Source organism: Heterocephalus glaber, unplaced genomic scaffold (assembly GCF_053883595.1).
Source record: "Heterocephalus glaber isolate CG9 unplaced genomic scaffold, H.glaber_assembly_v1.0 deba00001577, whole genome shotgun sequence".
Lineage (NCBI taxonomy): Eukaryota > Metazoa > Chordata > Mammalia > Rodentia > Bathyergidae > Heterocephalus > Heterocephalus glaber.
Window position 1 is genome coordinate 14,287,294 of NW_028258358.1, and position 144,179 is coordinate 14,431,472.

The 144,179-nt window shown below is 37.6% G+C and overlaps 2 protein-coding genes and 1 non-coding gene across 3 annotated transcripts in view; all 3 read right to left on the minus strand.

The window, feature by feature from the left end:
• The window catches only part of Pou4f1 (POU class 4 homeobox 1), a 6,221-nt gene extending 2,282 nt beyond the window's left edge, over positions 1-3,939 (minus strand). The window contains exons 1-2 of the mRNA XM_087192968.1: positions 3,480-3,939; positions 1-2,873 (exon numbers count right to left, since the gene is read on the minus strand). The exon at positions 1-2,873 is cut by the window's left edge and continues 2,282 nt beyond it. Of these exons, the coding sequence (XP_087049094.1) occupies positions 1,737-2,873; positions 3,480-3,602 (1,260 nt within the window). The 5' untranslated portion in view covers positions 3,603-3,939 and the 3' untranslated portion in view covers positions 1-1,736. The remainder of the gene's footprint in view (positions 2,874-3,479) is intronic.
• A 9,125-nt stretch (positions 3,940-13,064) lies between these two features.
• On the minus strand, positions 13,065-64,049 carry Obi1 (ORC ubiquitin ligase 1). Its single transcript, XM_004845220.3, has 6 exons — positions 63,894-64,049; positions 50,445-50,580; positions 46,590-46,681; positions 43,881-44,129; positions 40,239-40,327; positions 13,065-16,023 (listed from the first exon to the last, which is right to left on the minus strand). Exons 1-6 carry the CDS (start codon positions 63,963-63,965, stop codon positions 14,487-14,489), a joined length of 2,175 nt encoding a protein of 724 aa, XP_004845277.1. The 5' UTR covers positions 63,966-64,049; the 3' UTR covers positions 13,065-14,486.
• On the minus strand, positions 49,660-49,766 carry LOC147823515 (U6 spliceosomal RNA). The gene has a single exon (XR_015443754.1). It is a non-coding gene; the product is annotated as a U6 spliceosomal RNA (small nuclear RNA).
• Positions 64,050-144,179: the final 80,130 nt, after the last annotated feature.

Consider the following 144,179-nt stretch of genomic DNA (forward strand, 5'->3'; position numbering starts at 1 on the left):
TCCCATTTGTTTTGTATTAATTTTTTAGTTACAGTTAAATGATGGTAATAAACCACCTCCACATGAGATCCAAAGAGTATCTTGTACACAAAGCAGGCATTTTACCTAATCACCTTTAACTGTCTCTTTTTTGATCCATCAGCAGCTTATAAGGTTAACTTGATTATTATTATGAAACACTATACATGATTTTCTATTTGGGAAACTGATAGTGCAAATTAAAGTACTTGCTACTCAATATTTATCCCCAGTAATAAATAACTCTTGAATAATAATAGCAACAAAAAAGAAACAGTTGTTCTGCCTTCCCCAAGGGAACATGCAGACCTCTTTGAAATAAATGGAGTAGGGGGAGGGCCTTTAAATCTGTCTTCCTCTCTTCCGGGATTTAGGTGATTTTCTCACAGCCAAGTCCTGCCCCAACTGAAAGTAGAAACTTCTCAACATTTCAATGACTCCAGGTTTTCCAAGAGAAGAGGAAAGGGGACCTAGAAGAGCAAGATGAGTCTTATTCAGTGGAGAAGATGGAAAACGGAAGGATATATCTCTCCTAATGTCTTCCAACCCATCAATATATTTGAGTCTATAGGGGGGAAAAAACCCAATAAATAGTGTGAAAGAAGCCACTCTCTGAAAAATAAAGCGCAAGCTAAGGCAACGCCCTGTAAGAGGGTGGAGGCTTATTTAAAAATAGTCCATTTTCTAAATACTGTAATTAGACATGAGAAAACAATCTTGCTATAATTGCTTTATTTTTCTTAGAATAAAATATTTATCTCAGAGACCCTCAATTCTTCCCTTTAAACAGCTCAAAGACTCTCACTTCATAAAGACCCAGACCAGGCCTCAGGACTGTAGCTACTGGGCCACTGGAGAACTTAGGTTCCACCTAACCTGGCGGCCCATGGCCCACCTCCCAACCCCAAGGACTCCAAGCTGTGTCCACACTCACTGCCCAGCACAGCCACTGTGGAGCACAGCCACTGTGGTGCACAGCCACTGGAGTCCCATTGGAATGTGGAAAATAAATCAAGGAAGATGTGGATGAAGTGGAAGTGAGATTTTGAGGGAAATTTTAAACACGCAAAAAGAGAACTAGCTTCACTATCCAGAATTTCACTTTCAGGTTAATTTGGTTTCTGACTCAGTTCATGGGTGTAGGGTTGGGGCGGTGGAAATCAAGGTAGTGCTCTTTTCTCTCTTCCATGGGGGCAGGTAAATGAAGCTGCAGATTACGGCTCCCCAAAGTTAAATCTAAAGAATTTTTCTTTGCTCTTGTTTTCTTGTCTTTATTTGTCTAGTTTTTGGTGGTTGGTGGGTTTGATTTTGTACATAGTTCCTTGGTCCCCAAGAGATTCTGATAAATGTCTCTGGTCAAAAACAGTCCATTTCCCAACCCTTCCCACATATCCCCCCACCCTAACCCCCAGAACCATCCTGCTCCTCAAAACCCCAGTCCACTCTCAGATCTTTCCCCCCACTCCCCACTCACCTAGATGCTCCCCCTTTTCCCCTACCACCCACTCCTTTCTCCACTTCCAGCACCCCTGTGCTCTAGGCCAGGAGACTGGGGACAGTAAGGGCAGGGAGAGCAGAGTGGGGCACAGGAAGAAGACTTTCCAAACGAAGGCAGGACAACAGACACTCCAAAGGGCAGAGGAAGCAGGCCAGAGGAAAAGCCCCCTGAAAAGCCCCCTCAGCTCCCGCTCTGGCCCGCCGGGCACCTCCCGCCTCCCTCAGTAAGTGGCTGAGAATTTCATCCGCTTCTGCTTCTGTCTCTGGTTGCAAAACCACACCCGCACCACGTTCTTTTTGAGGTCCAGTTTCTCAGCGATGGCGGCGATCTTCTCCGAGGACGGCCGGGGCTGCACGGCGAAGTAGGCCTCAAGGGAGCGCTTCTCGGGCGCGGCGATGGAAGTCCGCTTGCGCTTCTTCTCGCCGCCGTTGAAGAGCTCCGGCTTGTTCATTTTCTCGCGCTGCGCGCCCTCGGCCTCCTCCAGCCATGCCTGCAGGATGGGCTTGAGCGCGATCATGTTGTTGTGCGAAAGCGTGAGCGACTCGAACCTGCAGATGGTGCTCTGGCTGAGCGAACCCACGCCGGGGATCTTGAGGTTGGCCAGCGCCGAGCCCACGTCGGCCTGCGTCACGCCTAGCTTGATGCGCCGCTGCTTGAAGCGCTCGGCGAACGCCTCGAGCTCGCGCGGGTCCGTGTCCGAGTCGCAGATGGATGCCAGGCCTGCCGCGCCCACCACGGCCGCCGCCGCCGACGCTGCCGCCACCTGCCCGGCCGCCGCCGCCGCTGCAGCCGCCGCTGCGCCATGGTGCGCGGCCGCCGCCACCAGCCCGGGGTGCGGCAGCCCGGACGGCATGTTCATGGCGGCGGCCGCCGCCGGGTGCGACAAGTGGCCCAGGCCATGCATGTGCGGGTGCGGGTGCGCCGAGCCGCCGAGCAGCCCGCCGCCCGGGCCGCCGCCGCCCCCGGGGCCGCCGCCACCCCCGGGGCCGCCGCCACCCCCTGGGCCGCCGCCGCCGCCCCCGGGGCCACCGCCGCCCCCGGGACCGTCGTGTGCGCCGCCGCCACCGCCCGCCGCGCCCGCGCCCCCAGCGCCGGCCATGAGCGCGAGCGACGGCGATGAGATGTGGTCCAGCAGGTCGCCGGGCTCCAGCGCCTGGTGGTGATGGTGGTGGTGGTGGTGGTGCGCCAGAGGCACGGTGGACGTGGACGTGCAGGGCACGCTGTTCATCGTGTGGTACGTGGCGTCCGGCTTGAAAGGGTGGCTCTTGCCCTGGGACACCGCGATGTCCACAGCCGCCAGCGCCTCGGCCCGGGCCAGCAGCGTTTCATCCAGGCTGGCGAAGAGGTTGCTCTGCAGCTGCAGGCGACACAAACCAAACCAAAAAAAAAACCACAAAACCAAAAAAGAAAAAGAAAAAAAACCAATACAAAAACACAAGCCGGAAAGCACAACAAGCAAAAGGCAAACACAAAGCAACCAAAATAACAGCAAGGGTGGGCAGAGTGGAGAGCGGGCGGGAAAGACGAAACGGAACGGGGACATTTAGTAGGGGGCAGAGGAGAAGGGACAGGAGCAGAGGGGCGCAGAGGCACGAGGAAAAGGGGGACACAGGAACACATTCCGGGAACGGGCGTGGGAGACGAAACAGGAAGGGGAAAGAAGAAGAAGAAATGGAGATGTAACTCGAAGCTGGGGACCCGTGTCACACACCCGAGCACGCACAGAGACCGCCTTTCCGATGCGTGAAATTAGCAGAGAAAGTGGAGGGAAGTCGAGAGTCGTGGCCCCTGAACTCCCCTCTCCGGTCGCAGGCGCTCGACAGTGAGGCAGAGGCGGACGGGCGCGAGACTCTAAGCACCGCCGGCAGAGCCCCGCCGCGGGATTCCGCCAACCCTGCCCGGGACGGGGCGCGGCAGCCCCGCATGCGGCTGCTCGGGGGAGGGGCGGGCGCGGGGCGCTTACCGGCGGCGTGGGCAGGCAGGCCCGCCGGATGGCCTCGGAGCTGGAGTGCAGCGACGGGTACTTGTGCTCAGGGAGGGTGGGATGCATGGCAAAGTGGGGCTGCTTGCTGTTCATGGACATCATCTTGACCGCTTGGCATGTAAATCCACAAACTCCGAAAGTCCGCGGGAAAGTGCGCACGCCGGCCCCCGGCCTCCCTTCCGAGGTGGCAGCCGCGGACGGTGGCGTCCGCGCCGCGGGCTCCTGCTGCTCCTCCTGTCGCCCGGCGCTCCCTGTGACCGCGCAGAGTGCCGCGCGCCGGCCTCGCGGTCCCGCTTCTCCGAGAGCTCTAGCCCCGCGCGCAGACGGGACGCACTCCTCTTACACCTGAGCCCCACTTCTCGCGGCCGGCCCGGGGAGCTCTCGCGAGAGCTCGCAGCCCCTCCGCGTTGACAGGCATCAGCTGTCTCCGTCTGTCTGGCGCGCGCTCTTCCTTTCGGCGGCGCCGTGCGTCTGCGCGCACGCGCGCACTCGTTGGGCAGCGACCAGCGCGGGGCAGCCGCTCTTATAGTGACCACCAAGAAGGACAGCGCAGGTGATGCACCTGTAGCTGCTCTGGCATGCGCACTGCAAGCGTCACCTTTCCACCGCTGGTCTGGAAGGATCGGACCGCTCAGCTATTGTCTAGGGTAGGCACCTTTTGGAGGGAGAAAGACTACAGGCACGCACTCCTCTCTGTGGGGTTTTTCCCCCTCCTCTCCCTCGCAAGCTCTGAATATATGCGCATTACTTAGAACTCCTTTCTGGGATGCCTAACAAGCACTTATATAATGTATACAGCTGGCCGTTTGTATGTTAAATTATGACCACGAATTCCTCTCTATACAGAGAAAAATGACACAGAAATGCGGACGGTGCTGTCTTTTACACCAAGAACCTGTTTCTTTCAAGGTTTATAAATAGGATCCCGGAGAATAATCGCGGTGACAGACGTTTGTTTGAAGCAGTCAGACTCTATCGATTTCCACATAATTTAATTTCCTCCGCATACTTTGTTGTTGTTGTTAATATAACTGTGTCAGGCACCACTAGTGACAGCCACTTAGAAGCCACAAGGAGCATGTGCTTTTTATTCGGAAAAAGCTGTTGAAATGAAATTGTGCGTTTCTCTTATTGTTTATCTCTAACCGTGTACAAACCCACGTTTCAAACAATCTCCAGGTGATCTGAGGGTTCTAGTAATCAAAAGGAAAAAATAGTTACCAGACTGTAGCTAGGATCCTTTCCTCTTCTCAACACACACACACACGCCCTTTATTCTGGAAACTCCAGAAAAAGAAAACCTCTTCAGAAAAAAAAAGAAAGGAGTAAGATGTGAAGAGAACTTTCTTTTCTCTTCCATCGTTTTCACTCTTTGACTCATCTCTTTGCTTAGATTTCGTCTTCAATAGAAAACAAGAGGAAGTTAATTTATAGGAAAGTATGACTCAAAATATTAATTCAAATGAATTTGAAAGCAAGCACACGCTCTGGCCCCGCCTTTAACAGTTTATTTTTAATTACTGTGAAATCAAGACCTAAGAAGAATAAATCAATTAGTCAACCTGTTACATGGCCCTCGTGTGGCAGACAGATCAAGGCAGTCCTTAGGGAGCTGCTGTTCAGGTGCCTGAGTCTCTAGGGACCCAGTGCTTGCCCCGGGTGATAATAATGGCCCAGATGTTATCACATCTGCCACAGGAGAGCTGGAGAGCAGCAAAGGGCTGCTTAGGGGGAATAGAAATCAGATAACTAATGTCTCAGGTCTCTCCCACATCAAGGAGGTCTGTATTTCCACCAAAGAGCACAGCTCATTTCTATAAACCCATGGACTTGCGTACCCGTGGATTTTGTCTTTCCTCTGAATAAGCCCTTGCATATTTAGCATCCTCACTCACCTATTCAGATCCAAGAAGAGCCCATAGGCGTCATCCTGGCTTTTCTTTCCTTTTTTCTTTTCCTTTCTGTTCTCACCACCCCCCCCCCCCCGCCCTTCTAGCTCCAGAGGCAAGTGAAAAGGATGTTCACTTGCTGGTGTGAGAAGGAGCCGAGGCTCCATCCATTATAGGTTCCCCTGGGAGCGCTAAATGCAACTTTATCTCAACGGGGAATGGACGAAGAGCGTCGCTGGAGGGGAAGAGTGAGCCCTGTGGTCGCTGTCGCAATGGGTATCTGGGTTTAACCTAATCCTTCCTGACACCCGTCGAGGCCGACGGAGAGCTCCTGGTGGGGGGTAAGAAAGCTCTCCCACAGCACCCCACCCTTCCAAGGTCTAGCACCTGCAGCCAGCACTCCGCCTTCCGGGAAACGCTGGACCAGAGGGACCCTGACAGGTGCAGGGCCCACAGAAAGGCAAACAGCCCAGGTTTAAGGCCAGGTGGATCCACAGGGGTGGGGAAGAAGAGAGTTCCTAAGTACCCCAAGTCAACCTTGGTTTACCCTTTAGACACTAGGAGTCCTTTGCCCCAGGAGAAATATAGCAGCCGGAAATCAGGAGCTTACCAGCCTAACAAAACTCCCTTCTTTGCTTAGCTTAGTACTGCACAGTACTTTTTGAGCTCTTGGGACTGCAGAATACTTTTTGAGCTCAGGCTGAGGCTAGACTTTTGTCTAGAATATCCTCCACACCCCCCAGGGACTAGAAATGTGAAAGGTGTGGATACAATCCTTTCTTTTCCTCCCCTCGTGGACTGGATCCCGTCTAAACCACTTCGGTTTTCCACCATGGCATGTGTAACAGAGCTCCATCGATCAGTACAGTGTTTAGGAAAGGAGAGAAGTTAGCTGGGGAGGGTGAAAAGAAAAAGACAAGAAAAAGTCAACCCCTGAACAAGCAGGGGTTGACTGGAGGTTACTAGAAGATGCCAGACTGGGTCTCCTTAAAAGGGAGGTGGAGACTGGGCAGGAGGTGTGTGCTTGCACCAGGCAGAGCTGTGAATCTTCATTCCAGCTTGTTCTTTTTGGAAACCAATTATTTCACCCCTCCTTTATTTACTTGCTACCTTGTCTCCCTTCCCCAAAGGCTTACTGAGCCCTTTCTAGTCTGGCAAGGCACTGGAGATGAAATGAGGTATAAAATAGGGATACCTGCCCTCCAAGAGATGACACCTGTGAGCACTGGAAGGCATAAGAGAAAGGTGTTTATGACACAGGTTTAATGGGTGTGAGGAGAGGGGATTTCTCTCATCAGAAATATGGGGTGATGCCTGAAGAGCTTTCATCTGTACATCCCTGCTGGACCTCAACTCCAGGAAAAAAATGTGAGACAAGAAATTCCTTGGACCTTATCAAGCCCACGAGTGGTAAAATGGAGAGGGTGGTGGGGCCTGGACTCTGCTTACCCATATGTCACTGCTTTGTTTTCCTGAGTTGGCAACTGTTGTAATTAGTTGGTTCCTGCCTGTGCTAATGATGCCCACATGGGGTCTGAGCCTTGGCATAGATTCCTGGGCATTTGTCCCCACCTTTTTCTCCTTTAATGACCATTAACCCCCCCCCCATACACACCATCTCATAGCTTTGCATTTTATCAAGAGAAGGATAATGAATGCACAGCTATTGACTTCCAAGGAATTTCCACCCCTAGGACAGGGAGTCTATCATCTGGATCAGAGACACATTTCTTTCCCTCATTAATTAATTTTCTCCTCCTCCTTTGGTAAGCCTCCCTTCGAATTTCCTTTGGCAGCACCCCTTTCCTGAGTTCAGGGAGTGGACTGGTTGCTTGAAGGGAAGACTGGCTGGCCCAGGAGAAGTCTCCTCACCTTTGACTCAGCTGGGACAGACTCCCCACCCACCCAGAAGCTGCCTATTTGGGCACTGCCTTTCTTTTTCCAGTAGGACTCACAGAAAGTTGACACAGCAGCCAGTACCCTCCCTGTTCTACCACAGGGAGGACTGAACTCAAATTGTTTTGATTGAAGATTCACTCTAGGAAATGTGGACACAAGTACCTGGAGGCTGTGTATCTACCTATGTGGGGATGGTGTGGGATCCTAAACTCTAGAGGGAACCTGGGGCTCTAGGCCCACCTTCAGGCCCTGCTACCTCGGTTTGGACAGCCGAACCCAGAGCTCTGATCATTGCAGACTGGCGCATCAGGTATTTAGCTCACTGGCATTGCCTAGTTTAAAAGGAAGTACTGTTCTCCCAGAAGGAAGAAGCCAGTGTGAAAGTTCTGGCTAGGGAGGAGCAGGCCAAGGGTTCAGGTTTCAAGTCTGAAGAATGGGGCTGTGCTTGGGCCATCCCTGTGGCCTCCTGCTCAGGCCCTGTCTGTCCTCAGTGTGGAGCAGAGGGAGAACTGATGCAGCACTTTCCTTCCCCCAGGGCCACTTTCCCAGGGACATGGACAACTCAATGCCACTCTCTCTTATTACGCAGCGGGACCTGTACCTCCCCAGTGACTGCCACTGGCTCCTTGAGGGTCCCTCCTCTGGTGGCCCAAGAATCTCCTCTGTCAGCCCCTTACGACTTGACAAAGACCCCACTGGCTCATGCTGGGTGGTGGGGTGGTACCCCTGCCCTTTCTGGCCCAAGATGCCCTCTCCATCGATGGGGCTAGGATGGAGGCCACTGTCCTCCTCCTCTGCCCGAGGCCACCTCTCCCTCGGTCCTCCACAATCCAGAGTGAGCGAAGCCCTGGAGCTAGGCGGGATCTTCTCTTCTAAGGCTCCCAGCTCAGTGTGCAGACTGGGCTCCAGCTAGGACAGGCAGACAAAATTCTCAAACAAACCAGTGACAATCCATCGTTTTCCTTCCTTTAGCCGTTAAAAGAAGTGTCACTCACGTTGCGGACATTTTTCTAGATGTGGACCCTCACACTCCGAGATGCTGCTGATGACCTTTCGACGAAAGAGGTCCTAGCCTTTTGTTGGACTGCTGGTCACTCCGTGGGCGTTACATAAACAGACCTTTATCTAAGTATATCTCGCCACCCTAATCTCTCTGTGCACAGAAAACGCACCTAACCTCGCAAAAGCCCCCAGGGTGATGCCTGACAACAGTGTCTCTCCTAGGAGGCACCCCCTCCACCCGCCAGCCAGTTGACAGAACCACTTTCAAAGCCCGAGTGCACAAAGTTGTACCGCTTGACACAGCCACAGGACCCTGTGATTTATTCCCGAAGAGGCAGAGGACCCTCCACCCCCCGCCCCGCCCAGGCCAGCCCCCTCAAAGCTGGAGGAGAACGCGGGCAGAGAAGGCGGCTGCTTCCAGGTCTCCGGGTTAAAGCAACAACGACAAAGCCACAACGGACGCACCGGCCGGTGACCCCACGCGAAAGGTGGGAGTCCTGTCGCCTGCCTCTCCCCAGACAGCCGGCAGCCGGCCGGCTGCTCTGCCCCAGCCGCGCGCACATCCTGGACGCCGGAGCCCAGCGGGCGCGAACAAACTGCAGAGGACCCCAGTCCTGCAGGGGAGCCGTTCCGAGGACCCAGACGCGGACGCCGGCGGTCTCCGCAGGAACCCCAGAAGGGTCTGGGAGCCGCGGAGAAAACGGCGAGGAGGCGAGTCCGGCTCTGGGAACGCAGAGCTGGGTCCTGCCGCCCGGCTCCTCCGCTCTCGGCCCCGCCGCCAGCAGCCCCTCCTCCCCGCAGCTCGCACAAATCAAAGCCCCTTTCGAGGGACTGGGAAATAGTTGCCTTGTCATGTAACACATTGCCCTGATTTATTATAAAATTTTAACGAAATCATGCATATTTTAACAGCCTTTAATCACTGCATGAAAATTTAATTCATGGACTGTAGCGCGTTTAAATAAATGAAGTGTTAATTCATTAGGATTAATTAATTTGTTAAAGGATTGTGTGCAAGGTTAAGGTGGAAAGAAAACTCTTTGTTGGTTTCGAGTCTTAATCGCCAGGTTTCCAGGGTGGTAATAAAATGAAAGGAGACCGCAGGACAGGCCGTTCAAGTGGGGCCTGGGATGGACTAGTAGAGAGAGAGCGCCCTCAAGAGCTTGGGAAACCCGCGCTGCAGGGGCCAAGGCGGGTAGGTCCTTCCCGGGGCCTGGGGGCCAGCCGGAGGGCGAGTGGGGTGGGCACAGCTGGCGCTGCTGGCTAAGGAGCTCGGCCAGTGGACCGGACCCTGCCTCCTCGCTCAACTCAGGATGACCTCCTGGTTGCTCCCGCCAGACCTTGGAGGTCCAAGCCCCAACTTAATGACCAGTTGACAGGCCAGCTCGCCACCTCCTAAGCCTTCCAGCGCCTAGGGAGCCACTGTCTCGCCATCAGGACACCGGTCCAGGAAGCTAGGACAGGACCCGGAGACTCTGACAGGAGGCAAGCAAAGTCCAATTTGCATGTTCACGCTAGAGCAATGGAGAAACCTTTTTCATCCAGGAACCCTAACTTTTTAGGATGTGGGTCCTTGGGCACCTCTTCTGAGATAGCTGCTACACAGGCACCACTCCAGCCTACCCATACCCAGAAGACACGTCCTTCAAGAAACCAGTATGAATAGCATGAAGCTGCCAGATCTCTTCATTGCTGAAGTTACCCCTGACATGGTCGCTTTTTTTTTTTAAAACTTGGTAATGTTGTAAGAATCAGACTGCACCATAATTATATACTCCTTCCTCACAAATAAGTCCCCATAAATGTCTAAGTCAAATTCATGTCCTTTGGGAAAGGGTCGCTTCACTCCAAATTATAAACATGCAAAGCTCACACCTACACACGCCTTTAATCCGACTCACATTTATGGGAGTCTTCTGTTAAGGTAGGCAGGCCTAGGAATCTACTTTGTTTCAAAAATTGGAGCTGTAACTCAAGGTATTCTAGACTGCTTCAGGCACATAAACTGAAGATCGTCCTAGCATGTGCTCGATAGATTCTTAAAAGAAATCTGCATCTTAATAGATACTTCCGTGCTGTGAGTGGGGTTCCGAGAATTAGGCAATAAATGTTCACTGTGCACTCTGAGATCATAGCTTAAAAGGTTTTCTCGATGCCAAGGATTATGAAAGGGATCAGGTTACACGGCGCTAGGCAAAGGCTGTATTGCAGGACACCCACAAATAGGCATGAAAGACTTTCTTCCTAGGCTTTGGGAAACTCTTCTAACAGGCCACACACCATCAACTGCTCATTTCAATTTGAAGCTCTCTACAAATATTGGCCACAGGTATATCCTGAGAGGAAAAAAATCTTGTGCATATATTACATTTTGAAGAACTGAAAACTATTCAAGTATATAGAAACAGTAAATTCCTGAAACATCATACAGTCCCAGTTCTTTTCTTGTTCACTAGTACTTTTACTTGTTTCAAACCAATGTAGATAACAAAGAGATGATAGGAAAGCAAAACAGATTTGAAATTTAGGGACTGTAAATCTTGGTCTACAATTTTTAGTTTTTAGGTCATCTGATTTAAAAAGTCTTTTGGGTGGGATGGCTTTTAAAAATTAAAATAGAAGCAGGGCCTGGTGGCACACACCTGTAATTCCAGCACTCTGGAGGCTGAGGCAGGAGGATCACCTTGAGTTTGAGGCTAGCCTGGGCTACATAGCAAAATCTGGTCTCAAAATAACCCCCCAAAATAAAAAGTAAAACGCTTGCCACATTCTTGTAGTCAAAGAATTTTAGAATGATTAGCAACCAAAAGCTGTTTTTATAAAAACATGAACCAAGCATCTGCTTACAAATTACTAGTGCATTTTTTACTAATACAGCCTTGGTGAAGCTAACCAATAGGGAGAGGAAGGTTAAATTCATAAAAAATACCAAGTTAATGTGAATCTTTAAACTTAAAAGTGGCAAACTTCCATTGAGTTTGTTTAATCAGACCTAGGAACACAGGCAGGAACTAAACTTTACCTGAAAAGAACATGCTAATACTCCCAAAATACTTTAAAAAGGAATACTTGGCAAATTTCAAATCCATCCAACCTTTTGTTTGCACATGTGGACTGGAAAGAGAGGAAGGGCATAAGCTAGAGGCCGAGACCCAGTTCCAGGATATAGTTCTACCCCGTTTCAGCTGTGTGGTCACTAATCCTCAATTTGCTTTTCTGTAAATTGGGGATAATAGCACTACTTGTCCCACAGGGTTTGAAAAAGGGCTGAAATAGACTTTAGCAAAATATTTGATCTCAATGTTGTTTTGTTTGGAGTATGTGGATATAATAGGTATGTTTGAAAATCTATGAAACTACCATATTTGTTACAGCAGATTATGACAAAGAGGTAAAGAGCAAGAATGACAATATATGAGTAAAATAAAATCCTGACCAATTATCCCTGTTATCTCAGAAATGGCATTTTTGTTTTGATTTGTTTTTTGGTACCGGGGATCGAACTTGGGACCTTGTGCTTTCAAGGCAGGCAGTAGCACCCCTGAGCTAAATCCCCGGCCCCTTGGTATGGGTTTAAGTGGATTAATGTATGATATACTGTTTTAGGGAGGACAGAGGGATGCTTTTGAAATTAAGCAACTGAGAAATACTCTGGCCCAACAGAGATGCTCTCTCCTCAGATAGTCAGTAAATCAGGCTACATATGTACCCCAACACACTTGCTACATATGTATTTGGATTAAAAACACACATTCTTAGTTATAGACAGAATTAACAGTGACATTGACCCCTCACCCTAGTCCATTTGGGCTAATGAAAATACTTCACACATTAGCCAATTTATGAAGTATAGAAATTTCTCAGTTGTGGCTGGGAAGTCCAAGATCAAGGCACCAGGTCTCGTATCTGATGAGGGCTATTCTGCTTCCAAGATGGTGCCTCCTAGCCATGCCCTCATAGTGCCATGTGGTGAAGGGGAGGGAAACCACTCAGGCTTTGCTTCGAAGGCACTAGTCCCACTTATGAAGGCAGGGCCCTCATCATTTAATCACTTGCCAAAGGCCTCACCTCTTAATATTATTATATGGGAGATGTTTCAATATATGAGGGTTTTTTTTGGGGGGGGCAGACATATACTCAGACTATAGCACCCTTCAATGTACCCTGTAACAGAAAAATTTTTATTTTTACATTTGATTTCCTAATATATCAGAAAAAAATTAACAATGATTTGAAAATATATGACAAAACAAGTATGCTTTATATTGTTTTTCTGGCTACTATTACTTCTGAAAGTAGAGAGAATGACTCTCACTATAAGGAAAGTGATTCGTTATATTTTTATGGTTTCACAAAACCTTCAATGTGTATTATAGCCAAGATCAGCAATTTTCTCTGTAAAAAACTAGACAGTAAGTATTTTAGGTTTTGTGAGACATAATGGTCTTTTGCTACTATTCAACTCTGTTGTAATGCAGAGGAGTCATAGACAGTATATAAACAAATGAGTGTAGCTGTGTTTCAGCAAGACTATGTAGAAATAACGAAATCTGAATTTCACGTAATTTTCCTATGTCATGAAATATTCTTCGGATTTAATTTTTTGTTTGTTTTTTTAGTAAAAACTGGGGTTTCAGTCACAAGCCTTTTAAAAACAGGCACAGACCTGATCTGGTACATGGGCCACAGCTGGTCCACCCCGGTATTGTAAAATCAATTAAAGATAAGTTTTTCTGGTCTGTATAGGCTAATTTACTATTTGAGACACAAAACATACAGTGCTTATGACATCCTTTATTCAATTCACATAAAAAAGCATGCAGTATTAATGCAAAACAATATGGTATTAATGTAAAAGGGTCAGTGCACATTAGATAAACAAACCATTAGGATACAAACCCATTTTTAAAGGCCTCACCTCATAGGCATATCAAACATGTTTAGAATAATATACTTTTTCAGAGCCTAAATTACAAATTGTGCTTAGTTCTTACCTATCCTCATCCCCTCAATACTCTTTAAGAAAAAAAAAAAAGTCCTACATAAAAGACACTCTATTAGCCAATTGAAACTTCTTTTTCTTAAGTATGGAAAAAGAGTAAGCAAAAATGTTACCATGCATTGTTTCCACAAAGAACAGCCACATGCAAATAAGAACTTTATCACTTCAAAAGGACCTCCCTGGGATATAAGTGGATCAAGAATTTGGCAAAGATGCTTTTGCACCTATACATCTGGAACAATGAAGCTATGATGTTTAAGGTCTTTCAACAAACCCAACTGCTCCATTTCTTCCAAAGTATACTCAATTTCTGATTTTGCACACAAAAAGATGAGCAAATATAAGCTACCTGACATAAGATGAATATGCAAATATAAGCTGCCTGACATAAAATGAAAACACAAATGTAAGCTGCCTGATATAAAATGAGTACTTTTATATAGAAAATGTATTCTTTCATAGTAACAAAACATTTTCACAAAACTGGACAAGTCACAATGTTAAAAAAATGCAAAAATATACATAAAACCTAACGAAAAAGTAAATGAATATTGGACTAAGGTCAGAGTGCTATTTCTCCACCACAGTCCTGCATAAAATCAGGCCATCACTAAACATAAATAAAAAGGGGCACACAAAATAATTTCCACTCTTGGAAAAAGCGTTAAAGAAACTCAAGTGTCTTACAATCAGTGCATAGACAATACTAAAAGTTTTAGATAAGAAACCCAAGTTTTGAAGATAACAAAGCCTCATTAGCAGTATCTAGTAGTTACATAAGATTCAAGAGGGCTGGGGATTTAGCTCAGTGGCACTGCGCCTGCCTCGCAAGCTCAAGGACCTGAGTTCGATCCCTGGTACTGCCAAAAACAAAACAAAACAAAACAAAAAACCAAGATTCAAGAAACAACAAAAAAGAAACAAAATACATCCAGCCCAGACACATATATTCATTAAACAAACAACTCTCTCCCTTCCTTCTCTGGTCAAAAAGATCCCCAAATAAAAAGATCAAAAAGTCTTTTCAAAAAGATGTAAAAAGGTTCAGTGGAGACACAGGTTAATCCACTATTCTGACTTGACATTTGACTAAAGATTATCAATTCAAATTGTATTTATGAAAGGAAAAAAGTAACCTTAAAAACTTTTATATTTCCTTCAGGACAAAAACACAAACGACATCTTCCTAATGAGTCAACTTTTAGTTGCTTTTGATGGGCTGGCATTGGAAAGGCTGCTGTGGATTTTTCTTTTTGTTGACTGATTCACATTTTTATTCCTCTTTTCAGGCACAAAGGAAGCAGACCAAGGAGACTGAAGGTGGTTATGAAGACTGTGCATCTCTGAGGACAACTTAAACAAAGATGACCCAAACCTTTGATCTTCAAATAGCCCGTGTGAACTGCTTAACAAAACACCCTGGGAAAACTCTGGCTGAAATAAACAGCTTGGGGGTTTGATTTCATTAGTTTCTGGATTAGAAGTAGGGTGGAGTGCAAAATCTTCATTCATTTCTTGGTCAGAGGGAGAAAGGAGAAAAAAGGAAGTGGGTTTCCATTCATTTCCGTTTTCTAACTGATCAGCAGTTAGAGAACCTTTGCGAAGCTTGAGCTCAGTTCTTTCTTCCAACTTAACCGGCTCCTCAAGAAATTCATTGCCTTGAGATGACTTTGATAACCCATCCAAATCCACTGACTTAAAACCATTATTACAAGGGCTCTTGCTGTTGTCTGACTCTGACATCATTGAATCCAATTCAGAGATTTTGTCAAGGTAAGCAGCATCCATTGATGCTTCACTGGATGTTCTTGTCCGGTTCATTTCAAAAGAGCGAATAGAATTCAATCTCTTGGATAAACATGAGCTTGCCTTCTCAATCAATTTTGGACATATTTCTCCAACAGAGTTTGCTATTATGTTCCCCTCTGAATTTTCAAAATCCAAGCTTTGGGCATAACTTGTAGAACAACAATCCCAAAACCCTGTCTTTGGGGAAGCAAAACATTCTGATTTCTTTTCATTTTCATTTCTACTTATATCAGCTTCTGAACACTCTTTAGTACAAACATTTGAAGAGTCACAAAAATCATCAAACACCAATTTTCGGAGATGATTTGAGTGCTTTTTGGAACCTCCTGCTTTGACCACAGAGCTCTCTCTATTTTCTGGAGTATTTAACTGAAGGCAACTAAGGGATAAAGGAGTACAAGGAGCTGGAAGATCATAAAGCTCTTCATCTTTGTAGGGTACACAATTACTTGGCTTATTACTCCATTCTCCTTCCAAATAGGTATCCATACTTGTATCTGTCACATCTAACATTATTTCTACCGGTTTTTGATATAGATCTTTGTTCTTAGGATGGTTTGGTTCTGTTTTGCTGGTGCTTTCCTGTCTCGCAGTGCTGGTGTCAGAGAGTCTGCTGATGCAAGGTTTTGCCAGGTTAGAAGAACTGGAGGTGGACAATCTAGGCTGCTTTCTGGCACTGTCACCTTGACTGTTTGATTCCACATCTTCCTTGCTGCCCCCCTTACCATCTGCAGAAAGTGCTCTCTGGCAAATGGCATCCATAGCTTCCTTCTCTTCACCTGAAGTTTTTAGTTGTGCAACTTGAGATTCTAGCTCCTCTATATATTTATCACTTCGTTCTAGGGCTTTCTTGAGGCGACTGGTTTCACGTTCATACTGTTCTACTTTGGACTGAAGAGCAGCAACTGTAAACCTTCCAAATCTAGAAAGAATGGAAGGATAGTTAATCATATAGTTCAAGCTATTTTCTTTTTCAAAGCTTAGGAGTATAAACTATCCCAGTCCATTCTAATTTCAGAGAACAATGACATTTCAGACCACTTAGTGAATAAAACAAAAGCAATGCCAGATGTAGTATCTTCAAAAAAGGATTTCCCTACTAACTTATGAATAATATGCATATTGTAATAACAGCACAGATCTAATAGGTCATTTGATGGTATAATCAGACTAGTGGTGGGAGAGAGGCAGAAACTCACTCATGATTTCTCTTCCAAGAGCTAGCTCTATCAATTCAGCTCATATATGCATGAAGTTATCCCCTAAAACAACGGCAGAGATTTATGATAACATTTGAACAGTGGTCCACATCTTGAAATATTTACATTCAATCATTTTCCTATAGTACAGCAGTGTTTTACAATACATTTCTTATACAATGTCACCTTGTCAAACATAAAACGCCAATCTGAAATTCAGAAATCTTAGAAGTCCCAGCAGGGGTGGTTTTAAATACTTATTTGGACACTTTCAATTATAGCCACCCTTGATATGAAGCTTTTCCTTGGCCTTTCTCAGCGCTGGGCTTTAATTCATTTCAGCTCTACTTATTTTTGGCATTTTACAGCTGTGTAGGACATCAATCTCATTTCTCCAACTTTGAAACACGAAGTCAGTGCTTGTGGTTCCAATATACTATGCATAAAAACATTTTAATATTTTCTGAAAGGGAACATTTTAGACCAAAAAGAACACATAAAAATTCACTCTTTTACTTCATATTTATTTCCATTATTGCATAAAGAATGGGTACTGGGTTCAGCTCTAAAAACAATTTTTGAGCACCTAGTATAGGTTGAGATGGTATATTTGGGGCTGGGGACATAAGCATGAATAAGATTGTTTCAGCTCTAATGACCATAAACTATCTACCTTAAATTTTATCTTTCCACTAAGAAAAATTCTCTTTCAGGAAACTGCTTCCTATGAAACAGCAAACTTAGTTCTAATACCATGAAATATAATCCCATTAATTCTTCTCAAGAGCTTTAATCAATCTCCTTTTTGATGATTTACATATTGATCCATTTCTAAAAATTCAGGATTATCTGTTTAAGGTATTTGAAAAAGGTAATATGTAAAATCTGTTTTTATCTTTGAGTTTTTTCTTCATGTCTTCTAATTATAAAAATATTTACAATTTAAAAAAGTATTTATCAAAAAACTACAAGGGAGCGTAAGAAACCCACAGTAATTGCCTGTTTGAACCTACTACAACATGTTCTAAACAGCCACTTAATGCTTATCACTTCCTGAACTCCTGGCCCAATTTATTTCCCAGCTCAACACTCGGCATGATCCCCGCTCACGTTTCACTAAGAAAAGAAAGCAGAGGCAAAGGTAAATATAGAATCATAAAATCCCAGGATTAGAAAGGGCTTTAAAAGACATATTGTCATATATTGATCTACTCACAGCAATTAACTAAACCCCCAGAGAAAGCACACGCTCTCCAACTTCTAAAACACAAAAGAGAAAACAATAGGTATAACAAAAACAAGGCTTCCCAATTTAAAGACAAAGTTTACTATGAGTATCTGGTTAAGTAAATAATGAGTTTTTCTTTCTTTTTGTTAAAAATGTTTTGGCTTGTAAATGCAGTACTTGATATAGCTGTAGTTCTGGAAGAGAACATTTAAAAAAGTAGGCAAAGACTTTTGAGTGGATTTGACAAAAATGCTTGTGAGTTCTTGATTGTAACATCCCCATCATAATCAAATAACCCACATGTTTTTAAGTGGAAAAACTGTGTAGTATGTTTAATGTAAATAACAAAAGTGTCAGATTTACATTTGCTTACCAAGATAAAATTTCCTTTTCAAGTATAATTTTTATAATACAGGTATCTTCATACGAGAAAAATCAAATAATTTAAAATTAAATAATGCTACCAAAGGATATCACTGGAAACTCAGAAGCCTATATGAGGAAAGATTAGTGATAAACAAAGAATGCTTTCTCAAATATTAGCAGTTCTAGGTTTTAGCTTGAAATTTCAACCCTATCATTCTGAGATACTGTGTTTATCCCTATACTGCTTTTTGGAAAAAAAAAAAACCACCTTTTTTTTCCCCAGTACCAGGGATAGAACTTAGGACCTTGTCCTTGCAAGTTAGGCGTGGTGCCACTGAGCTAAATCCCTGGCCCCTATACCGCTTTTTAAATTGTAGGTACATCTTTGCCATACATAATACTCACATTCACCTTGGGAAAATAGTACATATACATATGGAATCACTTTACTTCCCCATCTGCACCCTGGCCTCCACTCTCCTGTCACAGATCCCCTCTCCATCCACACAAAGTCTACCTCCCTCTTTCCTACGATGTCTCTTCTGTTTTGTTCTTTAAGTTATATTTTTGGCTTTCTCTTTTTTGCATCATTAGGGTTCAAATCTAGGGCCTTGTGCATGCTAGGCAAGTGCTCTACCAGTAAGCCACATCCCTATCCTTAACTGTTTTTATAAGACTCAACAAACGGTTCTGTGTTGAAGTTAATGATGCCCCTAAGCATATTTTTGTGTTACTTCAGAGAGAAAGCTGACGGTCCATGCTAACCGCAGAGGACAGCAAGAGTGCACATGAGAAAGACAAGCATGCACGAGTCACAGAGGGAGTTGGCTGTTTTCTAAAAGTCACTACCTCTAGTTCCCCAAAGTTCCATCACTTCAGGTCTGTAATACTTTACGTGATCAGACCATTTTACTCTGCTACTAAGTGACCCATGCTTTTTGGGCAAACTGACAGAAGTGTATAGTGAAAGCTATAGAACTGATCAATTAATAAATCAGCCTATGTAACTTACTTGTTTTCTGGTTCCCCTTATTAGAGTGGATGCTCCAGGAGAGCAGGATGCCTGACTTTACTAAACACACCACTAGATCTTTAGAGTAATTCTAAATATTTCTTGAATAAATGTCATTCATTCTCTTACTTTAAAATTCATCAGTGCCCTAATTAAGACAGAACAAGCTAAAGGCCCTTGACCTTCTTCTACATGGACATTTTATGATCATCACTCTTACTAAATTAGATGTTTCATAATTTCACTGTTTACTTTCTTCTTTTAACTGACACCAAGGGAAGCAACACAGACTGACATGTACACAGTGTAACTTATATCACAACATTCAATAAAGCTCCATCCAAAAAACTTCCATTTTTACCTCAGTAAAAGACTGCAAATATGAGACTTTTGACATAGGTATTACAAGATTTTTTTTCGCTTATCCAGGATATCTATATTAAATTTAGCAAAGGGCAACATATCACATAGAAATAAAAGGGATATGTATATGATTATACTTCTATAGAAGAATACAATGAAGAGCTTATTTGTCTCTGGGTTTTAATACTCTCTTATTCATATGAGTTCCAGATATTTCCAGGGTAGATAATATTCAATGAAGCAATGCCAAAGTAAGCCAGAGGGATTTCTAATATCATTTACCACACTTCCTTTTCCTAAGCAAATTTCAAAATGGAGTATTTTTATAAACATTCCATTAGAGACCAAAAAGCTTTGATTTTCAAAGTAGCAGTGATGGCCAAGGGCTTCATTATGCCAGAGAAATACTGTAGCGCAGTTTGGGAGCTGCAACTGATATTGGAAGTACATTCTGCCAGAATCTAGCAGAAGCTTGAGGGATTTTTCAGCTTGCAGTATTAACTGAAGCAGACATTCTGGATGAGAAAAAAGGATGAAGTTCCTCTTGTCCAAAAAGGTACCCAGGCAGCTACTAGAAGTAAGGGAAATGAAAGTCCCATTGATTTGACCTTTGAGGCACTGTAACTAAAATAAGAGCATCTGTAAACAACAAAAACTTCCTAAGACCACATTTCCTCATTGCTCCTTACACACAGAAGGAACAAGATGCTACTGAAGGGGATCAGAAGAACATACATAAAGTAAAAAATAAATGTCAGAACCAAGTATCAAAAGAACTAAGCTCTAGTGCTACACTGCTCTCACCCAGTTGTGAAATCTATACCTCTCTAGTTGTCATCGTCAACAAAAGGAATGAGTGCCTTATATTGAGTTGCCAAGCCTACCAAAGTTCAGAGTCCTTCCTGAGAAACAAGGGGGTACAGGATAAGTGAGCCCTCTCATCTCCTCATGAATCTTAAATTTCATCTTTTCCTCACTTCCTAGCTGAGATTATATTAAAAGTGTAAGCAACATTTGGCTCTAGAACAACTTTTGTGGTCTACCCTATATGACAGGTTTTCTGTGTTGATGTCTTTGCCTAACATGATTCCAATATGCACAAATTTAAGTTACCCTGGTTTACTTAAATAGCATTAGTAACTCAACAAACTTGGTACAGATTTCAGTTGCCACGTTATATTGTATTGTGAGTATTTGTGAGTATTTGCATAAAGTAAAGCCTTCTAGCTTTTCAGTTCACAAAAGGATATACAAATAAAAGATGTGTATTATGATGTGTATTATAACCAGTCAGGTCACCTCTTTCAAAGTTGGTCAGTGACTGGTCAACGGCGCTTCTGCTATGCAGTTAACAAACAGCAAAGAGTGTAACTGTTGCCTCCTTGTCTCCCAACAAAAAACCCACAGAACATTTCAAAAATATAGATAAAAGGCAGAACTGGCCAACAAAGATGAAGGTGTTATCCAGTAATTAAAAGTATTCAGGCTGGACATATAAGAATTAAATTTAAATGCAGTTATGGAAGAAATAGCTGAATGTTGGAATACTACAATGATCCAAGTCCATTCTAGAGACTCTAAATATGCCAGAAGAAATTAGTAGAGACAAACTTATTGGCAGAGAAAAAAAAAGGAGTTCTGATGAAGAGGAAGATGTCTACAGGAAATTACAGACAAGCACTACTCAAATATTCTTATAGTCTACAGCCATACCACCCTGAACATGCCCTTATCTTGTCAAATATTCTCGTTTCTACAAAATAAAACCACTTTAATTCTCAATGTTACAAATATTTCAAATTGTACTGCATAAACATTAGTGCAATAAATATTAGCTTTACTGTTTTTTCATATCCAGACACATTTAAAACAGTAAGCACTAATGTTTTGACAAAAATTACTAAAGGCCAAAGAGCAATTGTAATTTTTCTTGTTGATTATTAAGAATGCTTTGCACAGTTTTAGCCTGCATAGTCATTTTTATGGTCTTGAACCACCATGAAAATGTGGATTACCTAAATCATAATAATGGCTGATAAGAAAGAAAAATTTCGAACACGCTGAACCAGCCCACTGCAGACAGGCAGGTCTGCCCATTCCCTACCAAGGTCCTGAGTCGCACAGAACACGCCGAATCAGCCAGCTGCAGACAGGCAGGTCTGCCCACACCCTACCGAGGTCCCCAGTCCCCCAGAATATGCCGAATCACCCCGCTGCAGACAGGCAGCCACCTGGTTCCACACTACAAAGACACAGAGGACAACAGACCACCAGGCCAAGGTACTGAGTCCCGCTGTTCCTGGCCCAGAGGGAGGGGCTTCTGAGCCACCATCCCACTGCTCCTGGTCCAGAGGAAGGGGCTTCATGGCCACCATCCCTCCCGCTGCTCCCAGCCCAAAGGAAAGGGCTTTTGGGTCACCATCCCTACCGCTGCTCCCGGCCCCTGTCCCACCTCACCCAGCTCAGAAGAGGTAATCCCTGCAGGAATTAACAGCCCCCTGCCTCAGTCGAAATGAGAAAACACATAAATAAGTCTCAAAACCAGACTTCCAGATCACCTACAGCAACCCCAGAGGGAAATGAGATGGAACACTCTGATACTCAACCACTTGGACCCACTGAACTGGCAACAAAAGGGGATCTGGAAAAAATGAAATCAGAAACAATTTTTCAGATAACAGGAGAAATTGTGCCCCTAGTGCAAGACATGATTAATAAATCTAGAGAGGAGCTCAGGAACATGATGGAATCCCAACATAAGAAACTAATGGAATCCATAAAACAGATGCAAATAGATTTCCAGGACATGAAAAACTCCACTGCAAGTCTACACAGCAGAATGAGCCAGTGTGAGGACAGAATTTCAGATATAGAAGATAAGATTGCAATTAGTGACCAGGAAAAGAAAAATTGCCTCAAAATTATAAGGGAACATGAGAAATCAATCCAGCAGCTGCTAGATGATGCAAAGAAGAATAACATAAAACGGACTGGGCTCGATGAAGAAACAGGAGAGAATGGAGATGACATAAAAAATCTCTTCACAGAAATAATGGCAGAAAACTTCCCAAGGAGGGGAAAAGAGCTTAACATACAGATAAGTGAGGCATATAGGACTCCAAATAGCCTTGATCAAAAAAAATCTACACATAGGCATATAATTGTTAAGATTCCAGAAACACAACAGAAGAACAAAGTTCTCCAAGCAGTCAGAGAAAAGAAACAAATCACATACAAAGGAAAGCCCATCAGAATCACAGCAGACTTCTCAACAAAAACCATCAAGGCAAGAAGAGCTTGGAGTGACAGATTCCAAGCCCTAAAAGAAAACAGCCTCCAACCCAGATTGATGTACCCTGAAAAACTATCTTTCAAAATGGATGGAGAAATAAGATACTTTCATGACAAAGAGCACCTTAGGAACTTCATGAATACCAAACCAGCACTCCAAAGAATTTTACACAATAGCCTAGGAACAGACATTGAGGATCACAACCCCAGGAAGCAAAGCAGAATGAACCCATCTGGCATGACAAGAAATTAAATGTAAAGGGGGAGAACCCAACAAGAAGAAGAAGTCATGGCAATGACAAGTCAATACGTTTCAGTTATAACCATCAACGTTAATGGTCTCAATTCACCAATCAAAAGAAATAGACTGGCAGAATGGGTCAAGAAGCAATATCCAACAATATGCTGCATACAAGAAACACACTTCATTCAAAAGGAAACTCATAGACTGAAAGTTAAAGGGTGGAAAACAATACTCCATGTGACAGGAACCCGAATAAAAGCAGGAGTAGCTATCCTCTTGGAAGATCAAGTAGATTTCAAACCAACACTGATTAAGAGAGATGAAGAAGGACACTACATCCTTGTAAAGGGAACAATCCAAGAGGAAGAGATGACAATCATAAATATCTATGCACCAAACACTAGTGCAACCAACTATATAAAACAAATACTAATGAACATGAAAAGTCATATATGCACTAATACAATTGTAGTGGGGGACCTCAACACCCCACTGTCACAAATAGATAGATCACCTAGACAAAAAATAAGTAATGAAATACTAGGACTCAATCAAACTCTTGAACAAATGAACTTAACAGATGTTTACAGAGTCTTCCACCCCACAAAATCAGAATACACATTCTTCTCAGCTGCACATGGGTCATTCTCAAAAATAGACCACATACTCACACATAGAACATGTTTAAGTAAGTGCAAAGGAATTGAAGTTATCCCCTGTATATTATCAGACCATAGTGGGATGAAATTGGAGATCCATAGCAAAAGAAACTCAAAAAATTTCATAAACACGTGGAAATTGAACAACACACTTCTGAATAACCAATGGGTCACAGAGGAAATTAAAGAAGAAATCAGACAGTTCCTTCAATTCAATGACAATGACAATACAACATATCGGAATCTATGGGACACAATGAAAGCAGTCTTAGGAGGGAAATTCATAGCAGTGAACACGCATATCAGGAAAACAGAACGAGCCCAATTAAACAACCTCATGCTGAACCTCAAGCTTCTAGAAAAAGAAGAGCAGGACAACCCCAAAGCTCATACAAGGGAGGAAATTATAAAGATCAGAGCAGAAATCAATGTGATGGAGACTAAGAAAACGATACAAAAAAATCAATGAAGCCAAGAGTTGGTTCTTTGAAAGAATCAACAAAATTGACAAACCCTTAGCCAACCTTGTCAGAAAAAGGAAAGAAAAGGCCCAAATCCATGCAATTAGGAATGAAAAGGGTGAAACTACAACAGACCCAGCAGAAATCCAGAGGATCATCAACACCTACTTCCAGAACCTATATGCCAATAAGATGGACAACATAGAAGAAATGGACAGATTCCTAGATACATATGAATTACCAAAGTTGAATGAAGAAGACCTAAAAATTCTGAACAAGCCAATATCAACCAATGAAACTGAAAATGCCATTAAAAACTTATCAACTAAGAAAAGCCCGGGCCCTGATGGCTTCACTGCTGAATTCTACAAGACATTTAGAGAGGAATTGTTGCCACTACTGTTTAAACTCTTCAATGAAATTGAAAGGGAAGCAATACTCCCAAATTCATTCCTGGAAGCAAGCATCACCTTGATCCCCAAAGCAGAGAAAGACCCAAATGAAAAAGAGAACTATAGGCCAATCTCACTAATGAACATAGATGCAAAAATCCTTAATAAGATAATGGCAAATAGAATGCAGAAGATCATCAAGAAGATCATACACCCTGATCAAGTGGGATTCATCCCAGGGATGCAGGGATGGTTCAATATATGAAAATCAATCAATGTAATACAGTATATCAATAAAGCCAAGGACAAAAACCATATGATTATCTCCATAGATGCAGAAAAAGCATTTGACAAAGTCCAACATGCATTTATGATAAAAACCCTACAAAAAATTGGAATAGATGGTCTCTACCTCAAACCGATAAAAACCATCTATGAAAAACCAACAGCCAATATCATACTAAATGGTCAGAAACTGAAATCCTTCATACTAAAATCAGGAACAAGACAAGGATGCCCACTATCACCACTCTTGTTCAATATAGTTCTGGAAACATTAGCCATGGCAATTAGACAAGAGAAAGAAATAAAAGGAATAAAGATAGGTAATGAAGAAGTCAAATTGTCATTATTTGCAGATGACATGATACTCTATATAGAAGACCCCAAGAACTCCACCAAAAGGCTTCTAGACTTAATAACCAAATTCAGTCAAGTAGCTGGTTACAAGGTCAACACACAAAAATCAACAGCTTTTCTCTACATGAATGACAGACTCACTGAGAGAGAAATAGGGCAAATAATTCCTTTCACAATAGTATCCAAAAAACTGAAATACCTAGGAATCATCCTAACAAAAGAAATCAAAGACCTCTTCTCTGAAAACTATGGCACTCTGAAAAGAGAGATTGAAGATGATATCAGAAAATGGACAGACATCCCCTACTCCTGGGTAGGAAGGATTAATATACTAAAAATGGCCATACTTCCAAAGCTGCTATATAGATGTAATGCAATTCCACTTGACATCCCAGCAGCATAGTTCACAGACCTCGAGAAAACAATCCAAAAATTCATTTGGAACAAGAAGAGACCCAGAATAGCAAAAGCAATTCTAGGTAACAGAGACATGGCAGGGGGTATCACAGTCCCCAGCCTGCAACTCTACTACAAAGCTACTGTGATAAAAACAGCATGGTACTGGCAAAGAAACAGACCTGAGGACCAGTGGAACAGATTAGAAGATGCAGAAACAACGCCAGACATACTCAGCCATCTCATCTTTGACAAAGGAGCCAAACACCCTCACTGGAGGAAAGATAGCCTCTTTAATAAATGGTGCTGGAAAAATTGGGCTTCAACTTGCCAAAGATTAAAACTAGACCTGTATCTCTCACCATGCACTAAAGTAAAATCAAAATGGATTAAAGATCTAAATATTAAAATAGAAACTCTGAACCAGTTGGAACAGAGGTTAGGTAGAACCCTTGAAGACATCAGTGTAGGAAAAGATTTTATGATTATGAACAAAACCTCAGTTGCCCATGAACTAGCACAAACAATCAACAAATGGGATCTCTTCTTATTAAAAGGCTTCTGCACAGCAAGAGAAACCACCAGCAGTGTGAAGAGACAACCCACAATTTGGGAAAAAATCTTCACCTGCTCTTCCTTAGACAAAGGTCTACTATCTCGAATCTATAAAGAAATTAAAAAGATCAGACCTCCCAAATTTAAAGACCCAATCCAAAAATGGATATCTGAAATGAACAGACATTTCTCAGACAAAGAAGTAGAAATAGCAAATAAATACATGAAAAAATGTTCAACATCACTGGTCATTCGAGAGATGCAAATGAAAACAATGCCGAGATTCCACTTCACTCCAGAAAGAATGGCTGCTATCATGAAATCAACCAATAACAAATGCTGGCAGGGCTGTGGGGAAAGAGGAACCCTTCTCCACTGTTGGTGGGAGTGTAGACTGGTACAAGCACTGTGGAAATCAGCATGGAGATAACTCAAAGAACTAGGACTGGAAGTCCCATTTGACCCCACTATTTCACTGTTTGGGGATCTTCCCAAAACAATTAAAAGAATCATACCACAGTGATACATGTGTGCCCATGTTCATAGCAGCACAGTTTGTGATAGCTAAAACTTGGAAACAGCCCAAATGCCCATCAACTGGAGAATGGATAACGAAAATGTGGTTTTTTAAATAAAATGGAGTGCTACTCAGCCATAAAAAAAAGAGAAATTAGAGACATTTATAGCTAAGTGGATGCACATTGAGGGAATACTCTTAAGTGAAATAAATAGGACACACATGTGTAAATACCAAATAGTTTCTCTGGTGTGAGAAACTGAAAGTGTAAATAAGGACTAAATGTATAATAGGTCATGTGAAATAGGAAGAAAAGGGGCAAAGGGGAAGGAAGTGGGAGGGCTAGGGGAAAGGATAGAAGGGAATGGGATTAATATGAGAAAATGGAAAAATAGGAACAAAATCTTTGTAAATAGGGAGGACTGGAAGGGTTGAAGGGAGGGCTGGGCAAGGGTGAAAAATAAGAACCAAGAGAGACTATGTAAACGTGCAAATTTCCAATGATGACTGTCATTATATTGTGTACCTAAAATGTACCAATGATTAGAATGAATAATCGATAATGTAGAATAGGAAGAAAAGGTCCAAAGGGGTAGGGGTAGTGGGAGGGGCAGGGGAAAGGAAAGGAAAAATGATGAGAAATGGAAAAAATGGAAATAAAGTCTTTGTAAATAGGGAAGGGTGGAGGGCGTGAAGGGAGGGCTAGTAATGGGGAAAAAATAAGAACCAAGATGCATTATGTAAAGGTACAATTCCCAATGAGAAATGTAATTGTGTTGTATACCTACAATGTACCAATAAAAGAATTTAATACAAAAAAAGAGAGAAATTTCCAGTTCTTTTTTCCCTTCCCTAGCAATGATCAAAAAATATGCTGTTTAAATTTTTAAAAATTATTATAGTAAAAGACGTATTGCTACTAATCCCCCCCCCAAATATCCCCCGTCTCTTTAAACAGAGTTATCCTGCCATTCTTGTCATTTTCTGAAGCAGTTCTGGAAATCTTTTGTCAGTTTCTTTAGTTGCACTGCAGTGGCTGCTTCAATGTCCTGAATCATTTCCAAATGTCTATCTCTCACTCACTTTGGGGAAGAGTCAGAATGGTGCCAGATCTAGTGAATGAGGTAGACCAGGACACAATGTAATGTTTTTGTTTTGGTACTGGGGATCGAACTCAGGACCTTGCTCTTGTGAGACAGGCGGTGGCACCACTGAGCTAAATCCTGGGCCCCAATACTTTTTTTTTTTTTGGTACCGGAGATGGAACTCCGGACCTTGCACTTGCGAGGCAGGTGGCGGAACCACTGAGCTAAATCCCTGGCCTACAATGTAAGTTTGTATGAGACTGCCTTTCTGCTGGATGCTACTTGGCAGCAGCATAATTTTTAATGACATCTCTAAAGACCTTCATGAAAGAAGACTCTTGGAATTGCTTCAGAAAATGGCAAGAATGATGGGGTAAGTGTGCTCAAAGACAGGTGGAATGTTCTGACGGGGATTAATGGCAATGTCTGTTATTTTAATAATTTTAAAAGTTTAAAGATTCACGATATAGTTTGATTACACCTTATATATTCTCCTATAATACAATCTACCAGTTAGAGATTTCTTGAGTTGGCAAACTCTTTTTTTTTTTTTTTGATTACACAGAACTTAAGCCAGTAATCTGTAACATGACCTCATCAGGAATCTGAGTTTTGATAGAGACACAAAACAAAAGTCCTAGTACTGGTCTCTGCCTGTGTCTATGTGCAGAGTGGGTAAGGGGACACATTTTAGGTAATGAGGTCAGAGAGAACCAGGACTGTGGAAACGCAAACTTGTATCTGGTAGTGGGGTTAAATGCCTCAGTATCTTTTATATCTCACCTGCTTCCTATGCACTGTTTGCACATTGCCCATATCTATTTCATTCCTGTGTGTGAGTTGGGACAGTAAAGAAGAAGCATCCTGTCTTGAAACTACTAGGGAAGCTTTGGAAAGTGGCCCATGCATTTTTATCTACTGCTGAGCTGTATGACTTGACAATGTTCACTTAAGAGAGTTTTCTCTTTTTAAAATTATGGTCTTGGTTATGAAAATGCTACATACATTTCTGGAGAATTTGTTAATCATAAAAGTACTGTCTATGGGTCACCCTTGTTACATAGGTTGGTTCCACAAAAATATTCTATAATGATGGGGCCGGGGATTTAGCTCAGTGGTACCATCGCCTGCCTCGAAAGAACAAGGTCCTGAGTTCGATCCCCGGTACCAAAAAAAATTCTATAATGAGGCATGCTGAAAGAACAAATAGGCAGAAATTCTCTCTTGAAAATTTCTGTACCTTGGCATTAAAATAAAATAAGTTAAATTTAAAAAGTAAAGTGAACTTCTGGCTGGAACATACCAAAAATAATTATAGCAAATCTTAGTAACAGTGGTATAAATGACTACCACTGACAGTGATGATGACACTATGAACAGCAGCAGCCACAACTATTTATTTACTTGAAGTTAAGTAACTGCTATATGCTTGATGTGTATTATCCCATTTAACTGTCATGTGAACTTTATGAATCAAGATCCATAATTATTTTAAGGTGGAAAATGAGAAGCTTAAGAAGGTTAAAGATCTTGTCCAAGGTTAGAAAGTAGATTAAGTGGCAGCAACGAGATCAGAATCCAAGTCTTCCTAATAACAAATGCCATGTTTGAGACCATATTAAGTATAAGATTCCTTCTTAAGTAACATCAGTCTTTATTTACACTGTATCAAAGTGCAAACAATGTTTACTGAACAGGAAATTTGTATACACCGTCAATGAATTAGCACTGTTATGTGTTAGCACATATATTTAAAAATAAAAACACAGAGAAGAAATTTAAAAACTGTAGCTATGTGTGTACCAAGTCAATATACACTTACCAAACAACTATTATGTTCTAGGCACAAATTCAAGACATTTTGAGACTTTCAAAGATCCTTTATTAAAGTGGCTTTGCAGGACGCCTAGTACATGCCAACAAAAATATTTTAACCAGAGACATGAAAACAAAGTTTGAACCAAAATCATGAACTGAAAGTACTGCATTTAAATGTGCTAAGTGTAGGAAGAATACATGATCAACTTGTTTACCTCATAAACAAAAGCACACATCTCTGCAAGAAAACATATTTCTTAGGTGAGATAAAAAAAAAATTAGGACCTAAATATCTCATAGGTTACTTGTCTTAAGGTCTAGTTTTAGGGTGATAAAAAAAATATGAACTAAGTTATGTTGTGCCTCAGTTTTATCACAAAACAGAAAGTGCTTTAATTTGCAAGAATAAAAAAATGCCACAATTTCCCCCTTAACCACAAAGATGACATCATAGCATGGGCAAGGGAATCCCGACCTTGCAGTAATTCTTCTTGCCTCCATCCTCCAAAAAAACCAAATAAATAAATAAACAAGGTACACACCTTACCTTACTTATACCTTAAAAAGCAAGGAATAGTTTGCTTTGCAAGCTTTCATATGAAAAGTAGGGTTTAAAAATAATAGCTCATATTAGTAATATAATTTTTTTAGAGACAGGGTCTTGCTATGTAGTTCAGACTGTCCATGAACTCACTATGTAGCCAAGGTTGGTCTAGAACTCACAAGCCCTCATCCCTCAGCCCCTGGAGTGCTGGGTTGCAGGTGTGCACCAACACACATGGCATAGTAGTACAATTATACATTCTCTTGTGTTTATTTTATTAAATCAACCATTCATTTATAGTTAAGGACTGTGGTGCTGAAATTAGAAATTCTTAATAAAAATGACCTGAGTGTGGGGTGGCATATGGAAAGCAGGAACAGACTAGTCTCTTTTGTGGCCAAGTCTCTACTAAGGGTTAACCTCCATACAGTATCAGCAGAGGTTACAAGGAGAAATAGAGCTCAGATGTTTCATGCTACCCATACTTCCTATTCTCGGCTTCTGTGGTGACTGAGACTTGGTCTCTGGCCCTTTGCTTGGAAATTGTAACAAGTTAGCCTCCATTTCCAAGGCTCCTTTCCTTCTGTCTGGGCAGCACATTGGGGAAAGCTGTTCAAATTAAGACACTTAATTCCACACCTGACTGTCTCTGCACTGTCTGTGAGACAGGCTACTGTTTTTACTGTGGAACAAATTCCATTCTATGTGGTAAATATATTCATTTTGACTCCACATAGAAATGCCTTAATTTTCTGTTCTCCTACCCCCAAAAGAGATCACCCTTGAAGCCTACATTATATTGATGGGGATCCTAATCTTTCAAGCTATTTCATATCTTTATCATATCCTTATGATATGCTAATTCATGGTTTTTATATTCCTAAAGGGACTAAAGGACGTCTATTTCCTCCAAATATAATAATCTTAACAACAAATCTCAATAGTATAAAAGACCGTGACTTTGCTGAATGACAAATCATATTCGAAAATCCTCTGGAGTGGTACCATCATCTGTCCATGGATCTCTCTCTCTCCTTCTCTCTCTGCATGAGAAACAATTTCAAACAAAACAAAAACCTGTGATCCAGTGTTTTGTAATTATTACTGTAATTATTATTCAGATGAGTTACTGAGGACTAATGTGTGCCTGAAAGGCTGAGGAAAAAAAAACAAAAGCAGAAGTCATCATCCCTGTTCTCAAAAGATCCTAACCTCTCTGACAACCTTATTTCTTAGTTATTAGCTCCTACTGCAGGCTCCCAAAATATCTTATCAATACAAAAAAGATAAGCTGACAGAAAACTACAGCAAGTGTCTATCCCCAGTTAGCTGACTATCCAGAGAAGGGCCCTCAGGCGGCAAAGGGCCTGAGCACACCTGGTTGTCACAGTCTGGCCCGAGGGTATCATCAGGCTCCCCTGACAGTCTACAAGTTCTCCCTCCGGGAAAACCCAAGAGGATAGTAGAATCAGTCAGCAGATCAGGATGGGGTCAAACACCAGGAATCATTGTGTTTGTCAAAGCAGAATCCTGAGAATCGAAAAAGGCCAGAATAGGTCGCTGAAGGGACAACAGTGAGAGCCAGCCAGACCAGCAGTGCTGATGAGCAAGCAAAAGGTCAAAGTGGTACTGGCATGTCTAGAGACTCAGTTTAGGAAGAACAGAACTGTGAACTAGAACTAGGCTTGGAGTCAGCATCTGGAGACAAGTAAGGGCAAGAAAATCTGGTTCAGACAGAGATAAGACACCCAGGACTAGAGGCACACAAGCCCTAACACTGCCTTCTCCGTTTCCCTTTCTAATTCCCAATCTCAGACACAATGTAGAGGGGAAAACGTCAAGAAATCTCTTCATACTCTCTTATCTCTTCATTTGGAGAAAACGCCAGGAATCTTTGACTTCCTGTTCTCTTAAATCTTTTGTACTTTACACTTTAAGGACACTGACGATCTTAACACTGATTAGTTCTTTCAAAGTGCTAGTGCAGAGTATTAGAGCACAAAGACTCCTTTTTTTTTCTGCCAGGCGCCACAGAAGGAAGATACATATATAAAATATGAGGAAAGTGCTCCTTCTGCCTAAGGAAATTATGGAGGGTCTCAAAGATAGTGACAACTGGGCTAGATTTCAGAGGATGGTAGGAAAGTAAAATCAGCAAGAGTAAAAACTAGAGAAGTAGAACCAGGTGTGGCTGTACCAGCCTGAACAACATGGTGAGACTCTGTCTCTGAGAGAGAAACAGAGGAGAGGAGAGCGGGAAGGATAGGGGAGGGGAAGGATAGAGGCAGACAGAGCCACTTGGAGGACTAGAGAACCCAAGGGAAAAAGGCATGAGCAAAGGTACAAAAGTATGGCACAATGAGAGGGATGTGGTCCAAGTGGCTAGAGCAGAGGAGAAGCAAAGTCAAGAGCCTGGTATACTACACTAAGAAATCTGGGCTTTAATACGAAGGCAGTGGGAATCACCAAAAGTTATGAAACTTCTGAGATTGAAATGATCATTATTTATATCCTGAATTCAGGCAACAATAAAGCAGATGTTCAAGGGTTCACCATGGAAAAGAAGGAATAAGGAAAAGCAAGAAATAACAGAGACCTAAACTAGCAAGAATGAGAAAAAAAAAAGGATTACACAGGCATTTAAAAGAATCAGGTGAGAAAACACTGAACAAGCAGATGTAGGGTGAGGGAAAATGAAACATAAGAAGACTGAGTTTTAATCTTTGGGAATTAGATAAGTAGTAAAGTTACTAAGAAAGACAGAAACTAAGGAAAAGGATAAATAATCTTTTGTGTGGAGTGGGGGAAGATAATGAATACAATTATTTAGATACACCTCCTTCTTTGTCACATGCTGTTCCAAGGACATAAATTATTTCCTTTCATACTCTCAAGAACGTTATTATTATAACTCACATTTTACATATAGAAAATGATGGCCCGAAGAGGCTAAATAATTTGGCCAATCTTATTTACTTATTCATTTAATTATTCAACAAATATTCATCAGGTGCCTTCTAGGTACTGGAGTTTTGGAAGTGAAAGAGAATAGAAGCAAGTTCTTACTCTGGGAGAGTGTAGAGTTTAGAATGGAGGAGACAGACAACAGGTCAAACAGGTCAAGCAATTAAATGAACAAGATAACTTCAGATAGTCATAAGGGCCATCAAGATGATAATACTGTAACACTGCCGAAAGTTGGGTACATCTCAAGTTTTACATCGTTTAGCCTTTATTGCAATCTGTAAGGTAGTTACTATTGGCCCCATTTCACAGAAGACAAAAACTGAGATACAGAAGAGTAAAATATGTTCCTCCTAATCAAATACAGTATCTAGACAGAGCCACTCTCCAGTCCTAAGAGTTTGGCTCCAGTGCCTATGTTAATAATCCACACACTCTACTACTTTACTACACCACAGTTTTGTTACTGTGGTCTATAATAAGACCAAGAAAGTGCCGAAGGGGGGGTTATTTTAATTGAATGTTTAGGAAAGGTATCTCTGAATCTGATGACTGAAAACAGCCATATAAAGTTCTGGAAGCAGACATTCTGAGCAGAGGAAATATGTCCAGCAGGTTGAAGAAACAGAGGGTCAATAGAGCTGGAGACATGAGCTGGGTAAGTGAAAATGAGATGACAGGCGAGTATAGAGTTGCTTGTGAAGAATTTGTATTTCATTTTAGGAAAACACTGGATAGTTTTAGGCAGGAGATTTCAAAAATTTTATTTATACTTTACTAAAATAATCCACTATGCTTTGTAGTGAATTTAAGGTATAGAACCTTGGGGAGTGTACAAAATAGACAAATGGAATATAAATCTGCAATTCAAGAGAGAAAGTAATGTCAAAGACTTAAATTTTATTTTATAACTTCTGATATACAGATAGATGATTACTAAAGACATGGGGGTAGGTAAGATGGTTCAAGAAACAAACAAAAATACAACGAAAGAGGAAGAACACTCAGGTCATAATCTGTAAAATGTATTCTTTTCTTTTTGGACCACTTCCTTTCATATACCTGTAAGAGAAAATAATGATTCCTAACCACAGAATATCTATAGACTTTCCCCTCTCCTAACAGGAGGTAGGACATGGGCAAAGACTGGTTCATAATGAAAAGCCTTGGGGTTGCTACATAGTAAAATGAGCTGCATGCAGGGAGGCATTATCAAGCCAATAGATCTCACTAAAAACCAATGACACAATGTATAACATTCTCACATATGTATTTATAAACACCATTAATCCAATTATAACCATATTTGATTTAAACAACCTACAGAATTCTGTATATGAAGCTTTATATCCTATACTGCTAAGGTGAATTAGTAGCTGAGAACAAGAGCAGCTGCTCTGCTAAAGCCTATAACTGGTGACATGGCACAATCACTGCCTGGGGAGATAGGGAAATTAAAAATAAAAGGCATAACTAATAGACCTGGGAGAAAGGTAGGAGAACTTTCACATGCTTTATAAATAAATTCTTCACACTTCTTTAAGTTAAAAAATCACTAAGGAACTCACAAGTCTATAAAGGACAAATACATCCATATTTGCTGATACAGTTTAGGAGCAGTAATTAAAGTCAAGAAATCTAGGAATATGAGAAACTCAATTCTAAATAATCCCTTTCAGTTTCTTCAAACTATTCTTTTTGGTACTGGGGATCGAACTCAGGACCTTGTGCTTGCGATGCAAATGGGGAGCCACTGAGCTAAATTCCTGACCTTCAAACTATTCTTGATGTTTAACACCATGTGAAGGTGTGACACTCTTGACATTTCCCACTAACTACCCAGACTGAGAACTGGCTTTTCAGCATACAGAAGAGAGTAGTGGATACAGTGAAAGTCTTGCTAGCCAGCTGTGTAAGTACGGTGGCAGGAGAGAAGCAAACACTATGTAGAAGGCTTTTGCTCTGATCAGTGTGGTAAGGAAGCCAGTTTGCTGAGCAGTAACATGATGCACGTCAACTACGAGAGAAAAGAGACTGGAGCTGTAGGAATCACTTAGTTGTCCTATCAGCTCAAGCTGTTTCTGCTCATCAGAATGCCCTCTTCCCTACTGAATTCACTCTTTTAAGGGTGGGCTCAAGTCCTGCATTTTTGGTAAAGACAACACTGCAACCCGCTTGCCATTCTCTAAACTCTGCTGTTTGGTTTAGTATTTGTTCAGTATTTAACAGTTTCATGTAGTTTTGCCTTTTACTTTCATTTGACCATGAATTTCCTGGACCATGTTTTGCTGGTATTAATTTTTATTATAAAATTATTTTAATTTTTATTATAAAATTATTTATATATATTCACAGAAGTATAGAGAAAGCAATATAATTTACTTCCATATACTCATTTCCGATATTTAAAAATTATCAAGAATGTGGTTACATCTCTTTTTCTTTAGCTAATATACTCTACAGTTCATTTTTAAAGAAAACATTCTAAAAGAAAATATGGCACCATAGACTTTTTCTGCTCCCCCAAATTCTTCTGTTGCATTACATTCCCAAAAGGATGGTATTTGGAGGTAGGGTCTCTGGGAGGTGATATTTGGTGGATGTACCATGGAGAACCTTAAGATCACGAAGGTAAAACCTGCATGAATGGAATGAGCACCTTTTTATTTTATTCTTTTTGTTAACTTTATTGGTACATTTTAGATATACATAGTGATCACATTCATCATAGGGAATTTGTGCCTGCACATGATATATCTTGGTTCTTCTTTTTTTCCTAATACTCTCCCCTCCAACCCTTCTTCCCCTCCTTATTTACAAAAGCTTTGTTTCCATTTTCCTTCTATTCTCTTTTTTTTTCTTTTCCCTTTCTTCTTTTCTCTCTCCTCTCACCCTTGTTCCCCTTTACATTTGAACATTTTCTTCCCATTTTCCAATATCTATTATACATTCTGGTCCTTATTTATGCTTTTGGTTTCTCACAAACAATGCGATATTTAAACATGTGTGTCTGATGAGTACCCTTTTAAAGAGCCCTTTCAGAGAGCTCCTTTGCCCCTTCTGCCATGTGAGGATACAGTAAAAGACAGTGTCTATGAACCAGGAAGTTGGCCCTCATCCAAGCCCATATCTACTGATACCTTGATCTCGGACTTCTCAGCCTACAGAACAGTATGAAATAAATTTCTCCTGTTCATAAGCCACCTAGTGTATGGGTATTTTGTTATATGGGCAAAAATGGACTAAGATAAATGTGTATTTTCTCAAGTAATCATGATTCCTAAATAAAATTAATAGTAATTCATTGGTATCATTTAATTCTTGCTTCATATTTCAATTTACCCAATTCGGTAAAAAATGTCTTTTTGACAATATCCGATATTAACCAATATTTGACAGTTTTGACAGTATTAACCAGTATCCTAATAGATTTACATTCTGCATTTAAAATGCCTCTTAATTCCACCTCTACCTCTTTTTCTACCCCTACTCTTGCCGCCCCCCCCTTATTTGAGAAAGGGTCTCACCATGTACTTTAGGCTGGGCTCAAACTTATGTTCCTGCCTCAGCCTCTGGAGTGCTAGGATTCAGGCATGCATCACCATACCCAGCTTCTTAATTCTCTTGTATTGTAAAGCAACACCCTATCCCCTGCCAATGATTTGATGAAGAAATCTACTTATTTTCCCTATTGGGGGTAACCATTCTACTTGACCAGTTTTATTAGGACCAGGACATGAACCAGAACTCTATAAAATGTAGTAGATATAACAATAAAACTGTTTCAAACAGAAGAAAGTCATGGAACACATAAAATGTTAATTATTTGCAGTTCTGGTATATGCTAAGAAGGAAACTACAAAGCAGTAAGGGAAATTACAGCAATAGAATCTAACCTATACTAGGGGCCAAGAGGAACATTTATTTTGTATAGCTAAAGCCCATTGTAAAGTATTATTTAAAAAACAAACAAAATACCAGTAGTATTTCTGGTTTGGCTGGTAGAGTGAGTTTTCTTCAGATATTAGTCTTGTAAAGTAAAAGACATATCACCATGCTTTGAGCTCTGTATATCAGATCCTATTCTCTTAGGAGTTAGATAAACTAAAGGTGGAAATAAGGGGCAGTTTCCTCTGGGTGAAAATTAATCAGAAGGAAATGAATTCAAAAGTGGTTAATAGATAAAGTAAAATAACCCCAGCACTTAGATACTGAGACAATGAAACTTTGACAAAGAACAGAATGGATGTTATTTAATATGCTTAATAGGCTATCAATTGGCCACACTGCTCAAGAGAACTTTAAAGTTAACTACAGTTGAGGAAGGAAAAATGTCCAAGTATACTTTAAGATTGGATACAATGAAGTATAAAAGGAATATAGTAGCAGAGGAGAGAAATAATAATCTTGACCTTCATTTTAGAAGATTATAATGCTGTTTTTTCTTGTTTTGCAGTTCTGGAGATGGAACCCAAGGCCTTCACACTGAGAAACAACCCTAGCCCTATTTTTTATTTTGAGAGTCTCACTAATTTGGTAAGTTGCACAGGATGGGCTCAAACTTGTACCCCTCATGCCTCAGCCTCGTACAGTGCTAGGATTGCAACACCACAAAAAGTCCTTCTCAGCTTAAAAAAAAGAGAGGAAGGGGATGTAAAAAGAATTAAGATGTCTTACGTATATGTGCCAGTTCCCCACAATGGATGTAATCATAATGTACTGATAAAAATTTTTAAAAACCCATCTACTTCAATATAAAGTTTTAAATCCCTCTTATTTACAATAGATTGTAGTTTTTTGGGACTAGCATACTTGAGTGTCTTGAAAAAAGAACACATTCTGCTATATACTCCAGAATTCTTTTTTTTTTTTTTTTTTTTTGGTACCAGGGATCGAACACAGGACCTCACACTTGTGAGACAGGTGGCAGCACTACTAAGCTAAGTCCCTGGCCCCAGAATTCATATACTGAGGCCTAACCCCTAATGTGACTGTACTCAAATATTGGATATTTAGAAGGTAATTTAAAGTTAAATGACATCATAAGGGCAGGGTCTTAATCCAGTAGGATAAGTATCATTATAGGAAGAGGATGAGAGACAAGAGTGCTTTCACTCCGCTCTCCCTATCACATAAGGACATAATGGGAAGGTGGCCATAAGTAAGACAGAAAAACTATCTTGCAAAAGCTTCATCTGGGGGGCTGGGGATTTAGCTCAGTGGCGCCCTGCCTGTCTTGCAAAAGCAAGATCCGGAGTTAGATCTCGTTACCAAAAAACGAAACAACCAACAACAACAACAAGAAACTTCATCTGGTACTTCCAGCTGCCAGAACTATAAGAAAATAAATCTAGCCGGGGATTTAGCTCAGTGGTTCTGGCGCCTGCCTCGCAAGCCCAAGGTCCCTAGTTCGATCCCTGGTACCAAAAGAAAAAATAAATATCTGCTGTTATGGCAGCCTGAGTTAATATACCTTCCTAATTTTTTCCCTCTGTAGTATCTAAAATTTAAAGTTCTTCCTTCTGTAGGATTTATAGACTATGTCTGCTCAACTTGTAGGATCTATCAGAGACTAAGAGTATGTGTATTAAAAGTATTCCTTTCCACTCAGCCAAGTTATACTACAAAAAAATAACTGGTCAAAGTACTTGTTATACTGAGCGAATAAAATGAAATTATGCATTTACTTTTAAATTCTTGAAATTTCATATTCTTTTCTGTAGAAATAGGAGCTCTCCTCAGATGAACCATATCTGGCTATTTTCAGCTGTGGTCAGCTTCTCTCTGAATCCCACTAGGGTTTGGGGATGCAGAATAAACAAGGCTGTAAATCAAATGCAATGTATTTAATACCTCAATGCATTGCAAATTGATCTGGAATAGGGGGTCAGCTCAAATTGTTTTTCAAGTGAAAGTGTTCCTTTCCTGTGAAGGGAAGAAATAGAACTTAAAGATGGCAAAGCCTAACATTTTGCTGTATTAGTTGTGTGGCTGCTTGTTAGAGAGCAGACAGAGGCCAGGTTTTCTCAAGAGGTTTCTCAGTTATTTATCTGGATAAAGGCTTGGATATTTAACAACACACATCCTTGTAGCTGGCATTAAATTTGCAATCTGGTGGGCAACTTTTCAAGAAATAAAAGCTACAAACAAAATAGCTTCTGTTCCATTCAGCATGCTATGGGAAATGGCTAATGGATAAGCATTACTATGACTGGCAAAGCAAGTTGCCAATAAATGACAGGAACAGAGATTCAAACCAACACATAAAAACAACACTTCCTAAATTTATTACAATAATTTGACAAAGTAGGATATTATCTGAAAGGAAAGAAAAAGAGGGCTGGAGAGCACAGTGGAAGGAATTATTTAAAAGTAAAAGCTATGCTTCTCTCTACTGGTTAGTAATCTCTGCTTTGCACAATTATGGTTTACTTCTACCATTTCTTCATAATCACATTCAATTTGACTGAGGGCAACTTGTCTTCTTTTTTCAAATGACAAGGAAAGAGCCATTTCTGGTAGGATAAATTTCCATCATTTGCTTATCCTTGCCTTGTCTTTTTAAAATAGAAAAAAATGAAATCTAGTGGTTGAATGAGAAGAGTAGAGTTCAGATATGCTATCCTTCTAGAGGCTGCCAGACCATTTTTTTTTCTGCCTGGAAAAAGAACTGCAAGTGGTATTGGCCAATTCTTCACCATCTTTAACTCTTATAACTTTAAACAGACAAATTAACTGTTAATCAGATCAACACTTGTAATCTTTTATCTTCTAGAACAAAAATTTCCATTAAAAAGGAAGAATAAATTAACTTAATTGTACAGTTCAAATCAGTCCAAAACTCAAAGAGCAATTAAATTCCATCTCAGTCTTGTTCATGTAATAGTTGAGAGCACAGACTCCAGGGATGGTCTACCTGAGCATAAATGCTTCTTCTACCACTTACTAGTTGTGCAGATTTAAATAAATTAATTTAATCTCTCTATGCTTTCACCTTCTCACCTAGAAATAGAGAGTAGTAATAGTTCCGCATTACATTCTGGTAAAGATCATGCACTGTATGAATATTAACTATTACTAGGATTATTTCAGACAATGGCTAAAGGGCTTTACTCTAATCTCACTATGTGTTAGCACTATTAAACAGTTTTATGTAAAACTAAGTGAATACTAACATAAAACAAACCTCTCAGTAATCAGACAAGGGAAAAGGATAAGAATTCAAAATTAGCCTTAATGGAGTCTAAAATTTTACTAATAACACAAAGTATGCACTAGACTTTTAGAGGTAAGTCGGTGTACTTGCTTAAATGAAAAGTCAAGTAAAAATCATGTGCAATCACAGCAGCCTAGTCTAAAACATTGACATAATCTGAAACATTGCTCTGTAGTCAAAATACATACTTCTGGGGTGATCTGTTATCAACTTCAGCCTTCAGTCGTAAATTCTCCCTCACCAGGCCACCATTTTCCAATTTCAATTTTTTATTTGCCTTAAAAAAAAAGTTGAAAATAATTAAGACAAGCTAAAACAAAAATGCCTTGTAAAAAATTATGACATGAGCCATCTGCATTTTTTAGAGCAATATCAGAAAATAGAATGCTAGAACATGGTTTTCAGAAACTTACAATTACCACTGGGAATAACGTGAAACTGTGAACACAACTAAGCATTTTTAATTCATGTTCCCCAAGCACTTTATAAATATTCTGTCCAGGGAAATAATGCTATGTTAGGGAGCTAGCTTAAAGTCATTAAGGCATTATACTAATGGCAAATGTATGTGTTTTTTCTTCTTTTTTTTACATAATTGAATGCTATAAGCGAGGTAACAATATACCACAATGGAAGTATTTGCAAACTAAAGTTGAAGAATTAATTCTTGGCCTATGAGGTTGATTTCTTGGTTGCTATCTAAAAATATTTTTCTAGTGATAAATCTAGTATAATTAAATTATTTGTTTTCTTTCTTCAAAAAAGCTTTTCCAATTTTCTGGCTCACAACTTCTGGGAACCTCAAAATTGGGTCAGTATTTTCTAATAAATTCCATGGATTCTTCCTTGAGTTACAAAAAAACCCTGAAGTAATATTTTATTTTCTTGAATTATATAATACCTAAAAAAACACTACTTGCTAGAAAAATATATTGGCTCAATATTGATTATGGAAGCCTGAAAATGATGTTCTTAAATTTTACAATCTTCTTAAAAGCTGATTTCTTTAAATTTCCTAGTCATTGCATTTGTGTACTTCCTTTGTGTATTTTGAACAAAAATAAGACTCTCTAGACTACAACCAAACTCACTCACCTAGCAAGGGAAATTATTAGATTATAATATTTACCTTCAAAGTTAAGGAGTCATAAGAACTACTATGAAAAAGCCAAGAAGCCTTAAAAATACATTTCAAAACTTTCACCAATGCTTTTGACTAACTTTTCAGAAGATCTAGAAATTACTTTCTTACCCACCTACATACAAATGAATCACAACAGTCACAAGAGAAGGCAGAAAAATTCTTTTGGGTGTACAGCCTAACACTCCAGTTACTTAGACTTATCCAGGTTCCTTCTGGGCTTGAGGTACCTGGTTCATGTTTATGGATGCACACCAACTAGGACTGTGAAGGGTTAATTTTTTTCATTAATTTTATTGGTACATTTTAGGTATTCAATATGCTGACATTCATTATTGGGAATTTGTACCTTTACATGATATATCTTCGTTCTTATTTTTTTCCTCATTCCCCTGCCCTCTCTTCAACACCTCCACCTCTCCCTATTTACATAGACTTTGTTTTCATTTTTTCTTTTTCTCATATTTATTCCTTTCCTGAAGGGTTAATTCTTTAAGTAACTAATAAACACCATTACTGCCCCTCTGAAGATGTAAGGAAAGCCATTTACTTCCTCATATATAAAGACAATGAATTAAGCTTTCAAGCACTGCACCATAACAGGAGGCACTTAGTGAACACTTTCTGGTGATGACAAGCTTAAATTAGAAACTCATTTGATTTTCTTTCCCCACCCCCACCCATACTGTATCATTACCCCATGTTTCAAGGCCTCTTGCCAGTCTGGCTCTCTTAATACTTCACATTATGGGCTGGCTAGCTCCTCAGCTATCAGAGGTATTCTCAAGTTCAGGAGAGTTCTGTGAGCAAATGTTGCAGAGTAGCATTTTGCCTACTAGTAGTCGCACCTAAGAGAGTAATGAAGACTTCGGCTAACTATTCTAACACCGACTGGCTAATGATACTGGCCTCATAATAGTTCAAATTCACCTAGTCCAGGAAATACCAGAAAGTCTATTTTATTCTTGCTAAGTAATACTTTATTCCATATCTTTTATACTCTTATATTTGATTTATAGTATATATGTATTTTTTACTGTTCACATTTGAGTTTTATCTCTGTAGTCCAGGTTTTCTTATTTACTAATGTTCTGGTTTATAGCCTATTACCTAATAACATCAGCAGGGATCAAAAATAGGCTTATTAAATACTTTAAATTATTGTGAAGACTCAGGATAATATGGGTATTGATTTGTGCTTTGTGTACTTTTATTTTAAATACATTTCCCATACTACTCTTATGAACCCAGAGTATTTTCACACCAAATTTCATGCTGTAAGAAACATTCATTACCAAAAATGTAGTTAACTTTGAAGGAGATCATACAAAACTTATTGATGGCTCAAGAAGAAGTTAAAGGAAAAATTACAGACTAATAAACACTATCATTTTAGCTATCATTCCTTTTAGTGTTCTTTTTCTTCTAACAACCTAACATAATAAGATTGGTCATCAATTCACAAAGAAACAATACATTTCCACTAAACTTGTAACAAATTACGTGCAATTATGTGTGTTTCTTTTTTTTTTCCCGGTTTCTTTCTTCCTCTCATCTTGACTTTTTCTGAGCCTGAACAGCATTTATTTTGTATATGGAAGATGCCTTACACTAAGTTGCAGATACTTCCCTGCTATTTAGCCTCACTGAGGATCTGAGAGCCAATATACAGTGGCATTTAAAAAAAATATCAGATGAGCTCATTAATGGTTTTAGGGTACAGGATTTGGTAATTCAGTTCAAAACTTATATTTTGGGGACTCCATATAGGTTGAAGGGGTGGTTGTAGACCAGAGTACTACAGAACCATCTTTGTTCAGCACAACCAGAGTTCAGGGCAGATAAACCTGAAGTTAAGCAAAGATTGGTCATTGGTCAAGAAAGCACTAGAGCACCTGATTGTCACCACTAGTGCCGAAGGCATGAATCTGATCTTTCTTCTAGGCTGGAAAATGGTATAAAATGGTATACTTTTTCACATATACTCTATTTTTCTAAATGGATGGAAGAGTAATTAGGGAAAAAAATGAACCAGCCTCATAAGTCACAATATTCTTTTGCATGGAGTAGTTTTAGTCTGAAGCAATTGTTCACAGCTCTTAGAATTAGTCATTAAACCATTCACTATCTATCTGCAATCTTCAAAGTCTGAGAAGGATAGCATTATAAAAGATATAGCCAAAACCTTTCTTTTTATAAGTAGGAAGATGGGTATGTGTTTGTTTTTAGGCACACAACGCAGTCACTGATAGGAGCTTAAAAAAATAAGGCTAACCACAAAAAGGGGGAAATAGAAGCACATCCTTTAAATTGATGTTACTCTTCCAGAGGATGCAATCTCATACAGAAGCACTACAGAGTATCCAATTATAGTCATAAATGGAACCACCTGATATTTCTTGGCAGCTAATGATATTTTGAAAAAAATGTCCTATTGCATATAAATATTCATCCAGGAATTCTATCCTTCACTCACAAATTATCTAATGATGAATCAAGGTAGTACACCTACTTTTGAAGGTGCCCACAGTATTACAGAATTTTTTGGGGGGGGGCTGGTTACCGGGGATCAAACTTGGGATCTTGCACTTGCAAGGCAGGCGGCAGAACCACTGAGCTAAATCCCCGGCCCAAGTATTACAGTTTTAAAAACAACCATAATACAGTTTTCAAAACCACTACAACTTACTTCTTTTAATTTATCCACATCATCTTTTACTTTCTCATAAATTTCATTAGCTGTTCTGAGTTTTTTCTTCCATTCTTCTACAGTTTCCAGGTCAATTTTACTTGAGTTATCTGCAACTGGATGTTTGTCTTCATTTTGGTTGCCTTGCATCAAGGTTAAAGGATCCAGAATAGCCTTGATCTGTGACTCCAAGCTGAGGTTTTTACTTTTAAGCTCTTCTACTTCTTTCTGCAAACAATCTATTTCATCCTGAAAAAATATCCCAGTCATTAGGCAGACATTGACAATCAACACATATATACTAAACTGAAGCAAATGTGTTTAATGTTATATTCAAATTTCTATAGATACATATATTCTTTACACATCACAACAGGTTTGTAGGGAGAAAGTACTATAAAATTTAAGTTTTCAAAATGTATCCTGTTTCTAATAAACACTGACATTTATGCTGTTTGCATTTTAATTCAATTATAGTTTTGGTTTAAAAATGACAAATCTTTGAATCTATTTAAGGTATCATCCAGAAAATAAAAGAAAAATGTTAAAAAAAAAAAAAGGGAATAGACTCCATTTCAGAAGAAAAATGTGAGGCATGTTTAATTGCTTCACTGAGATAATTAAAAGTATCAAAGTGATCAAGGTGATAAAAGTATTAAGTAGCATGCTGATCAAGGTGATTATTAGTGTTTTGTTTGATCTTTATTATTTTTCTTTATACTTGAAGTAGCAGTGAAGTCATAAATCTTTCTACTTTTCATATTAGAATAATACCTGTGATTAACTTTTAATTTTTCTAGATTCTGGTTCTTCAATTATCATTGTAAGAACTATATGTACTAGTTTTCCCACTCTGAAACTGTTATTTTATTTTACTTTATTTATTTAGTTTTTTTTTTTGAGACAGGGTCTTGCTATGTAGTTCAGGCTGGCCTTGAACTCAAGGTGATCCTCCTGTCTCAACCTCCCCAGTGTTGGGATTATAGGCATGTGTTACCACAACCGGCTTAATGCTTATTATAAATGCAGTCACTGATCATTTGGATTAAAAATTTGTGGTATCATTTATGCATCTATAAATGTCACAGTAAACTGTTAAAAATTCTGTTGTTAGAAAATAAACTCCAAGTAGTTCAGTATCTCAGTGCTATAATTTCAATCCTGTGTCCCAAACATGTTGAGAATCAATTGTCATCAGAACATTATTAAAAGCTGTAACTGGTAAAAGTGATTAGGCCTGAGGCTCTGCCCTTATAAATGGAGTAGGGCTGTTACTGCAGGAGTGGGTTAGTCATCAAGGGAGTGGGTTCCAAATAAAAACAAATTCAGGCACCCTTCCCTGTGTTGCTCATACACTCCTGTCCCCTTTTCCTCCTTCCATCTTCTACCAGGGGATGACGCAGCATAAAGCCCTGCCAGATATTGGTGCCATGCTATTGGATTTCTCAGCCTCAGAAGCATGAACCAAATAAATTTTTGCTCATTATAAATTACTGAGTCTCAGGTACGCTATTATAGCAGCAGAAAACATTAAAACAGCCAGTGATCTCTCAAAGGGTTAATATGATTAGTATCTAAGTATAACAAATACTAAGTATGTAAGAATACATTTTAGAGGGCCGAGGATTTAGCTCAGTGGTTCCGGCGCCTGCCTTCCAAGTGCAAGGTCCCAAGTTCGATCCCCAGTACTCCCCCACCCCAAAAAGAATACATTTGAGAGTTTAGCATAGTGCTCTATACTATTTTAAATTATAATACAAGTAGCTTTATAAAATAAGTTGTTTTCAGGGCCAGGGATTTAGCTCAGTGGTTTCACCGCCTGCTGTGCAACCGCAAGGACCTGAGTTTGATCCCCGATTCCAAAAAAAAAAAAGAAGTTGCTTTGTTTAAATTAATATATTAATAAGTAAAAATATATGGGTTTACATTTTCATGTATGTGGAAAACACCTGTATGAATGAATGTCCCACTGCATTTCAAAAACAATTTTTTGAGGCAGTTGAGAGTATTTTCTATGTATATAGTTTAAGTTTAAAGATATTTTGTATCTAAAGAAAAGATAAAAAATAACCCTCTTTAGTCAAAATAACTGGATTTAATTTCTACTATTCAAAAAGATATTCAATTAGCATGAATTTGTTTGGAAAATTCCACTATGATGGCAAATCAGCTTGCTCATTTACCTTTAGACAGGAATTAGGAAATGGTATATTTTACACCAAAATCACTGTGCTGATAGTGACATAAAGTACATTTCACTCACCAGAACTAGCCAGGCTTGTAATCATCAATGAATTTATAGGGAAAAACAAATGGTAAGAGTGGGGTCAGAATGACTTTCACAAGGGGGTTTTCAATAATCTTTCAACTTCTTAAAGAAGCAAATATAAAATGACACATTTGTAGAGGTACAAATTTTAAATTGAAAAAAAAAAGGAAACATTTCCATCTGTTCCTGTCCTCTGGAGTCCTAGTCTCTCCTTCTTTGGTACTTAAAGGAGAGGAAAAAAAAAGAAATAAAAAAGAAAAATAATTTTTTTCCTCTATTTAAAAGGAAAAAGAAAAAAAGAATTTATCACATGAAACATTTAAAAAAATAGAATTCAAAGTAAGGTTTCATTGGGTGTTTAAGAAGTCTGGGGACTGACATAGCTCAGTTTTACCTCAAACTCCCTGCTGACATCATTTTAAATGTTAAGTATTGTTTACCTCATATTCTTTATGGAGTAACTCAAGTCTAGTTTTCCGAAGGTGCTTCCTGACTGCATGGCTTAGCATAGGTTCACTTTCACTTGTTCCTCCTACAGAAAAAATAAACAAAAGAACCTAATTTTGGTTGTGATTTGGGCAGAAGGAAAATGAACCTTTTTCTCACTATTTTATACAGTTTTCCAGCTAATTATCTACATTTTCCCTCACATAAAAACTTGAGGCTGCCATCTAGGCTTTTTCCTCTATCCTTAATCTGAGAAAAAGTTCATATTAACACCACAAAAAATACCTTCAGTTAAGTATCACATTGTGTTTACTTACCTATAGATCTTACTATATAGCAAGCTAAACGGAGGAAAGAGCTATATACTTTTTTTTGGTACCGGGGATCGAACTTGGGTCCTTGCGCTTGCAAGGCAGGCAACGGAACCACTGAACTAAATCCCCAGCCCTATATACTATTAATTATCACATATGGACTACTGCAAATCTGAAAATGAGACAACTAATTTAAATAAATAATAATAATGAAATAAAGTCACTATATTTTTATTTAACCAACAGACTGCACAAAGAACTAATATATGTTTATATGTGTGTATAAATAATCATAATCAAGGTACTCAAACATCGCTGGTTATTGGTAACAATTAAAAAAAATACTGTGTATTTTCACCGATTGTAACAACCTACTTACAATGAACTATGGGTCATGAAATTCATTGTGTCATAAAACTTGTCAGAAATACACTAAATATGAAGTTGTTTGAGAGCTCTTCATTTATGCTGAGGTTACCTTCTTAGCATCATATCAAAAAGCAGTTTCCAGATGCTCTCTTTCAGGATATTCTAGCCAAAAGCAAGGATGGGTAAACTATTTTACTTGAGAGAATTTATGAAATGTAACTTAGATATGCTGCTGCGCATGTAGCTCAGTGGTAAAACACTTGCCTAGGATGTGCAAAGACTTGGGTTCAGTCTCTAGAACTGAAAAAACAAACAAACAAACCTGCAAGCAAACAAACAAACCTAGATATGAATGAATAAAGGCAAAAAGAAGAATTGTGAAGAAAAGCTGAGTGCAAGAAATATTCAAGTAAGTTTAGTCATCAAAATTCATACCCTGCAAGAAAAGATTTGTCTCCCTAGTTAAATTTGGTAAATAAAAATGCAGAGACAGAAAGGTTAACCATTTAAAATACAATACAGCATAGAACAGTCCTCCATTAAACTTTACTCAGGTAGCCAAGAGAGAAATCTTAGAGCCAACTTTGATTCTTCTTTTGGATCTTTTATTTCTAAACTGCCACTGGTTCTTCTCTCTAGCATATATCTCACCTACTTTCATTGTAAAAATCTTATTTAAGTTAATTTTCCCTAATTTGGGACTACTAAAATGACTTAAGTTTTCTGAAAGGTGCTTTCTTTTTTTTTTTCTTCCTTAAATTCTTTTATTGGTACATTTTAGGATACAATACGTTTACATTTATCATTGGGTGCTTGTACCTGTACATGATGTTATCTTGGTTTTTATTTTTTTTCCTATTACCTGTGCATCCTTCACCTTCTCCACCCTTCCCTATTGACAAAGATTTTGTTTCCATTATTTTTCTTTTCTCATAATTTTTCCTTTCCCTTCTTTCCTTACATATGGCTAACTACAGAGTCACCTTTAATGTTTACTAAGGAAAAACAAATAAACACTACTTTAATTTTTGCAAACTAGAAGAAATAACAGGCTGGGGATATAGCTCAGTGACAGAGCACTTGCCAAACACATACCAGGCCCTGAGTTCAATCTCCAGCACCTCAATAGGAAAAATAAATAAATAAATAAACAAAAAACAAATAAATAAATGCAAAAGAAAAAAAATAACTCAAATGAGAATAAAACTAAACACTAAAAAGGCACTTTAAATGTGTTCTTTTTTGCTGCCACATGTACATTACCCATCTTAATTCTTTTTATTTCCCCTTCTCCTCCTTCCTACCTCTTGGCCAACTGTTCCGCATTTGCAAATAATCTATCTCCCTGTTTCCTATTATCTATCTGCTCTTTAACTTATTTATAATCTAGGTTTCTCATATAAGAGAAACTATGCAATATTTAAACTCTGTATCTGATTTATTTTACTTAATATTATGATAGCAAGGTGCATTTTCCTACAAATGACTCAAATTTATCGCTCTTGATAGCACAGTAGTACTCTAGTCTGTATAAATACATCTTCATTATCCATTCATCTGTTCTTGGACACATGGGCCACTTCTAAGATTTAGCTTTTATGAAATGTGCTGCTATAAACATGGCTATGCATGTATCACTATAATATGATCTTTTTAGTTCTTAGGGGAAGATACCTAAGAGGGGAATAACTGGGTTATGGAATTTCTAGTCTCAGTTGTTTGAGAAAAAAATCACCATATCTATTTCCATAGTAGCTGTACCAGTTTACATTCTCACCAACAATGTAGAAGGGATCCTTTTCCCCTGCACCCTTGCAGGCATTTATTACTTGATTTCTTGATGATAGCCATTCTTTCTGCAGTAAGATGGAATTTGAGTATTGTTTTAATTTACCTTTCTCTAATGGCCAGCAGTGTTGAACATTTCTTCATGTGTTTTCTGGTCATCTGTACTTTCTCTGAGAAATTCCTGTTCATTTTAGTTTTTGATTGCAATTTTTTTTTTTTATTTTGGAGAGTCTTGTTTTTTTTTGAGTTCTTTATATTTTCCAGATATTAGTCCTCTGTTTGAGGCAGAGCTGACAAAAATTTTTCCTATTCTGTAGATTGTCTCTTCATTCTCTTAGTTGTTTCCTTTGCTGTGCAGAAGCTTTTTAATTTGATATAATCCCATTTATTGATTCTTGATGTTATTTCTTATGCAATCAGGTTTTTGTTCATAAGGTCCTTGCCTATGCTTATATTTTCAAGGGTTTTACCCATTTTATCTCCTAGCAGATTAAATGTTTCTATTTTAATATTTAGCTCTTTCATCCATTTTGATTTTAGTTTGTATATGATTTTAGTTTAGTGATATGAGTCTAGCTTCAATATTCTGCATAAATATATGGAACTCTTTATGAATTTATACGTCGTCCTTATGCAGGAGCCATGCTAATCTTCTCTGTATTGTTTCAATTTTAGAATATGTACTACCAAAGTGAGTACTATAGTTCAAGTTTTAATCCCCTCTCACCTGCATTAATGTGGTATTGAATTTTTTTTTTAACTCTTAATGCAGACTCACACTCTCCCTCACCTAGGCAAAATCTCCTATCTCACTCACTCACATTCTGTCTTTCTCCTATAATGCACCCTGACTTGTCATTCAAGGTTCTCTACAATGGTCTCAATTTACCCTCTCAGTGTTACTTCAGTTGTCAGATCCAAACTAGACTGCTGATCATTTCCAAAAATATGCTGTATATTTTCCTGCATCTGCATCTTATTCATGCTATTTTCACTACATGACACAGTATCCCTAATTTTTACTAGTTAAAATCTTACTCATCCTTAAATGTCCAGCTTAAAGACCATCTATTTATAAAGCTTTTCTCAATATTCTTAGGTGAGCTTTCCTAAAATGTTCACCATTCCCTCCTCTCTACATCTGCTGTTTTAACCATTAACATTCTGGTCCATACGCACAGTCTCTACTGGAATGTAAGGTCCATTCTCTCATAATGCTTTATTCTCCTCCATTATACATTATACAAATTACTAATTCACTCAGTGCAATGTTCATGAAATAACATCATTAAAAACTGTCGATTTCAGTCTCCCCCAAAATATACATTTGGAAATTGTTTCAAATCTATTTCTAATTGTATATAAATAGACCCTTACCAATAATCTCTTTGCAAGGATTTTCAGGAGTGATGGGGACTCTACAAGCTGGACATTGGCTATTATTCTTCAACCACAAATCAATACAAATAGAGCAAAATACATGGTTGTTGATGCATATGACAGGTTGCCGTACCTTTGAAAAGAAAAACATTGTTTTTAGTATTAGGGCAACAGTCACATCTAGATTCCCAATACAATTCAGAGCAAAAAAATTGCTTCTCTAGAGTACAACAGAATAGATATTTAGGTAGGAATATCTATGAGTTAAAATGCTGTTTCTCTTGACCACACTGTTTCTTATTCATGTATAAAAGACATGCTAGCTGAGATAGCTGGTCATGGATACTGAAACTTGTACATATTTTGAAATACTTATTATAGCCTGCCTTTTATGTCCTGTCTCACCTGGTGACTCAATGTCTCTCCTTCTTTTTCCTCTTGCATTCACCACTGCTATGTGATGCCACCCACTGTGCTGTGACACAAACCAGAAGGTTCTTAATAGTGCCATGTGGTTTGGATTTTTGTCACCAGTTCTGGGAGCCAACTAAACTTATTTTCTTTATATATTACCTAATGTCAGGTATTTTGTTACAGTAAGCAATACAAAATCGAATAAGACATCTTACTAGGACTTTTCAAAACCGGAGTCATTAAAGCCTAAACGAGCCACAAGAGATTAGCCCAAACTCAAGTGGTTTTTTTGTCTAAACAACAAACAGTGGTGACAAATACTGACATACACTACACACAAATCTTTGACTCCATTTAACAAGTACAAATAATAAAACCTTACATTTATTTAATTATATTTTATCAAAGGTTTTCACGTGCATATTTTCCATCTTGTTCTCTCTTTCCTTGATAAGTAAATATCGTTAATATACTTTACAATTCAGAAAACTAAGGCATAAAGAAATTAGGTTGCTTCTGCTGCCTTAACTTAGTCAAAAAACCAGAAAACAGAAAAGTAGAGTTTGTTCTTGTAACAGCTGAGTTTCAGTCAATCACAAGAATCAAATTTTGGCCAATTACAGTCAGCCAAGTGATAGACAATATCCATGTAAGGCAAATGCCTCATCACACCATGCCAATATAAAGCAAATGCTGGCTGCTACCAATCAGGTTTTTGTATGTCATTTCCTTTTCTCTGGTCATGAATATAGTCTGCTTATGTGGTAGGTTGGGACATCCTGAACCAACTTGAATCCAGAATGCTATTTGGTCCTAGAACTGTTTTCTTGCTCAAATAAATGTCAACTTTAACCCACCTCAGATTTTTCTTGACCAGTCTCACTGACCTAAATTCTTGGTCCTAGAAATTAGCCTGGTACTTGGTAGGTATGCAACTAAGGATTGCTGACTGAATTAACTGCTCTTAAGACAGTATTTAACATTCAATTATCTGGGGAACTTTAAAAAAATTTTAAATAATGTGTAACTTTATTATCACTCACTAAACACACACATACACAAAAATTAAAATTATTCAAAGAAAAGCAATGCAAGGAAAAAAACCTATAATAATATTCAAATATAATAGAACTCAACCAAAGCAAAACTGAAAAGTACTTAAACATTTTTCCATATAATTAAAAAAAAAACTTAAGCATTGACAAGATATCAGAAGATGTGATTTGTTTTAGAAAGATTTTCAAAACTAATATTGAACAAATAGTGATCTGGAGAAAAAATTCTAATTAACTAGTAGACTCCACATAGGCCAAATTTTTTTTATTTAAATTTCAATACAGTCATGTGACACATGATGGAAATATAATCTGAGAAATATGTTATTAGGCAATTTCATTCGTGTGTATCGCAAAGTACCACACAGAGTGCCAACTTCTAAGTGCAAACTGAAAAGGTATACGTCAATCATCTGTGATGGCCCCTTGATATTATCCAAATACGCAGTTAAACACGAGATACATGACGCTACCACTGGCATAGCAGCACACTGTTTTACAGTAAACTCTTTTATATAAGTAGGATTATGCTCTAAAGGATGAAAAGCACAGCATGTTATGATAAGTATCTAAAACAGTAACAGTCATTTATCACACTATCAAGTACTGTGTACTATACATAGTTGTTATGTGCTTCTTCTGGAAACATCCTCCTCTCCTTTGATCTCAGTGACTCTTCCTTCCCAACCCACTGATGAGCTCCGGCCTACTCTCTATCTACATCTTTTCCTATAGTTTTAAACACAATCTATATATGGATTCTTTGCAGATTCCAGCCTGTAACTGTGATCTCTCCTGTTCCCCTCCTGCCACCCCTGCCCCTTTTAACCTTTTCTTTGTATTTCAAATTATTCATTATTTGTTTTAATTATTTTAATCCTTAATTACACTATCAGTTTCTCACACTAGAGAAACTATTTGGTATTTACACATGTGTGTCCTATTTATTTCACTTAAGAGGATGGCCTCAATATGCATCCATTTAGCTATAAATGTCTCTAGTTTCTAATTCTTTATGGCTGAGAAGTACTCCATTTTATAAAAAAAAAAAACACACATCTTCTTTATCCAGTCTCCAGTTGATAGGCACTTGGGTTGTTTCCAAGCTTTAGCTATTACAAACTATATCGCTATAAACATGGGTACACATATATCGCTGTGGTATGATTCTTTTAATTCTTTTGGAAAGATGCCCAGCAGGGGGATAGCTGGGTCAAATGGGATCTCTAGCCCTAGTTCTTTGAGGTATCTCCATACTGATTTCCACAGTGGTTGCACCAGTCTGCACTCCCACCAACAATGGAAAAGGGTTCCTTTCTCCCCACACCCCCGCCAACAAGTTCTGGGGAACTTTCTAGAAGAGAATTATGACTTAATGCTTTTCCAACAGCATAAACTTAAAAATAAAAACAAAAATAGCAGAAAAACACTTAGGCTTTCAATTGATCCATATGGTTTTTCCACTGTAGGATTTATGACGTTCTATACTCATTTTCCATATTTTCTTGTTTAATAACAAAAATACCAATGTAAAGCCTTTTTGCACTAAAGACTAGACTAGAAGATCAAAGGGAAACAGAGAGTACCACCACAAACCACTTTCCTCAGAGAAAACATTTATGCTGCTCTGTGTCTGCCGTAGAGTATACTATGAATAGTCATTAAATTGAAAGGGCTTCCCACCCTCAAAGGAATCACCAATGTACAGTTATTTATAACAGGCAGGTAATTATTTAAGTTTCACTGCAAAAAGCTCTCTGCTCTCAGTCTAGCTTTCCAGGACTTATTCTGGTCCTCCCTGTATTATGAACACTAATCTAAGAAAAGAAAACAGGGAATACAACTAAGGATGAATTTAAACTTCTTTTCAGAGAAAGGTAATTCTAATCCATTTTTGACAAGATCTATTCAAATACAACAACAAAAAGCCAAAAATATCATGAAGCCCATGAAGCCCAGTGTCTCAAATTCTTTTTTCCAAAGTTCTACCAGAAGCCAGGAGTGAATGCTCATCTCTAAGGCATTTCTTGGTCAATCTCAAATGGCACAGAAGTCTGAACTTTCACTGCAGGATTTGTTTCTTAAACATTCAAGTGATTGGAAAGTCCAGATTATACGTTTGTGTATGTTTTAATTTCATCTCTATGTCAGGAGATCATTTAAGAGCACAAAAATCCCAAACTAAATACCAGGAAGACACTGGCATATCTATTTTGCAACCCAAATACATACATGTATCCTATATCCCTGCAAATATTCTAAGAAGTACCTTATACTGAAGCTCAGCTAAAGTAGAAGGAGTTATCTCCTTGGATTGGTAACTACTTTTATATCGGTGACTTAATTTATTTGTTTAAGTTATAAGTTCATCTGAAAACAGATGAAAGACAATGTTCAAGACATAGAACTGTGCATATCATATAAGAGAATTCAAGATTTTTCCCCCATATGAAACACATTTAAAAGCAATCAGTATTTTCTATGTAATTGCTCCCACAGTAAAGGTTAAAGAGCTCCGCAAACTGAAAAATGGTTTTAGGCAATTCAGCAGTTGCTGTTATCATTTACTAAAATGCCAAAGACAGAGGAGGAGCAGTTTCCACACATGGTAAAAATCAAGAATTTTGTTCCGGTCATATTAAATTTCTTATGCCAAGGTGATTTTTAAGTGGACAAGACTAGCAAGGTTTTGAGAGTTAGTGGCATAGAAGATAATGGCACTTAAAATCATGGCACTGGAGAACATGCCCTACATGGACAAAACAGCCAGGGAAGACAGCATTCTAGCAAATAAAGAGGTACCAAAAAAAGGAAACAGAAAAGGAAGGTACTTGTGATGCCAGAAAAGAGAATAAGGTATTACAGAAGTCAAGAGAAGTTTATCAAGATGGAATAGTGGCTGATACATAAAATATTGAGAGACAGAGTTTGATGTAAACTGAAAAGAGAGGAAATTACTGTGATCCGTTACTGAAAAGCAGTACTGTTTCATCAAATGGTTGAGACAGAAACTAGATTGGAGGCCGAAAGACAATGAAAGACAAAGTGAAGACATAAAATATGATTGTTTTGACATAAAGAAAGCATGACAATTGGACCAGTTAGGAATGTCAAAGAGAATGGTACAGAAAAAAAGGAGTATTAGTGAGAGAGAAAGGAGGGAGTATTATGGCTAGAAATAGCAAAATTCCTAAGTCAAAAAGGGAATAGAATCCAAAGCACAAGGGGAGATTGTCTTATACAGGAGTATGGCTCCCTCTTCCTTTGTAACAGAAGGGTAAGCAGAAATGTGAATACAAATATAAAGGGGTTGGAAGATCTGCTGATAGGAAAGATGAAGAAATTCATGTTCCAAATGCCCCCATTGTTTATATTTTCTCATTAAATATAAGGTGAGGTTATTAGCTGAAAGTGAGAAGGGAGGTGGGAGATAGAGTTGAGAAAAGGAGAATAAAACAGTCATTTTGAAAAGATAGAAAGAAAGTAGGCTTACTAGGGACACGTAGCAAGACTGCTCCACATTGTTAGGTCCTACTTGAAGTCTATGGTTTTGAATTCAAAGACCAATTAGGAGAGGTATATGCTTTTTTTAACCAAAATTTAGCTGTTCAGGTTCAGGCAGGAAATAGATAAGTATTTTGGTTTATGCAGAGTTGGGGTTTTGCCAAAGAGAAAATAGAGAAAGGGGACTGATGATAATAAATGACCATGAATAAGAAGGGAAACAAATGTACTTAGGTGGTAATGATGACAATGAAAAAGAGGTAGTCAATGGATGGATCTTGATAAGGCTGGAGTAATGCTGGTGAGTATGATGGAAACATGATCAGAAAGTGAGATGCATATAGTCAGGATACTGAGGATGGTAAATTGCTTTTGCCAACATTTTGACCTGGGCCATTTTATCTGATATGTTCTATTTTTTTCTCTTAATCTTATATATAATGTCGTGCTTCAATGCTAACAACTTCGGAATCTCTCTGTATATGGTGGACCTCACTCAATAAGAAATAGGAGGTTTTAACAGGGCAAACCTGGGGCCAATTCTAGCTCTCCCACTTACTGAGCTTTTCAATTTTGAACACAGTAATACCTTTAGTTTCTAGGGCAGTGGTGGCAAACCTATGTAATGAGTGCCACAGCAGGCTGTTTATATCATTGAAAGCTCTAAAGAGTATGCCATCACTGTTCCAGGCTATCAGTTTCTATCTCTGAAATTACAGCTTTAGTACCCTCTTCATATTGGTGTTAACATTAAATAATGGATTTCAGCACAGACACTTTCACAGGGCAATCACACACACACACACACACACACACACACATGCACACAATAGTATTACTATATCCCAGGAGCCAAATCCATGTAAGAATCCTGCAGGTTCAACCATACATGTTGGAAATCAAACCTGGCCTCCTCTGCACTCTTCCTGCATTCCTCCTGTGTAATTTAAGTTAATGGCAGCACCACCTCTCTCTACTTGGGGCTAAAAGAGAGCTGCCTCTAACTCACCTCTTTTACTTATCCTCATCATCCAATCGGTCACCAAATCCTGGTATTAGTTATCAAGTCTAAGAAGCCCTGCATCTCTAAGATCCATTAATATTTTATGAACTATGCCACTAAGTGAAAAGAATGAAAAACACTAACTACAATTGTAAGATTCAATCACTTGTAAGATGCAATCAGATTTCAGGCATCTTAAGGAAAAAATATGCATCTCAAAATAGCCACACAGCAAGCCTACCACCAAATGTTCATCACCCCAAAATTGAATTTAGGTTCTCATTTTTTAAAAAATCCCTGATCTATTGCAATGACCTCCTCCCAACCTCCTAAATGTTCACATCCATCCACTTTTCGCACTAATGCCAGAGTACTTTCCTAAATATGGATCAGCAGCTTTCACTGCTCTCTGGCAAAACAACAATGGTTTGTCCTTGCTGACAGTACAGCTTTCAAAAAACGTGATCTAGTTCTACAGACATGAAACTCCAAGAGTTCCGTGGTTATGGAAGATTCTACCAAGATTTCAAAGAAAAGCCTGGAAGACCAAGATACATGGGACAGGGTTGAAGCCTCTGCAAGCAGGCCCTGAAAGGGAGATGTGTGCAGCTATGCTATAAGAGTGAAGCTGAAACTACAGAGAAGACCCTTGGAAGTTAGCGATGTGAAATGCCTGCCTGAAGAAAGCTGCAGGTAGTAAGCAGTCATCAGAGAGTAGCCACGTGGGCTGCAGCCAGTAAGGCCATAGGGGCGGGGATACCTGAGCCCTCAAAAGCCCACATTCTACTATACTGTGCTTGAAACCAGACATGGAGCATTAGGATTTGATGCTTGCCCCTTGGGTTTCAGTCTTGCTTTGGTCCTATCCTTCCTTTCTATGCCCCATTACTCCCTTTTAGAATGGGAATGTTTACTGTATGTCATTTTTATCTTGGAAGTGGTAACTTATTTTTTGACTCTTCAGGGCTCACAGCTGAGTATGCCTTGAGTCTCAAAGAAGACTTTGAATTTGGACCTTTGAGGAATGATCTTAACATTAACATCTTGGGGATTCTTGGAGATGGACTGAGTGAACTTACTTGTGAGAACGCATGAGCTTTTGAGGTCTTGGGGAAGAATGCTATAATTTGAATTTTGAATGGCCCCCGAAGGCCCATTATTGAAGGCTTAGTGCCCAGCCTATGGTGCTACTAGGTGGGGATGGGACCTATAGGACATGGGGCCTATTGCAAGCAAGTTAAATAACTGGGGGGATGTCTTTGAAGGGGTATGGGGACCCTAGCTAGTTCCTTTTCTTCCTCTGTTTCCTGGCTCCCATGAAGTGAAAAGCTTTCACTTCCATAAGTTCCTGTCATGATGTACTGTGCCAGCACAGCCCCAAAGCAATGAGACCAATCGGTCATCAGTTGAAAACTTTAAAACTGAGCCAAAATAAACCTTTCCTTCTCATAAACTGATTACCTCAGGTATTTTTGTCAGTGACAGAAAGTTGATTAACACAACCATCTCTTCATCTAATAGGGTGCTCATTCATTTATTTAATGTTCATTTCTTTTTGCATTGTATCTTAATTAGAAATTGCACACATCCTGCTTTCCCTATTAGAGTTCAGGTTCCTTGGGTACAGAATCAGTGACCTGCTCTTTGTATCCATCTATAGCACCTACATAATACTTTGCAGACTATAGGATTAATATAAGTGAATTTTGATGTACTAAAATGAAAGACCAAGACAGTGCTCCCCGAAGTCTCCCAAGAAGTAAAAGATCATGGCCACTGCCAAACTGTGGAAAAAAAAAAGTTTTTTTTCTCCATTTTTAATATACCAAAATGACAAAAACACAACTACAGGCAGACTATTTGGCTTTGTCATTAAGGACCATTAACACTGTTGCATACTAGAGAATGGTTTGCAGTGCTCAATATCTGGCAATATCACTCTCATTGTGTTGGACTTTTTTTTTTTGGTACTGGGGATCAACTCAGGTCCTTGCACTTGCGCAGCAAGCAGACAGTAGGCGGCGAAACCACTGAGCTAAATCCCCGGCTCGTGTGTTGGATTTTTGAAACTATTATCTAATTCATTTATTCAAACTGAGTACTTATCAGATGATGATTTCTGGGCAGTGATATAAATTTAGGTTAGACTAGAAACTTACAAAGGAAAAAGAACTACTAAGAAAAGTTACTTGTCCTTTGACTGTAACCAGCAATAGTAAAATACAAAGAATCTAGGTCTCCCTCAGTTTTTGTTCATCCTCTGCCCAGATCCCGCTATATAAAATACCAAAACAGATTTTTAGTATCTTCCCAAGACACAGAAATGATCATAATTTGTCAATGTTATTGATCATTCTGTCCAATTTACTTCTGAATGAATCTGTGGCAATAAAACAGTAATCTTTTGAAATAAAAATCCAAGGCCAAAGTGGCAAGGGTAAGTGACATGTACAATTCCAAATTCATCTAGAGTAAGCATGCTGAAGAGATACCCTACTGTTATGTCCCCTGAGGCTGGTGAGAATGAGGAAGAGCAAAAAGTACCATGTAAAAAGTGGGCTTCTCTTGACAGGCCTAGGGACACATGCCTATATCCCCACATCTATAATACTTGGGAGGCTAAGGAAGGAGGATCATAAGTTTGAACCTAGCCTGGGCCACTAAGTGAGAACTTGTCTCAAAATAAAAATTTTTTAAAAATCTTAAAAAGGAGTGAGATGTAGCTCAGTTTGAAGCCCTGGGTTCAATCCCCAGTACCGCAAAAGAAAAAATAAAAAGTAGGAGGGGGCAATTTTTGGTGCCACACCCTATAATCTGTTTTCCTATTATGCAATTTTATTTCTTCTATCTGAAGATGTTTCAGTCTTTAGAGACTACCTCCAAAACTCTTTTCTTAAAGTAGCAAATATACTTGGATGATTAAATTTAAAGTTGTTATCCATTAGGTGGTACCTCAGTTCACAAACTTATTTTGTTCCACAATTTTGGAAAGGGGAAAGATGGCCATGGTTGTTTTGTCACCCGATGTAGAGTTTGCAAACAAACACAAAATTTTGCTAAACACTTTTGTTTGTGAACCAAATTGTACCTCGAGAACTGAGGTACCACTGTATTCCTATCATCCTAGACTTACCTACTACAAGCTACACATTGGCTTACGCCAGGGTTTCTTATGTTGGGCACTACTAACACTCTAGTCTATAGAATTTTTGTTGTAGGTAGCTGTTATGGTTTGGAACACAGATCTCCCCCAAAAGATTTATGTATTCAGAGGTGAGACTTTTGAAAGGTGATTATGGGAAACTAACCTCATCAGCTGATGAGTTCACAGCTGAACATATTGTTAGAAGGCAGAGCCTCATTGGAGGAAGTAGGTCACTGGGGGGAATAACCTGGAAAAGTGTATTCTTAGCCCTTGTCCCTTTCTCTCTCTCTCTCTCTGGCTTTTTCTCTATTTCTCCTTTGGGATGTGTTGAGATGGACAGATTTTGTCTGCCATGCCATTTCATCATGATGTTTCTGCCTGGAAGGTACCTGACCACAGTTGGTACCCTCTGGCTGTAAGCCAAAATAAAGTTCCTGAATTTCTGAATTTAAGTTGTACATGTCAGATATTTTGTCCCAGCAATGGAAACCTGACCAACACAAGGACTGTCCTGTATACTGTTATATATTTAAACAGTAGCATCCCAGGGCTTTACGAACTAGATGCATAGCACCCCTCCTACGGACAAGCAAAATGTCACCAGACATTGCCAAAGGTCCTTAAAATATACCTCTATCCCACAAAGAATCACTGGTCTAGAATATTCACAATGAATCTTCCTAAAGTTAATGGAGTTGGTAATATCAAGTATATTGTCAGCTGTGGAAACTCAAACTCAAGGAAATGATACATATATAAATGCCAGAGCCTGGATTTGTTTCCAATATTATCCAACTATAAAAAACACATGATCTTTCAATTAAATTAAGTTTTTTCTTCCTTGGAGCAGGGTCCATAAGCAACAATTTGAGAATAAGAAATAGACATGTGCCCCAAAGAAGTGAGAGACTAGGTACAAATGAGGCGATGGGAATAAAGAGGCTACAGGGCAGCTGTATCAACTAGTTTGATAATTATACTTAAAATCAACTTCCCTGCTCTACTGGCACTCTTATTAGAAACAAGAGCCAACTTTGTCTCTTGAAAGATATTATTCTTGAAACAGTATTATTCTTTTAAAATATCTTGTCAAAATAGTATAGGCTACCCTAGTGAAGACCTAGAAAGACTGCGAACAGGAATTAGGCTGTGGTAAAGAAATGATTATAAGGGACCTACCACTTCAACCTTGAGTATTTGGAAATATTTCAAATAAAGTACCTAAATTTCTCTCCCTCCCACACACACTGTTTTAAGAAATCTCTGGCTCTGGGCCAGAATTTTGCTTCAGAATGTAAACCATGTATACTAAGTCATTTAATAATGCCTTCCCATTCCTGTCTAGATAAAAGAAAAGATAATCCATTTCCCCTCTCCTATCTTCATCTCTAATTCCTAAGAGGAATGCTTTACAGATAAACTGAAATTCTGTTTATAAAGTAAATATGTCAGCTATTACATACCACCCCTGATAATTATTAGGCTATATCACTACTTTGAATTAATTTTTATTATAGTCTAAGTATGACATGATTACATTCATCAAATTTAATTTGAAAAAGAAAAGGATGTGGAAGTTGTATTACAGCACACTATGACAATTATATGCAAGCCTAATTCTTAAATCCACTCTTGGATCCTCTAAGGCAATGAGAAGTCAAACACAGGTCAATGTACGAAGGTGGATCATCTGCTGGTCAATCAACAGTGAAAACAGTGATTCACTGCTGGAACTGTCTCCAGTGATTAATGAATTTTACCACCCCGAATGAGGACTCTAAGCTGCATAAGGCTTTGTCCCTACCTCTTTCAATATTTTTAAACAATATAGGTGAAAAGCAAAGCAAGTAGTCCTCCCTGAAAGAAGTGATCCTTTTGGTAGTATTCCTCGGCAGGCACTCCTACATTGTAAAGAATCTGGTTTCATTTCTGGTTATTTCAACCAAAAAGCTTGCCCTTAGTATTAAGCAGAAATCTTAATACTGTGCAGCTATATAAAACTTGATTCCTTTCCAAACGAAAGATACTTCATAATTATATCTAGTACCCCACAAATATGGTATGTGTTGAATGGTTAGTAGCACAACCAAATTGGATTAGAAAAGGCAAGTCATACAAACTGTTGTTTACAATCCTCAGTGTACTGTGGCAATTTTGAGAAGTGCACTGATCTTATAAAGCAACTGGAAAAAATGCTTAATGCTCATCAGGAAAGGCTGGTTCCTCAGTCTGAGGGCCCGTCTCAATGCCCACAATAAAGGCAAAGAGTTACTGGATGTTATAGGTTGTATTTTTTTGGTAAAAATTGCTTGTGTTTCATTTAATCCTCTCAAAAATATAAGGATGCTATTACCATTCCCATTTTACAGTCTGGGAAACTGAGACTCAGGTTAAGTCATTCATACAAGGTCATACAGGTCATTGTAACTTTGTAAGTGGTAGAACCTGAACATAAAACTCAGGTCCTCAGGGGCTGGGGATTTAGCTCAGTGGTTCCGACGCCTGCTTTGCAAGCACAAGGTCCCAAGTTTGATCCCTGGTACCAAAAAAACCCACAAAAAATCTCAGCCCCTCAGTCACCATACCTGAGTCCATAACAGAAAAAAAAAAAATGCTTATTTACAAACTGTTAATATTTTATATAATTTTTATTTTAGAACAAAGTTAACCAATACTGAAAACATTAAAAGTGTCTGCGGACATGATGAGTTCAAGTGAATGTTTCAGGAAGTAACCAAACGAAGGCACTAATGACAGAAGTTTCACTACCAGAGGCTCTAAGTCTTAGCTTCCAAAGAAAAGAGACAGAGAACCCTGTTCATCTCATAGCACTGGTGTGAAGAATACATGAAAGAATAAAAGAAAAGCATTCTGTAATCTGCAAAGCACTATATTCTATCAGGTATCACTTTTGTTAAATACAAAAAGCAGAGGTTTGGTAAATCAAACAGGCAGAACACATTTCCAGCACAATTACAAAACACAGCTTCTTAACTAATGGAAATTGGTTAATGTACAATTAAGACCAAAAGGAAATTATCTTCCCACGATATTTTTATCAGCTCAAAAGCTACTGTTGAACAAAATTCACTCAGAATTTAACACATCTGGGGAATCTGTCAGAAGCTACATGTACAGGAACTGTAGCAAATACATAGAAACACTCCCCCTCCCCCACCAGCCATGTCTGTAGGCAGTGGTAGCAAACGCCAGTTCAAATACCACCCCCAATGTGGCCATCCTTGAGCTCTCCAGTCAAAATTGATCAAGCCATCCCTTAAAGTGCTCTCACAGCACATCAGCTATTTTGCTGTCATTTCATTCTGTCTGTAACCTAGAGTTATCAGTTGCTTCAATCCTGACTTTTACTTTTTCAACTCAGTAAGTTCACAATAAACCTCAAATATCTAGACAAGTGATCATATTGGCTGGCACTGAGATTAACATTATCAATTCTAAGCCTGAGGCTGCAGTTTCAGTCTACACTTTGGCGGCTGACATAGACACGCTGCAAAAATTAAAAAAAAAAAAAAAAATTCAGCATGGGGGGAAAAATCTGAGCCAATATTTTCCCTTTTTGATCCAGGTAATAAAAAAAAAATGCTTTTTAAAAAAAGACCAAATGAGAAATACAAACGGAAATGAAAGGGTAGACAACACAAGATACAAAACTCCGTTTCTAATTCAGAACTACTTTCTCCACATAGTTTCGCCAACACATTAGGCACCTTCTGTATCACAAGGAGAGTATTCTATCTCGTGACTGATGCCTTTGTGGATTTAAAGACCAGACCTCTTACTCTAAACACTACCTTTGGACAGATACTGTTTATTTTTAAGGACTTTAAAATGGAAAAGACTCCCCAATCCGCATTAGGCCCCAGCACACAAACACTCTGGCTGAGCAGGGGAGTAAGGAACCTTAGGCGAGGCTTCTAGGAAATGCGCTTTAATGGGCTACATTACACGCCACGCGGAGTTGCAGATGGGGCTAAAACACTGCGGCGCTGCGATTCTGACGGGGCCTCCTGCGAGGCCGGCGCGAGCCGCAGTGAGGCCGCCCACGGGGTCAGGGCCGCCTCCCAGTCAGCTCCAGCACGTTGCCATCCTCCTTTGAAAGGCGCCCAGATGAACCCATTAATCACAGCACGCAAGTTCGGTGGCCCTGGATGCGGCCTCCTAACGCCTGAGGAGAACGCACTCGGCGTTGCCTCCGATCTCAGCGCCTCACGCCCGTCCCCGCCCAGCGCGGAGACCGCCCCCGACCCCGGCGGATACTTCACACCCAACACCTTTTCGTAGCTGTGCCCGCAATCACCCATTACCTTCCCCAAGCAAATGTGGCACGTGATGGGCAGAGTGAGAGACAGTGTAACGTTCTGCACTGTCTGAGCCATGGCAGCGTTCAGAATCCCGCCAACACGGAAGTCCCGCCGACAGTGGTTCCTCGCCACAACTGGCGAAACGCGAGGCCGGCTACGGAGGCCCGCCAGGGCCATAGCCCGTCCGGGCGAGAGAACGAAACGCGTTTTTGAAACTCGCGGTCGCCCAGGCTTTTTCCTTCCTTAAGAAAAAAAAAAAAAGCCTTTTCAATTCGGGAGCTGCAATTCAGAAGCTGTTACTAAGAATGAGAAGGAAGGGAGCTATTGATAGGCGATTTTAAATCCCCAGATCTTTCCGAGGGAAATTGTATGGGGGCAGGAGGAGCTTTTCTCTTAAAGATTAAACCCCACACATAAACATGTGGCAAGGTCAAGACATGAAGAGACGTTATCTGTTTTACTACGTATTTCAAAACTTCTCTCAGCGTCTCCCAGCTTCTTTTCCATTTCACGTGACACAACGTGCTTCCAGAGGGCACAGTAATTCACTTAAAAATGACTTTTCCCCCCTTATCTTTTGTATCCAGAAATAATTAGGAAACATTCTCAGCTCTTCCTTCAAGACAGACTTTCATTGTTGGCCCTTTTTTGATTTCCGCCAAAATGAGACAAGGATTTCTGCCAGGACACAGATTTGCACTCATAAATGAGAAAGCTACTACAAATAGTGTGAGCCATCCTCTTGCAGAATGCGTTTTAACACTTTTATTTCAAGTACATAGTTGAGTATGAAATGTACCACTGTGTTGTTGAACTCCAAGGGAGAATTCGTGAGGTTATAAATTAGCATTTCCTAACGATGAAAAAGAAAATAAATCTATATATTCCTAAATGAATCTTAAATATAACAGATTTGGAAATTTAACTGCAACTTGCTTTAAGTGAGGAATGATTGATGTGATAAATTATGCAAACAACTATCTATGAGTTGGGAGATTTAGAAATACTACCAAGGAATAATGTACTCTTAGTCTTTCTGAAAAAGAGACCACATACTGTGAAGGAGCAGCTTGTGGGTAATAAGAGCAAGAATTTCTGGACTCAGTGGACTTGGACAAATCCCTGCCCTCAACACATCTTACTTGGGTCATGTGTTAAATGAAGGCAATGTGTGCCTACAGAAGAACCTGGCAATCGTGATGGCAGCAGCTGGTAGTTTACTTGAAGAATCCCAAATCCAGTTCAAAATTGGCTCACATGTGGCAGTGAGAAGTATTCTCAACAACTCAGTAACTTTACAGTATTTCTTAGGAATTGGAGACCATCATTTCCTTGGAATAAGAGAACTGTGTCAAATAGTCATACTGCGTCTATATTTAATGCTCATGTTCCAGTCATTTGATTTGGCTGTTTCCTGAGTATTTATCTGAGGTCCAGAATTCTCATGTTTTTCTAATTATCATTCACATTCTTGGCTGTGGAGCCCAGACTTTAGAATGAGAAAGCTCCAGGTTGTCACCTTCTGTCATCTTGGCTAGGCATGTTTCAGGGTTACTGATATCTTTCCTGTTCTCACCTTGCCCACACTGGTAGGTAACATGGTATTTTAGGGTCTCATTCTAAGGCCTGGAGGAGGTATATGATTCACGCTCAGCCCTGAAAACAGTGCAGCAGGAAGACATGTTGAAGACCCTTCCCACTGCCACCAACACCACCCAATACTGGGGACTGAACCAAAGTGTTCCCACTGAATTACAGCCCCAGCCCTTTTTACAAATTTTAATCTTGAGACAGGATCTTGCTAAGGCCCTAAGTTGCCCAGGCTGGGCTCAAACTTGGAATACTTCTGCCTAAACTTCTCGGAATACTGAGATTACAGTCATATGCCACCATGACTGGCTTGAAGGCACTCCTTTAAAAAGACTTTTCCATTGCTTAATAGGTAAGTTCATTTTTGTAAATAATCCTGGTGATCGGTATTAATATCTAGTCACAAGGATAAATTGTTAAAATCATGACCTGTATTTTAAATAGGATATTACAATCTCTACTATTTCCAACATGTCTTTTTACATTTCTGATCATTGTTCCAACTTCTGAGTGCAGTTTTAATGCTCTAGTCATATAACTATTTCTATGCTGATCACATTGTATTATAGTTGATTATGTGTTTACCAGACTATGTTTCTGGAGGTCAAGGATTGCATCTAATTTACCTAGTACCTGCTACTAAGTGACTATTCTGCAAACAATAATATTTCCCTTAGCCATAGCCTACCTTTATTGTATGGCTGTTTTATTTTAAACAATATCTTTTACCTTTTTATCTTTACCTCAAAATTGACTATTTTGCTTTTTGAGAATTATAAAAATTATATGGCTCATTTTAGGAAGGTTAGGCCATTTAAAATATATAAAATAATAAGCAAAAGTTTCTCTATACTGTTGCCTCACCTCTCTTTCCTTTGTGGTAACCACAATTAACATCTAGAACATATCCTTGCAAACATTTTAATTCATATATTGCTATATGCATAAGCACCAACAGAATTATACTACAACATATCTGCTTTGTCCTTACTGCTCTGCGGATAAACACAAACATACATAGCCAAATAACGTCATTAGCAATACAGGTTGAATGGGACTCTCTCTAGGTCCAGATTGATTCCCCAGGCTTTGTTTTTAATAATGCAAGTGGCTTAAGGTCAAGAACTATCTTTTATTTCCTCTCCATGAAGGACATTTCCTATTTGTTTTTTTACTAATTGTGTTCTAAATAGAAGTTGCTTGGACCAAAATATTAAATGATGTTTTCACTAATCCAAAAGGAAAACAAAAGATTACATGGCTTACTGTCTTTCTGCTTAATTTCTGTTTCAACTTAGTAGCCTTATGAGGAACCGGTGAGCCCAGCAGTTTAGTGACATACATGGTAATGCCTGGAATAGGTCAGGATCTCCTAAACCCTTAGAATTACAACCTTGTAGGACTAGTAAGGCTTTTAGGGCTTGTTATGAAGGCCTTTCCTGGCCTTCCTTCACAGATGAAGAAATTGATGCCTGGCTAAGGTAAAGCAACAGATAATATTAGAATTGGAGCTCAATCTTAGATCCCATTTGATGGACTTTCTGAGATTGTTGGCCTGATGCCTTCATGTAAGTGCAAGATGTATTATTATTAATAAAGTAGTTCAGTAATAAAAAGTCAGTCATAATTGAATTTCTTTTCTAAGAAAACCATCAAATAGCTATGGAACACCTTTTACCCCTTGTTTAAATCAGATTCATTTTAAAGATAAATTATTTAAAAGCAAGTTTAAAAAAATATAAAATCTTAAGTGCTATTAAAAATTGATTAGGAATGCATTATTCTTTCATTGACCCGGTTCAGATTGTTTTTTAATTTTTTTTTGGTCAAAGCTAATAAATTTGAGTAGATGTTTCAGACAGACGTTTTGTAATCATTTGGTCATCAGTCAATTAATCACAACTTCATGAATATTGATTTCAAATTACATTTATTTTTCATTCCTGAAAGACAATTTTTTGTTTGTTTTAAATTTATACACCCCTACCTGGATTGTGGTTAAAACTTAGAAAACTCATAAAAATTGTATTAAAAATTAATCAGAGGTGCTGGCCCACTTGCATGGATGTCAAGCATGGTAGTGTCCTCATAGGCTGGAAATTCTGAACTAAAATGTCTCAAGGTAGTAAACAGGAAAGATTTTTTTACTACAGGAGAGGAAAATTGTTATGACAAGAGAACTTGGGTTTCTCTTGTACAGTGACTTTTGTCTTTATATAATTGGTCCATGTTGTCCACTTTCATTGCAAAACTGTATTCATTCCTTTAATTTATATGTTTATGGAAAACATTAAGGAATAATTCAATCAGACAAACTTCTGTCTCATGGGGGGTTACATTGTAGTGGGAAAAGTTCAGCTGCATTGGCTTGGAAACCTGGCCTCTCAAGTAGCAGGAGAGGTTTTAACACTGCACCTGCCCATCAAGTTCAAATTTAATCACAATATAGTGATTGCAGAATAAAGAAGTGTATTTGGATATTTATTTGTTCCACCAATATTTGAATATTTTTATCTGCCGGACACTGGTCTCAGGGACCAGTACATCTGTGAATTAGACAAACAGGACCCATTCCTTCATTTATTCATTCAACAAATATTTTATTGATTACCAGTGATGCGGCAGCCACTGTTTTTACTATTAATGAGCCACTTTATAAATGGAACAACAGAGACCAAATACTCTATTCTGTCCTAAAATGCCTATTTTACAGCAATTTCTCTTCTATATGGTGTTATTGTTGATTTGCCCCTGGCTATTGTGACATAGCAAGTTATAATTTTAAATATTTTACAATGTTGAAAATTGGGTGATTGTTTTAAATTAGGTCATTTTAAAAAGAATACTTTAGTTCCACCTAAGGCTAAGTGTCGCTTCACAATGTTTATTGAATGCTAGAGAATAAATGAAGGAAATATCACCTCCAGAAATATTGTAAGAGAACCACCAAGGTGGAGATGATAGTGAGACTTGCCAAAATAGCAGAATAGGGGACCCAGCTCTGAGATACTCACTGCTTTTAAGTTGCCTGTCAGAGCACATTTATTTTCTTTCTACTCTCATTTTAGAAATGAACAAAAATTCTGAGGTGATGCTCCCTCATAGAAACCCAAAGCCAGGCCCTTTCAAATAAAGCTGCTGTTTTCATCTATTTACTGAGGATCTACAAATAATTGTGTTGCATTTGAGAGCATCTCTCCCACAAAGGCACTCAGCACCTGGCGACAGGGTCCTCAACAGCTGGCTAGAGTCTTGTTAAGTTGCTTTTCCTGAAAATTGGACTCAACATCTCTTTTACATACTCAATGCTTCCAGTCATTTTTTAGTAGTTTAATCATTTATTACAAATGTTATTTAAGGTATAGCTTTATTTCCCCAGATCAGGGTCCTCAATTTTTTGATTTATGGCGTTCCTTTCTTTTCCTCCTCACACCATTCATTATGACCATTGCATATACGTTTGATGTACAGTAACCTCAGTGACAATGAGGTAGAGGAGTTAAGGAGGTAGAAGATAACTCTGGCCCTGTACTTCACCTTAGTGCGTGGTGGAGTGCTAGTCATTTACCTTCTCCCTGATGGAACACACCTCTGTGGGCACCAGTTCTCACAGCTGCATATCAGGGAGTTTGGACAAAATAACCTCAGAAAGTCCTCTTAGATCTTAAAAAAGAATCTAAAATGTTGGATTTAATTGCTAAATGTAATTACAGTATAGCATAAAACAACTAAAATACAGAAGTTATTCATAGGTTCTAGGGAGGGCAGAAGTGGCTAGAACAGTCCCAGGGATAAGTGGGCCACCCAGGAGATCTGTGAAATAAACTGATGATCCAGAGGAGTGCAGTGCAACCTTTCTTGCAGGAATGGTCCTGCAGGTTGCATTATTTTGATGAATTTAGTTTACTTCAGGTTTTGTTTCAAGTCTGAAAGGCCAAAAACTGGTACAATCAGTAATTATCCAGTTCACCTTAATCAAACTCACCTCCATGAATACATAAAGAAGGATGCAAATTCATGAATTCACGAGGGAAACCCTTTCCGGTGACTTGCATTTTCCACTGGTTAACCATTGCTTTGGAGCAAAGGGACGTGGAGAGACTGAAGGATGTGAGTCCTGAGCTGTGGAGAATCCTAGAGAGATAGCACTGATAAAGCATCTGTCAGGTCTGTATAGTCAGTAGCCCTCTCTACTGGAGCAGGTTTGATGCCTGTTTACACAGATGGACTTTCATGCCTCAGTGTCTCCCTGCTTTCCTCTTGTGGCTATGCCATTAGTACTAATTCACTGCAGTCCACCTGTGGGCCTCGGAGACTGTCTTCCCCCAGTAAGTATGTCACACATACAAATTTAACTTTCAGAAAGAGGCCTGATTTCTTTATCGAAAGTCAAGAGGTGGGGGGAGCTTCTTATCCGGTATAAGAAGGAACTTTGGGAGGTCAAGAGGCTGGGACACTTGTTTTTCATTTGTTTTTTAAAGATCCTCAGTGTATTTTAAAAATAATGTCAATAAACTATTAAAAATACTGTGGTGTGTTTTAAAGATATACATTTAATAAATTAATTTCTTTAACATAAATATATAATATAGTAAAATGACTTTCACATTGCTTTAGATAATTATAAGATTGATCATAATAAGTCCTAAGTCCTGGGCTATTATAAACAGTGTTGTCTCACAAAGATTGTGTGTGTGTGTGTGTGTGTGTGTGTGTGTGTGTTTTAATCTGCAGATTACATACTCATTAGCAGGTCATGAAATCAATTTGTAATAGGGCAACCAAGAGAAGGTTCAAATATAAAAACTCTTTTATTCCCTCTTCTGCCAGCCAGTGTGGATGGACTACAGTTTCTACAAGAGAGTTGTGTTTGCCTCCTCCTGACCCTGTAGGGTCTCAGTAATTTGTACTACTGTCTTTCCTCCCTTTCCCATCTTCTCACTTTCATCTCTATCTGTGTTGGTTGCAACCAACACTTTACAGTAATTTCTATAGACAATAGAACTGTAATATATAGTGCATTGCACATAGTAATGGAAAGTATTGTTTTGTGCTGGTTGTTCTGCAATAGATAACTTACTATTGTTTACTTTTAAAAGTTTGAGAGCTAGTATGTTAGTATTTAGGCCAAATTATAGATGTCACTTTTTCCTATAATCAGTGTGTCTTTACAATGAAGTGTTTGCATTCTTTTGGAGATACTGTTAACAGTTAAAACTGGGTTCATCTGGTGAGTTCAAGACTTGGACCTAATGAATCTTCTAATATGCCTCCAGCCAACCATGCTAAACAAGATACTATGTTATCTTCCAGAGGTACTTCAGTGAATACCTTCCTTCCTTGTTCCTATTCCTTCTACTCCTTAACCTTTCATAAAAGCATATACTGTATTTTCAAGAAACAGTCTCAAGCTTGTTGCTCTGGCTGTGCAAAAACTGAGTAAAAGCAACAGTCTTTATTATAATTTATTTCTCAGAGACATAACTCTAGCAGAGCTGCAAAAGGTAACCCGATGTGAATATGGTTCAGCCCAGCAGACATTTATGCAATGTGTACTACATGTTTCTTACAACACCCTGTCAGATGGCCTGCCATACTCCCTGCTTTATAGATCAAATAACTGAGGTTCAGCGAGGCAGCAAAGACTACATGGCTATTAAATGGCATTAATGAATTTTCTGACATATGTCCCAGAGCCTAGTCAGCCAACAGCTATTTGTCAAGGATGCACTATATTCCACAAACTATGTGTTATACCTGGAGATGACATGTTGTCTGCCTTCAAGGAGCTCAAGCCACTTGATTTAACACTTGACCAAACACAGTAATGTAGGTCTTGGGATGTGGGTTGCTGGTAAAGCATTTGCCCAAAATGCACTAAGTCCCCTGGGTTCAATGCCCAGCAGAACAAAAACATAAAAGGCAGATCAAAAATATATAGAATATTTAAATTTAAAAATTTATTACAGTAAAAAACACATTGCTGTTAATCCCCCTCAGAATACTTCCTTGTGTTTCAAACACACTTATCCCATCATTCTTGCCACTTTCTGAAACAGTTCTGGAAGTCCTCTTCTGTGAGTCTCTTTAGTTGCACTGTCATGGCTGCCTCAATGTCTAGAATCAATTCAGAGTCTTTACCTTTCACGGTCATTTTGACTGGGGAAGAGCCAGAAGCCCTACAGTGCCAGATCTGCTGAATGTGATACATGGGGAGATACCGAAATATTTTTAGGAGCCTGCCTTTCTGCTGGATGGCATTCAGCAGCAGCATTCATCACATTTTTTTTTATCAGATCTCATAAATACAAAAGACGACTTCCAGTACTGCTTCAGAAAGTGCCAAGAGTGATGGAATAAGTTTGTTTGAAGTGAAGGAGAGTATTTTGAGAAGGATTAATGGCACTGTGTCTGTTGGTGCAATAAATCTTTTAAAAATTTAAATATTCACGATATACGTTGGTCATACTTCGTGTGTGTGTCTGTGTGTTTGTGTATGTGTGTACAGTAAGTTAATATGAGAGTCACAACAGCCACTCACTATATAGAGAGCAGTTACTTTGGGCCAGGCCTGTGGTCTGCACAGGAATATGGAGACCCTGAGCAGAAGCCCTCTTTCAGGGTATGAATCAAGTAAGATTTTCCATCTCTGGGAAAGGATGATCAAAATGTCTAGCAGCAACCAAGAACATCAAGGCCCTCAGATCTGAGGAACTGCAGGTGCAGAAAAAACTGGCTGGGTAAGACGATGCCTTCTGTCATCAGGGAGTAGGCAAAGAGAGAGTTGAGATTATTCCAGGACTTCTATCTTGGAAAGCAAGGTGGGGGTGGAGCACAGGAAATTACAAAATATGTAAGTTCACTCAAGATTTAGTAATGTAAAGCATGATCTCATGTATATGCGAAATCTAAAAATATCAAACTAATAGAGATAGAGTACAACGGTGCTGAGGAGATATTGGTCAGAAGGCGCAACATTTCACCTAGGAGGAGTAATGGCAATTGTAGTTAACAATAGCATAATGAGTATTTTAAATTTGCTAAAAGCATCAATTTTGAATATTTGCACTGTAAGAAAGAAGTGTGTGAGTTTATGGATATGTTAATTAGCTTGATTGAGTCAGTCCAGAATGTATACATATATCAAAATATAACAGCGCTGGGGATTTAGCTCAATGATGCCACGCCTGCCTTGCAAACACAAGGTCCTAAGTTTGATCCCCAGAACTGAAAAAAAAAAACCAAAAAACAAAACTAACATTGTTCCCTACAGATATATACAATTATTTGTTAACTTAAGAAATAATAAAGATTTGGTGTTGGGGCCTTAGAGTGAGTACTCACTGCCTGAAAGATTGAACACCTTATATACTGTTAGGTTGGTATTTGCCATGAATAGCTAAGTTGTGGGAAAAATTGATTGAATTATAATAATTTCTGTCACTTCAGAAATTTTATTTTGGGAAAACAGAATATGGAATTATGTACACAATATGCAAACTTTTCTTTTGATATAAAATATGTCTAAAAGATTAGTGAAACAAATTTAAGAGCTTTTATATGTAAGTAAGAAACTGATGCAGTAGGTGGATAGTAGATGACTATTGCCAGAAGATACAATCTAGTTAAATAAAAACAAGCTACAATTAAAATATATATTTACATATTCAGCAGTACTGAAAATCAAACCCAGGACCTCATGCATGCTAGACAAAATTGTACCATTGAACTAAAACCCCAGCTCTAAAATAAATCTTGAATTTATTGGTGTTAGAATAGCCATCATTATTTTTTCATCTTAATTATTATTTAACCATGGATCCTTAAGAGATAAAACATCATTTCAAAATAAAATTTCAAAATACCAAAGGACAAATCTCTTCTATTCAAAGCATGTGCTGAATAGAAAAAATTTAAATTTCAAACTATCTAGAGCCCTTTTTTAAACTGAAAACTTTTTGTTTAGGATATATTGTGCTTCTAGAAAAAAATCCAGGCAGTGTTTTAGAAAAGAAAGGCAAAGCAAGAAAGAAATATATGCATTCTGTAATCACCCCATATTCATAATATATGTGTATATATGCACCTATGCTGTTCCTTCTCACATCTGCCTTCATATATCTTTATAACATCTTTTATCCAGAGTTTGATCAGGAAGTTCAATAATCAGTATTGATATTACACAATTATTCTTGGAATTCTTAATAACTCTGTGACTCTGAGTGATCTTGAGATGAGTCCAGCGTCCTTAAGGATATATTAAGTTATGTTAACATTAGTATTATTGTTAATTATATGTCATTTGAATATTGGTTATAGTTCTGTTATATATTGTTTTTCTCTTTTGATCTAAATAATTAATTAAATGTTTTGATTTGCTATATGTGAATATTTATGAAAAGGTGATTTAACATGCATATTTGATTTCATAACTTGTCTTTGGCTGTGGATGTAGATGTTGTATTTAAAGAAACATTCCTTCAAAATAAAAGAACTAATGCCTACAAATCCTACTACTGCCTTATTTGCATTTTTGCTTCTACCTTAAATTTTTGAGGCATTTTGTTAGAAAAAAGTTTGCAGATGATGTTGGTGTATGGGATCAATGGATTCTTTTTGTTTAATTATTCCACATTCTGAACTTCAGTGATATTGCTTGCTTTGGTAGGGTACCTCTGTGCAATCCATGTTTCCAGGATGTTCTTTCTAATTCTCTCTAATGTTGCCATACGCAGTAAACAAGACCAGGTGTTCAGGCTAGAAAACCATCTTTTTGGTGCTTTGCTCCATCCAATCTCAATTTGAAAAAATGATTGTAAATTTGTATAGCAATAGAGTAATAATGTCCAACTTACTGAATTCCACTTGCTGACCTCAAGTTATTGTAAAGAGCTTTACCTGATAGTTTTCATTTAATTCACAGGACAACCTTAGGAGATTGTTACCATTTTATTCTTTAGAAAAGGGAGATTTATTCATTCAACAAATGTATTTTTAACTCTTACTATGCACCAAGTACTGATATAAGGTAGAGTACACAGCAATTAATAAAATAGACACAAAATTCCTACCTTCCTAGACTTTACATTCTGATGAGGCATGGAGAGGTTTCGAGATGTTGCCTAGAATAATATAGATATTGTATGACAGGGCACAGAACATGTATTTCTAACCAGTATGTTTCAGTGGTATTTTTTCAATCAGGCAGGTTCTAAATTCTTTTAACTTCCAGTAAAAATGTCATAGAATCTATTTGGTTCAGCAAGTATTTCTGGTGTCTATATAAATGGCTTAAAGAAAATAGCACAAGACCAATGTCAGGTGTCATGGATCTGACACTAATATTTAGGGACAGGTTGTCAAGCTTTTCTTCCCTTAAGGTACTATATGAGAGCTACTCTAACTTTATGGTGGTTCTATGCACCTAACACTTGTAGTTCAAGTATAAAAATGTATGTGCCCTGAAAGCATGTGTCAATACTTTCAATACATTATTAGCTCATTACGACGACTCCATGAGTATACTAGAAAGATGCTCTTATTCTAACTTTATATTTGAGGAAATAGAGGCTAAATAACTTACTGTGAGATGCAGAACTAATAAACATTAGGGCAAGGACTCAAATTCTGGCCCAGTTGTCTCTGTTTGGAAGACAAAATTGGGTTGAAAGAACTGTTTATTAAGCTTTTACTAAATACACCATGAACAAAGATAAATTCAATACAGACCCTAACTACTCTTAATGGCACTTTTAGCCTAGCAGGGGTGAGCAAACATTTATACACAAATAACTTCTAAAAGGACTAAGATGGTATATCAGTCAGCGCTTACTAGAGAAACAGATTTAATGCAAGATATACAAACATATAAGAACTTACAAGATTGGTTTACAATGGCCACCCACAGAATCCGGTGTGGAAGGGTGACAAAGGTCTGTCAGTGCACTGAAGATTCGAAGGATCCTGTTGAAGGCCTGGAGGTCAGTGTAATGTCCCATGCATGTCAGAAGGGTCTGTGATAGAAGGCTGAAGGGTCTGTGCTGGAAGCCAGGAGATACCTCCAAGGCAAAGACTGGAGCTACTCCAAAGAAACAGAAGCCTCCTTCTTTCTTCACTTTCCTTTTATACCATTCTAGTGACAATCCTCTTTAGGGTGGGTCTTCCACATCCAGAGCTATGCTGAGCTAATTTAGCTAGGCATTTCTTACTCAAATTGACACAATCAATTAATTATCACAGATGGTAAGTGTTGTAAGAGAGATTCAAATATGTAACAATGAGATTGGGAAGTGGGAGAATTATTTTAAGTGTGTATACAAAAAACTTCATTTGAGCTGGTCATATGTAAGCATATAAAGGAGAGATATTGTATTCTGGGAGGAGAAGATAGCATAAATTAAGTTATGGAAATTGTAAAGCATTGAGAAACAGTCCGCAGTTTAGTTGGAACATAAGTCAGGCAAAGAACAGCCATAGAAAGACCAGGGAGCTGGGTGCCAATAAAAATTTCTGAGCAAGGCACTATGTATATATATTATATGTACATACATATGTACATACATATATAAATACAAATATATATATATTTTTCCCCATTAACTTTATTGGTACATTTTAGGTATAAAATACAATTATGTTCATCATTGGGATCTTGTACCATTACATGAGTCTCTTGGTTCTTTTTTTTTTCCCCCTTCCTTTGCACTCCCTTCACCCCCTCCACCCTTCCCTATTTGCAAAGACCATGTTTCCATTTTTTTCCTCTTCTCATATTTTTTCCTTTCCCTTTTTTCCCTTCCCCTACCCCTCCCAATTCCCCTGCTCTTTTAGACTTTTTCTTCCTGTTACACAATATCAGTTATACATTTTTAAAATTACAATATTAAGATCTGGGAGACATTACCACAGATTCTACAGAATTTAAAAGGATATAGAAAGCATATTACAAAAATCTTTTTTGAAATAAATTTGACAACTTCTAAGAAGTAACTTAGAAGACAAATTAATGAAACTAACTCTGGAGGAAATATAAAATTTGAATAGCACCTATTAAAGAAAGTATACTCCTAGCTTGAAAACCTACCTATATGACAACAGTAGGCTCATAAACATTTTAACTGATAAATTATATCAAACATTTAAAGCAGAAAAAAGAAGGAACACTTCTCCCCTCATTTTAGGAAATCAACATTGTGCTAATCCTAAAACTGGATAAAGATAATAGAAGAAAAATGTATGAACATAGATAGAAATTTGTTTAACAAAACAAACTCTTAGAAGTCAGATCTGGCAGTATGTAGAAAGTGGTTTTATTATAGGGATGGCAGTGTTGGTTCAGCATTGGAAGATCCACCCCCAAAAGTCATCATTTTAACAGAGGAAAGGAGAAAGCCATATGATCCTGTCACTAGTTGGAGAAAAAGTTTTAGACTAAATTCTACAGCTGTTCATGGTAAAAGCTATCAGGAGACTAGAAGTAGAACAGAACCTTCTCAACAGATCAAAGACATGTACTCCATACTTCCAACAAAAACTCCTTCTATGAATGGAGATGATACAATGCTTTCTCCCTAAAGTGGAGAACAAGGGCGTATATGCCTACTCTTCATCTGTCCATTAGACTTTGAAACATAGGTCTAAACTAAAATAGTCTGGCAATAAAATGACACAACTAGGATAGGACTGGCATGGCAGAAGCAAAATCTTTATATGTAGATGAAATGATCATCTACAGAGAAAATACTAAGAAATCTCTAGGAGCCCCTAGAACTTGTACTTGAATTTGGCAGGATTAGAAAACACACGGTATATATAAAAATTCAGGTCTATGTATACTTGCTATAAATGAAGAACTGAATATTGAAATTTAAAAGTTATGTAGGAGTACAAAGGACCCAGAAAAGCCAAAAACAAAAACAAAAACAGTGTTGGAAGACATTTAGCACCCAATTTTAAGACTTCTTCTAAAGCTACAGTAATCAAGGCAGTGTTGGTGTAAAGAAAGACATATAGATCATTTGAATAAAACAGAGAATCTAGAAATAGAGCCACACGTATATGGTCCACTGAGTTTTGAAAGATTATTTAACATTAGCATTTTATAGAATATAAACTCGATTCAAGAGCCGAGGAAGAGACAGTGTCTTCAGCAAATGGCACTAGAACACCTGGTATCCATATATAAAAAATTAACCTCAACCCTTTGTTTCCATACATGAAAATAACTTGAAGGGATCTATGAACCTAAATAAGAAAGCCTAAAAGTATAAAACTTTAAGAAGAAATTGTAAGGGAAAATATTTATGAATTCAGGGTAGGCAAGAACTACCTAGGATACAAAAAACATGATGTATCAAAGAAAAAAAATTGACAAATGAGATTTCATCAAAATTTAGAATTTTAAATGACATCATTAAAATGAAAAGTAGTCCTTAAACAGACCATATTTACAATGCATATAACCTATGACCAGAATATATAAAGAATTCTTAGAGCTCATTAATAGACAACCCAATTAAAATGCAAACATAAGAAGATGATAAATAGCCAGTATAGCACAAGGAATGGTGTGCAACTCTAGAATCAGAAAAATACTGATCAGTACAATAATAAGATTGAATTATACACTCATTAGGGAGATGAAGTCAAAAGTTTTAAAAGCCTTGTCATGACTTTTTCTTTTAGTTGGATTCTCCCCCTTTGCGTTTACTTTGTCACACCCAATGGATTCATTCTGCTGGGTTTCCTGGGGTTGTGATCCTCATTGTCTTTTCCTAGGGTATTGTCTAAAATTTTTTGGAGTGCCGGTTTGGTATTCATGAAGTTCCTGAGGTGCTCTTTATCATGAAAGTATCTTATTTCTCCATCAATTTTGAAAGATAGTTTTGCAGGGTACATCAATCTGGGTTGGAGGCTGTTTTCCTTTAGGGCTTGAAATGCATCACTCCAAGCTCTTTTTGCCTTGAGGGTTTGCATTGAGAAGTCTGCTGTGATTCTGATGGGCTTTCCTTTGTATGTGATTTGTTTCTTTTCTCTCACTGCTTGTAGAATTTTGTTCTTCTGTTGGATTTCTGGAATCCTAACTATTATATGCCTATGTGTAGATTTTTTTTTCATTAAGGCTAGCTGGAGTCCTATATGCCTCACTTATCTGTATGTCAAGTTCTTTTCCCCTCCTTGGGAAGTTTTCTGCCATCACTTCTGTGAAGAGTTTTTTTTATGTCATCTGCACTCTCTCCTCTTTCTTCATTGACTCCAATCAGTCTTATGTTATTCTTCTTTGCATCATCTAACAGCCGCTGGATTGATTTCTCATGTTCCCTTAAAATTTTAGAGCAATTTTTCTTTTCCTGGTCACTAATTGCAATCTTATCTTCTATATGTGAAATCCTATCCTCACATTGGTTCATTCTGCTGCGCAGACTTTCGATGGAGTTTTTAATCTCTTGGAAATCTATTTGTATCTGTTTTATGGATTCCATTTGTTTCTTATGTTGGGATTCCATCATGTTCCTCAGATCCTCTATTTTTTTATCTGTGTCCTCTCTAGATTTATTAATCATGTCTTGCACCATAAAGCAAAATCTTTGCTGTTATCTCAGTAATTATTTCTGATTTCATTTTTTCCAGATCCTCTTTTGTTGCCAGTTCAGAGAGTCCAGGTGGTTGAGTATCAGAGTGTTCCATCTTGTTTCCCTTTGGGGTTGCTGTAGGTGATCTGGAAGTCTGTTTTTGAGGCTTGTTTATATGTCTTCTCATTTCCACGGGGTGGGGGTGCTTCTGGCGCCCACCTGGCTCACCTTCTCTGCCCTAGGAGCTTGGGATGGCTGTGGGGGAGCTTCCTTCTGGATGCCGGGACCAGCTGAGCTTCACTGCCCTAGGAGCCTGTGATAGAGGCAGGGAGCTTTCTCTCTCTCTCTCTCTCTCTCTATATATATATAGTGATAAGCAGACACCAAGAGAGAACTCTGTAGGCTAAAATATTGGAAGATTTCCTGAAGCAGGAATGCACTAGTCTGGGCTTAGAAGAATGGTTAGATTTGCTGGGAGTCAGGTCTTGGTGAGTGAGAATGAGGGTGAAGATGAATTAGATTATATTATTTATTCCCATCAGGACTCTAGTCATTATAGAAATAAGATATGCCCTTTAAATAGCAAAAGAAGTAAATGGGATTGTCTGCTGAGCAAATCCAAGGGTTCAAAAAGCTCTGTAGCCAGATGTGGTTACACATGCCTGTAATCTCAGGAGGCCGGGACAGGAGGATCATCGAGAGTTGAGGCCAGATTGGGCTACATAGTGAGTTTAAGACCAACCTGAACTACACAGTGAAACCCTGTCTTCAAAAACAAAACAAAAACAAAAAAATCCTCTGGAATCAACCAAGGCTGCAGAGGTATCCAGATATACTTCTGGGGCTGTGTAACCCACCCTGGGTTAGCACATTCAGGCCAACAAGAATGCCTAGCACCACAAGACAGTCACAAAAGTCTGACTCAACTTTAAGCAGAAGACCAGACTTCATACTATTCCAATAGCACTGAAACTTATGTTATCAGAACATTTATAGGAGATAGATAGAGAAAAGCAGACCAGGTGGCTGGACAAACCACATAAGCTCAGCCTGAAGCAGTGTAGATGTGTCGTAAACAGGTGGGAAACAGCTGCAACTTACAGCCCCTGCTGACATGCTGCTGTTAGTAACAGGCAAGCTCAGTACCTAGAGAAGTGATGTGGAATCTTTAAGGCTAAGCACTGGAGCACGGGCCCTTGCAGGTGAGTCCTGAGACAGGCTAGGTGCTTCATTATAATTCACTCTCCCAGCAAGGGAGCAACACCAGCAGATTATCCAAAAAGATTAAGAGGGTCCACTTTGAGTTTTTAGGTCTTATATTCCATTGTTACCTACACAGCAACCCTCACACAATTGGCAGAGTAGTGTTTGTGTTTTAAGAAACTGAAAAATTGTTTTCCAGACTGATTCATCATCTTGTTTCTACCAGCAATATTCCAGTTGCTGCACATCTTCACCAAAAGTTAGACTTTTATTAAGTTTAGTCATTTTCATTGGTGTGCAGTGGTATCTATTATAATTTTAATTTGTAGTTTCCTGAAAGATCTTTTCATGTCCAACTTGCCATCCATATATCTTCTTTGGTGAAATGTCCTTAACCTTTTGTCTAATTTTTAAAAATTGTCTTCTTTCTTAATTGAAAGAATTCCATATATATTCTAGGTACAAGTCCTTTATCAGAGATATGCTTTTGCATATATTTTCTCACAGTTTGTGGCTTGTCTTTCCATTTTCTTCAGTCTATTTTGAAGAGTAGCAGTGTTTAATTTTGATGAAGTTATTGCTTTCCCCTTGCCTTATTGCTTTGCTTCAACTGGTGGAAGGAGGCAGATTCATTTGTTCCATCTTGGCTGATATCAGAGTAGAACCACATCAGATTGTTTCCCTTCTTGTATGCTTGTTTCTGTCAATTTCTCTGCCCACAGAAAATTGAGGCATAGCATGAAGAAGCATCAAGTGAAGTGAAAGATTTATGACATTATCATCAGGCCTTAAGTTCAGCCAAGAATGGCACTCAACCTACAAGCCAATGCATTTTGAGTTTCTCTTCTACTCAGTGGGAGGAGGTTCCCTGGTAGGTATTTCCTTGAAGTCCCTGTATCCCTTGCAAAATGTAAATTTTGGAAGAAGCCAGGGGAGATTTGAGTCTGAGCCATGTGAATTATGGTAGGAGATTTCTTTAGAGGACTCCTCATGTGATTTTAAACAACTAAATATGCTGGACCCATTTGTATCATCACTGGAAACTTCAAAGGCAAGAAGTTTACTTTGTTGATTAATCATCTCATTCATTCATTTAGAAAGAGTCCAGGCAAGCCCGGTTTTCAGCAACATTGTAAAATATCCTTTAAAAATAATGCTTTGTATTCCTCAAAAAACTCTTTATAAAAATGTTTGCATATCAGAAACATCAAAATAAAAATGGTTATTTGTTTCCAACCCCATACTTATTAAATTTCTAGGCTCTGGATCTCCATGTGATTCTTATATGCATCTAAATTTGAGAAGCATGGGAAGAAATATCTTTCATTGTAAGTTTGTTCAGTTTTACAATATGGGTTCTGGGCTCTGTACTGGACACAAGAGTCAGAGTAAAGCAAATTTATGTTTAATCTCATGCCTTTTATAGACAATTAAAATTGTGTGTTTCTAAACAAAGAGTTCAGAAAACCAGAAAAGATTCCCACACCTACCTACCTCTGGGAGAGAAGGAGTTAATTTGCAGCATGCTAGCATCCTAGGCTAGATTATTACCTGCTCTAGGCAGAAATGCACCTAAGCCTATTGGCTGCAGGCAACAGAGTCCCTAAGGGGTGTGGGGCAGAGACATCAGTGGTCAGAGGCATTTACTGACTCTTCTGTGGGGCTGAGAAAAGTGAATGTCATTTTATTGAAGTCAGTAGTAGAAGATTATGGCAGAAGTCATTTTCTACAAGTTTGACATTTGCCTATAGAGGTATAGCATATGATAAAGAATGACTTTTTAATTTTTTTCTAATAAAACAAAAACTTTCCAGTAACTGTTTATGTTAACTGACATATAAATATAATGCTAAAAATATGCAATGGTATTTATCATGAATTACAAAAAACTCCAGGCAAGTAAGATATGTCTTTCATTTACCATGTGAGATCATCCACATGATCTCAGAACTTTCTAGCAGACGGTAGAACTTTCCAGACATATTGGATATACACTGGCCCTTCGCTACCTCTTTACCACTGTGCACCAATTTCGCCCAACTCTTACCAATTTTCTATTCACTTTTCCAAGATAGATTTAAATACCAACCACACCCACACTCTCCACCTTCACCCTCCAGCCTAAAGGTTCTCCATGTTTTTCTACTCTCTTCTTTCCTTCAGGAACTCATTACTTTGCCCAAATATGTCTCCTGACTGTACTCATGTCAGACACTGCCTTGATAGAAGCCTAACGTTTGTTTCATTGCAGTTACCATTTTTCCATTGCCTTGAATGTTTTCTATCTTTTTATTTGCTATAGCTTGCATCTTAACTGTTCCCCAAAGGCTTTGTAGCCAGGAAGGCACTATTGGGAAGTTATGGAAATTTTGAAAGATGGGACCAAGTGGGTGGTCCTTAGCTCATTGGGAGGCCCTGAAGAGAAATTATGGGACCCTGATCCCTCTCTCTTCCTCTTCTTTTCACTTTCCAGCCAATATGTGAGCAGTTTTGCTCTACTACATGGTCCCACCATGATGTGCTTCCTCCCCACAGGCCTAAAAGCAAAGTGGAGAATTGATAATGAACTATATCGTCTGAAGCCATAGTCCAAATAAATCTTTTTTCATTATAAGTTGGTTATCTCAAGTATTTGGTATGATGATAGAAATCTGGTCAACATGTTACTATTTTAACATGACCTATATTTTAATACCAATACAAATCCCATGCCTATCTCAAATTCTCGCCTAACTATGGAAGGCCACTATTATTTCTCTCTTCTGCTACTCTAAGTGACAGTAACTCTTCTTTAGCATTTTCCATAATTTGTATAATTATTGTATTTTTATCTTTCAAATTAAATTATAAGTTTGTTGTAGGCTGCATATCTCTAATAGCTTTGTCTTCCCCTATAAGGCTGCTAAAGAAATCTGGGAATTCTGATATTTCCTGGAGAAATCCAATATAGGAAGAGAGGATTAGAGACACTGAAGTGATGCACACAGTTATATTTCAACGTGCAACTTAGACTGTTAACTGAGTCACACCTGTACTTCTGATATCTCACCAACGCTAAGCATCTACAGCAAGGACTCTCACATCTCTTTGTGTTCCTACTTGATAATAAATTAATATTTGTAGAATTAGTGATCAGGAAGAACTTTCTTATAACAACAAAAAACATGATATGCTCCACTCCTAACTCATAGAGCCTTCTTTTATTTTTCCCATATTTGAATGTGCTTTTTAAAGCTGTGGTATCAATGAATAGAACTATATAGACCAAGATGTAGTAGCTCAAATGTACTCAGCTGTTTTACACGTTGAAGTTTTTGCCTATACTGTTCCTGCAGCCTAGAATTCTCTTTCTGTCTTTCTTGGTCAACTTTAATTCATTCTTCAAGCCCCACATGGGAGTTATGTCCTTTAAAAAATCTTGTTAAAACCTTTAGGAGTTGTCACCCTCCTTTAATATGTCCATAGCATGCTGTATATATATATCTATTTTAATCCTTACCATGTTTAAATGTCCTGTTAATTATCTGTTAAACTGTATGCTCCTCTAGGTCAGAACTGTGTCATGGACTGACTGTTACATCCCAATCTAACCCTTTCTCCTTCCCCATCTTGCAGAGTCAGGTATAATATCACAGAAATTTAATAAATGTGGTTCTTAACCAAATAGTGATCTTGTTACCCAGGGTTAATTTGGCAGAGCCTGGAGATATTTGTACTTGCTGCAACTTGGAGGGGTTAGGGATTGCAACTGACATCTGGTTGGTAGAGGTCAAGCAAGTTGCTAAACATAATGTACAACTCAGACCCCATCCACCACTATCTCCCCAACCCTAAACAAATACTTACATAGTCAACTATATCAGTAGTGCTGAAGCTGAGAAACCTGGCTTAAATTGTATGACCAAAAAGTGCTGTTTGCTGCAAGCAATACTTAGGAAATTTTAGAGGCTATGCTTGCATCTCTGTATTATTTGTTTTTTGGGAAGACTTAGATATACATTAAAATTGGGAATGAACTTGTAATAACAGCAATTTCTGATGTACTAGTGAAACAGCTTGGCTTCTAAATGTGATCAATGTTGGAAATTAGAAGTTAAAAGCTTTTGTTCATGCAGGGTTCTGTAGGTTTACTAAAAATCTCTCTCCCTAACTCTATGAATTAGTTTCAAGTGAATTTAAGAAGAGCAAATCTTTGTATGTGAAAGATCAATCCCATAGGAATTTGGAATAGCTTCTCCTGGTCATTTATGAACTGAACTGAGGAAGTTTGTGAATTTTATGAACTAACTGTAGCCATACTCCCACATAAAACTGCAGGGGGAACTGTACTTACACAGGAGAGAATCTGGTATGTAACCGCATGCAAACGCAGCTTTCAAATGACTTCAACTCACCTACTTAGACCAAAGAGGCTGTCAGTTAATTTAACAAACTATCTCTGTTCCCTGATCTTTGGGCCATAAAAATCGTTCATCTGCTCAGTCACAGGCCATTTAATTTTGGATGCATCCTTGCCAGTTGGTTACAGTAATTAGCATTCCCTGTATTGTGGCAGCTTCCCTGAAGCTATGCTAAGTAGGGTTGCACTTTTGTGTGGAAACATAAGCTGGGTTGTGCAAATGAGCCTGGCCACCCATCTTAGAGACAGAAGCCCTAACTACCATCTTCTTGGCTTGGGGTGCCTTCCAGGCCCACCTGCAGATCTTATTTACTGATTATTAATGACGAGAACTGTAGGCAGCTGTGAAAGGCACAGCATGGCAACTCAAAGCTGCAACTCAAAACTATCCTCTGCGGGACTGTAATTTTCTTGAATGACACCTGACTTCATGTTAATTTCTTTCTTTGCTCCAAATGCACTTGTGCTGGAGAAATGCAATAGAAATTCAATGAGCTCCACGTTTAATAGGCAGACTTGCAAGATTTGTTGGTGCATCTGTTAGTTTCCTGGCAGAAGTGGTGCATTTGGAGAGGAAATATATGTTTGTGTTCCAGAGTTGGCATACAACTTGTAAGGCAATGATTTAGCAGAGCCCCTGAAAAGACATCAAAGAACAAGGTTACCTGGTGGCTCACTAGTTGCCAGCCTATGGAGATCATATATTATATGGGTTGAAAAATCAAATTTGATAGAATCAATGTTAATCTTCAAACAACACCAATGTTTATGCTTAGAAGATCAGATTTTAATTTCAATTTAGAGGAACATGGTATTCTGCATAAAATTAGAAAATGAATTGACCTCATTAAGAATTAAAATTGGATTTAGTTATTTGAAATACCTACATCTGCATTTTAGTTTAGTAGGGCTACAGAGTTTTGGTTTCCCAGGAAACCACCAGGCCAGAGTTTCTAAGAAGGGTTCACCATATATTGCTTTATATCCAGGATGTTTTTATTTCCTTTCCTAATACACAGAAAGTAGTATTTCATGAGTGCAATTCATTTTTGCATGTTTAACTTTCAGATTAATTGGAGGAACACCTTGAATGTAATTAGAAATAGGTTATGTTGCTTTCTTTTACTTGACTGATGTTAATGCAAATATGATGCTTTAGCTCACGTTGGTTGCCTTCCTGTCTTTTACTGCAAGGCTGAATTGTTCAAATGAGTAAAAGCATGTTAAGTTGAAATTTTTTGAGGTGAAGAACTTATAAATTTTATGATGGATTAGGTATTTTATTGTCCTATTTAATCATCATATTTGCTAAGCACAGTGAACTCTGTTAATTAAAAAATGATCTACGTAGTCTGGGTACAATTAATCTTTATTTGCATTGTTTCAAAGTAAAATTAAGCAAATATTACCAATAAGGAAAAGAGCCACTTTCAGTATTTGGTGATTGTGCAGGTAGTGGGTGACTATGACAGACAAGATGAAGAAAGGGAACCAGTGCGTAAGTGTTGCTGTTTTTACTTTGTATTTCTTAATAGGAGCCTACAAAGGGTCATTTTCACAAATGTGAATATAATTATAAGAATCCAATAAGAAAAATAGAAAAAAAAAAACTGGGCTCAACTCCAGAAATTTCTCTGATCATTTGTTACAGAGAAGAAAAGATAGAAAAAGGTCACAGAATGCACAACAGAATAGCCACAGCAAGAGAAGCAGGGAGCAATAAGGCCATAGGACCACATTTTAGAAATTCCTTTAGAGCACATCACTAGAGCTGAGGCAGGAGGAAGAAGTGGGACAAGTTCTCATTGTCCATAATATATTTTGGTACAGCAGGTACCTTTCAGAACCATATCAGGAAGCTAAGGTTTGCTTCCAGTTTCCTGTTATTGTATGGTAACAAAAATAGTCTTGCTATTGATAGGGGAGGAGGAAAGAATGTAAATACTTGTCCAAGACTTTTATGGTGAATGGCTTTGGAAATCTTTATTGACAAGCTCAACCTCAATTATAAATGAAGGGAAAAGCAAAGTGTTAGTAAAGGCAGTCTTTTCTACTGGGGTCTCTCAGTAGGTTATTGTGGTCAATGTCCAGAATGAAACAAGAAAGTGAGGGATTCAGAGTCTCTAAAATTCTGTGCTCCATTTTACCATCCTCAATGGCTGTGGAAAGTGGGCATAAGACTATGGAAGGTGAGAGATTTCTTAGATAAATGCAAGGAACTTTTATTTTGACTAAGAAGGTTTTTTCTAGAAAAGTCAGTGGGATAGAAAGAAACAAAACTCCCAAGTCTTTGAACTTCAGAGGGTTATTTTTTATATGGAATAAATACTCATATTTTGCTCAGTCTCGTCTGTTGCCAATAACATTTCATCCCTCACAATGTCACCTCAGCAAACTATGTCAAGAGAAGGGAGAAAAGAAAATGATGGTAATAGTCATACAATCATATATAAAGTACAAACTGAAAGGAACTTTGACATCATCCAAACACTGAAAGTAAATTAATAAGAAATGAGTTTCTTTCCAGAAAATGAACAATACAGTAGCCAGGCTGCCTCTTAATTAGCATGCTGGTTGTTCTGCATTGTTATTAACTCAAAGAGAATGAAGGAACTGTTGTAATATAACTGAATCTTAGTTTCAAAAATTCTCTGAGTCAATACTGATTACCACTGCAATTCAGGGGGAAACAAGTGAATCTAAATCTGCCCTAACTTTCTAAAAGGTTGATAGTCAATTCTGCAAGTTATCCTTGGGAAGTCAATCAATTCTTCAATCTGGAAATTGTACACTCTCTTACCCATGATTTCACTTTCTGTAGTTTCAATTACCAGTTGTCAGATTCAGTCTGGAAATCTCAGTATTTGTTTGAGGGGGGCAGGGGGAGAGACAGTACATTCATATAACTTTTATTGCAGTATATTATTATTGTCGTTCTATTTTACTTTATTGTTCATAATCTCTTACTATGCCTAATTTATGAATTAAATTTTACATAGGTATGTATACGTAGGGAAAGCCATAGTATACCTGTGAGGTTCAGTGTTATCTTTACTTTCAGGCATCCACTGTGGGACTTGGAACATATTCTCTACAAATAAGTGGTGTGTGTGTGTGTGTGTGTGTGTGTGTGTGTCTGTGTGTGTGTGTGAGAGAGAGAGAGAGAGAGAGAGAGAGACTATTATATTTTTGACCAGTACCAAGTGAGTTTGGAGTGGAGGGGAGAGGAGAGAGTGTTTCTTTAATGAATACATTTGCACACAGATGGTAACACATGGGTTAGTCTGGAGACAGGAGAGAAGGAAGCATGATAACAAGCTTTCATTGTACTTTCTGTGAGAAAAGCATGGTAGAATAGGGTAGAAATTTTAGGATTCCTAGTTTGAACAATGTGGGGAGGCGGGCTCTGTGTTACAAGCTGGTCTCTAGTTGTCTAGTACCTGGCCTGGAGATATTTAAGAGCAGGGGAAGTATGGTTTGGTGTGTGAGGATTAAAGGATGCAGTCGGGTGTGTCCTTTGGACTCACTGGTTTGAATATGAAAGATGTGCCGGTAGGTTGGGCTATTTCTAGGAATTAGCTAACCCCAGGAGGTCTGGTCTCTTCCTTGGTCTTCAACAACCTTAAGATTTCAAAATATCTTTGAATATAAGAAATGAAAAACACAACTGATACACTGGTTCTGCTTCCATCATTCATATGTGATTGGCAGGGCTGCACTGCAATCAAAGGTGAGCTCTTGACCTTGAGGATATTTTGGTGTTTCAACCAGAAGTAGAATCTTGATAACAGATGAGAGCTTATTTTAAATCTTTAACCAAATAACACTCAAGGAAATACAGTAATAATCATAATTACTTATTAACTGTTCTGTGTCAGGCACTATGTTTGTACTTTTAAAATGTTATTTGATAATCTCACAAATGTAAGTACTATTATAGTTATTGTGTAATATGAATAAGAAGCTTGGAGAGGTTTGGCAACTTGTCTGATTCCTTCACCAAAAAATAGCGTAGCAATACAAGGGTGTAAATCCAGGTCTCACCACAGAGGCCAAGTTGTGTGCTCTTAACCTGCACACTGGACTTTGAGATTTCACAGTGCAGTAAAAAAGAAAGAGCAACAGGGTCCAGGATTTCAGTTCGATGGTGTGCTGCCTACCTCCTAAGTGCAAGGTCCCAAATTCGATCCCTGGTACCTAAAAAAAAAAAAAGCAATAGTTACAGGGACAGACATTGACTGAGGTTTGCTAGCACTTTAGTTTTGCAAATAAAAATCATTTCATGAAGGAAAATATTAATATACTGTCTCAATAAAAGCATTTTCTCATTTTTAGAAGAGAAAAAGTAAGAAAGATATAATATCAGAACTTGCTTCAGTGGAAATACGCAATAGTCTTATGAAAACTCATTCCAGGGTCTTTATTTTTCACTTCCAACTGTCTCTGATAGGCCTGGGTCTAGGATTGGGGTGTGGCAGTGGAGCAGTGCTGAATGGTGACAGAGGACCTTGATTCCTGTTGGGATTAGTTAGGATCTGGTGTCAGGCCCTGCAAGAGCCAAACTCCCTGAGTTGTGACGTCAGATTTGAGACTAGACTGGCAGATGAGAGCTATGTACAGCTATTTCTAGAAACACCATTTTCAAAGCTCAGTAAATGCCTCAACTAGGGATGAGAGAGATTTAAAGAAAATAAGAAGAGAAAGGAACAGGTTTGGTATCTTGTTTGAGTAAAGGACAACAGGAAAAGACTTCTCTTATAAGAAAAATTTATAAAAGGTGATGAAGAAAAAGGTAAGTGATGATAGAATAAGGACAGGAGAATATGACTGGTGACCAAATGTTCTACATCCTCATTAGGACAAAAAGGGGACATTGGCTAAAATAGCAGCAGGAAGATAATAAATCAGACATAAAGAGCACATGATGACTATGAGGATCCTGAAATATTGGAATTAAGAGTAAGAAGCTCCATTCTGACTCCTTAGCTTCATTAATTCTTTGCTGTTGACCAATATGAATGATGGAATTCATTTTTCTGATCCTCTCATTGCTATTTAGAGATGAAGCTGAGTTCCAGGACAGGACTTTTCCACTTGCCACCTTGCATTTTTCACTCTGATAAACTATTTTTAAAATTTCTTTCTCAGAGCTGTCCATAAGATTGAAAAAAGGAACTTTTTTTTTAAAGTTTGGGAAGACAAATATGGAAGATTGGAGAGGGTGATGTCTTACATCCATCTCAATTTGGCCTTTAGAAATGATAGCAATACGTATCTATAGACACATAGACTAATACTGATCTGCCTATGACTGTGATATTATGACAAGGAATGTATAACTCAGCAATTTAGAAAATGGCTTGGGAGAGGAGGTGAGTATGAATTTTACGATAAGGGCCCCGCAAAGTCAAACACAGTGTATTACAGTCTGGTATTCAGGAGACCTGAGTTCTTGTATTTACCATTTCTCTAAGAATAGTTTTAGGATTGTTAGCTTTTTCACTGTACATTTATACTTCTGTAGCTGTCTACTAGCAAACTATGGCTCTTATAAAGATAGTACACATCTTAGGATTCTTGGACATTTTGGAGCACGATTTTACCAGATACTCTATATTAAGCATTATGGCAACCTAACAAGGAGAATAGTATTTTCTCCATATTATAGATGAGGAATCTGACCCAGAGAAGTTAGATGACTTGCTCTGAGCCATACTGTAAGTAGATAAGATTGAAATCCAAAGCTATTTAGCTCCAAGTCTTGTTTTGATCTTCTATACAAGGACTTCTTCAGTTGAATTATGCATGTGGACCACACAGGGATCTTATTAAACTACAGATACTTGTTCTATTCGTCTAGGAGATGGACTAATATTCTGCATTTTTGTCATGTCCCTGGGTGTGCTCATGCTGTTGGTCTGAGGGTCATACTTTGAGTAGAAAAGAATATGGTAGGAATCTGACTCATAAATTGCTTTCTTCCTGAACTTAGAGGGAATGTGTTCAGTATTTTCCCATCAAGTACAGTTTTGTAAACACCTCCTTTTTTTTTTTTATTTATAGCTTCAGTTATTTATTTATTTATTTATTTATTTATTGGTACTAGGGATCAAACTCAGGACCTTGTGCTTGTGAGGCAGGCAGTGGCACCACTGAGCTATATCCTAGGCCCTTTTTTAGCTTTTTAAAATAAATTTTATTTTATTTTATCCCATTTCCCCTTCAAGTGCTTTTTATCAGGTTAAGGAAGTTGCCTTCTATTTATAGACTGCTGAGAATTTTTATCATGAAGAGATGTTTGATCTTGTTCAATTTTGTTCAATTTCTTCAACAATTTCTTCACAAATTGATATAAACATGCTTTAAAGTTTGATACGGCAATTGACTTTCAAATATTAAGCTAGCCTTTAGTAATAATTTTTAAAAATAATACTTATTTTGTGTTTAAATTCTATATGTAATATGTGCTTTTGTTGTATAACATACAGAAAATTTAAAAAAACAGCACTGTCAATAAAAATCACACAAAATCTCACTACCCAGTGATACTATTCATATATTGAATTTCCATACAGTTGTAAGAAGGCACTTCTGTAATCATAATTTTCAGAGTTAGCCTTAAAACCACATACATATACAGTATACATCGTCCTTTTGTTTATATAATAGTTTATTTTAAGATTTTGAAATGGTTAAAATATTCCAGCAGTGCTTCTGCTCCAACAATTTTATACTTCCTTTAGTTTGGAATGCTCACTGAAAATTAGGTTTTGCTTTGTTTTCTTTGTTTGTCGTTTATATTTTACCATTATAAAATGGTACCAAGGGCTCTCAGACATACTTTTTTGCTGTTTTTTTTTTTTTTTTTTTTTTTTTTTTTTGGTACCGGGGAATGAACTCGGGTCCTTGCACTTGCGCAGCAGGCGGCAAAACCACTGAGCTAAATCTCTGGCCCTAAAATGTTTTCTTTCTTTTTTTTTTTTTTTGGTACCGGGGATTGAACTCTGGACCTTGTGCTTGCGAGGCAGGCGGTGGAACCACTGGACTAAATCCCCGGCCTGCATTCTTAACATATTACTTAGGATTTATTACTAGAAGCAAAATTATATCAATATCTTTAAAATTCTTGAGGTCAAATCAAATTACTTTTGAATAGCAGTATATCTTTTATCAATTTTTTAAAATTAGCTTTTTTTTAGCGCAGCTTTAGCTTCATAGCCAATTGAGCAGAAAGTACATAAGCACTCTCCCTGTGTCCACAGAAACTCAAGGTTTTCCACTGTTGCTATCGCACATGGCTCCTCCTCCCACCTTGCCTACCCCGGGGGACACTGATACAGATTGTTTTAGAAATCTTATGGTCAAGCAGTTCCTTCCTGGTTCCTATCCACTTGGAACTGAAAATTCCCAAAGGAAGTGGAAAAACCAAAGGTGGGGAAGCAGATAAGCCTTTTGATCCTCTCAAAAACGCACTACTTATTTATGAAGAGATGAGTCCTTGAAATTCTGAAAATTACAGAACTGATTTACTGAGAAAGAAGTGGAGAGTAACAGAATGATCAGAGTACCTTACAACCTTTTTTCATATAAAAGGGTTTGTGATCCTTGAAAGGCATTATGACAAAGTGGGTAAAAACAAATGTTGAGACCCTGAAACTATGAATAAAGCTCCAACCTTTTTTAACTCTTTGATCTTGCATAAGTTATTTACCCTCTCTATGTCACAGCTTTTCAGATATAAAAGGAGCATAGTAAAGGTATCTAATAGAGTGCTGTGGAAAACTGAGTAAATTAGTTATTTTTAATTTTTATATATTTATATATGTAAATACATTGACACTACAATTTTATTTATAATATATAAATACATAAGAACTATATATTAATATATAGTCTATTCACATGCAGTGTTTATTTACTTATTTTTTTGGTCTCTGGGCTGTTGATTTCTAGATTCTGGGCTCTTTGTCTTTGAGAAGCTGTATTGCTGACCATTTTTTTCCCATATGTAGTTTTAAAAACAAATCATGGCACATAGTAAGCTATCACTGAGGTGAAAAATGTTATCTCTCTATTGTTTTTAATCCAACTCCTTTTTTTTTGGTACTGGGGATCGAACTCGGGACTTGCGCTTGCTAGGCAGGTGCCGGAACCACTGAGCTAAATCCCTGGCACTCCTTTGCTTTTTAGTTAGCAGAAAAATCTCACCATTTACCAGCATAGCCTGTTATTTTTAGATCTTAGTGCCTGTATGAATTTTTTATTTTAAAAACCACTTTATGTATTTTGATACACATAAAATATTGTATGCATATTTTATTATTAAGGTGAGAGGCTATTATAGTTTGATAGGCAGATATTATCTTCTAATCCTATAATTTGGGGATAAAGTAATACATACTTCTATTAGCACAATAATAAGAATTCAGAAACTCCTGTGATGGATATGCTACCACCTAATTACTACCATTATATTTATGACTACTCTCAGTAGTATTACTATTAGGTTCAACCTAAATATTTGAAATAATAGCTTTATGAAAACAAACCTCTAGCAGATATCAAAATAAATAACTTTGGGGCCAGGGATTTAGCTCAGTGGTGCTGCCGCCTGCCTCTCAAGCACAAGGTCCTAAATTCAATCTGTAGTACCAAAAACCCCCAAACCTTTGTATGTTAAATTGTCTGTAAGGGGCTGAGGATTTAGCTCAGTGGTTCCACTGCCTGCCTTGCAAGTGCAAGGTCCCAAGTTCAATCCCCGGTACCAAATTAAAAAAATAAATAAATAAATTGTCTGTAGCACAGAATCAATATTTAGGGTCAGATTATACCCCAGTGCCAGATTTAGTGGCAACCAGTTATAATCTAGTATCTTTTTTAACTTCATGAAAATGTAAATATATATTATTTGCATACATCATTATACATTCACCTGAAAGGTTTCTTTTTTTATTCTTCTTAAATTCTTTTATTGGTACATATTAGGTATACAACACATTTACATTTCTCACTGGGAACATGTACCTTTACATGATGCAAGTTGGTTCTTATTTTTTCCCCATTCCTAGCCCTCCCTTCACCCCCTCCACCCTTCCCTATTTACAAAGACTTTATTTCCAGTTTTTCCATTTCTCAGCATTTTTTCTTTCCCTTCTTTCCTTTCCCCTGCCCCTCCCACTACCCCTACCCCTTTGGACTTTTCTTCCTATTTTGCATTATCAATTATTCATTTGAATCATTGGTACATCTTAGGTATACAATATAATGGCATTCATCATTGGAAATTTGCACCTTTACATAATCTCTCTTGGTTCTTATTTTTCACCCTTGCCCAGCCCTCCCTTCACCCCCTCCATCCTCCCTATTTACAAAGATTTTGTTCCTATTTTTCCATTTTCTCATATTAATTCCATTCCCTTCTTTCTTTTCCCCTACCCCTCCCACTTCCCCTCCCCCTTTGCCCCTTTTCTTCCCATTTCACATTATCTATTATACCTTTTAGTCCTTATTTACACTTTCAGTTTCTCACACCAGAGAAACTATTCAGTATTTACACATGTGTGTCCTATTTATTTCACTTAAGACTATCACCTCAATGTGAATCCATTTAGCTATAAATGTCTCTAATTTCTCATTTTTATGGCTGAGTAATACTCCATTTTATTTAAAAAACCACATTTTCTTTATCCAGTCTCCAATTGATGGGCATTTGGGCTGTTTCCCAGTTTTAGCTATCATAAACTGTGCTGCTATGAACATGGGTGCACATATATCCCTGTGGTATGATTCTTTTAATTCTTTTGGGAAGATACCCAGCAAGGGAATAGCTGGGTCAAATGGGACTTCCAGTCCTAGTTCTTTGAGGTATCTCCATAATGATTTCCACAGTGGTTGCACCAGTCCACTCCCACCAGCAATGGAGAAGGGTTCCTTTCTCCCCACACCCCCGTCAGCATTTGTTATTGGTTGATTTCTTGATAGCACTCATTCTTTCTAGAGTGAGATGGAATCTCAGTGTTGTTTTCATTTGCATCTCTGGAATGACCAGTGATGTTGAACATTTTTTCATGTATTTATTTGCTATTTCTACTTCTTTGTGTGAGAAATATCTGTTCATTTCAGATGCCCATTTTCAGATTTCATCTGAAAGGTTTCTACTGTTGTTAGAGTTATTGATAAAAGGCACTTAATATCTCATGACCTGAATTGTCATTTGGTCTCAAGCCTTACTACTTAGAGGTGGATCTGCAAATTCACACCTTGAACTTCTCTAGGCTCCCCTTCTAAGACCTATTGAATCTTTGAAAATCCCCAATGTGACTCATAGGCACATTACATTTTGAGAACCACTGGCCCAATGCAGTGGTTCTTGACCTTTTCTGTAATATTGAATCATCCAATAAGTCTGCCCAGATTGCATCCTCTAAGAAGGAAACCAAAATCTCTGAAGGTGGAAACCAAGGTCTCATCACCTTTTTTTTTTTGGTACTGGGGATTGAACTCAGGACCTCACCAGTTTTGAAAATGCTCTAAATGACTCCATATGTACAGCCAACTTTGAGAGTCAGTAATCTAGAGCCAACTAAGAAATCTCCAAGGAGGGTTTTCTTTGTTTAAACCTTCAGTTTCAAATTAGAGTTTGAGAGCAAGAGCAATATGTCTTAGCTAGAAGCTAGCAAGAGTAGAGAAAGTTCTCTATGCAACAAAACCTGGGGTCTCCAGAAGCTCAGGCATGCAGTTAGATCTATATTTTCCATGATTTTAAAGTACTCACAAGATAAGGAGAGTCAAGGGTAATATTTTCTTCAAGGTGATTTGTGTTGGAGATTGTCTAATGAATATTATGCAAGGTTGAAGAGTGACTAACAACTCAACTACATTAGAGTATAGTCTGTGTCTCTCACTGTAATGCTTGTTTTCTTTCTTAAAAAAATTTTTTTTATTGGTACATGTTTGCAGTACATAATGAATACATTCCTTGTGGGGAGTTGGTACATGTACATAACACATCTTAGCTCTTTTTTCATCCCCTTCTTTTATAGCGATGATGGAACCCAGAGTCAGTGGAAGGCACCCTGAAGCGATCTACTGGGAACACCTCTACTCTAGCAATCAGTCTGGAGGTTTGGCCCAGCACCGTAGTGATAGGGCCATATCCCAGAGAGCAACAGTGGTGCTGTTTTGAGAAAGACCTATTCTCACAAAGGTTCCTGAGTTAATTTTTTTTTAAACCTCTGGAGAACTTCCCTCATTTGCATTGACTCTCAATGCCCTAGCTTCAGGCAAATACTAGCCTGCAGTCAGAGATATGGTTTAAAATAGAACTGTGTATTTAATGAATAACAATTTCTACATAGGGTGTTTTGTGGTATTTCATGCTAGCAGCATCTATAAGCTGCCTGGATCAACCAGGCTGCAGGTCGGAGACTAGCATAGATTAGGAGGTAGAAGAGGTAATGTTAATAATAACAGGGGCACTACTCAAAGCCTTGTAGACTTTCTGCCTAAAACCTCCCTTGTTCATCTCATTAATGTGATTATAGCCTTCTCATTTTTTTCATTTATATACTCACTCACAACTTGGATCATTAGCACATGCTCTTTGCAACAGGGGAGGCTGACTTGAGGTGAGAGAGATAAACAGCAGGAAAACATGAACTTATAAAGATTCAGCTTTCATGGCAGCCTTGCTGGTTGAAAACAGACACACAAAAAAAAGAGAGAGAGAGAAAGAGAGAGAGAATATTACAAATAAGCAAAGCTATTGTTGATTCGAGTTCTTGCAAATAATTGCCTAGATGCAGGCAATTCTTAATGTTGAAAAATTATTGTAACAATAATCCCATGGTGGGGCTGAATGAAGCCAATATACTGTAGATGGCACTTTGATGCTATTTTGGTTTGAAGTTAAAGTTAACATATTGTGATTGCATTGTGTCATGGGAGTGAACAAAGAGTTCAGAGAGAGAATATTGATTTTTTTAACACTCCTTTTAAAATAGAGAAAAGTGTTATATTCCAAATGATGTGATTAAACAAACTATTAAGATCATAAAGCTCTCTATTAAGATTTGCTTTTTATATGTTTCAGAGAAACAAAATCAATATTGAATTCCATTGTTAGTCTTACTGTATGCTTCTATATTCGGGTATTATATAACTTACATATAAGGAGAAGAGGGAGAACTCTAGATCTTATGAGACTCATCAAATATTTTTTAATCTATTAACATTTATTTCAACATAAGCCATAAATATCTACTGCTCTTTAACCTGATCATTAATCTTTTTTGTGCATCTATAGCTCTAATTGTTTCATAGAAATTTACTTTACTTGGAGATAGTGATTAAAACCTGTATATTTAGTCTTGCTAAGATATTTTCATGTAGCCACTGAGAATTAATGAGGTTCTATTGTATGCAGAATTCTTTAAGTTGTGCAGGAATCATAAAAGTTATGGGAATCTCAATCCTTATCCTGAACAGAAAGAGTGGGAACTGCCATTTGTGGGGAATCTTCTTTCCATAAAGCACTTAGTTGCTTTCAGGTTATCTCAAAGAAGCCATAGCAGTAAGTCACTGATGCAGGTCTTACTATCTGTGTTTACAAATGGGAAAACTGAGCTCAAAAATGTCAGCTGTTAATAGCACACCCTATTAGGGGCCAAATCAAGATTCAAACGTGTCTTATATAAAAACCTTGCTTCATCTTTTAGAAAGCAAGCAAGCATTCATTCAGACATTTTGGACTACTATAGCTTAACAGACCAAAATATATAGAAGTGATGATGCTAGAATTAACCAGAGTTAGCCTTGAACCAGTAAGATGTTTTGGAGATGGCATTTTAAGCACCTTATTTGTAAGTACTACCATGTCCCTCCTCTGCCTGGCAAAGTTGTTATTCTACTACTGCTGCCTTCTGCCTGGTAGAATCTTCATTCTAATCTATGAGCAATGCCAAAGTATGGCCATTTTGCTGAAATTATAGTTGTGCAAGAAGCAGTTTTTATTTCCAGTTTTTATTTCACATAACTGCACTTTTTAACTCCTATTACAACTTTACAAAATGTGGATCTTTAAAATAGAAAATTACTAATAAGAAGTAGATTATTTGCTATACGGAAAAATGGGTTAACGTTGAACTAGTGATATCACCCTGGTATTATTATAGTTCATTAATTTCTTCTTATATTAACCCCATCAAGAACTTCAATGGGCCTATATACTTTGTTGATATTATGTAAATTTCTTAAAAATGCTAGAAGACCAACTTTTGGATGATAATTCTTATAGTGACTGAGTTTACCAACAAGAAAGACAAAAACCCTCAAGGACAGATGGCATTTACCTGGGTAACACTTCCCATGCAGTGGGATCTTCCATGGTAGATCCATGTCAAAATTATGCCACTGCTGTTTCAGGCTTGCCTTGTTTGCTGTGGACCAGAATTCTGTTTAGTAATACAAGTAGTAACACCATTAGTATGAAAGCCGTGCTACTTTCCTGTATTCTTGCAATATTTGTTTCCTGTTAAATTAAATAATCCCATCTTTAGCTTATGTGAAATATTGAGTTTATTAAGGCTAGCTTTCTGTCCCTATTTAGGGCAAGGTCTCCTGCTGGGCATGAACGAGTGGATTCTAAAGAAACCGATGGTTTGCCTCCTATAGAATGATTTGGGGGTCTCTAAGCTCTTTGGTTGATTATCTACAACTAACTCATAAATCAATACTGATATTATGATCTTGGGATAGCTTTATTATATTTTACTTATTAAAACACAAGCTTTTGATTTTTTTCTTTGAAAAATAAGATGCTGATTTATCCTTTTTGGATTCATGGCATGGATCCTAAGAGTAGAAAATTATTTTAAAAATTCAATATTAAATGATCTCCTTTGCTCATATGAGAAATAAGTAACAAAGGTATGTTGCTTAGAAGGATGCTAGTTGGATGTGCTACAACTGGAAAGTGCTGTTTAAGCTGCTGCTAGTGAAAAGTGGTCCATGAAATACTTTAGAGAACTCTTACAATGCAAAAAATATATTTTGTAAAGACAAAGTATTTTTCTTTGTTTTGGAGCCAGGCTACTAAACCAAGTACTGAACAATCTAGATTCTGTTCATGATTCAGTTACCATGTAATCATTTAAGCAAAGACCCTGAGCCATATTCTGCTTACCTCCTTAATATGTGAGTAAACCAAGTATTAAGAAACTACTGTTCATGATGATGTTTTGGCATGTTTCATTTCCTGAAACTTTATATCTAATGGCTAAATTTCACACCTACCTTTTAAAATTACCTATAATATTAGTCTCATATTTTTCACCAGCAGCTTTTTGTTGTTGTTAAATAATACCCTCTGCTTTTAAAACTTGGACTTTTCCATGCCTTATGGATGTATCATTTTTACTATGTGACTTACTGTTTCTAATGATGTTAATGGCTCTATACATTTTAGTTTCTTGTTTTAAACTTGACAAGTAGTAACCATTTCACTGATCTATGCTTTCCTTCATCTATCTAATTTTTAAAAATTTGTATTTTTTTCTTTTCATATTGCGTTCTTCCCTATACAGTTACACTAATTACTAATTAGAAAATATATTTCCATATAGCATTTCCTTTTTTAGAAGAGTGAGGCCCTGTAAAGGACATTTACAACTTAAATAAATTTTATTTCATTTTATTTTATTTTCATTTCAATCATAAAAATTTTCAATATAGGGCCGAGGATTTAGCTCAGTGGTTTTGCTGCCTGCTGGGCAAGCTCAAGGACCTGAGTTCGATCTCCGGGAACAACAACAACAAAAAATTCAATATAAGCCAGGAAATGAGAAGCTGAGAACAAACTTTTTTAGAAAGGGTCAAAAATCAAAAGAAAACAATAAAAAGAAAATACAAGAAAGAGAGAGAAAAAAAGCAAAGAAACTTTTGAAAACTTTATCTTGTCTCTACATCAGGGCCTGGGATCTCTGAAGATCTTCTCCAGTCCAAGTGAACCATACAAAATCTCTGCTGTGCTTTTAAACAGTCCACTGAACTGGTAGACTGTGCTCAGGTATGGGGGGTGGTAAAGCACTTAGCGACGTGTGTCAGTGAGACTTGTGCCCGCGTGGCCTCTTTCTTTTTCTCTTGCACCTGCACTCTTCTTTCCTGTCTTCGGGATGACGGTGTGGCCAAGACAGACACCACTATTCTGGACAAGATTTTCTCTAGGTTCCACCAATCTGAAATACTGAGCATCTGTAATAGTGTTTGGTATGTTGTAGGGATCAAAGAAATATTTACTGAGTGAAAGAATGAATAACTCAAGAGCTGTGAGATGAATATGGGATGATCCAAATCTGGTCGGAGATGTGGGAGGCAGCAATCTTAAATCTGCTGCGCTCATAGACTGATCCTGGAAATGCTAGGATCATACAATTCTTTATGATCATAGCTATATAGAGGGTAATATAGAGATTGCTTTCAATATAACCTCATAATCACCAATCACTTACTTCTTTTCTCCTTTTCCCTTTCTCCTCCCTCCCTCCCTTCTTTCCTTCCTTCTTTCCTTCCTTCCTTCCTTCCTTCCCTCCCTCTGTTTCTTTCTTTTTGCAGTATTGGGGATCAAACCCATGGGCGTTCTACCACAGAATTACAACCCCATTCCCATTTTCTTTTATTTTATTTTACTTTTGACATTGTCTTTCTAAGTTGCCTAACCTGGCCTTGAACTTGTCAGCTTCCTACCTTGGCCTCCTAGGTAGTTGGAATTACAGTGTGTGCCACCATTCCTGGTTAAAATCACATTTTAAAAAGTGGCATTATAATAAGCATGCTGTAAATATATACAGATCTAGGTATTCAGTTCAAGGACTTTTAGCAGGTGGATAAACCTGTGTAACTATTGCTTTCCAAAAGATACAGTTAATTTCTATCATCAACATTTGACATAATCATTCTGTTTTTATTTTATTCATTTCCATAGGTATAGAGTGATATCTCACAATATTTTAATTTGCATTTCCTTAATGGAAGATGTTGAACTTCTCTTCATATGTTTATTTGCCATCTATATATTCTCTTTGTTAATATATAACATATTTGTTCAAAGCTTTTGCTCATTTTCTCATGGGATTTTTTTTTACTGTTGAGTTTTAAGAGTTCCTTATGTATTTTAGATACTAGTCCTTTGAAGGGTTTCTGTTTTGCAAATATTTTTTCTCAGTTCTTTTCTAAAATTTAATAGGTTTATATTTTGCAATGAAGCCTATCCATTTTGACTTAATTTTTGAGTAGGATGTGAGGCTTAGAATACATTGAGAGGATCGTTGTTTTTTTCTTTGTGTATGGATTGCTCCACACTGTTTGCTGAAAAGGCCATTTTTCCTCTGTTGAACTGTTTTTACATCTATTACAAGTCAGCTGGGCATATTTGTGAGTGTATTTCTGCGTTCTTCATTCCTTTTTTCTATGTATCTATCCCTCTGCCAACACTCTATCTTGATTATGGTGGCTATATTCATTAATATCAAACAGTGATTATTTCCATATTAGTCTTATTTTTCAAAAATATATTGACTATTCTAGCCCTTGTGCCTTTTCATATAAATTTTATAATAAGCTTATCTATATCTACAAGAACAGACAAAAATCCCCTTGTTGGGATTTTGATAGGAATTACATTAAAACTATAGATCAATTTGGGGAGAATTGACATTTTTATTATGTTGACTCTTTCAAACAATGTGCACAGTCTGTCTCTCCATATATTTAACTATCTTTTGATTTCTGTCAGCATTTTGTAATTTTCAGCATACAGATTGTGTGTATGGCTTCCTAAGCTTATACCTACCCATTTTGTTTTCATTGAAGTGATTATATAAATGATAAATGAAAACTTTCAATGCATTTAGTCTGTTTCTATCACATCATTGCATATTGTATTTGTTGGGTGGAAGAGGTAAATATCTTGTGTCTGTTTGTAGGTGTAAGAACAAGAGGAACCACATCTCAATCTGATGGAAAGGACTGAGCATCTTCCAGAATTCTTGAACATAAAGATGACTTTAATAATTCAATAAAATGTTTGTACTATCTTTCTTGAGAAATGGGAAAATACTTGCTCTGTATTTAAAGATATGCATAAATCTTTGGGTGGCTAAAAAAGTGAATTGTGGTGGAAATTAACTCTTAAAGTTCTATTATTCCTTTTTCACAAGAATGAGATTTTTAGTCTCAAATTACCTTGTTAGTAATTACTCTAATTTCCAGCCTCATTTATACTTTATGTGATTAAACTCTGGCCAACGGGATACCAGTGAATGTGATGCATGGGATTTTTTTTTTTTTTTGAACAATAAACTTTTTTTTTTTTTTGGTACTAGGCATGAAACTCAGGACCTTGAGCTTGCAAGGCAAGAGCCAGAACCACTGAGCTAAATCCCTGGCCCTGATGCCTGGGATTTTGAAGCTGTGTACTTAAGAGAAGGAGTATGCTTGCCATTTCTCTCTCCCTTCCTGTCTACTAACGGAAATGAGAACACAGGACTATGCATTGTTAGATGGGAATCAAGGTAACCTTCTTTGATATTGGAGTGACAAGCTAGAAGGAGCTGGCACCTCTAACAGTATGGAGCCACTGTATCAAACAAAACCATTTCATGCTCACTTTTGAAATTTTCAGTGGTGTAGAATCTTCATCCTGACCTCAATCCTGCAAATCAAGAATAAGTACCATTAATATTTTTGATGCAGTCATTTTTGTACTATTTGAAATTATACTGTATTTTTCTGGGGCCTTGTGCATGCTAGGTCAGTACTTCATCACTGGGGTATTTTCCCAGCCCTTTATTTATTATATATATATATAATATTATATATTAATATATTATATTAGTATATATATTAGTGTATATATATATATATATATACTAAAAATATATTGGGATTGTTTCTGTCAAAAGATGTACATCCGTGATTATTTTTTAAATTTAAAAATTTTTCAGTATGGAGGATCAAACCCTGGGCCTCATATATGCTAGATAAGCACTGTAGCATTGAACTATGCCCCAACCTTACATTTTAAAATAATTCCCATTATTCCCTTCTGCAGATGCCGTGATTTAGTTAGCCAATTCCTCATTATTGGACTACTCTTCTATGATAGATTGTACTGCCATGATCATCTTCGCATATAAATGTTTGACCACTTTTGTGACCATTTCTTTAAGATGGATCACTAGAATTAGACATTCCTTTTGGAGCAACAGTATAAAGTTCTTAAAACTGAACAAATTACTTCCAGAAAGTTGTACTAATTTACATGCCCACAAACACTGTAGGAGAATGTGTGTTTACCTGTCCCATTACCTAAATAAATATTTAAAAATGCTTTTGATATTCAGATATGTGAAAATGAAGTTTCATTTTCATTTCAGTTTGCATTTTTCAATGACTAATGAGATTGAATCATTTTTCTCATGTTTATCAGACACATTAAATTCTTTTTCTATGAATTGACTGTTCATATTCATTTCTCATATTACTGTTGATGTACAGATAATACTTTTATTGTTCAGTTTGTATAAATTCCTCTTTTATTTAGAATACTCGTTTTATAAAATTCTGATGTTTTTCTAATTTGTGCCATGTGTTTAACTTAATGATAATTTTGATAAGTTCTAAACATAAAACTATTTAAAGATAAATCTCAAGCATTTTCCTTTGTTGTTCAATTAGTTAAGAATTAGAAAACATTTCTTCCTTCAGAAATAAGATATTCCTTAGGCAAGCATGGAGGCACAGACCTGTAATCCTAACACTTGTGAGGAAGAGGCAGGGGGATTTTGAGTGTGACGCCAACCTGGATAATATAGCAAAACCCTGTCTCTGAAAACAAAACTAAACAAATACGAAAAACCCCACAAAAAAACAAAGGTAAAAACTAAGTTATTTCCTTAATTTTTTCATATTTCAAAATTATTTTAACATCAACCTCTGAAAGAAATTTGAAATGTATTTCAGTGTATGGCACGAGGAACCTAAAAAATTCTTCCTAAATACATACTTCATTTTCTTAGCAAAATATTTTAAATATTTCATTCCTTCTTCATTGTTTGATGGTGTTTACTTTAACATGTCTTAAGTCACTTTGGGCTGCTGTACCCAAGGGTTGGGCAGCTTAAATCACAAGCATTTATTTTTCACAGTTCTGGAGATTAAGGTGCCAGTATGGTTGGGTTCTGGTAGGGCCCTGCTCCAGCCAAGTTGCACGCTGCTGATTTCTTATGGTATCCTTTCAGGTGTGAAGAGCAACAGAGAGGAAGCAAACTCTCTCATGACTTACAAAAACAATCTGGTTCTTGTGGCCCCCACCCTCATGAACTGATCTAAGTCCAAACGGCCCTACTTCCTCATACCATGCACTGGGGGTAATATTTCAGTGTATGAACTCTGGAGGACATAAATATCCAGTTTATAACATCATATGTTAAAATTTTACAAATACTAAACTGCATAAGCTGTTGATATTGGTTCATTTTTAAATCTTTTTAGTGGTGGTTATATTTTTTATTAAACTTTTTAAAACTATTTTTGAAAAATTTCAATATAAAAGCCAAAGGATAATACAACAATCTTCTATCTTTTACAAGAATTAATAATTACTGACTTTTTTGTATTTCTATTGATACAAAATAGCTAATAATTTAGGTTTTATAGTATTTTATCAAAGCTAGTAGAATACTTTCCATTTCAACTTTTTCTTTGAAACTTTATCACCTATTTTTACTTTTTTATTCTTTCAGTGAACTTTAAGAGCATTTCACTAAATTCTTCCAGAAATTCATTGAGAATCTTTTAGAATTTTACTGGTTCATAAAATAATTTGTAAAGAATTTATATTTTCAACTAGAGAAACAAATATTCTCTTGTTTTCTTAGCTCTTCTTTATATTTCTTAATAGACTCCCATAGTTTTTATCCATATCTCAAACATTTAAAATTAGATTATTTCTCGATATTCAGTGATTATTTGAGGTTTTGATATCTTCTTTTCTCATTGTGTTGTCAAATTGGTTGTTGCTGATATGCTTTTGCTTGTTTATTCTTATATTGGAAGTGAGGAACTTTTATTTTGGAATAGAGTGGAAATCAGATTATACAATGAAGTGTAAAAGTGAGATTTTCCTCATGCCTTTTTGCAGAAGGTATATTTTATACCCAAGGTATAATATAATATTATATTCTGTCATTTGGCAGAAAGCTAAAATGTACTGAAAGAACTAGAATACAAAGCACTGTGCCAAAATACTGTAATGACAAAACAATATTGTAAGAACTGGTTTTTTTTTCATTCAAGGCATATATTTTTGTTGAAACACAAAAATCAAGTATAAGGCACATGCTATTAGTTAAAAGCAACAGTGCATTTGTTTTGTAATAGTGGACTCTGCAGATTGAATGACTGAATGCAAGATGAGCTTTTCCTAGGTTTCCCTTTTTCATTGTTGCCCACTCAGCCTCTTTTTTGGCTGCTGCACTTTTTATTGCTCATGCTTATTTTTGTTCTGGCTTCTAGATGCATGTGGTTGTGTATTCATCAATGTTAAATAAACAGTCTACATCCTCCAGCTGGATGCCCTGCTTTTTGAGAAATGTCTGTGGTTTTATTGCAGCAAATACTAATGAAACTTGGTCCAATTACATAAACTTGGTAAATATTATATGAAAAACGTTGCCATCACCACTGATGTATGTTGTGATTCACTCCTGATTCAACTGACAATAAATAGTCATTCCCCTAGACAGATAAGCTTTTGCAGATGGCTACCTCTGCTCCTCAGCTGGCTGCTGTTCCCTCAGAAAGCTGACTTGGCTCTGCAGCCGTGGAAACTACAGTATAACTAGGATGCTGATGAAGAGCAAGCCTGAAGCAGGGCAGAAAGGGAATCATTTATCATGGGATAAAGTTTTTTCCCATCTGCAGGTGTAGGGAGGAGATGCAGGATAGCATTAGGAGCAAAGTTCATCTGATAGCTTCATTTTTTAAACAAATGTACCAGAACTTAAATAACCAAGGGCTATGCTCTTCACATTAATCTCAGTAGAATTTACATGACTTTGTGACATTTCTGGAGAAATTTCTTTCAGAACATGCCTTTGTTACATGATTTTACACATTTTCGGTGGCACTTCATCTTCTTCCTTTTATGACATCATTGACTTCTGGAAAATGTAAATTAAAACTCTTCAGTAAAATTGGTAAATAAAAATAAGATACTTGAATTTTAAATGATGATGATGGTGTGGTTCTGAAATGATAAAATTGATTTTTGCTTGGATTTTGAACTGTTTTTAGGACCGGGAAGTTAAAAACATAATGAAGACCTCATTGGTTTATATGGATTTATAGGTTTATCATTTCTGATAGTCCTTTTGTTTTAAGGTCAAAACTCATTTGTAAGAATACATTCTAGGTTGTCTAGTTAAATGCCCATCATATTATCTGAATTCTTCTTTCATGGCTTATCAGGAAATTTCGGAATTAACAAGAGCCTCACTATGTTCCTCTGTTGCCAAATTCAGATCCCCTCTTGTTTAGTTTGTTCCTTGTCCAAGGAGCCAGATAAAACCCAGTCCCTGATGGAAGAGACAATCTTTGAGTATTAGAATGTTTGATTAACTGTTGGCCTAGCTGGCCATGGTAGTGGTTTTCTTTGAAAATTTCAACCATTTTATTTCTTACTTGGTTATAGTTTGATGAAAATTCAAGTTTAGTCTCATAGGTGATGCTTTATTATTCTCATTTATAAAAAAACTTGGACCTTTTGAAGAGAATTTGATAAAATATTAAAAAATTTACTGGAGGAAGACGACGACTCTCCTCCCCCTCCTCCTCCTCTTCCTCCTCCCCCCCCCCACCTCGTACTGGGGATTGAAGTCAAGGCCTTCACACTGAGCTACATCCCCAGTCCTTTGTTACTTTTTATTTTGATATAGGATTTCCCTAATTTGTTATGTTGCCCAGGCTGGGCTTTAATTTGATTATCTTCTTGTCTCAACTTTCCAGAGTGCCAGGATTCCAGGGATATGCCACAATACTGGCTTCCACTTTCTAAGAACAGTAACCTGGATGCTTAGATTATGAAATCCAGTTCTCAAATAATAATAATAAGATGAACAAGGGCAGCTTTAGAAAAAAAGGAAGATGTGCACCAAAGAAGCTACTTGATTCACACATTGGCTAGGGCTATAAAAGATATGTTGGGCAGTAAGGCAGTGGAAAGAAAAGGGGTTTCATCTTCTTTACCTCATCCAGCTAATTTAGAATTTAATTAAAGATACAGAAGTGATATAAAACATAAAAAATGTAATAATACCTACATTTGGGCCTCTGGAAAAGTCAATTAATGAAAAAGATGGATTTGGCCTGTCACCTATTCACATGGATTGAGTTTATTTATTAAAAAAAAAAGCATTTTCTAGTTATCATTTTGTGTAATCTTATTGTGTGAGGGGAGTTATCATTTACAACATTATAACACTTTGATATTCCTGTTCACCATGCCATTTTGGCTTTCTAATATCAACATTTACTGTATAATCTATCTCCCTCTGAGAGCTTCCTTCCAGATCAAAAAAGATAAAGTATCATGGATTATTTTGGTATGTGCATTACTCCTTCTCTGAGGCAGATATCTTTGCTTTTCTGCAGCGAGGTCACTGGGAAACTAGCTCTGCACTAGAATTTCAAATGTAGCCTTTGTACTCATTTCTCTCGAATAATTTGCATATTCTTGCTGTATCACCTGTTTGGTATGAGAGTACTGTTCACATACAGCAGGAAGTTTCCTGCTGCCCAATGGCAGTGGCTGAGATATTTATAGTAGATGGAAATGAGAAGGTTTGCTTACAAGAATTTGTCCTTCTCTCACTTAAACAGATTTTGAAAACCTCAGGAAGAATGTTTTTGTTTTGCAACATGATAATATTGTTTGTCCTCTTCCTTTCCTTCCTGATCTTTTTGAAGGAAGGTTTACTTTGTCCTGTCTTGTCATCTGAGTTTGTTAAAATGTTTAATTGTTGACTTCTCTAATCAGATTGTAAGCACTCTCTATCTTGTTCAAAACTGTGTACTCAGCACATCCTCAAGTGCTCCACACTCTTGGGCTGTTTTTAGAATGAAAGACTGAGAATTAATTAATTAATTGGCTTCAGTGATTTCTTTCCAGAATCACTAACATTTTGCCCTCAGAATTCAACTAGATCATTTCCTTAGGAACACTTGGTACTCTTGGAATATAACAATTTGAACACTTACAAATATTTCACGAAGCATTTACAAGAAGACTAAAATACATGGAGAAGTAGAAAGAAGTTCTCACACACACGGACGTGGCCACCAGCTTCTCTCTTTTGTCTACCCCAGCTTGCAGAGGGATTGAATCTTCTCCAACTTGAATTTTCCCACTGCAGCTGCACACCCATGGGGACTGTGTAAGCTTCCAAAACTGAGCAGCCATGAAGCTGGAGAGATTGTTGCCCATAGGGAAATTGATGGGCTAGTGTTGACTTTGGCTGCCAGTGCCTCTAGAATGTATTTACATTTTAGCATTGTAATCCAGACACTGCACACAAATGCAGAAAGATGAGGGTTTAAGGGAAACATATAAACACAAAGGAAAGACTAGTTTTATTTCTTGTTAAAAAAGATGGGGCACACTGAAGAAAATATCAGCAGCTAGATGTTCAACTTTATTAGCTTTTTATTTAGTTTTCCCTTCATGTTATTTCTATCTTCATTTCAAATCATTTTTTTTGGTGGAAAAGAAAAAATACAGAAAACATAGATTATTTGTCATAACTTTTTATTCTTGCTCAGAAGTAATTTGAGCTATCTACTTATAGTAGAAAACAAATATAGACAAGTTAGCCTAATTTATGTCAAGTTCATTCTTAAATCTATTGTAACATGGGCTCAATGTTATGATAAGGACCCATTTAGTTCAATTTAACACATATTTATCAACCACTTTTTTGTGGTGAATGAAATGTGAGTATGTGATCCATATAAATATAATAACTTAAACATAACTAAAAATGAAACCAATTGTTTATGACATACATACAAAAAATGAATTATAGGCAGTATACTTTTTAAAAAATCTAAGTAAAAAATTGAGCCCTCACTCTTCCTCTTCTTTTTCCTTTTTCTTTCTCCTCCTCCTCTTCTTCCTCTTCCTACTTAGGGATTGTAACTGCCATCTTTCTTTCAAAGTTTCTGGGCTGAGGTGTCACCCCTATGGGTCTGATATATCTGGAAAATAACTAGGTTGTTAAAATTTAAATATAGTTCAGATTATCTATTTCTTTAGGCAAATGGTTGGTATTGTGTTATCAATTCCACTAATAACCTTTTGCTTCTGGGAATACTTTACAAAGAAATCCTCATATTCTTTTTTACACCAACTTAAAAATGCACAAAGTTTTCCTAGTGTATTTCATTAGTAACTTCCTAAAGATTTCTCACAAGAGTGACTTTGTATAGATGCATATGGTTGACACGAACGTTTGGAGACACATATTTACGTACTCCCAATATGAAGTCAGGCTCAATTAGTTGTCTTGTGCTTCAACTCCCTCTCTCTCTCTCTCTTGTTCTTAACCAACAGTTCCAGTATTGAGTATAACTAGTTATTCATGAAGCATTAGTTTTCTTACCTTTTCTAATACACTATTTTAATATAGAAATAGATGACATATTTTCCATTAACCTAGACTTATCCATGATAACTTATTTTTTATTCATATGCTAAACAGACATTTATTACATGTAATGCAACAACCATTGTGCTTGATGTAGGGTGTGTAGATATGAAAAATCTATTCTGTGTTCATGGAAGTCATAGTTATAGTCAAGGGGGGATATAGTCAAGGGGAACATATAGACAATAAGCTGAAATTCACAATTCAGTATGGTAAGTGCTATGCTTATGAGGACAAGAAAGAACTCTATAATTTAGCTGAGGGGGTAGATTAGAGGGAGATTAGAAAAGAAGGATATTATAATTAAGATAAGTTCTTAGACCCAGAATAGCAAAAGCTATTCTAGGTAACAGAGGCATGGCAGGGGGCATCGCAATCCCAACTTGAAACTATACTACAAAGCTACTGTGATAAAAACAGCATGGTACTGGCAAAGAAACAGACCTGAGGACCAGTGGAACAGATTAGAAGATGCAGAAACAATGCCAGACACACTCAGCCATCTCTTCTTCAGTAAAGGAGCCAAACACCCTCACTGGAGGAAAGATAGCCTCTTTAATAAATGGTGCTGGAAAAATTGGGTTTCAACTTGCCAAAGATTAAAACTAGACCCATATCTCTCACCATGCACTAAACTAAAATCAAAATGGATTAAAGATCTAAATATTAAAATAAAAATGCTGAATTGGCTGGAACAGAGGTTAGGTAGAACTCTTGAAGACATTAATGTAGGAAAAGATTTTATAAACAAAACCTCAGTTGCCCATGAACTAACACAAACAATCAACAAGTAGGATCTCTTCTTATTAAAAGGCTTCTGCACAGCAAGAGAAACCACCAACAGTGTGAACAGACAACCCACAATGTGGATAAAAATCTTCACTTGCTTTTCCTGAGGAAAAGTATACAAAGGTCTACTATCTTGAATCTACAAAGAACTTAAAAAAATCAGACCTCCCAAATTTAAAGACTCAGCCCAAAAATGGGCATCTGAAATGAACAGACATTTCTCAGACAAAGAAGTAGAAATAGCAAATATACATATGAAAAAATGTTCAACATCACTGGTCATTCAAGAGATCCAAATGAAAACAACTCTGAGATTCTACCTCACTCCAGAAAGAATGGCTGCTATCAAGAAATCATCCAATAACAAATACTGGTGGGGCTGTGGGGAAAGAGGAACTCTGCTCTATTGCTGGTGGGAGTGTCGACTGGTGCAACCACTGTGAAAATTGTATGGAAACACCTCCAAGAACTAGGACTGGAAGTCCCATTTGACCCAGCTAGTCCACTGCTGGGTATCTTCCCCAAAGAATTAAAAGAATCATATCACAGTGATATATGTGCACCCATGTTCATAGCAGCACAGTTTGTAATAGCTAAAACTTGAAAGCAGCTCAAATGCCCATCAACTGGAGACTGGATAAAGAAAATGTGGCTTTTTTTTATAAAATGGAGTACTACTCAGCCATAAAAAATGAGAAATTAGAGAGATTTATAGCTAATTGGATGCACATTGAGGCAATACTCTTAAGTGAAATAAATAGGACACACAACTGTAAATACTGAACAGTTTCTCTGGTGTGAGAAACTGAAAGTGTAAATAAGGACTAAAAGGTATAATAGATAATGTGAAATAGGAAGGAAACGGGCAAAGGGGAAATGGGAAGTGTAGGGGAAAGGAAAGAAGGGAATGAAATTAATATGAGAAAATGAAAAAATGGAAAGAAAGACTTTGTAAATAGGGAGGGATGGAGGGGTTGAAGGGAGGGCAGGGTAAGGGGAGGGAAATAAGAACCAAGAGAAATTACGTAAAGGTGCAAATTTCCAATGCTGAATGTCATTATATTGTACACCTAAAATGTACCAATGAAATTAATTTTAAAAAGGATTTCTTTTCAGGTTTCTGGCTTGAGTAGCTAATGTTGCCATTTACTAAGACAAAGTATAAAAGAAAAGGATTTGGGGGATAGAATTATGAATAAGTTTGATTTGAATTTCTATGGAGCATAGCTGGAAAGGTCTGGGAGACAGTTTATGTGGAGCTCAGAGGATAAATGTGAGTTGGAAAGAGATGGGGTCCTCAGTAGAGAGGAGCTGTCTTCCAGCACCTGGAAAGCATGAGGAAGGTTGAGAGCAGAAACACCCATGCCTACAGTATGGTAACAATAGTTATCTGTTCCATGATAATGTACTAGAAAAGGAGTCTTGTTAACACATGTGAGTATTTTCACCCCCTTTGAATAACAAACAAAAGCATCTAGCTTATATTTAAATTAAAATTTCTAATTATTATGTCCATATGTCCTTACTTTTTGTTGTTATTCTCCACAATTCTGGGTCCCTCTGATCTATACTTCATGGTAATACCAAAGCATATGTTACTGAGTTAGCTTAAAATGATTATCTTCAGTATTAATCAGAACCTACTTTTAAACTTTACTTATCTTTAAGATTATTGTTACCTGTGTTTTCATGATCTATGGTTCTATTTTTCCTACCTTTAGCAAAAGTTGAACTTTGTTCCCATGTTTATTACAGCATTACTCACTATATTCTAGATATTAAAAACAACCTAACCACCAACAGGTGAACGGTGAAAGAAAATGTGTGTGTGTCTGTGTGTGTGTCTGTGTGTGTATGTGAAGAGGGAGGGAGGGACAGAGAGAGAAGGGGAGGGGGGGGAGAGGGAGAGAGTCCATGGACACACATCTGGTATACATATATAGATATGGTATTTACACAAATGAGGGAAATCCTGTCATTGCTGACATGGGTGAACCTGGAGAACATTATGTTAAGTGAAGAAAGTTAAACATAGAAAAGCATTTAAATGTGGAATCTAAAATAGTTGAACTTATAGAAACAAAGAGTAGAATGGTGGTTTCTAAGGGCTCCAGGGAAGAGTAAATGGGTAATATTTGTTAAGGGGTATAAATTTTCAGTGACATAGAATGAATAAATTTTGGCAATCTAATATACAACACTGACTGTAGTTAATAATACTGTATTGTAGGGCCAGGGATTTAGCTCAGTGGGGCCATGCCTGCCTCGAAAATACATGGTCCTGAGTTTGATCCCTGGTACCATAAAAAAAAAAAACCCAATTGTATTGTATAGTTAAAAATACTAACAGATAGAGTGTAAGTACCCTTATCGCAGACCCAAAGAAGAAAATAGTAACTATATGATATGATGGATATATTAGTAGATTGATTATGATGCCCATTTCACTGTATATATAGTATATTTTAAAATGCCATGTTGTACATATTAAAATATACAATTTTTATAAATTATATCTGAATAAAGCTGCTTTAAAATGTGAGCATGGTGATTTAATGAAGATCCAGGTCAATACCCAATGCAATTGATGACTTTCTTCTCAGCAACAAATATTTGCTATGTGCTTAAGTTTTCCAGACACTTCCAGGATGCAGGAATTCCGTGGTGTTGACCTTCAGTCTTCACACAGAGGCAGAGAAGAGAATGTCTTGACCTTCAGCATTAGACTGTAGCAGATCACTGGGAACTATGGAGGAGGCTGGAGGTGAGGAAGAAAGAGTACATATAGTTGGAGGTACAGAACATGAGATCACAAATTTTTCCAATTGTGTTGTGTTTGTTGCAATTTTTTTTTCTTATTTTGCTGTATGTACTTTCTACCATTTTGGGCATGACTTGTATCAATGCCTTTATTGCCAGTGCTATTTGCCTCTGTCTATCATTGTTACTTGATTGCTTTCTTTAGAGCCCCCATCTTGTCTCCAGGACCTATTTTCCTGGACCTATGGAAAGTGTTATGTTCCTTTAGCTCATGCTGCATGACACTATAGCCTTTGATCTGTCCAGGCAACATCTGCCTAAGTGTCACATATGATTTGCTGCTCATGGGTGTCCAGCTCTGCAAATTGAAGATGTAGATAAAAAGGGGCATGAACTTCCTTTTAAGATCACTTTCATAAGAATAACATTTGTGTGCTTGTTTTCTTAGATGAAAATGATCCCAATGTAAGTCTCCATTTAGAAAATCAAAGGCTTTAGTTTCTCTACTTATAATGGTATATAAGCACAATTCTCTATATAACCTTGTCTTGTTTTCTCTTGGGACCCAAAGTGGTCACATCCAGGATGGGTAGCTGGGTGTCCAGTCTGGGAGCTTTGGGAAGTATCAACCCAAATGTTGCCCGGTGATATATGCCCAACCTTTCTGCACAGGTCTCCAGCCATACAGAGAGTGCTGGGTTGTTCTCTTCCATCCTTGGCTACTTTGCCACTCCTTACAGGAAGAAAATTCCTACACTCTTTGTATTCTAATATGAATCTGAGTCAACCCAGCATAATAGGTAAAGCATCTACTATGTATAAGATACTGTGTCAAGTTCCAGAGATAATATCCAAAAAGGGTTCTGTCACTGTTTCAAAGGGGCTGATAGTTTTATGAAGGATACAGCTATTTGCATAAGTGATGATAAAGTGAAGATTTGAGTCTTTGATTTGACTTTCTGGAAGCCTGTTCAGTTTTATTCAATGGATAGTGCTAATTTATTTAATAATTTCTTCCCAGGGAAGCCTTGTATAGCCACTCTAACCTTGCAGACTCCTATCCATACGTGTTTTCTGTCCCTTTTCTTGCCAAAGTTTTCTTTTTTGTATTTTTCATCTAACACACTATATATTGTCTTATTTTTTTTAAAAAAATCTAGTATTTGTCTTCTCTTGTAGCATGAAGTCAAGCTTTATTCATTGCTATATATTCTAGGCCTCACTAAATATTTGTTAAATGAAGGAATGAATAATTACATGCATGCACTCATTCTTTTGTTGAGTACCTGATATGTCATAAATACTTAGTATAAAATGGTGAATAAAACTTCCTAAATTAATAAACAAAAATAAAATAAAATGATCTTGCTTTCATGTAGATCTTGCCTTCAACATTAATTAGTCACATAAATATATAAATATAAACTGTATTTTTATATTCAGTCCAGATAAGTAATCAAAAGTTACTGTACCAACAACTCACTTGCACTGCAACTTTTAAATCATGTAAATTTGTCACTCAATCTGTAAAGTAGAGATTTATCATCACCAGATTTTTAAAGACAACAAAATCGAACACTTCTTGGCAATATTTACAAATAACATAACACTGTACTGCACTCTTCCAGTCCATCTAGCATTTGGAAGATTAATTTGACAAAGAAAATTAATATACTATATTTATAATGGCATTTTCTTACCCATGTAGTATATTTGGAGGGTTATTACCCAGATTAAATACTTATAATGTTCGTGACTGAAGATATGTCCTCAGCAACTTTTCAGAGAAGTCTTATTTCAACAAATGAAGTTCCAGAACTTTTAGTGCTGTAACAAAGTTACCAAATTTGTCAACATTGTGACTATTTTATGCTTATTGAATTTACTGTCCTTTTAAGTAAAATATAACCCAATCTGAACTTTCAGTTTCAAAACACACATGTTTTGTTCAAGCAGTGCTTCCAGTGTTTTATTATTTTAAAGGAGACTATAACTTCATTTGAGATTGAGTTTCTAGCGGCAGATACGATATTAGTTTTGTGGAACAGTATGTCAATCAGCAACTGCTCACATTTTTCCTACACACTTTTGCCAAAGGGTCTAAATAATATTTGTTTGAAAGTTCCAACTATGATTAACTTCAACATGGTAATGTTGCTCCTTTATGTTCAGTTACTATAATAAGCAAACCTCCAAGTTGTAGTTGCTAAATAAAGTTGTCATATATATTGACAGTAATAACTAAACTATCACTGCCCACAGGTCCTCCTTCCTTCCCCAAATTTTAGGATTGTAGAATTAACGTAGCACATTTTAAAAAGATCTAAACACATACCAGCTGCAGTCTTTTAAAGTCTCATATCACTTTGTTAGCACAATGCCTGCCTACGTGAGCAAAAACATGGGAACTGCATCTGAATGCTGTTGACAAGATTTTTTATTTTCATGATTACTTCTCTGCCTTTTTTTATTTTGCCTGCAGGCAAAGGTTGGCATACATGTCAAGAGAATGTTCTCCAGCTGGGGCCTGCAGTACAGAGAATTGTATATACCAGAGGGCTCCTGGGACTCTAGGCAGATTATTATGGTAATATTGGAGGCTGTTGTCCTCTCCCTCCCACAGCTGGGCCGCCTCTCTCATTGTAAGTATTGAAGCAATATGTTTTGCAAATTATACGTTGGGAACAACAGGGACCCAGTAAAGTGAGGAAAAAGAGAAACATTGCAAAATGTTGCCTTTAATATTATATTTTTCTTGTTCATCAAGCAAAATAAATTAAAGCTTTAATTTTTTTAAATTAAATGAGGATCATATATTGAAAAAAGAGCTATAAGAGTAAAAACTTAATATTGATTTTATTGAGTGAGAGTTTTAAGAAAATATCGTTACAGAGAAATTAGACAGTAGCCTGATTCAAGAGAATCATGGTAAGATTACATAATAGCCTTTATTATGGATTTCAGAAATCCTTTTGAGTCCAATGAAGCTGGGTTAGCAAAAACTGCACAAAAAATATCATTTTAATTAGTGCTAATGTGATCTCGTCATGGTCCAGCTGTTTCACCCGGGATGAAAGCACATGTTACTTTATTAGTAATGCATCTTAGAAAAAAATGTCACTTATGATTTCAAACATTTGTTATTAAAGTACATTTTAATATAATGGTAGAACAACATGATTGATTCAGCCAAATGAAGCATTAGTGAAATTCAGGCAAAAAGGCTTAAAAGTCTTCTTAATTGAGGAAGAAATGTTTTCCTTCTGTCTGGTCTTCCTTTCTGGAAATATTAATAACAAAACAAGAATTATATTTCTACTGTGGATTTTGAAGACATATGTAAGAGAGTTAAACTGTCAGTAATTCACAAATCATCTCTTTCCCCTTAAAGAACACAAAGTTTCCTCCAAAATGTAAAGCTGTCGACTAATTTTAATAAATGCTGGGCTGTTTCAGTTTTCAATAATGAATTTAAATTTATTCATCAGCAACCATTTCCATAGATCTCTCCATAGAGTCCTCAACTCATTCTTTTTAGATTCAGCTTTCATCATTTCAGCCAATTTTAACATCATCTAGATAGGAAATCCAGAATCCTTAGAAAGAGAGTTCTGTTCTAATTTAAAACTTAGGAATGTATCTTAAATGTGTCTGTGAATTTTTTATTTGGCTTAGCAAGATTGTGCCTTCTCACATGAGAAATAATATTAAGTACAGTACATTTATTTGTAATATGTCTTCATTCTTTCACCATACACCTATAAAACAGCTCACCATGAACAATCCTGTGCCAGACTAATATATTTATCTACTCTATTTATTTGATATCATGCTAATATATTTTAGCTTACTATTGATAGGGATCTTCACATAGAATTTACTCCCCTTCAGCTAGATATTCATTTAGGAGGAATTTAGTAAATAAAAGGCTGGTAGGATGTGATGCTCAGCATAAATGCCAGCCTCTGTGATCTTTTACTGAATTATAGCTATCATTTGGAAGTGGCAGTAGAGAGGAGGGGAAAAAGCCAGCAGTTCTCTATTGTTTTTCAACCTTGTTTCTCATTATTCCAATCATTGTCTCAGTGTTTAGTTAAAAAGAACACAAGTACACAGTTGATTGACGCTATCAGGGAACTTATTTGTCTGTTTGAAGACGCCACTGTGATGTAAGACAGCTCTGTTTTATGGTACTTTTAACTCTTCCTGTCACATAGACTCAAGCAAGTTTATTCCTTTGAAAGTCCGAGAGCCTGAACAAAAGGCAACTTTTGTTTTATAAAATAAGCATTTTCTCAGATTCTTTCCTGTGTGTCACACAGCCTTTGTTGGGAAAACAATTTTCTAACAAAATTGTTCAAAGTGTTAAGTAACAAATCGTTTTGAATAGCAGTTTTAAAAAAGATACATGATTTTTCTATACATAATGTCACACTATAGAATGCAGTGGCAAATGAAGTTTTCTTGCGATTTTGTTGGGAAGAGAACGTAGGCACCCGGGAGCTGTGAGAAGAGTGAGACTTACTGCTGTTTCTTTGATCCTACTGATCTTGCATTGCACATCCATGGTGTACTTCACTGATCACCAATAGGAGAAATAATATTCCACATTAGATGTACTTCTCTTATTATTACTTTAAATTTTTAGTAATTTTGAAGCATGTTTGGTTGATTTTCCCCCATGTATTCAAAATATAAGTATCTTTCTGTTTGGCAGTACAATTGCGCCGTACCTACTAGGAACAAAGCCAAAGAAAATAAAGACCAGCAATTGCTACAGGATTTTTTTTTTTCCTCTTTCTCCACTACTTAGAGATATGTCTAAATAAAAGTGGATCTGGACTCAACTATGGATTTCTATCACATAAAAGACAGGAATTCCGTCATGCCCAGACACCGTCCAGAGCTTAGATGGCAATGAAGAGTGTCATTGTGTTATACTACATAAAGTGTTATACTACATAAGTGGCCTGAGAAAACACATGGTGGATTTCAGGAATCACTTTTGGGGGTACTCATGAATTCAGTATATTCAAATTGTATTTATAATATGCCTACTATCTGCAAAGTGTGGGCTAGGTATTGCAAGGTTTCAGATGGAATTAAACATAGAATTTCTACTCTTAGAAAAGCTTACAATTTTATTAGGGAGACAAATATTCATAAAAGGATAAAGCATAGGCTAAGAATTGTCAGATCCTGATGTTAGACATCAAGGGCTGCAGGATACCTGATGGGCAGAGACATCTGGCTATGTTTCAAGTGGAAGAGCTGGATTGGAACATCAAGTTCTGGGGGATTTTGAATGATTCCATTCAAGGAGCTAAAATGGGAATGTATAGTACATTTTTGTGGAGACTTTCTTAGCATTAAATGAAGAATTTCCATTCACTTGGTAATTTAGGGCACAACTTAGGATACATTTTAGTAGGCACATTCTTCCAAAACATCAGTTCTGTAGGAATACTGAAACAAGAACAGAGAGACTGAAGGCTGATTTTCCAGGCCTATGAAACTAACTTATATTGACTCTCTCAGTAATACTCTCTGGGCAGGCGGGGGGGCAATATTCAAAGTGTATTTTTCTGAATCAGACTTACTAAAAGAGCAAATTTTTGAACTTCACCATAGGCTCGGTGAGTAAAGCTCAAGAATTTGTATTTTTAATAATATCCATGGTGATATTTATGAGCAGTAAATTTGAAATCTACCAGTAAGTTGCATTTTTCACAATGCAGACAGTTTTTGCATTTATTTGAGAGAAAATAAGATTGACCATCAGGCACTTAAATATAGAAATACAGTAATATCTCAATTCATGAATGCTTCTGTTGGCAAACAATTCTGTTCGTAAACAAAAGCCTTTGGCAAAGTTTTGCTTCTATTTGTACACTCTGTGTTAGGTGACAAACATGACCATGACCATCTGCCCCACACAAACACAAATGCAGCTATGTTCCTCAAAATTGTAAGACAAGTTGTAAGTATATAAACCAAGGTACTGTGGTATCAGATTAGCGTCTATGAGAATCAGGCTAACACATTCCCAGCATCAGTAAATGCCAGGTGTAGTACCATAATCTTTTAAAAATATTGTTCCTTTTAATTCCTATGATACTGTTATAGGGTAGGTACCTTATTGTACAAACTTATAGATGGGTAAATAAACCTCAAGAGGTTTATGACTGTGAAGAGATCACCCAGGATGGAAATTAAGTGACATAGTTGAGATTCAACCACTGTACCCCAGCTACGGCTAGTGCCTTTGTTGGTTTCTCTCTGCTGCTTAGTGGGATCTTTGTGCAGCTTCCTTACTAAACAGCTGTAGGCCTTAGAGAATCAATAGTGTAAGTTTTTTTGTCAATAATATATGGAGTGTCTATTTAGGTGGGAAAGTCTACCAATGCCAACACTGCACAATATACTCAAATCTCTTCTTTTGAATTGGCCCTGCCATTCTTAGCATAGCGATGTGAAGGTTGAGTGAGAATGTGCCAACAGATAAATGTAGAGAAGGTTAAATCCACATTAAAGTGTTGGAAACTGAACACATTTTGTTTATGAAACTAAGGAAAAAGAGATGGATGAAAGGGAAGAGAATGGAGGGGAAGAGGACATAAAAAATTAAGATGTGTTTTGTATTATGAGCGAATTACCCATGTTGAATGTAATCATTATGTACTAAAAACATGTACTAATAAAAAAACTTTAAAATAATTCTAAAATTCAGAAGTGTTTTTTAAAAAAGAAGCTACAGAAAACAGTATGGGCAGCATAAGGGTCATAGTAAGATATATGTATGAAGGAGGATGTCAGTACTACTGTCCAGCCCTTCCAGCCCCCTCCAAAGAAGCATTAGCTTGCAATACAGCATTGTGAATGGGGATAGAGGCTCTGAAGTCAGATTACTTGATCTAAACCTGCCTTCTGCCACTACCATGTGTAACATCAGACACTTACCTATATTTCCCGAGTCTTAGTTTCCCCATCAGTAAAATAGGAATAAAGTTAGATTCATCCTTAAGGGATTTTTGTGAAGATTAAATCAGGGACCTGGGTAAAACTTCTTAGTGTTTGGGTATTTGTCAGAATCCACTCAGGGAGCCTTTTCAAATCAATCACATAGGTTTAACCATCCTGATTCCTAGCAATTCTTATACCTCCTTCCCTCCTCATAGAACGATGGTTTGTGTGTGTGTGTGTGTGTGTGTGTGTGTTTGTGTGTTTAACATAGTTATTTTCAATTGTTCCCATAAATCCTTGAAAGATGATGAAGTAATTTAAAAATTTTCTGAGTGAATTTAGATTCGTATAACTAGATTTTGCTGTGTTAGAGGCTTTTATGGAAGAAGAATTAACAGTAGATTAGCTTAATACTTAGAATTATATTTTGAAATTGGCAACTATAATATTTAGTACATTTCAATTGTTTTTTCTGTGACACTATGGTAAGAAACAGAAGTTTTATTCTTTCACATTCACAGCAATTCTGAGTATAGCTAGCATGGGATTAAATAAAAAAAGATTTCTAACTGCTCCAGAATTCCTGTTTATATGTGCTCTATGAAAAGGTTTCTTGAGGGACTTTTATTTGCTGATTCTTTATCAATTTTATATCTGTATGTATTATGTGGTATTACTGCTATTATTGTTGTTTATCTCTATATCACTACTGAAGACAGGATTACATTTTCTTTTGCTAGATTTTCTTTTTTGTCTAGCATGAGAAACATCAAAATTTAAATATTTACAGTAGGGATCATTTTAAGATGTATGTTTCTTTTTCTCCTAACCACTTCTAACAGGAGACATTATAACAGAACAATATGAGAAAGTTAAGACAATATTTGTCTTTATTGGTGTTTTCATGCTGTTTTCTAGTTGATTTATCTCATTATTTAATGCCAAAATGTGAGACCTGATAAAATAATAATGCAAAATACTGTATGCTTGCTTGGGTTTTATTGTATCAATTTGTATTGAAAAAACATAAAATATTTAAAAAATAATAATGCAAAAATTAATTAGGTCTGATGAACACTGCGGTGTTCATCTTGACAGTCCTTGAATAACTGCACTTGGCTTCTGAGGAGGGCGCACCATAGATTTGGAAGAAAGAAAGACTTGGTTGAAGAAAGACTAAAATATCAACAGTTGCTTCTGGCCCCCAAGTGTTTTAATTTTTTTAAGAACCCCATAGAGGTTTTAGGATTGTCAAAATTGTTAGTAAGCAAGGATTAATCAGTGAATATTTTTTGCACACAATTTACTAACTGCTTTTCACCTGTATTATCAAGTATAACTGTTACTCCAACTCTGAAGTTGATTCTAAATCTTACCTTAAAACAACTATGACCCCATCTCTAATTAACCACACAGCAAAGCCAGAGTCCAAATTCTAAAATGTCTCCTCTAACTAGATAATAGGGCTAAGCTAATTGAATATTTTCTAAAATTCTCATATCAATTCTGCAAACTAGTATTGCTATGTTTCATTTAGAGATAATCAGATTTGGCAAGTCAAGAATCTTGCCCAATATCACATAGCTTGTGGTAGATTGGAATTGAGGCATGTTAGGTCCCAGGATCTGCGCTAAAACTCCATGCTTCCTTAGTGTCCTTTCCACTAGCTCCCCCAAACCCCTCAGCATGTATTACTCATGTTTAATTCTCTAGCCAGCCATTATGTACCAACATTTCTCAAATCACCAGTAAGAATTACTAAAGGCATTTGAGAGGGCTTTTATCCTTTCATATGGGTTAAAGGGGCCCAGACTTTGGATCTTTTGAAAATCTATTTTTGCCTATTAAAATGCTAAAGAAGTTCTTTCAAGACCTACATACTAAAGCATATTAGTGAGGGTTTGTGATGGTACATTATCTCAGCTAAGGCAAAAGAAATAAACTTAAGCTATGAAAGCATAATGCAAATTAGTAATTACCACCATTTATCCTGCTTCTGCAGGGTACAGGCTAGGGACAATGGAAGGATAAATGAGGAATGTGAAAAAAAAATTCTTGTCATTGCAGTATTTATAATCCAGCTGGGTAGACTGAATCTACATGCCTGTTCACTGTATGTGTCCTGCACCACAAGAGAAATCCTGGTTGATTTGAGCACTTTATATTTGCCATCTCCCTGGTGCAATTCTAGCTTCATGATTGCACCAAATACGTAGGATTAGGGAATTTTAAAGAACAAGGAAATACTTTCGCCTCCAGCCAATATACAAAAGGCGATCAAAATATATGGTGAATGTTTAAATAAAAAGTTATCATACTAAAAGAACCATTATCATTAATCCCCCTCAAAACACTCTTCCTCACTTTGAACATTGTTCTAGGCACTTTGTGAAGCAGTTTTGGGAGGTCTCTTTGATGAACATCTTTAAGAGTTGTGATAAAAAAGAAAGTGAAGGCTTCTGCTCAGTGCCATCTAACAGAAAAGCAGACTGGTAAAAACATCATCGTGTGAACTCATCCATCTTATTCACAAGATCTGGCACTGTGTGACTTCTGACTCTTCCCCAAAGTCAAAATAGCCATGAAAGGTAAACATTTTGAATTAATTCAGGACATAGAGGCAGCTACCACAGTGCAACTAAAGATACTCAGGAAAGAGGACTAAGGTCAGAACTACTTCAGAAAGTGGCCAGAATAATGGGATAAATGTTTGAAGCCAGAGGGAGGATTTTTGAAGAGAATTAATGGCAATGTATTTTTTGTATAATAAATTTTAAAACAAAAGCATTCAGCATGCTTTTTGATCATGCCTCATAGAGTAATAGGGATCAGATTCACCCTCCTATCTGAAGCCAAATGAACCAGATAAAATATTTGAAACCGCAAAGGACAGTGATCACTGAGAGACAAGACTGTCATGAAGAGAGCTCTATGATTGTTCCAGCTAAACTACATGGTAGGGACTTCCAGGTGACAGCTCAGAAAAGAGGGACTCAGGCTACAACTGGCTAACTCCCTAAACTGAGGAGATGGAGTTGTGAGTCTGGGGAAACCAAGGCAGCTGGAGTTGACTGAACGGAGTACTTGAAAGAAAGAATCCCAGATATCTGCAGAGTCCTCCTTGAGTATTCAGCTGAATGCCGATTACTGCATGAGTGTGAGGAAGATACCCACAATTGAGGAAAGGGCCCTCTGAAAAGTTACAAAGAAGAATGGCTAGGAATAATGTCTGTTCCCACAAGCAAGACTAGAGCACCTATAATTAATGGGGCAATGAGCAGATTACTCAGAAGAGATTTATCTTAGTAGTGGGAATAATTAGTCCTACCCTAAACAAAGCTCTGATTCCAACTAAAATACTAAAATCAAGACTGAAAAGATCACACTGTTTCTTTGTCTGTTTTGTATTTTTTTGGTACCGGGAATTGAACTCGGGTTTCTGCGCTTGCGCAGCAGGCGGCGAACCCACTGAGCTAAATCCCCGGCCCAAGATTACACTGTTTAAGGTGCCTTAACTACATCCCAGAACAAACCTCAAGAGTATTTAATATTTATAGGAATACAAAATATTAAGCAAAGCATCTAAGTAAGTAAAATTCATAATATCTGGCATCCAATCAAAGAAAACAAGGCATGCAAAGAAGCAGGAAAATATGAACTTTAATGAGGAGAAAAATCAATAATCGAAACAAGCCCAGAACTCATATGAATGTTAGAACAACAGACAAAGACTCTAAAATAATTTTTATAATTGCACATACATTCAAAAAGTGAAATACAGTCATGAAATATATTTTTAAAAAATTCAAGTTGAGCTTTTGGAGGTGAAAACTACAAAGTATGTGATGAAAAACATTATTTTAGATTAATGGAAGATTAGTCATGGCAAAAGAAAAGATTGGTAAGTCTATAAGATTAGCAATTATACAAAAACCCAAAGAGAAAAATTAATTTTAAAAAATGAAATGAGTATCAAGGATCTTTCCTAATATGTAACTGCAATTCCTAAAAGAGAGGAGGAAAAGAAATATTTGAAGAAATAAGTGCCAATTTTTTCCAAATTTGATGTAAACTATAAATCTACAAATTCAGTAACCTCAACAAATCCTGAGCATGTGAAACATGAAGAAAATTACACCAGGATACATCATAATCAAGTTGCTCAAAACACAGGACAGGTAATTAAAGAAAAGCTCTTAAAATAACCTAGAGGCAAACAGTTCTGTGGCATATAGAGAAATAAAGATAAAAATAACAGCAGGGTTCTCTTGAGAAATAATGCAAATAAAGATGACCATGGAACCATAACTTTAAATGCTGGAAAGAAAAAAATCTTGTCAGCACAGAATTCTGTACCCAGTGAAGATACATTCCAGGAAAAAGTAAAATAAAGCCTTTTCCAGACATACAAACAAGGAAAGAAAGCATTACCAAAAGACTGTAAGAATTATCAGAAGTATTTCATGGAGAAGAAACATGATACCGGATGAATGGACACAATAGAGAGAGGAACACTAGATACGCTTTTGTGGTCATGCTTTTCACCTGCATTATTTGATATGGTCCTCACACTGGTTCTGTGAAGTAGGAACTGATTCTCACAACCAAGTCATTAACCATTGGCCACACAGTTAGTTAACAGAGCAATGCTCAGTGAATTGGGAAATAGAAAAAAAACCAAAGAAATTAAAATCTGTATTTAAAGAAGATTGATAAAACTGATAAACATGTAGCCAAGTTGATTAGGAAGGAAATGAATTCCCAGTAGCAGAAATGATAATGATAACATCATTATAGATGCTATATGTTCAAAAGATAACAGGAAGATATTAAGCTTTTTTTCTAATAAAAGTCTACAATTTAGAGAAAATAGACTCATTCTTTAAAGACACACTATCAAATCTTACTTATAAAGAAATAGGTACTTAACTAGGACTGTATCTGTTCAAGAAATTGAATTTATATTTACACCCCTTCTACAAAGTAAACTTCAGGTTCAGATGGCTTAACTGGTAAATTCTACCAAACATTTAATGGAGAAATAACAATTCTACATGAATTCTTCTGGAACATTTAAGAGGAGAACTACTTCTGAACTAATTCTATAAAGCCAACATAGCCCGGATTCCAAAACTAGCCAAAGACACTACAAGTAAAGAAAATAACAGACCAATTTTCCCAATGAGCAGAGATGCTAAGACTACAAACCAAATACTGTCAAATTGTATCCAATAAGATATACAAATAATAATACATCATGACCAAGTAGGTTCATCCAGGAGTGCAGAGTTAGTTTAACTTCTGAAATCAAGGACTACAATTCCTCATATTAAAAAATTAAAAACAAAACAACAGTATATAAACATCTCAGTAATGATAAGGGAACCTAAAAAATCTGTTATCTATTCTCCCCCCCCCCCCGCATTTTTGTGGTACTGGGAATTGAACCCTGGGGTGATCCACCACTAAGCTAAATACTCAGGCCTTTTAAAAATTTTGTTTTTGAGACAAGGTCTTGCTCAATTGTTCAGACTGGGCTTGAACTTGCGGTATTACTGCATCCACCTCCTGTGCAACTGGGATTACAAGCATGCTACACCATGACCCAGATCCTATTCTATTCTTGATCTTTAAAATCTTTCAAAAAATAGAAATGGAAAAGAAATTCCTCAACCTGAGAAGAACATGTACAAAAAGATCTAAAATCTTTTTGGTAGGAACTGAGTATTTCTTCCTAAGATTGGGAACAGCCTAACGATGCCTGCTCTTATTTGTACTCCATGCTGAACTTTTAGTCAGCATAGTAAGTCAAGAAAAGCAGTCAATTTTGTATTGGAATGGAACAAGTTAAACAGTCTTCATTCACAAATGACATGATTGTCTATGTAGAAAATTCAAAGGGATTTAAAACCAAGTTAGTATAACTAATATTAGGAAGTTCCAGCATACATGGTCAACTGACAAATATTCAGTTGTGTCTATTTATTAGAAAGAATAATGAAAATTAGAATAAAAGTGCCATTAACAATAACCATCAAAAGTATTAAATACTCAGAGATAAAAGTTATAAAAAATGTGCACAACCTGTATAATAAAAATCATAAAATATTACTGAGAGAATAAAGGACCCAAATAAATGGACAGAGAGAATTTACATTTAATACCACATACAAAAATTAACTTAAGATAGAACATAGGCCAGAATGATGTTAAACCTAGATTTATAAAACTTCTGGCAGAAAACTCAAGAGAAAATGTGATTTTAGTTAGGAAAATATTTCTTAGATATGACACCAAAAGTGTGATCTATAAGAGGATAAACTGATAACCTTAGCTTCATTGAAATTAAAAACATCAGCTTTTCAAAAGACACTATGTTTTTTAGTGGGGGGTACCAGGGATCAAACTCTGGTCCTTGCGTTTGCGCAGCAGGCGGTGAAACCACTGAGCTAAATCCCCGGCCCTAAAAGATACTATTAAGATACAATCACACTGGGAGAAAGAAAGTATTTGCAAAGCCCATATCTCCTAAAAGGATTTGTATCGAAAATATATTAAAAAACATTCAAAACTCAATATTAGAAGACAATCAATTCATTTAAAAATATAAACCAGATCATTCAGCAAATAAGATTTTTAGATAGCAAATGAACCCATGAAAATATGCTGCTATTATTAGTCATTAGGGAAAAATAAATTAAAAGCATAATGAGATATCACTACTCACATAATAGAATAATTAAATCTAAAGAGATGAACCACATCAAGTTTAGTGAGTATGTAGCAGGGAAACTGGAACTTTCATACACTGCTGCTTGGAATATAAAATGTAAGGCCATTCTAGAAGAATGTAACAATTTCTTAAAAAGTTATATGACTGTCATGTTATCTAGCCATTCACCCCCTCTGTGTTTACCCAAGAGAACAAGAATGATATGACTACACAAAGACTTGAATGCAAATGTTATACCACCCTTATTTGTAATAGTAAAAACATAGAAACAAATAAATGTCCCTCAGCAGATGAACAGATAAGTTACAGTATGCTGGTATGGTACCTCAATATATAGTATTCAGGATTTGTTCTAAGATCCTCCTCACATATCCAAGTTCAAACATATTCAAGCCCCTTACACAAAATGGTACAGTTTTTTCATTAATATATACAATCTTCTTGTATATTTATATCATCTCTAGATTACTTATCATAACTATTGCAATATAAATGCTATGTAAATAGTTGTATCATTCAGGGAACAATGACAAGAAAAACCTGTATATATTCAGTACAAATGAAAGTTTGTTTCAAATATTTTTAAATTTATTTTTTATTATTTTAGCACATCAGTTTGCTGTTGATGCAGTTTACAATTGTCTAGGACAGTGGTTACATGTACATACCACAGCATGTTTTAATCCCCTTCCCTTTCCCTCCCCCTCCCTCCCTCTTCCTCTAATTCCCCTATTCTGTTTTTCATTCTTGTTGAAATTATTAATCTTAAAAAGAAATAATTAATTTTATCTCATGTTATGGCATTCTCTTGGTTACTTTTCTCATTGTCGAGACAAAATATTAGACACCCAAAGTGAAAGGAGGAAAGGTTTAATGTAGCTCACAATATGTAGAGGTTTCAGTTCATATAGTTGGCTGTCTCCAAGGCATGTTGGCATGGTAGAGGGGCATGTAGAGGAGAAATAGTTCATAGTGGGCAGAAGATAGGAAGGCAGTGAAGCAGTGAAGTAGAGAGAAACCAAGTGACCAATATCAAGTGATGACAGCAGCCCTCTTTCTGACTCTTTTTTCTTTAATTTAAATCCACCTTTTAAAAATTTAAATCCACTTTTTAAAAAAAATTTAAATCCACTTTTAAAAACAAATTTATTTCTGACTCTTATATTCTATCTAGGGAACACCCCCTTAGGACAGGTAGCACTCACATACAGGGTGGGCCTTCCCATTATCCACACCCAGAAATATGCCAAACCAATCAATGGACTAATTTAGTAATCACACATCCTTGACCCCAGCATCACACTTAATCCCAGCATCACACACACTAGATCCAGCCACCTCTGAAAAGCACCAGCCATGACCATGTGAGGCTTTTGGGGGGAACGTCTAGATACAAGCTATAACAGACATATCATGTTTACATTAACTGAGGTTATTAGGTTCCTGTACATGGGATATCTTTATTCTACTTATTTTCCCTTCCCCTCTTCCTCCTCACTCCTTGCTCTTTTTTCCTCAGACCACTTTCTTATTGCAAGAGTCCATCTCCTGGTCCCCTTCTATCCATCCTTTATTATTCTCTTTGTACTTTACCTCACTCAAATGTGGGATATCATATGATTTTTAAGCTTGTGTATCTGGTTTATTTCAATCAACGTTATATTTTCCAGATACATCCGTTTTCCTACAAATGTTTCAAATCTGTCATTCTTTATAGCAGAGTAGTATTCTATTATATATTGATATATTTTTGATTGCAGATGGTTGAGTTCAAGGATGCAGAGCAAGTAGATATGGAGGCTGACTATATATCTATACCCCGGGCTATGATTTTTCCGTTAAGCTTATTGGTACATTTTAGGTATACAGTACAGTTACATTCATCATTGGGATCCTGTACCTGTACATGATGTATCTTGGTTCTTATTTTTTCCCCTTCCTCTGCCCTCCCTTCACCCCCTCCACCATTCCCTATTCACAAAGACTTTGTTTCCATTTTTTTCTTTTCTCATATTTTTTCTTTTCCCTTCTTTACTTACCCCTACCCTTCCCACTTCCCCTACTTCTTTAGACCTTTTCTTCCTATTTAACTTTATCAGTTATACAATTTGATCCTTATTTACACTTTTAGTTTTTCATACCAGAGAAACTATTTGGTATTTACATGTGTGTCCTATTTATTTCACTTAAGAGGATGGCCTCAATATGCATCCATTTAGCTATAAATGTCTCTAGTTTCTCATTCTTTATGGTTGAGTAGTACTCTGTTTTATAGAAAAATCACATCTTTTCTTTTTTTTTTTTCCTTTTTTAATTCTTTTATTGGTACATTTTAGATATACAATACATTTACATTTATAATTGGGTGCTTGTTCCTGTACATGATGTATCTTAGTTCTTATTTTTTTCCCCATTACCTGTGTGCTCTTCACCCCCTCCACCCTTCCCTATTTACATAGATTTTGTTTCCATTATTTTTTTTCTATTCTCATAATTTTTCCTTTCCCTTCTTCCCTTTCCCCTTCCCCTCCCACCACCCCTATACCTTCGGACCTTTTCCTATTTCAAATTATCAATTATTCATTTTAATCATTTTAATCCTTATTTACACTTTCAGTTTCTCACACTAGTGAAACTATTCGGTATTTACACGTGTGTCCTATTTATTTCACTTAAGAGAATGGCCTCAATATGCATCCATTTAGCTATAAATGTCTCTAGTTTCTCATTCTTTATGGCTGAGTAGTACTCCATTTTATTAAAAAAATCACATCTTTATCCAGTTTCCAGTTGATGGGCACTTGGGCTGTTTCCAAGCTTTAGCTATTACAAACTGTGCTGCTATAAACATGGGTGCACATATATCCCTGTGGTATGATTCTTTTAATTCTTTTGGAAAGAAAGCAGAGGGATAGCTGGGTCAAATGGTCTAATTCTAGTTCTTTGAGGTATCTCCATATTGATTTCCACAGTAGTTACACCAGTCTGCTCTCCCACCAACAATGGAGAAGGGTTCCTTTCTCCCCACAGCCCCACCAACATGTGTTATTGGTTGATTTCTTGATAGCAGCCATTCTTTGTGGGGTGAAGTGGAATCTCAGTGTTGCTTTCATCTGCATCTCTTGAATGACTAGTGATGTTGAACAGTTTTTCATATATTTATTTGCTGCTTTTACTTGTTTGTTTGAAAAATGTCTGTTCATTTCAGGTGCCCATTTTTGAACTGGGTCTTTATATTTGGTGGGTCTGATTTTTTTGAGTTCTTTATATATTCTAGATAGTAGACCTTTATCTGAGGAACAGCTGGTAAAAATTTTTTCCCACATTGTAGTTTGTCTCTTAGCTCTGTTGGTGGTTTCTCTTGCAGTGCAGAAGCTTTTCAACAAGATGAAATCCCAGCTGTTGATTCTTTGTGCAAGTTCCCATGCTACTGAGGATTTGTTCATGAAGTCTTTTCCTATGATGGGCTACAATTCTTAACCAAGAATAAAAATAAACTACTGATACATACAAGACAATAAATGGGTCTCAAATAATTATGCTGAGGAAAGAAGCTAAATAAAAACGAGTACACATTGTATGATTCTGGTACACACAGTATGATTACTGTACTTATAATTTCACTTTTTTAAACTTTAGAAATTTCAAAATGATATATAGTAACAAAAATCAAACCTGTGGTCACTTGGAGCTTGGAGCAATATTAGAACAGGGCATGAGCAACCTGGGTAACTAACTTGATTGTGGTTAAGATTTCACTGGTATAGCATAACATTAAATCATTATGTACACTCTATTATGTTATTTATATGTTAAAAACATTAAAATCTCCCACAAATAATAATATAAAAGTATAAATGAGACTAAATCCCCCAAGAATCATTTGAAAAAAACATTTTAGCTGTTTAGCATTTTGCAAATGGATTCAATCTTTTACTCTTGAGCACCTTGCCCCCTTTTCAGGATTCTTTTTTTGTTAGGCTTTTTATTTACAAAAGTTTCTTAATGATTCTCAGTGTCTTGGTTTCGTGAAGCCCTCTAGATATGTAATATTTGCCTTTTAAAATTTTTTCTGCTTTTTGGGCTCTCTTTGATGATAATCATTGCTCCTCTCATTTCTAGAAATTGTTTAAGCCTGGGCTAGGGTTGGTCTTTCTTTCACTTTGCATTCATTCTTTTTTTTCTAGATTCTTATATATTTGACAAAAGTGACCAGTGAAATATTTGTATTATAAACCTCTAGATTTTAGGTACTTTTGATATTTTGAATGTATGTGTTACATATGTTATATACAATGCACACTCATTATTAAAGTCATTGATCATATTAATCAGCATATAGATGTCAAGAATGCTATATACATTCCCTTAGAGAAGAAAAGATCAATGAGAAAGCATATAGAAATGTAGGTTTGTTTGAGAGAGCCTTGAAGGTATACAAGAAAATAAGTATTACCCTTTTTCAAACTAAATGGTAAAGAATAATGTAAAGCAATAATTTTCAAACCCAGCTACATTTTAAAATAGATTGAGAGGAGTCACGCGGAAGACGCCGAATCACCCTGCTGCAGACAGGCAGCCACCTGATTCCACATTACAAAGGCGCAGAGAACACCAGACCACCAGACCAAGGTACTGAGTCCCACTGTTCCCGGCCCAGAGGGAGGGGCTTCTGAGCCACCATCCCACTGCTCCTGGTCCAGAGGAAGGTGTTTCCCGGCCACCATCCCTCCTGCTGCTCCCAGCCCAGAGGAAAGGGCTTTTGGGCCACCTTCTGTCCCGCTGCTCCTGGCCCAGAGGAAGGGGCTTCTGGGCCACCATCCCTCTTGCTGCTCCCAGCCCACAGGAAAGGGCTTTTGGGTCACCATCCCTACCGCTGCTCCCAGCCCCTGTCCCACCTCTCCCAGCTCAGAGGAGGTAATCCGTGCAGGCACTAACAGCCCCCCGCCCCAGTCGAAATGAGAAAACACATAAATAAGTCTCAAAACCAGACTTCCAGATCACCTACAGCAACCCCAAAGGGAAATGAGATGGAACACTCTGATACTCAACCACCTGGACCCACTGAACTGGCAACAAAAGGGGATCTGGAAAAAATGAAATCAGAAATAATTTCTCAGATAACAGGAGAAATTGAGCCCTTAGTGCAAGACATGATTAATAAACCTAGAGAGGAGCTGAGGAACATGATGGAATCCCAACATAAGAAACAAATGGAATCCATAAAACAGATGCAAATAGATTTCCAGGACATGAAAAACTCCACTGAAAGTCTACACAGCAGAATGAGCCAGTATGAGGACAGAATTTCAGATATAGAAGATAAGATTGCAATTAGTGACCAGGAAAAGAAAAATTGCTCTAAAATTATAAGGGAACATGAGAAATCAATCCAGGAGCTGCTAGATGATGCAAAAAAGAATAACATAAGACTGATTGGGCTCAATGAAGAAACAGGAGAGAGTGCAGGTGACATAAAAAATCTCTTCACAGAAATAATGGCAGAAAACTTCCCAAGCAGGGGAAAAGAGCTTGACATACAGATAAGTGAGGCATATAGGACTCCAAATAGCCTTGATCAAAAAAAATCTACACATAGGCATATAATTGTTAAGATTCCAGAAATACAACAGAAGAACAAAGTTCTCCATGCAGTCAGAGAAAAGAAACAAATCACATACAAAGGAAAGCCCATCAGAATCACAGCAGACTTCTCAACAAAAACCATGAAGGCAAGAAGAGCTTGGAGTGACAGATTCCAAGCCCTAAAAGAAAACAGCCTCCAACCTAGATTGATGTACCCTGCAAAACTATCTTTCAAAATGGATGGAGAAATAAGATACTTTCATGACAAAGAGCACCTTAGGAACTTTGTGAATACCAACCCAGCACTCCAAAGAATTTTACACAATAGCCTAGGAACAGACATTGAGGACCACAACCCCAGGAAGCAAAGCAGAATGAACCCATCTGGCATGACAAGAAATTAAATGTAAAGGGGAAGAACCCAACAAGAAGAAAAAGTCATGGCAATGACAAGTCAATACATTTCAGTTATAACCATCAATGTTAATGGTCTCAATTCACCAATCAAAAGAAATAGACTGGCAGAATGGGTCAAGAAGCAAAATCCAACAATATGCTGCATACAAGAAACACACTTCATTCAAAAGGAAACTCATAGACTGAAAGTTAAAGGGTGGAAAACAATACTCCATGTGACAGGAACCCGAAAAAAAGCAGGAGTAGCTATCCTCTTTGCAGATCAAGTAGATTTCAAATCAACACTGATTAAGAGAGACGAAGAAGGACACTACATCCTTGTAAAGGGAACAATCCAAGAGGAAGAGATGACAATCATACATATCTATGCACCAAACACTAGTGCGCCCAACTATATAAAACAAATACTAATGGACATGAAAAGTCATATATGCACTAATACAATTGTAGTGGGGGACCTCAACACCCCACTGTCACAAATAGATAGATCAACTAGACTGAACATAAGTAATGAAATACTAGAACTCAATCAAACTCTTGAACAAATGAACTTAACAGATGTTTACAGAGTCTTCCACCCCACAAAATCAGAATACACATTCTTCTCAGCTGCACATGGGTCATTCTCAAAAATAGACCACATACTCACACATAGAACATGTTTAAGTAAGTGCAAAGGAATTGAAGTTATCCCCTGTATATTATCAGACCATAGTGGGATGAAATTGGAGATCCATAGCAAAAGAAACTCAAAAAATTTCATAAACACATGGAAATTGAACAACACACTTCTGAATAACCAATGGGTCACAGAGGAAATTAAAGAAGAAATCAGACAGTTCCTTCAATTCAATGACAATGACAATACAACATATCGGAATCTATGGGACACCATGAAAGCAGTCTTATGAGGGAAATTCATAGCAGTGAATATGCATATTAGGAAAACAGAACGAGCTCAATTAAATAACCTCATGCTGAACCTCAAGCTTCTAGAAAAAGAAGAGCAGGACAACCCCAAAGCTCATACAAGGGAGGAAATTATAAAGATCAGAGGAGAAATCAATGCAATGGAGACTAAGAGAATGATACAAAAAAATCAATGAAGCCAAGAGTTGGTTCTTCAAAAGAATCAACAAAATTGACAAACCTTTAGCCAACCTTGTCAGAAAAAGGAAAGAAAAGGCCCAAATCCATGCAATTAGGAATGAAAAAGGTGAAATGACAACAGACCCAGCAGAAATCCAGAGGATCATCAATACCTACTTCCAGAACCTATACGCCAATAAGATGGACAACACAGAAGAAATGGACAGATTCCTAGATACATATGAATTACCAAAGTTGAACGAAGAAGACGTAAAAATTCTGAACCCAATATCAACCAATGAAATTGAAAATGTAATTAAAAACTTATCAACTAAGAAAAGCTCAGGCCCTGATGGCTTCACTGCTGAATTCTACAAGACATTTAGAGAGGAACTGTTGCCACTACTGTTTAAAGTCTTCAATGAAATTGAAAGAGAAGCAATACTCCCAAATTCATTCCTGGAAGCAAGCATCACCTTGATCTCCAAAGCAGAGAAAGACCCAACTGAAAAAGAGAACTATAGGCCAATCTCACTAATGAACATAGATGCAAAAATCCTTAATAAGATACTGGCAAACAGAATGCAGAAGATCATCAAGAAGATCATACACCCTGATCAAGTGGGATTCATCCCAGGGATGCAGGGATGGTTCAATATACGAAAATCAATTAATGTAATACACTATATCAATAGAGCCAAGGACAAAAACCATATGATCATCTCCATAGATGCAGAAAAAGCATTTGACAAAATCCAACATGCATTTATCATAAAAACCCTACCAAAAATTGGAATAGATGGTCTCTACCTCAAATTGATAGAAGCCATCTATGAAAAACCAACAGCCAATATCATACTAAATGGTCAAAAACTGAAATCCTTCACACTAAAATCAGGAACAAGACAATGATGTCCACTATCACCACTCTTGTTCAATATAGTTCTGGAAACATTAGCCACAGCAATTAGACAAGAGAAAGAAATAAAATGAATAAAGATAGGAAATGAAGAAGTCAAATTGTCATTATTTGCAGATGACATGATACTGTATATAGAAGACCCCAAGAACTCCACCAAAAGTCTTCTAGACTTAATAACCAAATTCACTAAAGTAGCTGGTTACAAGGTCAACATACAAAAATCAATAGCTTTCCTCTACACCAATGACAGACTCACTGAGAGAGAAATAGGGCAAATAATTCCTTTCACAATAGCATCCAAAAAACTGAAATACCTAGGAATCATCCTAATGAAAGAAATCAAAAACTTCTTCTATGAAAACTATGGCACTCTGAAAAGAGAAATTGAAGATGATATCAGAAAATGGACAGACACCCCCTGCTCCTGGGTAGGAAGGATTTATATAGTGAAAATGGCCATACTTCCAAAAGTGCTATATAGATGTAATGCAATTCCAATTGAGATCCCAGCAGCATACTTCATGGACCTTGAGAAAACAATCCAAAACTTCATTTGGAGGAAGAAGAGACCCAGAATAGCAAAAGCAATTCTAGGTAACAGAGACATGGCAGGGGGTATCACAATCCCCAACCTGCAACTATACTACAAAGCTACAGTGATAAAAACAGCATGGTACTGGCAAAGAAACAGACCTGAGGACCAGTGGAACAGATTAGAAGATGCAGAAACAACACCAGACATACTCAGCCATCTCATCTTTGACAAAGGAGCCAAACACCCTCACTGGAGGAAAGATAGCCTCTTTAATAAATGGTGCTGGAAAAATTGGGCTTCAACTTGCCAAAGATTAAAACTAGACCCATATCTCTCACCATGCACTAAACTAAAATCAAAATGGATTAAAGATCTAAATATTAAAATAGAAACTCTGAACCAGTTGGAACAGAGGTTAGGTAGAACCCTTGAAGGCATCAGTGTAGGAAAAGATTTTATGAACAAAACCTCAGTTGCCCGTGAACTAGCACAAACAATCCACAAGTGGGATCTCTTCTTATTAAAAGGCTTCTGCACAGCAAGAGAAACCACCAGCAGTGTGAAGAGACAACCCACAATGTGGGAAAAAATCTTCACCTGCTCTTCCTCAGACAAAGGTCTACTATCTCGAATCTATAAAGAACTTAAAAAGATCAGACCTCCCAAATTTAAAGACCCAATCCAAAAATGGGCATCTGAAATGAACAGACATTGCTCAGACAAAGAAGTAGAAATAGCAAATAAATACATGAAAAAATGTTCAACATCACTGGTCATTCGAGAGATGCAAATGAAAACAATGCTGAGATTCCACTTCACTCCAGAAGGAATGGCTGCTATCATGAAATCAGCCAATAACAAATGCTGGCGGGGCTGTGGGGAAAGAGGAACCCTGCTCCACTGCTTGTGGGAGTGTAGACTGGTTAAAGCACTGTGGAAATCAGTATGGAGATACCTCCAAGAACTAGGACTGGAAATCCCATTTGACCCTGCTATCCCACTGTTGGAGATCTTCCCCAAAGAATTAAAAGAATCATACCACAGTGATATATGTGCACCCATGTTCATAGCAGCACAGTTTGTAATAGCTAAAACTTGGAAACAGCCCAAATGCCCATCAACTGGAGACTGGATCAAGAAAATGTGGGGTTTTTTTTTTATAAAATGGAGTACTACTCAGCCATAAAAAATGAGAAATTAGAGACATTTATAGCTAAGTGGATGCACATTGAGGCAATACTCTTAAGTGAAATAAATAGGACACACATGTATAAATACTGAATAGTTTCTCTGGTGTGAGAAACTGAAAGTGTAAATAAGGACTAAATGTATAATAGGTCATGTGAAATAGGAAGAAAAGGGGCAAAGGGGAAGGAAGTGGGAGAGCTAGGGGAAAAGATAGAAGGGAATGGGATTAATATGAGAAAATGGAAAACTAGGAACAAAATCTTTGTAAATAGGGAGGACTGGAGGGGTTGAAGGGAGGGCTAGGCAAGGGTGAAAAATAAGAACCAAGAGAGACTATGTAAAGGTGCAAATTTCCCATGATGAATGTCATTATATTGTATACCTAAAATGTACCAATTATTAGAATAAATAATCGATAATGTAAAGTAGGAATAAAAGGTCCAAAGGGGTAGGGGTAGTGGGATGCACAGGGGAAAGGAAAGAAGGGAAAGGAAAAAATGATGAGAAATGGAAAAAATGGAAATAAAGTGTTTGTAAATAGGGAGGGGTGGAGGGCGTGAAGGGAGGGCTAGGAATGGGGAAAAAATAAGAACCAAGATGCATTATATAAAGGTACAATTCCCAATGAGAAATGTAATTGTGTTGTATACCTACAATGTACCAATGAAAGAATTTAATACAAAAAAATAAAAAAATAAAAAAATACAATAGATTGAGAAGACTTAAAAATATTTACTCATGGCTGAACTTCAAGCTCTAGCAATAGACTCAGAATCCTTGGGAATGGGGCTCTCTGCTGATATTTTAAAAAGATTTTCTCAAATGATTCTAATTGTCAGAGTTTTAAGAACTGTGGATATACTTATAAGGACCTTGGGTGTTGGAATAGGAAGATTGTCCTCTGTTATTTTCAACCTGAGTGACCCCACACTAGGTATTAAAAATACAGCGCTCAAGTTTGCCTGCATATTGGAGTCACCTGAGACCTGTTCCTGGGTGCCATCCTGAAGACATCGACTTTAGTGTTCTGCAGGGCAGCCAGGGCATGGAGCTATTATTCAGCATGTTTCAGGTGATTCTAATGTGCAGACAAAATTACAAGCCATTGTTCAAAGATGAGCTTGCCTATCTGTGATGGGGGGGCAATACTTCATAGTTTAGTTTTGGTTTATTTTTGATGATGCTACAATGAATATGAAGCAATGAAACAATGTATATGAAGCAGCTTATATAGCTATTAGGCTTATGGTGAGCAGATGATAAAAGATGGTCATTATTTTTGTGTCTTCTGAAACCCATGTAGTTTGGAAAAGTGGGATCAATACAAGGGAAATCCAAACCCAGGAAGGTTTGCCACACTCTGCAAAAGTAACACCTAATCTATATTTTAAAAAGTCTAAATCCATGAGAAACTGTATTGTACTGCTTTACCAAAGTTTCAGAATAAATCATATTTCCTTTGAGGGCGAAATTTATTTTATGAAAAAAATATTGGAATGAGATCACATCTTAGTCACTTTCTTGTCACTGTGACAAAATACCTTAGAGGAGAACAACTTAGAGGAGAAGTTTATTTTGCCTCATGGTTTCAGTCCATGGTCAGATGGCTCCATCAAGGAAATAATATGGTGGAACAGAGTAGCAGAGCAAAAGTTACTGAGCCCATTGCAGTCAAGAAGCAGAGAGAGAAAAGGAAAGAACCAGGGAGTGAGACATACCCGTTTAGCTCACGCTCCCAGTGACCTGCCTTTACCCAGGGCCCCCATCTTAACAGCAATCCAACTATGAATTTATCACTAGATTAATCCACTAATGAACAGAGCACTTCCATCCAATCACCTACCTTCTAAGCACATAAGGCTTTGTGGGGACATTTCAGATCTAAATCATAATAGATATTGTGAATACGAGGCCAAAGGGGCATATAACCAGTCTTAGCTTCATTTGGAAGCTGGGTGAAATGGAATAGTTAATGGAAAAAACTTGATTTTTTAAAAATTAAGCCTTTCTGTTGGTAAATGACTTTATTTTGGCTGTTAAATGTGAAGTTTTTCTATTGTAAAATAAAGGTCACTAAGAGATAAGAAAATAAATGGTGGCTCATAAGCCCCCAAACTTGAGTGCATAAATAAAAGCATGTTCCAGGTCTCCCTGGGACTGACTTGAGTTGGTTACTCTAAAATATTGTTATATAAATAGCTATATGCTATTAGCCATGGACTATTATCATCATCCTTCATGGATCAGACCATCACCACAACCACATAAGTTCCTTTGCCACCTGCCTCTGTCTACCAATGCCTCTCTTAAGGGCAAAATACTGTCTTCTCAAGGTATTGATAACTGTGACACTTCTGAAAGCCTATATTGGCTTCCAGTCTGATCAAAATAAACTTTTCATTTTGGGGTATATATAAAAGGAGAGAGGGAAGGCAGACTTGCTGCTGCTGCTGTTTGCTACTGCTGCCTTCTGCCTGCCTTGTCATAGACTGTTTCTCCTCTGGGATGCTCCTCTGTCATACCACCCTGCCTTAGAGCCAGCTGACTGTGGACTGAAACCTCTACAAATTGTGAGCTAAAATAAACCTTTCTTTCCTTAACTTGTGGGTGTTGGGTATTTTGTCTCAGCAATGAGAAAAGTAACTAAGATAACACTTTACCCCAGCCTGATACACTGCCTTGTATAACCTAGGTGAATATTTTTCTCTCTCACCTGTGAAGGTACCTAGTGTTTCTTGATCCATAAGCTGTTCAGTTATAATGTCAGGTATTATCTTACCAGTTTGGGATGCTTCAATAAATTATCATAGCCTGGGTGGTGCAAACAACAGACATTTATCTCTCACATTCTAGAGGTTGAGAAATCTAAGACCAAGTGCCAGCAGATTCAGTTCCAGATGAAAATCTCTTTTTGGCTTTCAGATATTTGTCTTGCTGCTGTGTCCTCACATGGCACAGAACAGAAAGGAAGTTCTCCTGTCTCTCATTATCAGGTTACTAATTTAATCAAATGGGCTCCCTCTCATGACTTGCTTATGTCCCAAAAGCCTTATTTCCAAATCCCATCACAATGAGGTATAGAACTTCAAGGTATGAATTTTGCAGGGATGTAAACATTTCATGTATAACAGTTATGATATCATCTCCATGTGACTAATGAGAAAACTAAGGATAAGAGATCATAAATAATTTTACCTTGGGCATCTATCTAGTGAGTTTGTTATACTTGAATTTGAGCCTAAAGCCCATGGTTTTTCCAGTATTACTATGTCACACACTATAAATTTCACCTTACCAAGCAGCATGGCTTTATTTTAGGTGCTTTTCAAGATTTTTGGTATTCTGCCCTGATAAAATCAACCTGATTATGGCCACCATAACCAGTACAGTTGAGATAGCCTACTTTATTCTAGTTCTTTAGTTCCTCAAATATGTTATTCAGAACTTGTCAAAATATTTTTGCCTTGGGGATGATTTCTCTGTTACTAGCTTCTCTGCTTGATTGGCTTGGGAGCTTTCTAGAGAATTGGTAAAGCACATTTCTGGGTGTGTCTGGGTGTGTCACAAAGGCACGACTTTGAGTACCATATCTTGTTCTTTGGTTCTTCCTCTGTTGCTCTGTTCTCCTCCTCTGCTTCCTGGGTTCCACGAAGTGAGCAGCTTTGTTCTCCTAACCCCCTCTCCCATGTTGTTCCTCTCTTGGAGCCAGCTGATCATGGACTGAATCCCCCAAAACCATGAGTCAAATTAAACTTCTCTTTCTTTAAGTTGTGGGTGATGAGCCTTGTGTGCTAGTTATGGGAATGTTGATGAAAACAAAAGTGGTACCACAGAAGTGGGGTTGTTGCTGTGACTGTATCTGATCATATGGTTCAGAAGCCTTTGGAATAGGTTTGTGGGAGAAGTTTGGAAAAGTTTGGAAATGAAGACTAAAGAAGCCCTAGAATGCTGTAAGCAGAGCCTCCTGGGTTGCTCTGGCCAGAGCTCAGAAGAGCAGAATGCTAATAGGAATAGGCCATGCTCAGATGGTTTCAGCTAGCAACATGGACTGCACTGGACATTGGCAATTGGAGTACAGGCTATGCATGTTACACTCTAGCAAAAAAAAAAAATTGTCTACATTTTCTCCATGTCCCGAAACTTTGTGGGAGGGTGATTTTAATGACTTGCACTAAATGATCTAATAGAGGAAATTTCAAGGCAGTTCAACATTTAGGGTGTGTCATAGATACTACTGGTTTCTTTTAGACAAATTTAGAGTGAGAAATGGGGGCAAAAAAGCAGAGTAAAAATTTTTTAAAAGCAAATCTTTGTGGAGAAAGAACTGTGCATAATGTTAGTTCCAAAGGAGGTATAGCTGCTGAAGAGATCTGCGCTATTAAAAAGAAACTAAGTATTTTGTACAAGGACAAGAGTAAAGATGCCTTTAGGGCACTTCAGGAATCAACAAGACCATACCCATTTCAGGTGCAAAGATGCAAAAGTGTAAACCTTTTATTTGAGAAGAGAGTTCCTGGGTCCCCCTGGTCAAGAAGGGCCCCCAGGAAACTTTTTCTGGGCCTCATTTCATTTTACTTAGCCATCCAGGCACAGGTACCCAAGGGATCCTGCAGCCATGGTCCAAGGGGGTTGGTGACTGCTGCTGATGATGGCAGACCTTGGCATCATCCATGTGATTTTTGTTTTTACAGCATGCAGAATGCAAGAGTTGTGGAAGAGAGACTTCCACACTGATTTCAAAGGAAGGCCTGGGAGGCCAGGCAAGGAGTTCCTGAGGTGCCAGTGCATGGAGCTGTGTGAATAAAGCTAAAAGTGAAGGAGAGACTCCAGGAAGTCAGAGATGTCAAGGAAAGCTGATAGCTGTGAGCAGAGCCAGCCCAAGAGAGAGGCCATGTGGGAGACCAGAAAGACCACTGAGCCCATTAGTCATGATATGTCAACTTCATTGAATTAAGAAATACCTAAGAGATACAAAGCACACTTTTGGATGTGTTTGTGGGGTGTTTCCAGAGAATGTTGGCATACAGAGCAGCAAACTTGGGAGTACCTGCTCTGATTGTGAGTATCAATCTTGAAAGAATGAAAGTGGGAAGAAAGGAAATCTGCTGTGTTGTTTGAAAGTTCCATTCTGTTTGAGCTCTTTGCTGCTGTTTGCCACTGTCACCTGTGGACATCAGACTCCGGTGTCAAATGCAGAGGAGTGGTCAGTGAGCAACTCAACACAGTATTTACTGAGAACTTATGATAAGCTAGGTATAGTGTGAAAAAGATGGGCAAGGTATCTGATCTCATGGACTTTCTAGCTAAGGGGGAATGTGTGGGTGAAGATGACAGTAATCAAGTAAACTGTTAACTAAAGATGTGCTATAGAGAAAATAAAAAAGAATAGAGAGATAAAGAATGAATAGAGTATTAATGTAGATGGAATGGTCAGGGACGTTTTCACATGGAGATGCATTATGAGCTGAAACCTTAGGGGAGAAAGGAAACAACCTTGTGAGATCTACGGAGACTCTTCTAGGTATGTAGAGCAGTGAGTGGCTGGAAGGAACTTATAGTTTATATCAAAGAAAAAGCCAGTTTGGCTGGAGCAGAGCAAGAGTAGGAGAAAAGGAAAAGAGCCCTTTTAATGGAGACACTGTAATTCTGTCTCCTCTGAGTGAAATTTTTTTTAAAAAATAGAAAAATAGTGTTTTGTCTTGAGAGTAGTCATGTTTTGAGACGATCATTCTACCTCCTATGTTTAAAATAGCAGGAGTGTAACATTATCCATGTAGGAACTATTGAACTAACCCAGGAGAGACATAGTTGTTTGGATGATAGAATAACTGTGCTGAGATATGGTCAGAGTCGGGATGTGTTAGAGTAGTAGCCTGATGTGAAAAAAAATAGGAGTCAAGAAGTCTGCTGTCATCACCTAGACATATGGTCACCTTGGACCCTAGCAGAGCTTCCACAAAACTGAGACAGTTCCAACAGGAACAGTCATCCTATGGAAACAAGAATAACCAATAAGGATATCCCCAGAGCCACCTTGGAAAACCTGAGCTGAGACAGTGATCAACCAGACACTAGTCCACTCAGGCAAATCCACAAAAGCTGGTCTCATTCTTTAGTTAATCTCTTTATCAGCTCCTGAAGCCAAAATCTCCTCTTACTTTCAAACTCTGCCTAATAAATCTGCCTGTGTCTCTCACTGTTACATCCTATAATTCTTTTTATGCCACAAGAGTCAAGAACCTATCTGGATGCTTGGAGCTTCCCATTTCCTCTTTGGGGAACCTCACTGGACCCCAGCCAGCAACAATGTGATGCTTATTCAATATTAAAGCGGGTTTTCTTTCTCTACTACCTTTGAGAAGAGGATTCCCAGACTATAATGAGATTTAGTTCTTAATTAGATTCCCCTAACATTAGTTTCTGGTTATTTGAAGCAAATTCAAAATTATTGACATGTTTTAGTTCTCTAAAATTCTTTTTCCAACATTTATGGGTTATTCATTTCTACTGTACAAGTTTAATGATTTTTTTTGCTCCCAAATGTAGAATTGACATTTAAAGACTGGATTCTTCTTTTCTTAGTGATAATTCCAATAATCTCTGCCTTTATAGCATAATAATTTTTGGTTCTTTTAAAATGTTGTATTATCTGCCCAAAGACAATCACTATGAGACTTAGGATTCTATTGAACTTATTCTGTTGGTGTATATATTTGCTTGCTAGTGCCATATAAACTGACACAGACTGAATGGTTTAAATAACAGAAATTTATTTTTTCGGTTCAGGAGGCTAAAATCTAAGATCAAGTGTCATCAAGGCTAGTTTCTTCTGAACTCTCTCTCATTGGTTTATGGATGGCCATTTGTTCCCTATGTATTCACACAGTATTTCCTTTGTACATGTCTATATTTTTCCTCTTATTGCAAATACACTGGTCACATTAGATCAGAACCCACACTGTAACCTCGTTTTAACTCAATTACTTCTTTAAAAATCCTGCCTCCAAACAGTCACATTCTGAGGTTGGGACTTCCACATAAGACATTTTGGCAACTATAATTCATCTCATAATGTGATAGGGACTTAGAAGCTGCTTTCACTAAAAAGTACTAACTCTTTACTTGGGCCTGCAGATGCCTAACAGGTAACTAACAGCAGGGGACAGTCTGGCACCTCTGCCTTCATTCAGTATCTGTTTTCTTTACTACCCTAAATTTTTGTGTCAGACTCATGCTGAACTGTACATATACACATGTTAGTGAATTAAAGAGTGTTAATCTAAAGCTGGTAATCTTCCCTTTCAAGACTGACAGCAACAAGATAAAAGTAACTAAGGCATTTTCAAATTTTGCAGGGGCAGCTTAACTAGCAAATCATCAATTGTCAACTTTTACACCATCCTGTTCTGGACTACTGGGACAGAGACCAGAGGTCTCCAGCCATTACCCTAAACCAAAAGACCTAATTAATTCCATCTTACCCTTTTAACTCATCCTTTTTACTCATTCATTCTCTCTTGATGTCACCTATGATACTAAGAGTGGAAACTATCTCCCCTACAGCAGTTATTTTCTTATCTGACAATGCCTTGCCTAACTGACCCTGAGATAATGATCAACCAGATGATGTCCTGAGCAAGATTGTCAACTAGGGAAGCCCCAGATCCTTGCTATATAACCCTCAAATTGTTAGCAATTCAGACAGATTTTCAGCCACTAGTGTGCTATTTTTCTTCCCAATGTGGCCACACTGAGACTAAATTTCTTTCCTGTGTTCATCACCATT

Excerpts from the sequence above, each read along its gene's own strand:
- Obi1 (XM_004845220.3), bottom strand. The coding sequence starts at position 63,965 with ATGGCTCAGACAGTGCAGAACGTTACACTGTCTCTCACTCTGCCCATC. Across the intron at positions 46,682-50,444 it reads TCCTTGCAAAGAGATTATTG|GAGGAACAAGTGAAAGTGAA; the intron begins GTAAGGGTCTAT and ends TTTTTTCTGTAG. Across the intron at positions 16,024-40,238 it reads GATAACAGATCACCCCAGAA|ATTTGGAAGGTTTACAGTTG; the intron begins GTATGTATTTTG and ends CATTCTTTCTAG.